At 54.2% G+C, this 126523-nt stretch overlaps 5 protein-coding genes across 9 annotated transcripts; 1 reads left to right on the top strand and 4 right to left on the bottom strand.

Moving 5' to 3' along the window:
• Positions 1 to 16906: 16906 nt before the first annotated feature.
• Positions 16907 to 44715, bottom strand: LOC142286877 (ras-related protein Rab-40B). Its single transcript, XM_075333408.1, has 7 exons — positions 44632 to 44715; positions 41726 to 41992; positions 25093 to 25153; positions 23169 to 23229; positions 20457 to 20534; positions 19143 to 19365; positions 16907 to 18011 (listed from the first exon to the last, which is right to left on the bottom strand). Exons 2-7 carry the CDS (start codon positions 41865 to 41867, stop codon positions 17743 to 17745), a joined length of 834 nt encoding a protein of 277 aa, XP_075189523.1. The 5' UTR covers positions 41868 to 41992; positions 44632 to 44715; the 3' UTR covers positions 16907 to 17742.
• A 12068-nt stretch (positions 44716 to 56783) lies between these two features.
• Positions 56784 to 70193, bottom strand: LOC142286872 (ketosamine-3-kinase-like). The gene is made up of 6 exons (XM_075333400.1): positions 70037 to 70193; positions 64165 to 64316; positions 62096 to 62187; positions 61848 to 61930; positions 61638 to 61760; positions 56784 to 60131 (listed from the first exon to the last, which is right to left on the bottom strand). The coding sequence occupies exons 1-6, from the start codon at positions 70175 to 70177 to the stop codon at positions 59793 to 59795; spliced, it is 930 nt and encodes a 309-aa protein (XP_075189515.1). The 5' UTR covers positions 70178 to 70193; the 3' UTR covers positions 56784 to 59792.
• An 18267-nt stretch (positions 70194 to 88460) lies between these two features.
• LOC142286874 (E3 ubiquitin/ISG15 ligase TRIM25-like) lies at positions 88461 to 90315 on the bottom strand. Its single transcript, XM_075333406.1, has one exon. The coding sequence runs from the start codon at positions 90304 to 90306 to the stop codon at positions 88738 to 88740; it is 1569 nt and encodes a 522-aa protein (XP_075189521.1). The 5' UTR covers positions 90307 to 90315; the 3' UTR covers positions 88461 to 88737.
• Positions 90316 to 92869: 2554 nt separating this feature from the next.
• Positions 92870 to 117254, bottom strand: LOC142286873 (E3 ubiquitin/ISG15 ligase TRIM25-like). 5 transcript variants are annotated; one of them, XM_075333403.1, is made up of 2 exons: positions 117193 to 117254; positions 92870 to 97660 (listed from the first exon to the last, which is right to left on the bottom strand). In XM_075333403.1, the coding sequence occupies exon 2, from the start codon at positions 97475 to 97477 to the stop codon at positions 95906 to 95908; it is 1572 nt and encodes a 523-aa protein (XP_075189518.1). In that variant the 5' UTR covers positions 97478 to 97660; positions 117193 to 117254; the 3' UTR covers positions 92870 to 95905. The 5 variants fall into 5 exon arrangements, with proteins under 5 accessions (XP_075189518.1, XP_075189517.1, XP_075189519.1 ...); XM_075333402.1 differs by lacking the exon at positions 117193 to 117254 and adding an exon at positions 117053 to 117133; XM_075333404.1 differs by lacking the exon at positions 117193 to 117254 and adding an exon at positions 112652 to 112763.
• A 26-nt stretch (positions 117255 to 117280) lies between these two features.
• Positions 117281 to 125315, top strand: LOC142286876 (tubulin-specific chaperone D-like; the record flags this gene model as incomplete). Its single annotated transcript, XM_075333407.1, has 8 exons — positions 117281 to 117389; positions 122254 to 122454; positions 122540 to 122590; positions 122725 to 122822; positions 122940 to 123041; positions 123141 to 123287; positions 124861 to 124916; positions 125183 to 125315. Coding segments are annotated over exons 2-8 (759 nt in total), but the record flags the coding sequence as incomplete, so codon positions are not given.
• Between the last annotated feature and the right edge of the window lie 1208 nt (positions 125316 to 126523).

Here is a 126523-nt window from a genome sequence, read left to right as displayed (position 1 = left end):
ATTTCTTGGTACACGACCCCCCCATCTAACCCCCATTCTTGGTACACGACCCCCCATCTAACCCCCCATTCTTGGTACACGACCCCCCATCTAACCCCCCCTTCTTGGTACACGACCCCCCATCTAACCCCCCCTTCTTGGTACACGACCCCCCCATCTAACCCCCCCCGTCTTGGTACACGACCCCCCCATCTAACCCCCCCTTCTTGGTACAACGACCCCCCATCTAACCCATTTCTTGGTACACGACCCCCCATCTAACCCATTTCTTGGTACACGACCCCCCATCTAACCATTTCTTGGTACACGACCCCCCATCTAACCCCCATTCTTGGTACACGACCCCCCATCTAACCCATTTCTTGGTACACGACCCCCCATCTAACCCCCATTCTTGGTACACGACCCCCCATCTAACCCCCCATTCTTGGTACACGACCCCCCATCTAACCCCCCATTCTTGGTACACGACCCCCCATCTAACCCCCCCTTCTTGGTACACGACCCCCCATCTAACCCCCCATTCTTGGTACACGACCCCCCCATCTAACCCATTTCTTGTACACGACCCCCCCATCTAACCCATTTCTTGGTACACGACCCCCCCATCTAACCCATTTCTTGGTACACGACCCCCCATCTAACCCATTTCTTGGTACACGACCCCCCATCTAACCCCCATTCTTGGTACACGACCCCCCATCTAACCCCACCATTTTTGGTACACGACCCCCCATCTAACCCATTTCTTGGTACACGACCCCATCTAACCCCCATTCTTGGTACACGACCCCCCATCTAACCCCCCATTCTTGGTACACGACCCCCCCATCTAACCCATTTCTTGGTACACGACCCCCTCATCTACCCCCCTCCCTGTGTACACGACCCCCCTCATCTACCCCCCTCCCTGTGTACACGACCACCGATCTATCACCCTTGTAGACGACTCCCCCCATCTAATCCCCCTCCGTGTACACGACCACGACCCCCCCCCCCTTCCACAATTTATTCCCGGTAAATGACCCCCATCCCCCACCCTCCTCCCGGTACCGGCCTCCACATCCCCCGGTCTCCTCTCACCATGGTCCTGGTTGAATCCGGCGTACAGGAGGCCGTTCCCGTGCGGGTTGGAGGGCAGGAGGTTCATGTTTCCAGCTCCGGTGTCGGGGCCCGGTGAGCCGGTTACATCATCGCCGGGAGCCGCTGACGTTCTGTGTGACCCTCCGCGGCCACTTCCGGCCTCCGCAGGCCGCAGGGAGGAGCGCAGAGCGGGAGCAGCGCCCAGCCACGTGACCGGCAGGAGGCGCGGCCAGCCACGTGACCGGCAGGAGGAGCGCCGAGCAATCGATCCGGGGAAAAACGTACAGCGAGAAAAACAGGAAAAAAAACTCACAGGGATAAAAAGGGGAAAAACTGACAGATAAAACAGGAAAAACTAACAAGGGATAAAAAGGGGAAAAACTCAGGAAAAAAACCTCACAGGGATAAAAAGGGGAAAAACAAGAAAAACTGACAGATAAAAAGGGAAAACAGGATAAACTCAGTGATAAAAAGGGGAAAAAAAACAGGAATGACACACAGTATGACACCCCACACACAGTATGACACCCCCCCCACACAGTACGTCACCCCCCACACAGTATGACACCCCCCCCACACAGTATGACACCCCACACACAGTATGACACCCCCCCACACAGTACGTCACCCCCCACACAGTATGACACCCCCCCACACAGTACGTCACCCCCCACACAGTATGACACCCCCCGCACAGTATGACACCCCCCCACACAGTACGTCACCCCCCACACAGTATGACACCCCCCCACACAGTACGTCACCCCCCACACAGTATGACACCCCCCGCACAGTATGACACCCCCCCACACAGTACGTCACCCCACACACAGTATGACACCCCCCCACACAGTACGTCACCCCCCACACAGTATGACACCCCCCCACACAGTATGACACCCCCCACACAGTATGACACCCCCCCACACAGTATGACACCCCCCACACACAGTATGACACCCCCCCACACACAGTATGACCACCCCAACACAGTATGACACCCCCCCACACAGTATGACACCCCCCCACACAGTATGACACCCCCCTACACAGTATGACACCCCCCACACAGTATGACACCCCCCACACACAGTATGACCACCCCAACACAGTATGACACCCCCCCACACAGTAGGACACCCCCACACACAGTATGACACCCCCCCACACAGTATGACACCCCCCCACACAGTATGACACCCCCCCACACAGTATGACACCCCCCTACACAGTATGACACCCCCCCACACAGTATGACACCCCCCACACACAGTATGACCACCCCAACACAGTATGACACCCCCCCACACAGTATGACACCCCCCCACACAGTATGACACCCCCCCACACAGTATGACACCCCCCACACAGTATGATACCTCCACACAGTATGATACCCCCCACACAGTATAACACCCCCCCGCACAGTATACCTCCACACAGTATGATACCCCCCACACAGTATAACACCCCCCCACACAGTATGACACCCCCCACACAGTATGATACCCCCACACAGTATGATATCCCCCGCACAGTATGACACCCCCCGCACAGTACGTCACCCCCCACACAGTATGACACCCCCCCACACAGTACGTCACCCCCCACACAGTATGACACCCCCCGCACAGTATGACACCCCCCCACACAGTACGTCACCCCCCACACAGTATGACACCCCCCCACACAGTACGTCACCCCCCCACACAGTATGACACCCCCCACACAGTATGACACCCCCCCACACAGTACGTCACCCCCCACACAGTATGACACCCCCCGCACAGTATGACACCCCCCCACACAGTACGTCACCCCCCACACAGTATGACACCCCCCCACACAGTACGTCACCCCCCACACAGTATGACACCCCCCCACACAGTATGACACCCCCCACACAGTATGACACCCCCCCACACAGTATGACACCCCCCACACACAGTATGACACCCCCCCACACACAGTATGACCACCCCAACACAGTATGACACCCCCCCACACAGTATGACACCCCCCCACACAGTATGACACCCCCCCACACAGTATGACACCCCCCCCACACAGTATGACACCCCCCACACAGTATGACACCCCCCACACACAGTATGACCACCCCAACACAGTATGACACCCCCCCACACAGTATGACACCCCCACACACAGTATGACCACCCCAACACAGTATGACACCCCCCCACACAGTAGGACACCCCCACACACAGTATGACCACCCCAACACAGTATGACACCCCCCCACACAGTATGACACCCCCCCACACAGTATGACACCCCCCCACACAGTATGACACCCCCCCACACAGTATGACACCCCCCACACAGTATGATACCTCCACACAGTATGATACCCCCCACACAGTATAACACCCCCCCGCACAGTATACCTCCACACAGTATGATACCCCCCACACAGTATAACACCCCCCCACACAGTATGACACCCCCCACACAGTATGATACCCCCACACAGTATGATATCCCCCGCACAGTATGACACCCCCCGCACAGTATGACACCCCCCGCACAGTAGGACACCCCCCGCACAGTATGTCACCCCCCCCCACACAGTATGATACCCCCCCACACAGTATGACACCCCCACACAGTATGATACCCCCACACAGTATGATATCCCCCGCACAGTATGATACCTCCACACAGTATAACACCCCCCCACACAGTATAACACCCCCCACACAGTATGACACCCCCCGCACAGTATGACACCCCCCGCACAGTAGGACACCCCCCGCACAGTATGACACCCCCCACACAGTATGATACCCCACACAGTAGGATATGCCCCGCACAGTATGATACCCCCACACAGTATGATATCCCCCACACAGTATGACACCCCCCACACAGTATGACACCCCCTCACAGTATGACACCCCCACACAGTATGACACCCCCACACAGTAGGACACCCCCCGCACAGTATGACACCCCCCCGCACAGTATGTCACCCCCACACAGTATGACACCCCCCACACAGTATGACACCCCCCCACACAGTATGACACCCCCCACACAGTATGACACCCCCCCCACACAGTATGATACCCCCTGCACAGTACGTCACCCCCCACACAGTATGATACCCCCACACAGTATGATATCCCCCACACAGTATGACACCCCCCCGCACAGTACGTCACCCCCCGCACAGTATGACACCCCCACACAGTATGATATCCCCCACACAGTATGACACCCCCCCCGCACAGTACGTCACCCCCCGCACAGTATGACACCCCCACACAGTATGATATCCCCCGCACAGTATGACACTCTAACACAGTATGATATCCCCGCACAATATGACACCCCCTGCACAATATGACACCCCCACACAGTATAAAAAATAGGAATAACGTTTGGAACACCATTCTACGTCTGAACTGGGTGCAAAAACCTAAAAAAACATCACTATGGGGAGATAAGGTATGCACACCAGTGACTATGGAAGGGGAATACATGGAATGGACACCCTAACACAGTATGATATCCCCGCACAATATGACACCCCCACACAGTATGACACCCCCACACAATATGACACCCCCTGCACAGTATGATACCCCCTGCACAGTATGACACCTCCCACACAGTATGACACCCGCACACAGTACGTCACCCGCACACAGTACGTCACCCCTGCACAGTATGACACCCCCTGCACAGTACTGTTAAGGTGATGCACAGTACAACACTCTCATATGACACGACACCCTTGCACGGCACGATGACCAAAACCATACGACGCCCCCGCATGGTATAACCCCCCGTCACGGTATGATACCCCAAAACAGTACAATGACCCCTCACACCATGACACTGTGTCGCCCACCTGCAGCGGTCGCCCCAGGGACATCACTCCACCTTCGGGGACGCCACAGGGTCTCCACTCGTTGGTTTTTCTGGCCACAGGTATGTCAGGTTTATTTACATGGAAGTCGTGACGCCACTCACGGTTTGCGGTTAGGGATATGGATGACCTCTACTGCAGGTTTAATGAGCGTCTGGGGCTGATGGGGTCTGCAGTTGGATGGTGTGGCCTCCCGTGAGTGAGGCTGGCCCCAGGGGCTCGGGTGTGCAGAACAACAGGTTCCAGAATAACTCAGTCTCAGTCCAAGATGTCTTTCAACTTGTTTACTCACTTTTAGGTGTTTTCGTGAGGCACCCGGGCGATGCTGAGATTAACCACCAGAAACCAGGTATCCTTTAGGCCGGACTAAGGGTAATTCGGCTTCCTAGCACTACTTGTTTCGGATAACCCCTGACTTGAAGTACCATGGGATTCATCCAGGGAAGTCGCTACTGCCTTTTCTCCCCTTTTTGGCCCGTTTGCCGGCAGCGTGGACCAGGTGAGATGACTCCAGGCTCGATCCTCCTTATGGGCCCCCTTCGTTGCTGCTGAGGCTTGGACTCTAGTTGGTTGGTGTGGGACTTGTGGAACCTCTCCCCGGCAGGTTTAGCAGATCAATATGTCGCGGGCGGAGGAGGGGACGCTGCGCTCTCCCACTGCTCGGGTCCGGCTGCTGCTACTGCTGCTGCTCGGTGGTGGCTCGAGCGGTGTGCCGGATCCCGGGGACTCGAGCGGCGTTCCTCGCCCGTGAGTGAAAAGGGGGGGGTCGATTGGTTTAGGGATTTGATATTGTCCGTGACGCCACCCATGGTTGTGAAGTTGTGACACCACCGCTGCTCTGGACGGGGATCCCGGGAGCGGTGACAGGGAGCAGCTTTGATGTTAGTTCTCCCCTCCGTGGGTAGGGGGGGTTGGTTGTCCCGGGGCCCGGTGATGGGGTAGGCATGGATGGCAGGCGGGTTACGGGGCCTGGTGAGGTGCAGGGTCGCGGGGGCAGCGCTGTGCCGCACGGCACGGGGGTACTCACTCAGCCCAATGATGTACACAGAGTCTTTGATGAAACAAACGGCTGGATGGACGGGTCCCACAGACAGCTGCAGTGTTTCTCCTCCCGGCAGGTTGATGGTGACTGCCTTTCCCTGCACCTGTGTAGTGTAACGGTTCCAATGGGTTCCCACCGGTAACCCGCTCCCCAGCTTAAGGGTCGCTGAAGGAGCCCCTTTTGCCCGCAGGCTCTGGCCCTGGGAACTGTAGCCTTGGCGGTGACTGTGTTTCCCTCTCTCGGTTGGACTGTTGCCTTCTGTCGGGACTTGGCTGCTGGGAAACCCAGGAGGTTCCCTTCGCTAACGGAGTTGGTAAATTCACGGCGACTCCTAGTCTTGCCGGGGTCCGTAAGCCCCTACCGGATGGTGCTGGCTTCTCCTTGCGTACCGGTCCGGTACCGCCGGGCCACCGCCCGTCCACGGTCCTTACGGTTCCTTCCACTTTCAACTCTCCAACTGAACTGTTCTCTTTTCCCGCCTCCAGGACTGTGAACTCCTCGGTGGGCGGGACCAACCGCCTGGCCCACCCCCTGGTGTGAACATCAGCCCCTGGAGGGAGGCAACAAGGGTTTTGTCTGACTTAGGTGTGCCTGACCGGGAGTGTGGGGTGTGTTGGTGTAGCTATCTGTGGCCCCTGGCTTGTCCAGGGCGCCACAAATAAATGGACGTCTATTCTAGGGACCTGTTCCCCATGCGTGCCTAGCCACCAGGAGTCTCCGTACTCGACCAGCTGACTTCCTCAGCGTCTTTCTGACTGACTTTCTGGTAACCATTCTCCCCCGCCAACGGCTACTACATGTGCAGGGTCTGACTAGCGTGTCAGCGTGCGTCTCTCCTCCAGCAACCCTCTCTTTGTGCCTACCGCTCTCAGACTGACTAGCTCCTCCTACTTTCCTTACAGCCGCTGCCACCTTAGCTTCCAGCTCCTCCCCTACACCCCTAGCTGAGATGTGGAGGCAAGCCCCCTCTTGGGTCTGCCCAAGGGTCCCCTTTAAAGTGTGGGAGACCTGGTTGCTATGTGTCCGTGCGTACACACCCTATTTCAGCCTTCAGGATTACCTGTAAGTACTGCCCCAGCATGGGTGCAGTACTCAGTGGTGCCTGACCAGGTCAGGGGCGCCACAACACCTCCATACAGTACAACCCCCCAAAACAGTATATAACCTTCCCCGTACAGTACGTCACCCCACACATGGTACCACACCTCCACAAAGTGCGACGCCCCTGCATGGCACGACAACCAAAGCAGTACAACACCCCCTTATGGTACGACGCCACAAAACCGTACGATACCCCATCACGGTACGACACCATAAAACAGTACGGCATCCCTTCACACCACGACACCTCCATACAATACAACCCCCCAAAACAGTATAACGCCACTTCACCCGTACAGTACGACGCCCCTGCAAGGTACAGTTCTCCCCCACATTACAACTCCCATACACAGCATGACGTCCTTGTCACAGTACGACACCCCCACATGGTACGACACCCCAACATAGTATATCGCCCCATGCATGGTATGACACCTCCGCACGGCACGATGCCCAAAACAGGACGACATCCCCACACGGTGCAATTCCTCTACACGCTAACAGTCCTCCGCACGATACAACGCCCCTCCACCAAATCTTGACCTCACACCATCAGCACAAGTGACCCACATTCTACCCACTGTCCTGTAATTTGGACAACAGATCCCAGGAAACCCCTACATATGCCGCGGAATAGTGCAGTTGGGAGCCCACTCAGTCCTGGGCCTAGTGCAGCAGGAAGCTCGCTCAGTCCTGAGCCTAGTACAGCTGGAAGCTCGCTCAGTCCTGGACCTAGTACAGCTGGAAGCTCGCTCAGTCCTGGGCCTAGTACAGCTGGAAGCTCGCTCAGTCCTGGGCCTAGTACAGCTGGAAGCTCGCTCAGTCCTGGACCTAGTACAGCTGGGAGCTCGCTCAGTCCTGAGCCTAGAACAGCTGGAAACTCGCTCAGTCCTGGACCTAGTGCAGCTGGAAGCTCGCTCAGTCCTGGGCCTAGTACAGCTGGAAGCCCGCTCAGTCCTGAACCTAGTACAGCTGGAAGCTCGCTGAGTCCTGGGCCTAGTACAGCTGGAAGCTCGCTCAGTCCTGAGCCTAGTACAGCTGGAAGCTCGCTCAGTCCTGAGTCTAGTACAGCTGGAAGCTCGCTCAGTCCTGAGCCTAGTACAGCTGGAAGCTCGCTCAGTCCTGGACCTAGTGCAGCTGGAAGCTCGCTCAGTCCTGGACCTAGTGCAGCTGGAAGCTCGCTCAATCCTGGGCCTAGTAAAGCTGGAAGCTCGCTCAGTCCTGGGCCTAGTACAGCTGGAAGCTCGCTCAGTCCTGGGCCTAGTACAGCTGGAAGCTCGCTCAGTCCTGGGCCTAGTACAGCTGGAAGCTCGCTCAGTCCTGGGCCTAGTACAGCTGGAAGCTCGCTCAGTCCTGGGCCTAGTACAGCTGGAAGCTCGCTCAGTCCTGGGCCTAGTACAGCTGGAAGCTCGCTCAGTCCTGGGCCTAGTACAGCTGGAAGCTCGCTCAGTCCTCGGCCTAGTGCAGCTGGGAACCCACTCAGTCCTGAGCCCAGTACAGCTGGAAGCTCGCTCAGTCCTGGGCCTAGTGCAGCTGGAAGCTCGCTCAGTCCTGAGCCTAGAACAGCTGAAAGCTCGCTCAGTCCTGGACCTAGTACAGCTGGGAGCTCGCTCAGTCCTGGACCTAGTAAAGCTGGGAGCTCGCTCAGTCCTGGGCCTAGAACAGCTGGAAGCTCGCTCAGTCCTGGGCCTAGAACAGCTGGAAGCTCGCTCAGTCCTGAGCCTAGTACAGCTGGAAGCCCACTCAGTCCTGGACCTAGTACAGCTGGAAGCTCGCTGAGTCCTGGGCCTAGTACAGCTGGAAGCTCGCTCAGTCCTGAGCCTAGTACAGCTGGAAGCTCGCTCAGTCCTGAGTCTAGTACAGCTGGAAGCTCGCTCAGTCCTGAGCCTAGTACAGCTGGAAGCTCGCTCAGTCCTGGACCTAGTGCAGCTGGAAGCTCGCTCAGTCCTGGACCTAGTGCAGCTGGAAGCTCGCTCAATCCTGGGCCTAGTAAAGCTGGAAGCTCGCTCAGTCCTGGGCCTAGTACAGCTGGAAGCTCGCTCAGTCCTGGGCCTAGTACAGCTGGAAGCTCGCTCAGTCCTGGGCCTAGTACAGCTGGAAGCTCGCTCAGTCCTGGGCCTAGTACAGCTGGAAGCTCGCTCAGTCCTGGGCCTAGTACAGCTGGAAGCTCGCTCAGTCCTGGGCCTAGTACAGCTGGAAGCTCGCTCAGTCCTGGGCCTAGTACAGCTGGAAGCTCGCTCAGTCCTGGGCCTAGTGCAGCTGGGAACCCACTCAGTCCTGAGCCCAGTACAGCTGGAAGCTCGCTCAGTCCTGGGCCTAGTGCAGCTGGAAGCTCGCTCAGTCCTGAGCCTAGAACAGCTGAAAGCTCGCTCAGTCCTGGACCTAGTACAGCTGGGAGCTCGCTCAGTCCTGGACCTAGTAAAGCTGGGAGCTCGCTCAGTCCTGGGCCTAGAACAGCTGGAAGCTCGCTCAGTCCTGAGCCTAGTACAGCTGGAAGCCCACTCAGTCCTGGACCTAGTACAGCTGGAAGCTCGCTGAGTCCTGGGCCTAGTACAGCTGGAAGCTCGCTCAGTCCTGAGCCTAGTACAGCTGGAAGCTCGCTCAGTCCTGAGTCTAGTACAGCTGGAAGCTCGCTCAGTCCTGAGCCTAGTACAGCTGGAAGCTCGCTCAGTCCTGGACCTAGTGCAGCTGGAAGCTCGCTCAGTCCTGGACCTAGTGCAGCTGGAAGCTCGCTCAGTCCTGGACCTAGTGCAGCTGGAAGCTCGCTCAGTCCTGGGCCTAGTGCAGCTGGAAGCTCGCTCAGTCCTGGGCCTAGTACAGCTGGAAGCTCGCACAGTCCTGGGCCTAGTACAGCTGGAAGCTCGCTCAGTCCTGAGTCTAGTACAGCTGGAAGCTCGCTCAGTCCTGGACCTAGTGCAGCTGGAAGCTCGCTCAGTCCTGGACCTAGTGCAGCTGGAAGCTCGCTCAGTCCTGGGCCTAGTGCAGCTGGAAGCTCGCTCAGTCCTGGGCCTAGTACAGCTGGAAGCTCGCTCAGTCCTGGGCCTAGCTCGCTCAGTCCTGGGCCTAGTACAGCTGGAAGCTCGCTCAGTCCTGGGCCTAGTACAGCTGGAAGCTCGCACAGTCCTGGGCCTAGTACAGCTGGAAGCTCGCTCAGTCCTGAGTCTAGTACAGCTGGAAGCTCGCTCAGTCCTGGGCCTAGTGCAGCTGGGAACCCACTCAGTCCTGAGCCCAGTACAGCTGGAAGCTCGCTCAGTCCTGGGCCTAGCACAGCTGGAAGCTCGCTCAGTCCTGGGCCTAGTACAGCTGGAAGCTCGCTTAGTCCTGGGCCTAGTACAGCTGGAAGCTCGCTCAGTCCTGGGCCTAGTACAGCTGGAAGCTCGCTCAGTCCTGGGCCTAGTACAGCTGGAAGCTCGCTCAGTCCTGGGCCTAGTACAGCTGGAAGCTCGCTCAGTCCTGGGCCTAGTACAGCTGGAAGCTCGCTCAGTCCTGGGCCTAGTACAGCTCGAAGCTCGCTCAGTCCTGGGCCTAGTGCAGCTGAAAGCTCGCTCAGTCCTGGGCCTAGTGCAGCTAGGAGCTCACTCAGTCCTGGGCCTAGTGCAGCTGGGAGCTCGCTCAGTCCTGAGTCTAGTACAGCTGGAAGCCTGCTCAGTCCTGGGCCTAGTGCAGCTAGGAGCTCACTCAGTCCTGGACCTAGGGCAGCTGGGAGTCCACTCAGTCCTGGGCCTAGTGCAGCTGGGAGCCCACTCAGTCCTGGGCCTAGTGCAGCTGGGAGTCCACTCAGTCCTGGGCCTAGTGCAGCTGGAAGGTTGCTCAGTCCTGGGCCTAGTGCAGCTGGAAGGTTGCTCAGTCCTGGGCCTAGTACAGCTGGAAGCTCGCTCAGTCCTGGGCCTAGTACAGCTGGAAGCTCGCTCAGTCCTGGGCCTAGTACAGCTGGAAGCTCGCTCAGTCCTGGGCCTAGTACAGCTGGAAGCTCGCTCAGTCCTGGGCCTAGTACAGCTGGAAGCTCGCTCAGTGCTGGACCTAATACAGCTGGAAGCTCGCTCAGTCCTGGACCTAGTACAGCTTGAAGCTTGCTCAGTCCTGGGCCCAGTGCAGCTTGAAGCTTGCTCAGTCCTGGGCCCAGTGCAGCTGGGAGCTCGCTCAGTCCTGGGCCTAGTGCAGCTGGGAACCCACTCAGTCCTGAGCCCAGTACAGCTGGAAGCTCGCTCAGTCCTGGGCCTAGTGCAGCTGGAAGCTCGCTCAGTCCTGAGCCTAGAACAGCTGAAAGCTCGCTCAGTCCTGGACCTAGTACAGCTGGGAGCTCGCTCAGTCCTGGACCTAGTAAAGCTGGGAGCTCGCTCAGTCCTGGGCCTAGAACAGCTGGAAGCTCGCTCAGTCCTGAGCCTAGTACAGCTGGAAGCCCGCTCAGTCCTGGACCTAGTACAGCTGGAAGCTCGCTGAGTCCTGGGTCTAGTACAGCTGGAAGCTCGCTCAGTCCTGAGCCTAGTACAGCTGGAAGCTCGCTCAGTCCTGAGTCTAGTACAGCTGGAAGCTCGCTCAGTCCTGAGCCTAGTACAGCTGGAAGCTCGCTCAGTCCTGGACCTAGTGCAGCTGGAAGCTCGCTCAGTCCTGGACCTAGTGCAGCTGGAAGCTCGCTCAGTCCTGGGCCTAGTACAGCTGGAAGCTCGCTCAGTCCTGGGCCTAGTACAGCTGGAAGCTCGCACAGTCCTGGGCCTAGTACAGCTGGAAGCTCGCTCAGTCCTGAGTCTAGTACAGCTGGAAGCTCGCTCAGTCCTGGACCTAGTGCAGCTGGAAGCTCGCTCAGTCCTGGACCTAGTGCAGCTGGAAGCTCGCTCAGTCCTGGGCCTAGTGCAGCTGGAAGCTCGCTCAGTCCTGGGCCTAGTACAGCTGGAAGCTCGCTCAGTCCTGGGCCTAGCTCGCTCAGTCCTGGGCCTAGTACAGCTGGAAGCTCGCTCAGTCCTGGGCCTAGTACAGCTGGAAGCTCGCACAGTCCTGGGCCTAGTACAGCTGGAAGCTCGCTCAGTCCTGGGCCTAGTACAGCTGGAAGCTCGCTCAGTCCTGAGTCTAGTACAGCTGGAAGCTCGCTCAGTCCTGGGCCTAGTGCAGCTGGGAACCCACTCAGTCCTGAGCCCAGTACAGCTGGAAGCTCGCTCAGTCCTGGGCCTAGCACAGCTAGAAGCTGGCTCAGTCCTGGGCCTAGTACAGCTGGAAGCTCGCTCAGTCCTGGGCCTAGTACAGCTGGAAGCTCGCTCAGTCCTGGGCCTAGTACAGCTCGAAGCTCGCTCAGTCCTGGGCCTAGTACAGCTGGAAGCTCGCTCAGTCCTGGGCCTAGTACAGCTGGAAGCTCGCTCAGTCCTGGGCCTAGTACAGCTGGAAGCTCGCTCAGTCCTGGGCCTAGTACAGCTGGAAGCTCGCTCAGTCCTGGGCCTAGTACAGCTCGAAGCTCGCTCAGTCCTGGGCCTAGTACAGCTCGAAGCTCGCTCAGTCCTGGGCCTAGTACAGCTCGAAGCTCGCTCAGTCCTGGGCCTAGTGCAGCTGAAAGCTCGCTCAGTCCTGGGCCTAGTGCAGCTAGGAGCTCACTCAGTCCTGGGCCTAGTGCAGCTGGGAGCTCGCTCAGTCCTGAGTCTAGTACAGCTGGAAGCCTGCTCAGTCCTGGGCCTAGTGCAGCTAGGAGCTCACTCAGTCCTGGACCTAGGGCAGCTGGGAGTCCACTCAGTCCTGGGCCTAGTGCAGCTGGGAGCCCACTCAGTCCTGGGCCTAGTGCAGCTGGGAGCCCACTCAGTCCTGGGCCTAGTGCAGCTGGGAGCCCACTCAGTCCTGGGCCTAGTACAGCTGGGAGCCCGCTCAGTCCTGGGCCTAGTACAGCTGGAAGCCCGCTCAGTCATGGGCCTAGTACAGCTGGAAGCTCGCTCAGTCCTGGGCCTAGTGCAGCTGGGAGCTCGCTCAGTCATGGGCCTAGTACAGCTGGAAGCTCGCTCAGTCCTGGGCCTAGTACAGCTGGAAGCTCGCTCAGTCCTGGGCCTAGTGCAGCTGGGAGCTCGCTCAGTCATGGGCCTAGTACAGCTGGAAGCTCGCTCAGTCATGGGGCCTAGTACAGCTGGAAGCCCACTCAGTCCTGGGCCTAGTACAGCTGGAAGCTCGCTCAGTCATGGGCCTAGTACAGCTGGAAGCTCGCTCAGTCCTGGGCCTAGTGCAGCTGGGAGCTTGCTCAGTCATGGGCCTAGTACAGCTGGAAGCTCGCTCAGTCCTGGGCCTAGTACAGCTGGAAGCTCGCTCAGTCCTGGGCCTAGTGCAGCTGGGAGCTCGCTCAGTCATGGGCCTAGTACAGCTGGAAGCTCACTCAGTCATGGGCCTAGTACAGCTGGAAGCTCGCTCAGTCATGGGCCTAGTACAGCTGGAAGCTTGCTCAGTCCTGGGCCTAGTACAACTGGAAGCTCGCTTAGTCCTGAGTCTAGTACAGCTGGAAGCCTGCTTAGTCCTGGGCCTAGTGCAGCTAGGGGCTCACTCAGTCCTGGACCTAGTAGAGCTGGAAGCTCGCTCAGTCCTGGGCCTAGTGCAGCTGGGAGCTTGCTCAGTCATGGGCCTAGTACAGCTGGAAGCTCGCTCAGTCCTGGGCCTAGTACAGCTGGAAGCTCGCTCAGTCCTGGGCCTAGTGCAGCTGGGAGCTCGCTCAGTCATGGGCCTAGTACAGCTGGAAGCTCACTCAGTCATGGGCCTAGTACAGCTGGAAGCTCGCTCAGTCATGGGCCTAGTACAGCTGGAAGCTCGCTCAGTCCTGGGCCTAGTACAACTGGAAGCTCGCTTAGTCCTGAGTCTAGTACAGCTGGAAGCCTGCTTAGTCCTGGGCCTAGTGCAGCTAGGGGCTCACTCAGTCCTGGACCTAGTAGAGCTGGAAGCTCGCTCAGTCCTTTACCTAGTGCAGCTGGGAGCCCGCTCAGTCCGGGGCCTAGTGCAACTGGGAGTCCACTCAGTCCTGGGCCTAGTAGAGCTGGAAGCTCGCTCAGTCCTGGACCTAGTGCAGCTGGGAGCCCACTCAGTCCTGGGCCTAGTGCAGCTGGGAGCCCACTCAGTCCTGGGCCTAGTGCAGCTGGGGGTCCACTCAGTCCTGGGCCTAGTACAGCTGGGGGTCCACTCAGTCCTGGGCCTAGTACAGCTGGAAGCTCGCTCAGTCCTGGGCCTAGTACAGCTGGAAGCTCGCTCAGTCCTGGGCCTAGTGCAGCTGGGAGCCCACTCAGTCCTGGGCCTAGTGCAGCTGGGGGTCCACTCAGTCCTGGGCCTAGTACAGCTGGAAGCTCGCTCAGTCCTGGGCCTAGTACAGCTGGAAGCCCGCTCAGTCCTGGACCTAGTACAGCTGGAAGCCCGCTCAGTCCTGGACCTAGTACAGCTGGAAGCCCGCTCAGTCCTGGACCTAGTACAGCTGGAAGCTCGCTCAGTCCTGGGCCTAATACAGCTGGGAGCTCGCTCAGTCCTGGGCCTCGTACAGCTGGGAGCTCGCTCAGTCCTGGGCCTCATACAGCTGGGAGCTCGCTCAGTCCTGGGCCTAGTACAGCTGGGAGCCCGCTCAGTCCTGGGCCTAGTACAGCTAGGAGCCCGCTCAGTCCTGGGCCTAGTACAGCTAGGAGCCCGCTCAGTCCTGGGCCTAGTACAGCTGGGAGCCCGCTCAGTCCTGGGCCTAGTACAGCTGGGAGCCCGCTCAGTCCTGGGCTGAAGAAGTCCTGTAGAATCATACCAGTGACAGGAGCACGCAGTGACGTAGTCAGAGATCGCGACTACGCCTGGGCCCAAGGGTGCAGGGGGCTCACCGACCCTAGCACCTGTTTCAGCTGGAGGTGTGTCCAAGGGTGCACATCAAGCTGAAATATGTCGTAGCACAGAGATCTGTTGGGTCCCTGCCCTGTGATGTGCTGTAAATATTCACTGCTTTTACTGTGTGTGGCACGCTGGTGGTTCATAGTTACCAGGATGGGGACATGATGCGGTCATATATACCAGGATGTGGAAATGATATAGCCATATATACCAGGATGGGGACATGATATATCCATATATACCAGGATGGGGACATGATATATCCATATATACCAGGATGCGGTTATATACCAAGATGGGGACATGATGGGGCTATATACCAGGATGGGGACATGATGTGGCCATATATAACAAGATGGGGACATGATTGGGATATATATCAAGATGAGGCTATATAACAGGATGGGACATGATAAGGCCATATATATCAGGATGGGGACATGATGAAACTATATATAGCAGAATGAAGTTATGATGGGGCCATATAGGATTGGGACATATACCAGGATGGGGATATGATTGGGCCATACAACAGAAGGGGGCAATGATGGGGGCATATATACAAGGATGGGCCATGATGGGGATATATATACCAGGATGGAGCTATGATGGGGATATGTATACCAGGATGGGGCTATGATGAGGTCATATATAACAGCATATAGTCATGATTAAGTCATACACCAGGATGGGAGAACACATTTACCAGGAAGTGGCCCAGGATGGGGGGGGGATTAGTACAGGATGGGGAGGGTCATTACTACACAATTAAGGGGATGGGGGGCTCATATGTCTTTACAGGACTTCAAATGCTACAAAGGAGGGGGGGGGGGACACTGGATCAAACTTTGCACCGGGGCCTATCGAACTCTAGTTACGCCACTGGGAGCAAGCACCTTACTATATCTCTCAGGTCTCATTTCAGGGCATTGTGTCCCACAGAATTGGGGAAAGATAAATACGGCTGCTCCCTCATTGTTAAAATTATACAGTATAATTGTCCTCCAAATGATGCAGACAAGTACACCGCAGGGGGCTGGTGCAATCCACAATCAGCAGGCAAAAAGGGACTCTGACAGCCTCACTTTTCTGTTGGTGCAGTCACTGTGTACATACATTACTGATCCTGAGTTACCTCCTGCATTATACTCCAGAGCTGCACTCGTTGCCTGTTCTTCCTCCCGTGTTAGTGTTCGGTCACAGCTCCACAGCCGGCGTCCGATTTTCTTGTTTCCATGGAAACTGTCCTGGGTAAGAACTTTCCATCATGAGTGGAAAACAGAATGCTGTAACTGGTTTCCTGTCCCATATTGCACTGGGAATCCCGCAGTGACGGCTCGCTATGTACCTGCCCCTGGGTCCTTACAGCCTTGGGACCCCTGTGTGGTTTTTGTAGAGGTACACGCCAGGCCCGCTTACAGGTATTGATCATCTACCATCATCTTACACCCTACTTCAAAAATTTGTCCAGTCCCCGTTACTTAACGAGGACCTGAAGTGGCCCTGTCTTGCTTTTATTTTCTTCCCGCTACTCCCCTGAATATTTCAGTTTTTGTTTTTTGAAAATCCGATATACGGTTCCAATGATATAAGCCTTTTAATCCCTCCTGAGTAATTATGCAAAGTAGGCTAAATACACACCCCCGAGGATCCTGTAAGCCACGCCTCCTGAATAAAAAACCCCAATATCTCTGGAACCGTATGGCGGATTTTCGAAAAACAAAAAACAAAATAATCTGCAGAGCATTGGGAATAAATTTAAACTAAAAACACCCCACTTTTGACCTAGCGCCAGAATCTCCTTAAAGGGCCAGTTCAATAAAACAGATACCGATTCCTTCTGGTCATATATTATGTTCCAATAGAGCAACACAGCCTTTAAATCAGCTGATCCCTGGGTTGTGTGAGATTCCGAACACCACTGAGATCACCTCTGATCTATTACACCCCTCCCCCCCACACAGACCGGACGCCAATTTAAGACATTTAATTTATTTTTTTGTATCTCTTTAAATATTGTTTCTTCCTTTTTATAAAACATCAAAAGTCACAAAACGCCCCCCAAAAAAATAAAAATAAAAATTAAAAAAAACCAACATATTCACAGTCCAAACACATCTTTGGCATTTGGGCGATTTTTTTTTCTCAATTTTTTTTTCTTTTTTTTTTTTTAAACTCTGCAACTGTTCTGACATCTGGTACAAAATATTCAGTTTTACAGAAATAGAAGCGTATTTATATATATTTATATTTAGTCATAGGTCGTCATCACGGAAAAAAAAAAAAAAAAAAAAACTCAAAAATGTATTAAATAATGAAGAAAAAAAAAAAAAAAAAAAAAAAATCTCAAACATTCCTTTCTTCACACAAACCTGACATGTCGCGAGCGCGGAGCAGCCTTTGTTGTAGCGGGGGGAGTAATACGGGTGCCATGGAGGGTGTTGCAAAAATGAGCACACCCTCTAACTGGGGAGGGGTCCAATACTTAACGGGAGCACAAAATTCACAAAGTAAGAATTGACTGACTCATAAAGCTCGGTGGCGGGAGGGGGGGGGATGACTAAAGCGCCACACAAACAGAAAAGGGTCATGCCTATAAAACAGGGCGACATCGCGGGATGTCTCGAGGGGTCGGGTGGGGGGGTGTGTGTTTTTTTTTAAAAAATAAACTCGAAAGCAGCATCATAATCTGGAAACCAAAACTTCCTGACGTAAAAAAACGGCGTAAAGAACGTCCTGTCTCTTTCCAGCTTCCTCAGGGGAGGGGAAAGGATAGAAGCCCCGCCCCCGAGGATCCTTCTATGGCTCGTTCTTAGGCTATCTTGCAGCTGTTCCTCGTGCAGTTCTTGGGGGGGCTCTGCGGCGGGCGGATGATCTTGGCTTTTTTCACGCTGTGCCTCTTGTTTAGGTTGGCGGTGAGCGAGTACGAGCGGCCGTGCATCATCCGCGCGTTCAGGCCGTTCGCCATGGAGAACGACTTCAGATGGCTTCGTAAGGCAACCGGGAGGGGGAGTTTGTCCACCAGGTGGACGGGGGTGCAGGACACGATGGCGCGGCAGCAGAGGTCTTGAAGACTCAGTACTGTGAGAGGAAACAAGGGGGGCAAGTTAAGATGGCGGCCAGGCTACCCCACCGTATTAATAGCGTCATTGGGGCCCTTAGGGGCCCGGCTGTGACTGTCCAGGTTTATTTTCCCAGAAATCTGTGTGATGTTTACAGCTATTACAGGTGGTGACCAGCAGGTGGCAGTGGTGGCCCCCTCTGATTACAGACCAGCTATTACAGGCGGTGGCCAGCAGGTGGCAGTGGTGGCCCCTGATTAGTCACCAGCTATTACAGGCGGTGGCCAGCAGGTGACAGTGGTGGCCCCTCTGATTAGTCACCAGCTATTACAGGCGGTGGCCAGCAGGTGGCAGTGGTGGCCCCTGATTAGTCACCAGCTATTACAGGCGGTGACCAGCAGGTGGCAGTGGTGGCCCATCTGATTACTGACCAGCTTTTACAGGAAGTAACCAGCAGGTGGTCCCTCTGACTAGTCACCAGCTATTACAGGCGGTGGCCAGCAGGTGGCAGTGGTGGCCCATTTGATTAGTCACCAGCTATTTCAGGCCGTGGCCAGCAGGTGGCAGTGGTGGCCCCTGATTAGTCACCAGCTATTACAGGCGGTGGCCAGCAGGTGGCAGTGGTGGCCCCTGATTAGTCACCAGCTATTACAGGTGGTGGCCAGCAGGTGGCAGTGGTGGCCCATCTGATTAGTCACAAGCTATTACAGGTGGTGGCCAGCAGGTGGCAGTGGTGGCCCCTCTGATTACTGACCAGCTATTACAGGCGGTGGCCAGCAGGTGGCAGTGGTGGCCCCTCTGATTACTGACCAGCTATTACAGGCGGTGGCCAGCAGGTGGCAGTGGTGGCCCATCTGATTAGTCACCAGCTATTACAGGCGGTGACCAGCAGGTGGCAGTGGTGGCCCATCTGATTACAGACCAGCTATTACAGGCGGTGACCAGCAGGTGGCAGTGGTGGCCCCTCTGATCAGTCACGTTATTACAGGCATCGTTTCTCGGCCTTTTGGCTAAGATCAAGTGTAGTACCAGTTATTACAGGCGGTGGCCAGCAGGTGGCAGTGGTGGCCCCTCATTTTTGATGGAGGCACCTTGTGCCTCAGTGGGAGGTGGTCAGAGCTGCTGATGGTGGGTTCGGGGGATGACGTACCCTTGTTGGGCCTCCACAGCCGGTCCATGCCGTGCCGCATCAGCACGATCCTCGCCAGCTCGGTGAAGGACTCGGTGATGTTGAAGTTGCAGAGCGGGCTCACCTCGAAGAAGGTCATCCCCAGCCGCTCCGCGTAGCACTGCGCCTGCTCCGTGGACACCTGACGCTTGAACGCCAAGTGCAGGCGGTTGCCCACCAGGATCTTCGGCACCCCAGGGGCATGCTGGGAATAAAAAGTAGGATTAATACAGCTTTCCCAGTATCCTGAGGAGACTGGGAAAGCTGAGTGATATTCATCAGATGAGGAGACTGGGAAAGCTGGGTGATATTCATCAGATGAGGAGACTGGGAAAGCTGAGTGATATTCATCAGATGAGGAGACTGGGAAAGCTGGGTGATATTCATCAGATGAGGAGACTGGGAAAGCTGGGTGATATTCATCAGATGAGACTGGGAAAGCTGGGTGATATTCATCAGAGGAGGAGACTGGGAAAGCTGGGTGACATTCATCAGATGAGGAGACTGGGAAAGCTGGGTGATATTCATCAGATGAGGAGACTGGGAAAGCTGGGTGATATTCAGAGGAGGAGACTGGGAAAGCTGAGTGATATTCATCAGATGAGGAGACTGGGAAAGCTGGGTGATATTCATCAGAGGAGGAGACTGGGAAAGCTGAGTGATATTCATCAGAGGAGGAGACTGGGAAAGCTGAGTGACATTCATCAGATGAGGAGACTGGGAAAGCTGGGTGATATTCATCAGAGGAGGAGACTGGGAAAGCTGAGTGACATTCATCAGAGGAGACTGGGAAAGCTGAGTGACATTCATCAGAGGAGACTGGGAAAGCTGAGTGATATTCATCAGAGGAGGAGACTGGGAAAGCTGGGTGATATTCATCAGAGGATGAGACTGGGAAAGCTGAGTGACATTCATCAGATGAGGAGACTGGGAAAGCTGGGTGATATTCATCAGATGAGGAGACTGGGAAAGCTGGGTGATATTCATCAGATGAGGAGACTGGGAAAGCTGGGTGATATTCATCAGAGGAGGAGACGGGGAAAGCTGGGTGATATTCATCAGATGAGGAGACTGGGAAAGCTGGGTGACATAAGATGAGGGGACTGGGAAAGCTGGGTGACACCAAACAGGTAAACCCAGCTTTCCCATTCTCCTCAATACCACATCCTCTCCTATTGGTAGATCTGCTGTTCAGGACTCTGGGAAAGCTGGGTGGAGGCCTGGTAACAGATCCCAATTTGCTCTCACAACCACAGCGCCCCTAGTGGTCGGTGCTGACGCACCGGTGGAGCTCACCTCGTCGATCTCCTTGATCCAGCGATCGATGCCGTCAAATGACCAGCGGTTTGTGATGTCGTAGACCAGGATGACGCCCTGCGGGGAGAAGAGGGGGATGATGGGAGATCGGGGGTCTGTGCTCCATCACCCGGGCCCAGGAACGAGCGAGCGCCGACATCACCCGACCCCAGGAACGAGCGAACGCCGACATCACCCGGCCCCAGGAACGAGCGAGCGCCGACATCACCGGGCCCCAGGAACGAGCGAGCGCCGACATCACCGGGCCCCAGGAACGAGCGAGCGCCGACATCACCGGGCCCCAGGAACGAGCGAGCGCAGACATCACCCGACCCCAGGAACGAGCGAACGCCGACATCACCCGGCCCCAGGAACGAGCGAGCGCCGACATCACCGGGCCCCAGGAACGAGCGAGCGCCGACATCACCGGGCCCCAGGAACGAGCGAGCGCCGACATCACCGGGCCCCAGGAACGAGCGAACGCCGACATCACCGGGCCCCAGGAACGAGCGAACGCCGACATCACCCGGCCCCAGGAACGAGCCAGCGCCGACATCACCCGGCCCCAGGAACGAGCCAGCGCCGACATCACCCGGCCCCAGGAACGAGCGAGAGCCGACATCACCCGGCCCCAGGAACGAGCGAGAGCCGACATCACCCGGCCCCAGGAACGAGCGAGAGCCGACATCACCCGGCCCCAGGAACGAGCGAGAGCCGACATCACCCGGCCCCAGGAACGAGCGAGAGCCGACATCACCCGGCCCCAGGAACGAGCGAGAGCCGACATCACCCGGCCCCAGGAACGAGCGAACGCCGACATCACCCGGCCCCAGGAACGAGCGAACGCCGACATCACCCGGCCCCAGGAACGAGCGAGAGCCGACATCACCCGGCCCCAGGAACGAGCGAGAGCCGACATCACCCGGCCCCAGGAACGAGCGAGAGCCGACATCACCCGGCCCCAGGAACGAGCGAGAGCCGACATCACCCGGCCCCAGGAACGAGCGAGAGCCGACATCACCCGGCCCCAGGAACGAGCGAACGCCGACATCACCCGGCCCCAGGAACGAGCGAACGCCGACATCACCCGGCCCCAGGAACGAGCGAACGCCGACATCACCCGGCCCCAGGAACGAGCGAACGCCGACATCACCCGGCCCCAGGAACGAGCGAACGCCGACATCACCCGGCCCCAGGAACGAGCGAACGCCGACATCACCCGGCCCCAGGAACGAGCGAGAGCCGACATCACCCGGCCCCAGGAACGAGCCAGCGCCGACATCACCCGGCCCCAGGAACGAGCCAGCGCCGACATCACCCGGCCCCAGGAACGAGCGAGCGCCGACATCACCCGGCCCCAGGAACGAGCGAGAGCCGACATCACCCGGCCCCAGGAACGAGCCAGCGCCGACATCACCCGGCCCCAGGAACGAGCCAGCGCCGACATCACCCGGCCCCAGGAACGAGCGAGAGCCGACATCACCCGGCCCCAGGAACGAGCCAGCGCCGACATCACCCGGCCCCAGGAACGAGCGAGCGCAGACATCACCCGGCCCCAGGGACGAGCGAGAGCCGACATCAGCCGGCCCCAGGAACGAGCGAGAGCCGACATCAGCCGGCCCCAAGAACGAGCGAGAGCCGACATCAGCCGGCCCCAAGAACGAGCGAGAGCCGACATCAGCCGGCCCCAGGAACGAGCCAGCGCCGACATCACCCGGCCCCAGGAACGAGCCAGCGCCGACATCACCCGGCCCCAGGAACGAGCGAGAGCCGACATCACCCGGCCCCAGGAACGAGCGAGCGCCGACATCACCCGGCCCCAGGAACGAGCGAGAGCCGACATCACCCGGCCCCAGGAACGAGCGAGAGCCGACATCACCCGGCCCCAAGAACGAGCGAGAGCCGACATCACCCGGCCCCAGGAACGAGCCAGCGCCGACATCACCCGGCCCCAGGAACGAGCCAGCGCCGACATCACCCGGCCCCAGGGACGAGCGAACGCCGACATCACCCGGCCCCAGGAGCGAGCGAGAGCCGACATCACCCGGCCCCAGGAACGAGCCAGCGCCGACATCACCCGGCCCCAGGAACGAGCGAGCGCCGACATCACCCGGCCCCAGGAACGAGCGAGCGCCGACATCACCCGGCCCCAGGAACGAGCGAGAGCCGACATCACCCGGCCCCAGGAACGAGCGAGCTCCGACATCACCCGGCCCCAAGAACGAGCGAGAGCCGACATCACCCGGCCCCAGGAACGAGCCAGCGCCGACATCACCCGGCCGCAGGAACGAGCGAGAGCCGACATCACCCGGCCCCAGGAACGAGCCAGCGCCGACATCACCCGGCCCCAAGAACGAGCGAGAGCCAACATCACCCGGCCCCAAGAACGAGCGAGAGCCGACATCACCCGGCCCCAAGAACGAGCGAGAGCCGACATCACCCGGCCCCAGGAACGAGCCAGCGCCGACATCACCCGGCCGCAGGAACGAGCCAGCGCCGACATCAGACAGTGAGCGCCCGCTCTGCTGAACGTGGACCCCACATGAACAGCAGAGATCTTTGCAGCACGGCAGGAAAGTGAACCTGAAAGGCATCGTCATGTCCCGCTGCGATATTAGAGGTCCCACCATGCTCCCCTGGTGTCGTAGTGATGGGTAAGACCCCCATAAACACCGCTTATCACAGCCCGGCCCCCGGATCATGTGACCTCACCTGAGCTCCTCTGGAATACGAGCGAAAAATAGTGCAAAATCTTCCTTGTCCTGACGTGTCCCTGCGGGAGAAGGCGAAGGGTTAATACATCAGCAGAAAGCCCCCCCCCCGCCCACCAGGACCGCACCCCGTGTCAGTCCACACTGCTCCCACACTTTATCTAGATGTCATCCCGCTCACAATCTCTGCTTGCTGTCAGTGAACAAACGTCACAGAGGCGGGAGCTCCCCCCGGTGGCGGGTGTATAGAGGGAGCGCCCCCCCGGTGGAGGGTGTATAGAGGGAGCGCCCCCCGGTGGCGGCTGTATAGAGGGAGCGCCCCCCGGTGGCGGCTGTATAGAGGGAGCGCCCCCCGGTGGCGGCTGTATAGAGGGAGCGCCCCCCGGTGGAGGGTGTATAGAGGGAGCGCCCCCCGGTGGAGGGTGTATAGAGGGAGCGCCCCCCGGTGGAGGGTGTATAGAGGGAGCGCCCCCCCGGTGGAGGATGTATAGAGGGAGCGCCCCCCGGTGGAGGATGTATAGAGGGAGCGCCCCCCGGTGGAGGGTGTATAGAGGGAGCGCCCCCCGGTGGAGGGTGTATAGAGGGAGCGCCCCCCGGTGGAGGATGTATAGAGGGAGCGCCCCCCGGTGGAGGATGTATAGAGGGAGCGCCCCCCGGTGGAGGATGTATAGAGGGAGCGCCCCCCGGTGGAGGATGTATAGAGGGAGCGACCCCGGTGGAGGATGTATAGAGGGAGCTCCCCCCGGTGGCGGGTGTATAGAGGGAGCGCCCCCCGGTGGAGGGTGTATAGAGGGAGCGCCCCCCGGTGGCGGCTGTATAGAGGGAGCGCCCCCCGGTGGAGGATGTATAGAGGGAGCGCCCCCCCGGTGGAGGATGTATAGAGGGAGCGCCCCCCGGTGGAGGATGTATAGAGGGAGCGCCCCCCGGTGGAGGATGTATAGAGGGAGCGCCCCCCGGTGGCGGCTGTATAGACGGAGCGCCCCCCCGGTGGAGGATGTATAGAGGGGGCGCCCCCCGGTGGAGGATGTATAGAGGGAGCGCCCCCCGGTGGAGGATGTATAGAGGGAGCGCCCCCCGGTGGAGGATGTATAGAGGGAGCGCCCCCCCGGTGGAGGATGTATAGAGGGAGCGCCCCCCCGGTGGAGGATGTATAGAGGGAGCGCCCCCCGGTGGAGGATGTATAGAGGGAGCGCCCCCCCGGTGGAGGATGTATAGAGGGAGCGCCCCCCCGGTGGAGGATGTATAGAGGGAGCGCCCCCCCGGTGGAGGATGTATAGAGGGAGCGCCCCCCCGGTGGAGGATGTATAGAGGGAGCGCCCCCCCGGTGGAGGATGTATAGAGGGAGCGCCCCCCCGGTGGAGGATGTATAGAGGGAGCGCCCCCCCGGTGGAGGATGTATAGAGGGAGCGCCCCCCCGGTGGAGGATGTATAGAGGGAGCGCCCCCCGGTGGAGGATGTATAGAGGGAGCGCCCCCCCGGTGGAGGATGTATAGAGGGAGCGCCCCCCCGGTGGAGGATGTATAGAGGGAGCGCCCCCCCGGTGGGAGGATGTATAGAGGGAGCGCCCCCCGGTGGAGGATATATAGAGGGAGCGCCCCCCGGTGGAGGCTGTATAGAGGGAGCGCCCCCCGGTGGAGGATGTATAGAGGGAGCGCCCCCCGGTGGCGGGTGTATAGAGGGAGCGCCCCCCGGTGGCGGGTGTATAGAGGGAGCGCCCCCCGGTGGCGGGTGTATAGAGGGAGCGCCCCCTGGTGGAGGGTGTATAGAGGGAGCGCCCCCCGGTGGAGGGTGTATAGAGGGAGCGCCCCCCGGTGGAGGGTGTATAGAGGGAGCGCCCCCCGGTGGAGGGTGTATAGAGGGAGCGCCCCCCGGTGGAGGGTGTATAGAGGGAGCGCCCCCCGGTGGAGGATGTATAGAGGACTCACCAGAGCTGCAGCTTTATGCGGCGTCCGTCCAGCAGGATGGTGGTGGTCTTGTAGTCGATGCCTGCGGGGGAGACAGCGATTAGTGGAGTCTGTACAGGGAGGGACAGGACCGGAGACGCCGGATTAACGGAAATCCCGGATTATCAGGACAGACTCCAGCAGGTGAGCAACACCAGGAGGCCCCGACACTGGTGCAACTGTGGCTGGTGCGAGCAGCGGAGGACTGCGCCACCGCTCAGGAGCCATGTGTACACTGCTGCGGGGACCGGGGGAGGGAGAGAAGAACAGAGGGACCAGCAGAGGGAGGAGAACGGGGACCGGGGGGGGGGGGGGGGGGGCACGGTGTACATCGCCAGCAGGAAGGCAGTGAAGAGGCGTACGGAAAAGCGCGGGGACGGGGGAGAGGAGAGGAGAAGAGCGGGGGACGGGGGAGAGGAGAGGAGAAGAGCGGGGGACGGGGGAGAGGAGAGGAGAAGAGCGGGGGACGGGGGAGAGGAGAGGAGAAGAGCGGGGGACGGGGGAGAGGAGAGGAGAAGAGCGGGGACGGGGGAGAGGAGAGGAGAAGAGCGGGGGACGGGGGAGAGGAGAGGAGAAGAGCGGGGACGGGGGAGAGGAGAGGAGAAGAGCGGGGACGGGGGAGAGGAGAGGAGAAGAGCGGGGACGGGGGAGAGGAGAGGAGAGGAGAAGAGCGGGGACGGGGGAGAGGAGAGGAGAGGAGAAGAGCGGGGACGGGGGAGAGGAGAGGAGAGGAGAAGAGCGGGGACGGGGGAGAGGAGAGGAGAAGAGCGGGGACGGGGGAGAGGAGAGGAGAGGAGAAGAGCGGGGACGGGGGAGAGGAGAGGAGAGGAGAAGAGCGGGGACGGGGGAGAGGAGAGGAGAGGAGAGGAGAAGAGCAGGGACGGGGGAGAGGAGAGGAGAGGAGAAGAGCAGGGACGGGGGAGAGGAGAGGAGAGGAGAAGAGCGGGGACGGGGGAGAGGAGAGGAGAGGAGAAGAGCGGGGACGGGGGAGAGGAGAGGAGAGGAGAAGAGCGGGGACGGGGGAGAGGAGAGGAGAGGAGAAGAGCGGGGGACGGGGGAGAGGAGAGGAGAGGAGAAGAGCGGGGACGGGGGAGAGGAGAGGAGAAGAGCGGGGACGGGGGAGAGGAGAGGAGAGGAGAAGAGCGGGGACGGGGGAGAGGAGAGGAGAGGAGAAGAGCGGGGACGGGGGAGAGGAGAGGAGAGGAGAAGAGCGGGGACGGGGAGAGGAGAGGAGAGGAGAAGAGCGGGGACGGGGAGAGGAGAGGAGAGGAGAAGAGCGGGGACGGGGGAGAGGAGAGGAGAGGAGAAGAGCGGGGACGGGGGAGAGGAGAGGAGAGGAGAAGAGCGGGGACGGGGGAGAGGAGAGGAGAAGAGCGGGGACTGGGGAGAGGAGAGGAGAAGAGCGGGGACGGGGGAGAGGAGAAGAAGAGCGGGGGACGGGGGAGAGGAGAAGAAGAGCGGGGGACGGGGGAGAGGAGAAGAAGAGCGGGGAACGGGGGAGAGGAGAAGAAGAGCGGGGAACGGGGGAGAGGAGAGGAGAGGAGAAGAGCGGGGACGGGGGAGAGGAGAAGAAGAGCGGGGACGGGGGAGAGGAGAGGAGAAGAGCGGGAACGGGGGAGAGGAGAGGAGAAGCGCGGGGACAGGGGAGAGGAGAAGAAGAGCGGGGACGGGGGAGAGGAGAAGAAGAGCGGGGACGGGGGAGAGGATTAGAAGAGCGGGGACGGGGGAGAGGATTAGAAGAGCGGGGACGGGGGAGAGGATTAGAAGAGCGGGGACGGGGGAGAGGATTAGAAGAGCGGGGACGGGGGAGAGGATTAGAAGAGCGGGGACGGGGGAGAGGATTAGAAGAGCGGGGACGGGGGAGAGGAGAAGAAGAGCGGGGACGGGGGAGAGGAGAAGAAGAGCGGGGACGGGGGAGAGGAGAAGAAGAGCGGGGACGGGGGAGAGGAGAAGAAGAGCGGGGACGGGGGAGAGGAGAAGAAGAGCGGGGACGGGGGAGAGGAGAAGAAGAGCGGGGACGGGGGAGAGGAGAAGAAGAGCGGGGACGGGGGAGAGGAGAAGAAGAGCGGGGACGGGGGAGAGGAGAAGAAGAGCGGGGACGGGGGAGAGGAGAAGAAGAGCGGGGACGGGGGAGAGGAGAAGAAGAGCGGGGACGGGGGAGAGGAGAGGAGAAGCGCGGGGGACAAGAAAGAGGAGAGGAGACGCGCTAGGACCGGAGAGGAGGGCAGAGATGCAGGGGGAGCTGAGAGACACTGATGGGGTCAGGGCTGTACACTCTGCACTTACAGCGCCCCTCTGGAGAGTGGGGGGATCCCCCCCATCACAGCCCCCATCACCGTGCGGAGGATTAGAGAGCTCCGGTGCACATAGTGCTGCTATACACACGTCACAGACGAGACCGTCAGAAGATCTGCATACGCCCGAATATAACACGCTGGATACAACTCAGAGCGCCACCATATACCGGATCAGAGTACAGAACGAGGGCGAGCGCCAATATACACAGGAGCGCCATAATATAGAGAGTGACGCGGTGTACAGTACACAACAAAGAGCACCACCGAGCGCGCTGTACAGTGAGGCACCGCACACAAGAGAGCACCACCGAGTGCGCTGTACAGTGAGGCACCGCACACGAGAGAGCACCACCGAGCGCGCTGTACAGTGAGGCACCGCACACAAGAGAGCGCCACCGAGCGCGCTGTACAGTGAGGCACCGCACACAAGAGAGCGCCACCGAGCGCGCTGTACAGTGAGGCACCGCACACAAGAGAGCACCACCGAGCGTGCTGTACAGTGAGGCACCGCACACAAGAGAGCACCACCGAGCGCGCTGTACAGTGAGGCACCGCACACAAGAGAGCACCACCGAGCGTGCTGTACAGTGAGGCACCGCACACAAGAGAGCACCACCGAGCGTGCTGTACAGTGAGGCACCGCACACAAGAGAGCACCACCGAGCGTGCTGTACAGTGAGGCACCGCACACAAGAGAGGGCCACCGAGCGCGCTGTACAGTGAGGCACCGCACACAAGAGAGCGCCACCGAGCGCGCTGTACAGTGAGGCACCGCACACAAGAGAGCACCACCGAGCGCGCTGTACAGTGAGGCACCACACACGAGAGAGCACCACCGAGCGCGCTGTACAGTGAGGCACCACACACAAGAGAGCGCCACCGAGCGCGCTGTACAGTGAGGCACCACACACGAGAGCACCACCGAGCGCGCTGTACAGTGAGGCACCACACACAAGAGAGCGCCACCGAGCGCGCTGTACAGTGAGGCACCGCACACAAGAGAGCGCCACCAAGCGCGCTGTACAGTTAGGCACCGCACACGAGAGCACCACCGAGCGCGCTGCACAGTGAGGCACCGCACACAAGAGAGCACCACCGAGTGCGCTGTACAGTGAGGCACCACACACAAGAGAGCACCACCGAGCGCGCTGTACAGTGAGGCACCACACACGAGAGAGCACCACCGAGCGCGCTGTACAGTGAGGCACCACACACAAGAGAGCGCCACCGAGCGCGCTGTACAGTGAGGCACCACACACGAGAGCACCACCGAGCGCGCTGTACAGTGAGGCACCACACACAAGAGAGCGCCACCGAGCGCGCTGTACAGTGAGGCACCGCACACAAGAGAGCGCCACCAAGCGCGCTGTACAGTTAGGCACCGCACACGAGAGCACCACCGAGCGCGCTGCACAGTGAGGCACCGCACACAAGAGAGCACCACCGAGCGCGCTGCACAGTGAGGCACCGCACACAAGAGAGCACCACCGAGCGCGCTGTACAGTGAGGCACCGCACACAAGAAAGCACGCCACTGTACCCCCTCAGGAAAAGAGAGCGCAGCCCCGCACACCCCAGTATGAAAAGAGAGCGCAGCCCCGCACACCCCAGTATGAAGAGAGCGCAGCACTGCTCACCCCAGACTTCCCAGAACCATCCAGGCTGAGGTCCCGGGATCCTCCAGAGTCGTCTCCCGGGATCGAGCGATCACCGCTACGCAGAGCACTGGCGACTTGCACCAGTTGCAGTACCGCTGTCCACCACTGGGGGAGACGTGTGCACCCCCACGGCAGGGAGTACAGCAGCGTGTCTGTCCCTTTAAATCCGAGTGCAGCTTTGGTTGTGACTGGAGCAGATGAGCTGGTTATTATATCTGGATCTCCAGGGGGGATGGGGCCACCATTAACCCTTGAATTACAGGAATGCATGTCGTTACATCGTCCCCGCCCCAGCACCGGGGTGTATTTTCCATTTTTGGGTCCTTTTTTCCCTTCTCCCGCAGCGCTCACATCCCCCTCAGGTCCGCGTCCTCGCTGCTGTCGTCGTTTCCCGGGGGTCTTGTTAGTTATTCAGGGAGCGGTGTGTAACAAGCCGGACATGAGCGGAATAATTCAGCGCCGGGGCCTCCACCGAACAAACGCTGCAGTGTCTCCTGAAATCCAGGGACGCCGGCCCTTTAAATGTGTGTATAGTGGGGGCGGTGTCACGGGATCATGAAGTCAAAGGGGAGGAGCTTACTTAATATACACTTGTGGAGTCTGTAACCATGGAAACGCATAGATCTGCATTGGAGCTGCATACAAGAAAAAGGATGCCGGCTGAAGGCGGTGTGACAACCCTCACTGACAACCTGCGGATGCCTCGATTCATGGCCGCCATCACGTCTTCCCTGGGCCATGACGCAGCTGGGAGGCTCATGAAATATTCACCGTCTGCCTCGTTCACTTATCTATTATTTACCACCAGAGCTGCGCTCACTCAGGTCCGCGGCTCAGCTGCCGCCATCGCTCACCGGGGGGCGCCGCCGAGACACTGCTGCCATGTATTCTCAGCTCTCCTTAAAGGGATACTCCATCGGAGGCAGTACCGGTTAGCAGACGAGCCCTGGGGAGCTAGGAACAGATGATAGAGGCCATTTTTGTTGTCGCCTAGCAACAAGAAAAAGGGATTCCCGTCACTATGGAATCCTGACTGAGAGCGGCCATATTGATTTCCCCCTATTTATTTTTAGGAGCGATGGTTACTGGTGACCATTTGCCAAGCACATTCCTCCCCAGTAATGAAAACACACTCATTCCTCACACATTCCTCCAGACGAGGGGGGGGACATTTATTCGGGATCTGGAGGCGCCCACGTGCCTCCATTTTGTTTTTCTATTCACAAATGGAGGAGATAAGTTGCCCCTAGCAACCAATCAGATGAGCCCTTTCATTTTCTAACTCAGACTTGGAAAATGAAAGTTGGAATCGGATTGGTTCCTTTGGGTAGCCAAGCAAGAAGAGAAATGCCCTAGTAACCAATCAAATGAGTTCTTTCATTCCCTAGCTAAAATCTGATTGGCTGCTGGAGAGAATCAATTAATTCCTTTTATCATGGGGCAACTAATTAGATCATCCCTCTTATTGTCTAAAACTGAGAAAATGGAAGCCGAAATCTGATTGGTTGCTGTGGAGAACCAATTTATCCCTTTAGAGCAACCAATCAGATGATCCCTTTCATTTTCTAACTTAGACTGGGAAAATGGAAGCTGGAATGGGATTGGTTGTTGTGGAGAACCAATTAATCCCTTGTTATTGCTAAGGGCAACCAATCAGATGATCCCTTTCATTTTCTATTTGAGACTGGGAAAATTAAAGTTGGAATCTGATTGGTTGCTAAAGGCATCTCTTCTTTCTTGGCTACCCAATGTAACCAATCAAATAAGTTCTTTCATTTCTAGCTAAGATCCGATTGGTTGCTGGAAAGTAACAAATTAATCTCTTTTGTCACTGGCAACCAATCAGATCATCCCTCTTATTGTCTAAAACTGAGAAAATGGAAGCTGAAATCTGATTAGTTGCTGTGGAGAAACAATTAATCCCTTTAGGGCAACCAATCAGATGATCCCCTTTCATTTTCTAACTTTGGGAAAATGGAAGCTGGAATGGGATTGGTTGTTGTGGAGAACCAATTAATCCCTTGTTATTGCTAAAGGCAACCAATCAGATGATCAGTTTTATTTTCTGATTCAGACTGACATGAAAGTTGGAATCTGATTGGTTGCTAAGGGCATCTCTTCTTGCCTGGCTACCAAAAGTAACCAATCAATTCAGTTCTCTCATTTCTAGTCAAGATCTAATTGGTTTCTGGAGAGTACCAATTAATCCCTTTTGTCAAAGACAACCAATCAGATCATCCCACTTATTGTCTCTCTAAAACTGGGAAAAGTAAGCTGGAATCTGATTGGTTGCTCTGGAAAACCAATTAATCCCTTTATGGCAACCAATCAGATGATCCCTTTCATTTTCTAACTCAGACTGGGAAAATGGAAGCTGGAACCGGATTGGTTACTTTGGGTAGCCAAGCAAGAAGAGATGCCCCTAGCAACCAAATAAGTTCTTTCATTCGCTAGCTAAAATCTGATTGGCTGCTGGAGAGAATCAATTAATTCCTTTTATCATGGGGCAACTAATTAGATCATCCCTCTTATTGTCTAAAACTGAGAAAATGGAAGCTGAAATCTGATTGGTTGCTCTAAAGGGATAAATTGGGTCTCCACAGCAACCAATCAGATGATCCCTTTCATTTTCTAACTCAGACTGGGAAAATGGAAGCTGGAACCGGATTGGTTACTTTGGGTACCCAAGCAAGAAGAGATGCCTGTAGCAACCAATTAAATAAGTTCTTTCATTTTCTAGCTAAATATCTGATTGGCTGCTGGAGACTACCAATTAATCCCTTGTGTCTCGGGCAACCAATCAGATCATCCCTCTTATTGTCTCTCTAAAAATGAGAAACTGAAAGCTGGAATCTGATTGGTTGCTGTGGAGAACCAACCAGACGATCCCTTTCATTTTGTAACTCAGACTGGGAAAATGAAAGTTGGAATCGGATTGGTTACTTTGGGTAGCCAAGCAAGTAGAGATGCCCCTAGCAACCAATTTACTCTAGTTGGTTGCTAGTGGCAAATAAAGAAATAAATGGAAAATTAGGGGCCAGGGCGTGACAAAACCTAACAATTATGGTCTGGCGAGTCTTCTGACATTCAGCAGCCATGGCGACCAGCATGTCCGGGCCCCTTTTGAGAGAGGCGTCATTTTCAGCTGGACACGAGGCCTACGCGGTGATGACGACCTCCATCTTTCTCAGTATAACCCTCATCATCTCTGGAGCTGCCTCCGCTCCTGTCACGAGCCATTATTGTACCGCCATCTGCTGAGAAATGCGCTATCTCCTGGAGAGCCGCCATTATTATTGAGGGGGGGATGGATGGCAATGAATCGACTCTTCAGGGGAGGGGGGTGCACTTACTTATAATCACGCTTCAGATCATTTGCTAAATAACTTTGGAACTAATAAGCTTTAACCCTTCTCAGTATTTCCTGCAGATTAAGCGGCCGTCCACCAGATATGGAGCCTTCAGGAGAAAGGGATCTGAAGGGTTAATAAATCAATATGAATTAGTACAGCTGGGGGGGGCCGCGATTGTAAAGGGTGTAATTACAGAAGATGGGTGAGGGGGCGGCCGCGTTACCACCATCTCGAGAATATAATTACCCAACCGCCACCGGTGACAGCAGCGGCCGGCCCTCCGTGTGTGTGAATTCGGGGGGGCCGCCGACTATAGAAGTACGAAGCATCACCTCAGAGAGCGGATAGGGGCGAGGGGAAACCAGCAGATGAGTGCGGGGTGAGGGGAGGTCGTCACGATGTTTTGTAAGACATGAGGAGATGGATGGGAGAAAGGAGGCAAAGAGGAGGCCGGGGCTCTGAAGATGAAGGGAACATGGAGGATGTCGGGGGTCTGAAGACGGAGGGGGCGACAAGGAAGCCGGGGCCTGAAAATGGAGGGGACGAGGCTGGGGTTTACAGATGAAAGGATGAGGAGGATGCCAGAGGTCTGAAGACGGATGAGGATGAGGAAGCGGCCAATGGTCTAAAGATGGAGGGGACAAGGAGAAGATTGGGCGTTTGAAGACGGAGTTGACGAGGAGGGGACTGGGGGTCTGAAGATGATGCCAGGGTCTACAAATTGATGGGGAGGAGGCCGAGGGTCTGAAGCTGAAGGGGACAAGGAGGAGGCCAGGGGTCTGAAGGCTGATGGCAATGAGGAGAAGGCCAGGGGTCTGTAGGATGAAGGGGAAGAGGGGTAGGCCAGGGGTCTGAAGGCTGATGGCAATGAGGAGTAGGCCAGGGGTCTGTAGGATGAAGGGGACGAGGAATAGGCCAGGGGTCTGTAGGATGAAGGGGACGAGGAATAGGCCGGGGGTCTGAAGGCTGATGGCAATGAGGAGTAGGCCAGGGGTCTGTAGGATGAAGGGGACGAGGAATAGGCCAGGGGTCTGTAGGATGAAAGGGACGAGAAATAGGCCAGGGGTCTGTAGGATGAAAGGGACGAGAAATAGGCCAGGGGTCTGTAGGATGAAGGGGACGAGGAATAGGCCAGGGGTCTGTAGGATGAAAGGGACGAGAAATAGGCCAGGGTCTGTAGGATGAAAGGGACGAGAAATAGGCCAGGGGTCTGTAGGATGAAAGGGACGAGAAATAGGCCAGGGGTCTGTAGGATGAAGGGGACGAGGAGTAGGCCAGGGGTCTGTAGGATGAAACGGACGAGGAATAGGCCAGGGGTCTGTAGGATGAAACGGACGAGGAATAGGCCAGGGGTCTGTAGGATGAAACGGACGAGGAATAGGCCAGGGGTCTGTAGGATGAAGGGGACGAGGAATAGGCCAGGGGTCTGTAGGATGAAGAAGACGAGGAATAGGCCAGGGGTCTGTAGGATGAAGGGGACGAGGAATAGGCCAGGGGTCTGTAGATGAAGGGGACGAGGAATAGGCCAGGGGTCTGAAGATGAAGGGGACGAGGAGTAGGCCAGGGGTCTGAAGATGAAGGGGACGAGGAGTAGGCCAGGGGTCTGTAGGATGAAAGGGACGAGAAATAGGCCAGGGGTCTGTAGGATGAAAGGGACGAGAAATAGGCCAGGGGTCTGTAGGATGAAAGGGACGAGAAATAGGCCAGGGGTCTGTAGGATGAAGGGGACGAGGAGTAGGCCAGGGGTCTGTAGGATGAAACGGACGAGGAATAGGCCAGGGGTCTGTAGGATGAAACGGACGAGGAATAGGCCAGGGGTCTGTAGGATGAAACGGACGAGGAATAGGCCAGGGGTCTGTAGGATGAAGGGGACGAGGAATAGGCCAGGGGTTTGTAGGATGAAGAAGACGAGGAATAGGCCAGGGGTCTGTAGGATGAAGGGGACGAGGAATAGGCCAGGGGTCTGTAGATGAAGGGGACGAGGAATAGGCCAGGGGTCTGAAGATGAAGGGGACGAGGAGTAGGCCAGGGGTCTGAAGATGAAGGGGACGAGGAGTAGGCCAGGGGTCTGAAGATGAAGGGGACGAGGAGTAGGCCAGGGGTCTGTAGGATGAAGCGGACGAGGAGTAGGCCAGGGGTCTGAAGATGAAGCGGACGAGGAGTAGGCCAGGGGTCTGTAGGATGAAGGGGACGAGGGGTAGGCCAGGGGTCGAGGAGGAGGCCAGGTCTGAAGATGAAAAGGGACAAGGAGCAGCGCAGGGGTCTGAAGATTAAGGAAAGAGAGGAGGAGGCCAGGGGTCTGAAGATGGAGGTGAAGGGGAGGAGACTAGGGTTCTGGAGATGGAGGAAATGGAAAGGCGGGGCGCGACTGATGCCGGCGGCTTTGATAGCCGGATGGGTCTGAGGTCCCATACTGACCTGCGTCTATCACCAAAACCCCTGACTAATGGGAACCCAAGCAACAAAACTGGACCCTACAGTGATGGAAGATGGCAGCCTGGTCACTATGCTACCTCCCTATACTCAGTACAGCCCCCCTTCCTGGTGGCGGGACCCCCACTGCCCCCCACATTTTCAGGACAAAGCCCGGTGGAGCGCGGATCTCTTACGAGAGTCTCACATAACTTTTGTTTTCCACCATCTGCAGAACGTGACCTCCGCGCGTCCTCGGGGGAAATCGAACCGACGTCCAAGTGCAAAGTGGTTAATTGTCCCAGAAAGCGAGGAATATTGGAAGCAGCTGCAGACGATTACAGCCGCGACACGCAAATATAATGAGCAAAGCGTGAAAACTACAACAGCCGAGAGCGCGACCGAGAGGAGGGGCCTCAATCACCGCCCACCGAGCGCCACCGCTCATCACTGCTCCGAAAGCTGCAACCTCTACACACTGCTGCTATTATTGGGGACATTGCCTATAGGGGCCTATAGATGCGGGGAAGGATCTGTCCCAGTGTGCCTATGGATGTGGGGAAGGATCGGTCTCAGCGTGCCTATAGATACAGGAGGAGGATCGGTCCCAGCGTGCCTACAGATACAGGGGGGAGGATCGGTCCCAGCGTGCCTATGGATGTGGGGAAGGATCGGTCCCAGCGTGCCTATAGATACAGGGGGAGGATCGGTCCCAGCGTGCCTATGGATGTTGCGGGAGCATCGGTCCCAGCGTACCTATGGATGTAGGGGCAGGATTGGTCCCAGCGTGCCTACAGATGTAGGGGCAGGATTGGTCCCAACATGCCTACAGATACAGGGGGAGGATCCGTCCCAGCGTGTCTACAGGTGTGGGGGGGGGGGGGGGGGGAATCGGTCACAGCATGCCTACGGATACAGGAGGAGGATCAGTGCCAGCGTGCCTACAGATGTGGCGGGAGCATTAGTCCCAGCGTGCCTACAGATGTAGGGGCCGGATTGGTCTTGGCGTGCCTACAGATGGGATCGATCCTCCCTCACTTCACAGGTTGCCTACAAATGTAGGGAAGGATCCGTCCCAGCGTGCCTACAGATGTGGGGGGAGGATCAGGAAGGATCCGTCCCAGCGTGCCTACGGACGCGGGGGAAAGATCCGTCCCGGCGTGCCTACGGACGCGGAGAAGCATCCGTCCCGGCGTGCCTACGGACGCAGAGAAGGATCCATCCAGGCGTGCCTAAGGATGCGGAGAAGGATCCGTCCCAGCGTGCCTACAGATGTGGGGGGGGGGGTGTAATCGATCCCAGCGTGCCCTATGGATATGGGGGGGGCTGGGACCCCCATAGCGCAGCACAACTAGCAGCGCCAGACTCCATTGCTCCCTCCGCTCCGCCTGGAATTTGCTTTTCCCGTCCTGGCCCCGGACCAAGTTCTATCTTAGGGAACTATTTCCATGTAAATAACATGGCACTGGTGCATGCTGGGACGGCACTTAAAGGGACAGTGCGATCAATAAACGAGCAGTCATGCCGCACCTAAATATTCCGGATTATCGGACTTTCTCCTATGCAGGACGCCCCCAGTGTACAATGCCGGGAAGCAGGACGTCGAGCGCCGCTGGAAAAGCGGCTGCAAAGAAAGCAGCGAAGGTTCTCTACACGACTCTCCCTGCGCCGCCCCTTTAAGTCCCAGATTTTATTCCGTGGCTGCTGGGAGCCGAGCGACAGCTCCGGAGCGGTGACGACCGGCTAATTATTCCGTGTCAGCGCCCGCTCTTCAGAAAATCGCTCTTTGTGCCAATGTGGAAGGAACAGCGGTAGGTGGGCGAGCGGCACCGAACGTGCAAGCTCACAAACCACTCCACTGGCAGCTGCCGACGCTTAAAGGGGCACGGCTCCGAAAAACGCAGCCAACTGGAACGGAACCTCAGCGGGCTGCCCGAAAGAACGGGAAAAATCGGCCGGTCCGGAGGTCGGAGGGTCGGGGCGACAACCCTGGTGAGAGCTGTGACGGCGCCAAAAATGATCGAGCTGCATCAAGTGAAAACTGGCAGCAAGAGCAGAAATCACCCAGATCCCCCTGTCGGCACTGCAATCCTCCACTGCTGAGATCTTCCAGACGTGGAGGAACGTGAACCGAGCGCTGATAGTGAGGTGTAAACACCGCGCCGCTGGCCAAGATCCGGATGATCTGCACTCGGCCGGCCAAAGTGGTCCGCCCGTGCCAAGGACTGAGTGTGGAGGGAGGCGTGCGTGCGAGGGGACGGCTGCCAGGACCGCAGAGAACACCGACATCACCACCAAGGGTTAACACCGAGAGCTCCGAGCCGCCCGCACCCACTCATGTTCCACCTGCAATAGTGAGAAGGGAGAATGGAGACACTTATTCTATGCACAGCTCCCACAGCCGAGCGTGGGCCAAGAGCAGGGGCGCCCCGACACCCGCAGCGGGGGCCAAGAGCAGGGGCGCCCCGACACCCGCAGCGGGGCCAAGAGCAGGCGCCCCGACACCCGCAGCAGGGCCAAGAGCAGGGGTGCTCCAACAGCCTCAACGGGGCCAAGTGAACGCACCCCGACGCCCTCCGCGGGGCCAAGAGCAGGCGCCACGACACCCTCCGCGGGGCCAAGAGCAGGCGCCACGACACCCTCCGCGGGGGCCAAGAGCAGGCGCCACGACGCCCTCCGCGGGGCCAAGAGCAGGCGCCACGACGCCCTCCGCGGGGGCCAAGAGCAGGCGCCACGACGCCCTCCGCGGGGCCAAGAGCAGGCGCCACGACGCCCTCCGCGGGGCCAAGAGCAGGCGCCACGACGCCCTCCGCGGGGCCAAGAGCAGGCGCCACGACGCCCTCCGCGGGGCCAAGAGCAGCCGACGACGCCCTCCGCGGGGCCAAGAGCAGGCGACGACGCCCTCCGCGGGGCCAAGAGCAGGCGACGACGCCCTCCGCGGGGCCAAGAGCAGGCGACGACGCCCTCCGCGGGGCCAAGAGCAGGCGACGACGCCCTCCGCGGGGCCAAGAGCAGGGGTGCTCCAACGGCCTCAACGGGGCCAAGTGAACGCACCACGACGCCCTACGCGGGGCTAAGAGCAGGGGCGCCCCGACACCCGCAGCGGGGCCAAGGGAGCGCGCCCCCGACGCCCGCTGCGGGGCCAAGAGGAAGAAGGGGTGCCGGCGACGACATCCTCCGCGGGGCCAAAAGGAGGCAATGACGTCCTCCGCGGGGCCAACAGGAGGTGCAGTGCAAAGCGCAGCCTGGACCACACAAATCCGTCTGCTCCGGGAATTAACATTATCCTCCCACTAAAGAGAACATTCTCCAGCTCCAGAATACCTGGGATCTGTGGTTCTCTGGATGATAAATCTTTCTAGAACAGCGCCCCCATACGAACAGGCCGTGTCTGGTATTGCAGCCAAATAAAGAGAAGAGCTGCAATATTGGGCCACAGCCCATGGACCGGATGAGAGAAGCCAAGTTTTTATTATTATGGACAAGTCCTTCAAGAATTAGTGACTTCCCGTTTCCTCCTCGCACATTTCCTGCCTCTCGGCTTCTCTCCTTCCGTTTCCCATTTCCCCCGATTTGCAGCACCAGATCGTCCCCGCGTGTTGTCCTCTGTCCCGGGGGGGCGGTTGTACGGTGAGGACGCGGCACCAGATCGTCCTCTCGTGTTGTCCTCTGTTCCCGGGGGTTTGTACGGTGAGGACGCGGCACCAGATCGTCCTCTCGTGTTGTCCTCTGTTCTCGGGGGTTTGTACGGTGAGGACGCGGCACCAGATCGTCCTCTCGTGTTGTCCTCTGTTTCCGGAGGTTTGTACGGTGAGGACGCGGCACCAGATCGTCCTCGAGTGTTGTCCTTTGTCCCTGGTGTTTGTTACAATGTATCAGCGCAGAGAAAACAGGTCCAACATACAACAGGGTCTCTATATTGAAAAGCCTAGAAGAAGGGACCCCAAATTTAAGTGTTTAGTACCTGACGTCCTCCAGCCGGTGGGGTCACTGATGGTACAATCCTGGAGGACCTCTTTAATTTTGACCGGCTGTTAGGAGCATTGGGGAAATCTCATGAAATATGCACAATCCTGAATATTCCCACGGGTCTGGCGGCGGCGGCGTGTCCCAGCAAGAAGCGCTGCGCGGAGGGAGATGGCAAGCGGCATCATCCAGTCTGGAGAACCGGCAGAACAGGTTGTGCGGGAGCCAGGATCCTGCGCCGATCAGGTCCACAAGATGGGAAACCGAGAACGCGCCTACTGGTGGGCAAGGTGAACTCACCACACGACGCGGCCACCCGGGAACCGGAGGAAGGCCCCACGAGGCGGCCACCCGGGAACCGGAGGAAGGCCCCACGAGGCGGCCACCCGGGAACCGGAGGAAGGCCCCACGAGGCGGCCACCCGGGAACCGGAGGAAGGCCCCACGAGGCGGCCACCCGGGAACCGGAGGAAGGCCCCACGAGGCGGCCACCCGGGAACCGGAGGAAGGCCCCACGAGGCGGCCACCCGGGAACCGGAGGAAGGCCCCACGAGGCGGCCACCCGGGAACCGGAGGAAGGCCCCACGAGGCGGCCACCCGGGAACCGGAGGAAGGCCCCACGAGGCGGCCACCCGGGAACCGGAGGAAGGCCCCACGAGGCGGCCACCCGGGAACCGGAGGAAGGCCCCACGAGGCGGCCACCCGGGAACCGGAGGAAGGCCCCACGAGGCGGCCACCCGGGAACCGGAGGAAGGCCCCACGAGACGGCCACCCGGGAACCGGAGGAAGGCCCCACGAGACGGCCACCCGGGAACCGGAGGAAGGCCCCACGAGACGGCCACCCGGGAACCGGAGGAAGGCCCCACGAGACGGCCACCCGGGAACCGGAGGAAGGCCCCACGAGACGGCCACCCGGGAACCGGAGGAAGGCCCCACGAGACGGCCACCCGGGAACCGGAGGAAGGCCCCACGAGACTGCCACCCGGGAACCGGAGGAAGGCCCCACGAGACTGCCACCCGGGAACCGGAGGAAGGCCCCACGAGACTGCCACCCGGGAACCGGAGGAAGGCCCCACGAGACTGCCACCCGGGAACCGCAGGCGGCCCCACGAGACTGCCACCCGGGAACCGCAGGCGGCCCCACGAGACTGCCACCCGGGAACCGCAGGCGGCCCCACGAGACTGCCACCCGGGAACCGCAGGCGGCCCCACGAGACTGCCACCCGGGAACCGCAGGCGGCCCCACGAGACTGCCACCCGGGAACCGCAGGCGGCCCCACGAGACTGCCACCCGGGAACCGCAGGCGGCCCCACGAGACTGCCACCCGGGAACCGCAGGCGGCCCCACGAGACTGCCACCCGGGAACCGCAGGCGGCCCCACGAGACTGCCACCCGGGAACCGCAGGCGGCCCCACGAGACTGCCACCCGGGAACCGCAGGCGGCCCCACGAGACTGCCACCCGGGAACCGCAGGCGGCCCCACGAGACGGCCACCCGGGAACCGCAGGCGGCCCCACGAGACGGCCACCCGGGAACCGCAGGCGGCCCCACGAGACGGCCACCCGGGAACCGCAGGCGGCCCCACGAGACGGCCACCCGGGAACCGCAGGCGGCCCCACGAGACGGCCACCCGGGAACCGCAGGCGGCCCCACGAGACGGCCACCCGGGAACCGCAGGCGGCCCCACGAGACGGCCACCCGGGAACCGCAGGCGGCCCCACGAGACGGCCACCCGGGAACCGCAGGCGGCCCCACGAGACGACCACCAGGGAACCGCAGGCGGCCCCACGAGACGTCCACCCGGGAACCGCAGGCGGCCCCACGAGACGGCCACCAGGGAACCGCAGGCGGCCCCACGAGACGGCCACCCGGGAACCGGAGGAAGGCCCCACGAGACGGCCACCCGGGAACCGGAGGAAGGCCCCACGAGACGGCCACCCGGGAACCGCGGGAAGCCCCACAAGATGGCCACCTGGGAACTGGAGGAAGCCACGCGGCACACCTTCCCCCTACTCAACAGAGGGGGGTACATAGTGTCACACAACCTCCAGTAACATATTAAGCTACGTGGCACCATCCCCCCCCCCCCCCCAAACACAATAAGTCACGCAGCGCCTCCCACCCCCCGCAGCACAGGAGCCTCACGGTGCCCCCATCAATAATAAGAGTCGCATAACACCCGGTGAGTGATGGCAGAGATCGGCAGTCCTCGGGGCTTCTCAGCAGCATGCTGTAACCACAGCTCCTTTGTAAGTCCCTTGCTCGGTCCCATCATTGCTGCGGGTCCTCGGCCCGGATCAGACAGATTTCTGACATTACACAGTGTCCTGAGCCCGACAAATGTAGAACTAGGTCACCAAAATATCCGTGACGCACCTGTCCTCAATAAGGGATATCCTTAATCCTGCTGTGCGAGAAAGTTCTGAGGAATGATGATGACTGCGCGGCTCCCCGGCACCGTCTTATAAGATTACACCACGGTCCTGAATGAACCGGCGCGTAACAAAAATAATCCAATGCCAGAAGATCGAGAAGGCACCGGATGATCGGGCGGACCCTGGTGGATCACCGGTGGCCACAGCTCCAGCCGGAGACGCCGGGGGGTGTAGTCTGGCTAATACATATGCTAATATCACATGACTGTACAGGAATGGGGATCACCGGTAGCCGACCGCACCTCAGGGTGTCGTCCTAAACGGGCGGGAAAGTTACCGCAGCTCCGGGGAAGCGAGAAAAGTAGGGAAGCGCGAAAACCACAACAATAGTAAAAGTAACATCACAGACCGGATCCATCAGTAACAAACCGCCATCACCGGCCGAGTAATAATACCGCCGAGAAGACACCAATCATATGATAATACCACCCCCTGTATACGTAACCGCTACACCCCGACCCCGTATGTTCCCGCACACGGGGGCGCACTGCTTACCCATGTTGTACCCATACGGGGACTCGGTGGCGCCGTCCTGCAGACTCGCCAGGATCTCCCCTTTCCCCACATCGCTGTCCCCCACCAGCAGGAACTTCAGCAGGAAGTCGTAGGCTTTGGCCGGGCTGGCCCGGTGGCTCATCCTCCCTCCTCCGTCCTCACACTCCGCACTTCGGGGCTCCTCAGCCCATCCTGAGAAGCGGCAGATGGAGGGTCACACGGAGGCAGCGGACCACGGGAGAGGCATGTCCAGAGTCCGGGGGAAGTCTGAGGACGGGACACAGAGGATGAGGAGAAGAGGAAGCAACAGAGCATCCTGACCGCTGTGCAGGAGAAGAACACACCGACACTGCCACACACCTACAGAGACACACCGACACTGCCACACACACACCTACAGAGACACACAGACACTGCCACACACACACCTACAGAGACACACCGACACTGCCACACACACCTACAGAGACACACCGACACTGCCACACACCTACAGAGACACACCGACACTGCCACACACACACCTACAGAGACACACAGACACTGCCACACACACCTACAGAGACACACCGACACTGCCACACACACCCCGACACTGCCACACACACACACCTACAGAGACACACCGACACTGCCACACACACACACACCTACAGAGACACACCGACACTGCCACACACACACACACACACCTACAGAGACACACCGACACTGCCACACACACACACACCTACAGAGACACACCGACACTGCCACACACACACACACACCTACAGAGACACACCGACACTGCCACACACACACACCTACAGAGACACACCGACACTGCCACACACACACACACACCTACAGAGACACACCGACACTGCCACACACACACACACCTACAGAGACACACCGACACTGCCACACACACCTACAGAGACACACCGACACTGCCACACACACACCTACAGAGACACACCGACACTGCCACACACACCTACAGAGACACACCGACACTGCCACACACACCTACAGAGACACACCGACACTGCCACACACACCTACAGAGACACACCGACACTGCCACACACACCTACAGAGACACACCGACACTGCCACACACACCTACAGAGACACACCGACACTGCCACACACACCCCGACACTGCCACACACACACACCTACAGAGACACACCGACACTGCCACACACACACACACCTACAGAGACACACCGACACTGCCACACACACACACACCTACAGAGACACACCGACACTGCCACACACACACACCTACAGAGACACACCGACACTGCCACACACACACACACCTACAGAGACACACCGACACTGCCACACACACCTACAGAGACACACCGACACTGCCACACACACACACACCTACAGAGACACACCGACACTGCCACACACACACACACCTACAGAGACACACCGACACTGCCACACACACACCTACAGAGACACACCGACACTGCCACACACACACCTACAGAGACACACCGACACTGCCACACACACACCTACAGAGACACACCGACACTGCCACACACACACCTACAGAGACACACCGACACTGCCACACACACACCTACAGAGACACACCGACACTGCCACACACACACCTACAGAGACACACAGACACTGCCACACACACACCTACAGAGACACACAGACACTGCCACACACACACCTACAGAGACACACAGACACTGCCACACACACACCTACAGAGACACACCGACACTGCCACACACACACCTACAGAGACACACCGACACTGCCACACACACACCTACAGAGACACACCGACACTGCCACACACACCTACAGAGACACACCGACACTGCCACACACACACACCTACAGAGACACACCGACACTGCCACACACACACACCTACAGAGACACACCGACACTGCCACACACACACACCTACAGAGACACACCGACACTGCCACACACACACACACCTACAGAGACACACCGACACTGCCACACACACACACCCCGACACTGCCACACACACACACACCTACAGAGACACACCGACACTGCCACACACACACCTACAGAGACACACCGACACTGCCACACACACACACACCTACAGAGACACACCGACACTGCCACACACACACACACACCTACAGAGACACACCGACACTGCCACACACACACACACCTACAGAGACACACCGACACTGCCACACACACACACACCTACAGAGACACACCGACACTGCCACACACACACACACACACACCTACAGAGACACACCGACACTGCCACACACACACACACCTACAGAGACACACCGACACTGCCACACACACACACACCTACAGAGACACACCGACACTGCCACACACACACCTACAGAGACACACCGACACTGCCACACACACACACACCTACAGAGACACACCGACACTGCCACACACACACCTACAGAGACACACCGACACTGCCACACACACACACACACACACACACACTCACCTACAGAGACACACCGACACTGCCACACACACCTACAGAGACACACCGACACTGCCACACACACCTACAGAGACACACCGACACTGCCACACACACACACACACACACACACTCACCTACAGAGACACACCGACACTGCCACACACACACCTACAGAGACACACAGATGTATATAACCCCTCCAATCACCTATGATCCCGTCCGTGTGTGTGTACTCCCTCCATATATCTATATAACACACAGAGGGTCACAGTACACACACATATAGACAGGACACATACATACATACATACATACATACATACATACATACATACATACATACATACATACATACATACATACATACATACACAGGCCCTCCGCCGCTCCCGCTCCCGCTCCCGCACACACCGCTCACCTCTCCCGTCTCCTGCAGGCGCCGTTCTGCCAGACGTGGAGAAGGCTTCTCAGCCTGACAGCTCGCGGTCCCGCCTATCCCGCCTCTAATTGGCCAGATGGACAGTTGCTATGGGATCAGTCTCACGCTACTGGCTGATATCCCCGTCCATCACTATGTGGGCGGAGCTTTTCCTACTCTTCAGTTCGCCTCCAGGTAAGGGAAAAAGGAGGCGTTACCAGGAAAAGTGACGGGCGGGAGGTGGGAGGGGCCTCCGTTGTTTACAAACGCGCGTTGAACTCTTGGCGCATGCTCAGTAGATGACTGTTAGTGAACCGCACATTGTGCCAGAATATCAGCTGTCATCATCCACAGACCCGCACCATGACATCACTGCCCTATGTACAAGACATACAGGGAATAGCATGTATCCTCCACCCCTAACTGCTCCTGTCCCCCCGAGCCCTCCTCTAGATATGTCCCCTGTCCCCCCGAGCCCTCCTCTATAGATGTCCCCTGTCCCCTCCTCTATATATGTCTCCTGTCCCCCCTGATCCCTCCTCTATATATGTCCCCTGTCCCCCCCATGATCCCTCCTATGTCTCCTCTCCCCCCTGATCCCTCCTCTATATATGTCCCCTGTCCCCCCTGATCCCTCCTCTATATATGTCCCCTGTCCCCCCTGATCCCTCCTCTATATATGTCCCCTGTCCCCCCTGATCCCTCCTCTATATATGTCTCCTCTCCCCCCTGATCCCTCCTCTATATATGTCTCCTGTCCCCCCTGATCCCTCCTCTATATATGTCTCCTCTCCCCCCTGATCCCTCCTCTATATATGTCTCCTCTCCCCACTGATCCCTCCTCTATATATGTCCCCTGTCCCCCCTGATCCCTCCTCTATAGATGTCCCCTGTCCCCCCTGATCCCTCCTCTATATATGTCCCCTGTCCCCCCTGATCCCTCCTCTATATATGTCTCCTCTCCCCCCTGATCCCTCCTCTATATATGTCTCCTGTCCCCCCTGATCCCTCCTCTATATATGTCTCCTCTCCCCCCTGATCCCTCCTCTATATATGTCTCCTCTCCCCACTGATCCCTCCTCTATATATGTCTCCTGTCCCCCCTGATCCCTCCTCTATATATGTCTCCTATCCCCCCGAGCCCTCCTCTATATATGTCCCCTGTCCCCCTGATCCCTACTCTATAGATGTCTCCTGTCCCCCCTGATCCCTCCTCTATATATGTCCCCTATCCCCCCGAACCCTCCTCTATATATGTCCCCTGTCCCCCCTGATCCCTCCTCTATATATGTCTCCTGTCCCCCTAATCCCTCCTCTATATATGTCCCCTATCCCCCCGAGCCCTCCTCTATATATGTCCTCTGTAACCCCTGATCCCTCCTCTATATATGTCTCCTGTCCCCCTGATCCCTCCTCTATATATGTCCCCTATCCCCCTGAGCCCTCCTCTATATATGTCCCCTGTACCCCCTGATCCCTACTCTATATATGTCTCCTGTCCCCCTGATCCCTCCTCTATATATGTCCTCTATCCCCCCGAGCCCTCCTCTATATATGTCCCCTGTTCCCCCTGATCCCTCCTCTATATATGTCTCCTGTCCCCCTGATCCCTCCTCTATATATGTCCCCTATCCCCCCGAGCCCTCCTCTATATATGTCCCCTGTCCACCCTGATCCCTCCTCTATATATGTCCCCTGTCCCCCCTGATCCCTCCTCTATATATGTCTCCTCTCCCCCTGATCCCTCCTCTATATATGTCTCCTCTCCCCCTGATCCCTCCTCTATATATGTCCCCTGTCCCCCCTGATCCCTCCTCTATATATGTCTCCTCTCCCCCTGATCCCTCCTCTATATATGTCCCCTATCCCCCCGAGCCCTCCTCTATATATGTCCCCTGTTCCCCCTGATCCCTCCTCTATATATGTCTCCTCTCCCCCCTGATCCCTCCTCTATATATGTCCCCTCTCCCCATGATCCCTCCTCTATATATGTCCCCTGTCCCCCCTGATCCCTCCTCTATATATGTCTCCTCTCCCCCCTGATCCCTCCTCTATATATGTCTCCTCTCCCCCTGATCCCTCCTCTATATATGTCTCCTCTCCCCCCTGATCCCTCCTCTATATATGTCTCCTGTCCCCCCTGATCCCTCCTCTATATATGCCCCCTCTCCCCATGATCCCTCTTCTATATATGTCTCCTCTCCCCCCTGATCCCTCCTCTATATATGTCCCCTCTCCCCATGATCCCTCTTCTATATATGTCTCCTCTCCCCCCTGATCCCTCCTCTATATATGTCTCCTCTCCCCCTGATCCCTCCTCTATAAATGTCTCCTCTCCCCCCGATCCCTCCTCTATATATATGTCTCCTATCCCCCCGAGCCCTCCTCTATATATGCCCCCTGTCCCCCCTGATCCCTCCTCTATATATGTCTCCTGTCCCCCTAATCCCTCCTCTATATATGTCCCCTATCCCCCCGAGCCCTCCTCTATATATGTCCTCTGTAACCCCTGATCCCTCCTCTATATATGTCTCCTGTCCCCCTGATCCCTCCTCTATATATGTCCCCTATCCCCCTGAGCCCTCCTCTATATATGTCCCCTGTACCCCCTGATCCCTACTCTATATATGTCTCCTGTCCCCCTGATACCTCCTCTATATATGTCCTCTATCCCCCCGAGCCATCCTCTATATATGTCCCCTGTTCCCCCTGATCCCTCCTCTATATATGTCTCCTGTCCCCCTGATCCCTCCTCTATATATGTCCCCTATCCCCCCGAGCCCTCCTCTATATATGTCCCCTGTCCACCCTGATCCCTCCTCTATATATGTCCCCTGTCCCCCCTGATCCCTCCTCTATATATGTCTCCTCTCCCCCTGATCCCTCCTCTATATATGTCTCCTCTCCCCCTGATCCCTCCTCTATATATGTCCCCTGTCCCCCCTGATCCCTCCTCTATATATGTCTCCTCTCCCCCTGATCCCTCCTCTATATATGTCCCCTATCCCCCTGATCCCTCCTCTATATATGTCCCCTATCCCCCTGATCCCTCCTCTATATATGTCCTCTATCCCCCCGAGCCCTCCTCTATATATGTCCCCTGTTCCCCCTGATCCCTCCTCTATATATGTCTCCTGTCCCCCTGATCCCTCCTCTATATATGTCCCCTATCCCCCCGAGCCCTCCTCTATATATGTCCCCTGTCCACCCTGATCCCTCCTCTATATATGTCCCCTGTCCCCCCTGATCCCTCCTCTATATATGTCTCCTCTCCCCCTGATCCCTCCTCTATATATGTCTCCTCTCCCCCTGATCCCTCCTCTATATATGTCCCCTGTCCCCCCTGATCCCTCCTCTATATATGTCTCCTCTCCCCCTGATTCCTCCTCTATATATGTCCCCTATCCCCCCGAGCCCTCCTCTATATATGTCCCCTGTTCCCCCTGATCCCTCCTCTATATATGTCTCCTGTCCCCCTGATCCCTCCTCTATATATGTCCCCTATCCACCCTGATCCCTCCTCTATATATGTCCCCTGTCCCCCCTGATCCCTCCTCTATATATGTCCCCTATCTCCCCGAGCCCTCCTCTATATATGTCCCCTGTCCACCCTGATCCCTCCTCTATATATGTCCCCTGTCCCCCCTGATCCCTCCTCTATATATGTCTCCTCTCCCCCTGATCCCTCCTCTATATATGTCTCCTCTCCCCCTGATCCCTCCTCTATATATGTCCCCAGGCCCCCCTGATCCCTCCTCTATATATGTCTCCTCTCCCCCTGATCCCTCCTCTATATATGTCCCCTGTTCCCCCTGATCCCTCCTCTATATATGTCTCCTCTCCCCCTGATCCCTCCTCTATATATGTCCCCTGTTCCCCCTGATCCCTCCTCTATATATGTCTCCTGTCCCCCCGAGCCCTCCTCTATATATGTCCCCTGTTCCCCCTGATCCCTCCTCTATATATGTCTCCTATCCACCCTGATCCCTCCTCTATATATGTCCCCTGTCCCCCCTGATCCCTCCTCTATATATGTCCCCTATCTCCCCGAGCCCTCCTCTATATATGTCCCCTGTCCACCCTGATCCCTCCTCTATATATGTCTCCTCTCCCCCTGATCCCTCCTCTATATATGTCTCCTCTCCCCCTGATCCCTCCTCTATATATGTCCCCTGTCCCCCCTGATCCCTCCTCTATATATGTCTCCTCTCCCCCTGATCCCTCCTCTATATATGTCTCCTCTCCCCCTGATCCCTCCTCTATATATGTCCCCTGTCCCCCCTGATCCCTCCTCTATATATGTCTCCTCTCCCCCTGATCCCTCCTCTATATATGTCTCCTCTCCCCCTGATCCCTCCTCTATATATGTCCCCTGTCCCCCCTGATCCCTCCTCTATATATGTCTCTTCTCCCCCTGATCCCTCCTCTATATATGTCTCCTCTCCCCCTGATCACTCCTCTATATATGTCCCCTTCAGGGTGATGTGCAATGTTGGTTTTCCTCCAGGATTGTCCTGTATTTAGCACCATCCATCTTCCTATCACCTCTGATCAGCTTCCCTGCCCCTGCTGAAGAAAAGCCTCCCCACAGCAGGATGCTGCCTCCACCATGTGTGATGGTGAGGATGGTGTTTTCAGGGTGATGTGCAGTGTTGGTTTTCCTTCAGGATTGCCCTGTATTTGGCTCCATCCATCTTCCCATCACCTGTGTCCAGGTTCCCTGCCCCTCTTGAAGAAACGCCTCCCCACAGCAGGATGCTGCCTCCACCATGTGTGATGGTGAGGATGGTGTTTTCAGGGTGATGTGCAGTGTTGGTTTTCCTTCAGGATTGCCCTGTATTTGGCTCCATCCATCTTCCCATCACCTGTGTCCAGGTTCCCTGCCCCTCTTGAAGAAACGCCTCCCCACAGCAGGATGCTGCCTCCACCATGTGTGATGGTGAGGATGGTGTTTTCAGGGTGATGTGCAGTGTTGGTTTTCCTTCAGGATTGCCCTGTATTTAGCTCCATCCATCTTCCCATCACCTGTGACCAGCTTCCCTGCCCCTGCTGAAGAAAAGCCTCACCACAGCAGGATGCTGCCTCCACCATTTGTGATGCTGGGGATGGTGTTTTCAGGGTGATGTGCAGTGTTGGTTTTCCTCCAGGATTGCCCTGTATTTAATTCCATCCATCTTCCCATCACCTGTGACCAACTTTCCGGCCACTGCTGAAAAAAAGCCTCCTCACAGCAGGATGCAGCCTCCACCAAGCATGACAGTGGGCAGGTTGTTTTCAGGGTGATGTGCAATGTTGGTTTTCCTCCACAACTGCCTTGTATTTAGCTCCATCTTCACATCACCTGTGACCCGCTTCCCTGCCCCTGCTGAAGAAAAGCCTCCCCAGCAGGATGCAGCCTCCACCATGTGTGACTGTGGGGAGGGAGGGTGTTTTCAGGATGAGTTACACTGTTAATTTTGCATTTAAAGTTCTCCTAAGTCAATGGGTTCTTGGAAAAATATCGGATCTCTCTCGTGTGGGAAAGATAACGGGGTATGAATACTTTTGGGTGACGCTGTAGGTCTCCTGATGTCTCTTCTATATACACCCCCCGCTCAGTGGTCATCCCCGGACTCACAAGGCCAGACTAATATTGTGTTAGCAGATTCCGTGCCCTCGGGGCCCAGCTGGCCGCACAGGTGGAGGGGGCACATTTTTGGCCCGTGTATTTGCGGGTGAGGGGGCGGCGATATTTTTAAGACTGTGTCTTTAAATTGATCACATGATGGTGTCAATCAGAGGATGATCAGATATTTCTGTGCACAGACGTTATTGGAGACCCCCGGGGACCCCCGACTGTCTGACCTCACTGTCTGGGTCACATTGCTCCAGCGCGGAGCTGCATACCACAAACGAGTATGGAAGACTATACAGGGACTCACACCCCGGACCCCCCAACACCGAGCTGTGGACCCCCGACACATACAATACAGCACCAGGCTCAGCCAGTATCACACAGGATAGGCCTAGATACACAGCTCAGCAGGCAGTATCACACAGGAGAGGATTAGATACACAGCTCAGCAGGCAGTATCACACAGGAGAGGATTAGATACACAGCTCAGCAGACAGTATCACACAGGATAGGATTAGATACACAGCTCAGCAGACAGTATCACACAGGAGAGGATTAGATACACAGCTCAGCAGACAGTATCACACAGGAGAGGATTAGATACACAGCTCAGCAGACAGTATCACACAGGAGAGGATTAGATACACAGCTCAGCAGACAGTATCACACAGGAGAGGATTAGATACACAGCTCAGCAGACAGTATCACACAGGATAGGATTACATACACAGCTCAGCAGACAGTATCACACAGGAGAGGATTAGATACACAGCTCAGCAGACAGTATCACACAGGAGAGGATTAGATACACAGCTCAGCAGACAGTATCACACAGGAGAGGATTAGATACACAGCTCAGCAGACAGTATCACACAGGATAGGATTAGATACACGGCTCAGCAGACAGTATCACACAGGAGAGGATTAGATACACAGCTCAGCAGACAGTATCACACAGGAGAGGATTAGATACACAGCTCAGCAGACTATCACACAGGAGAGGATTAGATACACAGCTCAGCAGACTATCACACAGGAGAGGATTAGATACACAGCTCAGACAGTATCACACAGGACAGGATTAGATACACAGCTCAGTAGACAGTATCACACAGGAAAGGATTAGATACACAGCTCAGCAGACAGTATCACACAGGAGAGGATTAGATACACGGCTCAGCAGACAGTATCACACAGGAGAGGATTAGATACACGGCTCAGCAGACAGTATCACACAGGATAGGATTAGATACACAGCTCAGCAGACAGTATCACACAGAATAGGATTAGATACACGGCTCTGCAGACAGTATCACACAGGAGAGGATTAGATACACAGCTCACCCAGTATCACACAGGAGAGGATTAGATACACAGCTCAGCAGACGGTATCACACAGGAGAGGATTAGATACACGGCTCAGCAGACAGTATCACACAGGAGAGGATTAGATACACAGCTCAGCAGACAGTATCACACAGGAGAGGATTAGATACATGGCTCAGCAGACAGTATCACACAGGAGAGGATTAGATACATAGCTCAGCAGACAGTATCACACAGGAGAGGATTAGATACACGGCTCAGCAGACAGTATCACACAGGAGAGGATTAGATACACGGCTCAGCAGACAGTATCACACAGGAGAGGATTAGATGCACAGCTCAGCAGACAGTATCACACAGGCTAGGATTAGATACACAGCTCAGCAGACTGTATCACACAGGAGAGGATTAGATACACGGCTCAGCAGACAGTATCACACAGGAGAGGATTAGATCCACGGGTCAGCAGACAGTATCACACAAAAGAGGATTAGATACATAGCTCAGCAGACAGTATCACACAGGAGAGGATTAGATACACAGCTCAGCAGACAGTATCACACAGGATAGGATTAGCAACACAGCTCAGCAGACAGTATCACACAGGAGAAAATTAGATACACGGCTCAGCAGACAGTATCACACAGGAGAGGATTAGATACACGGCTCAGCAGACAGTATCACACAGGAGAGGATTAGATACACGGCTCAGCAGACAGTATCACACAGGAGAGGATTAGATACACAGCTCAGCAGACAGTATCAAACAGGAGAGGATTAGATACACGGCTCAGCAGACAGTATCACACAGGAGAGGATTAGATACATAGCTCAGCAGACAGTATCACACAGGAGAGGATTAGATACACGGCTCAGCAGACAGTATCACACAGGAGAGGATTAGCAACACAGCTCAGCAGACAGTATCACACAGGCTAGGATTAGATACACAGCTCAGCAGACTGTATCACACAGGAGAGGATTAGATACACGGCTCAGCAGAAAGTATCACACAGGAGAGGATTAGATACACGGCTCAGCAGACAGTATCACACAAGAGAGGATTAGATACACAGCTCAGCAGACAGTATCACACAGGAGAGGATAAGATACATGGCTCAGCAGACAGTATCACACAGGATAGGATTAGATACACAGCTGTGCAGACAGTATCACACAGGAGAGGATTAGATACACGGCTCAGCAGACAGTATCACACAGGAGAGGATTAGATACATGGCTCAGCAGACAGTATCACACAGGAGAGGATTAGATACACAGCTCAGCAGACAGTATCACACAGGATAGGATTAAATACACAGCTGTGCAGACAGTATCACACAGGAGAGGATTAGATACACGGCTCAGCAGACAGTATCACACAGGAGAGGATTAGATACACAGCTCAGCAGACAGTATCACACAGGATAGGATTAGATACACAGCTCAGCAGACAGTATCACACAGGAGAGGATTAGATACATGGCTCAGCAGACAGTATCACACAGGAGAGGATTAGATACACAGCTCAGCAGACAGTATCACACAGGATAGGATTAAATACACAGCTGTGCAGACAGTATCACACAGGAGAGGATTAGATACACGGCTCAGCAGACAGTATCACACAGGAGAGGATTAGATACACAGCTCAGCAGACAGTATCACACAGGATAGGATTAGATACACAGCTCAGCAGACAGTATCACACAGGAGAGGATTAGATACACAGCTCAGCAGACAGTATCACACGGGAGAGGATTAGATACACAGCTCAGCAGACAGTATCACACAGGATAGGATTAGATACACGGCTCAGCAGACAGTATCACACAGGAGAGGATTAGATGCACAGCTCAGCAGACAGTATCACACAGGCTAGGATTAGATACACAGCTCAGCAGACTGTATCACACAGGAGAGGATTAGATACACGGCTCAGCAGACAGTATCACACAGGAGAGGATTAGATACACGGCTCAGCAGCCAGTATCACACAGGAGAGGACTAGATACACGGCTCAGCAGCCAGTATCACACAGGAGAGGACTAGATACACAGCTCAGCAGACAGTATCACACAGGAGAGGATTAGATACATGGCTCAGCATACAGTATCACACAGGATAGGATTAGATGCTCAGCAGCCAGTATCACACAGGAGAGGATTAGATACACAGCTCAGCAGACAGTATCACACAGGAGAGGATTAGATACACAGCTCAGCAGACAGTATCACACAGGATAGGATTAGATACACAGCTCAGCAGACAGTATCACACAGGAGAGAATTAGATACACAGCTCAGCAGACAGTATCACACAGGAGAGGATTAGATACACAGCTCAGAAGACAGTATCACACAGGATAGGATTAGATACACGGCTCAGCAGACAGTATCACACAGGAGAGAATTAGATACACAGCTGAGCAGACAGTATCACACAGGAGAGGATTAGATACACAGCTCAGCAGACAGTATCACACAGGATAGGATTAGATACACAGCTCAGCAGACAGTATCACACAGGATAGGATTAGCAACACAGCTCAGCAGACAGTATCACACAGGATAGGATTAGCAACACAGCTCAGCAGACAGTATCACACAGGAGAGGATTAGATACACAGCTCAGCATACAGTATCACACAGGAGAGGATTAGCAACACAGCTCAGCAGACAGTATCACACAGGAGAGGATTAGATACACAGCTCAGCAGACTGTATCACACAGGAAAGGATTAGATACACAGCTCAGCAGACAGTATCACACATAGAGGATTAGATACACAGCTCAGCAAATAGTATCACACAGGGGAGGATTAGATACACAGCTCAGCAGACAGCAGACAGTATCACACATAGGATTAGATACACAGCTCAGCAGACAGTATCACACAGGAGAGGATTAGATACACAGCTCAGCAGACAGTATCACACAGGAGAGGATTAGATACACAGCTCAGCAGACAGTATTACACAGGATAGGATTAGATACAGGATTAGATACCCAGCCTCCTTACATGGGGTGGGTATATTTAGGCTCGGGTACCTCTGGTATCTGAGTCGGGGGTCCGCAGCTGTCACATTCCTGTGTCTCCTGTGATGAGTCCACAGATAATTTGGGGATAATGTGGAGGTCGCAGTTGTTGTCGCTAAATTCAGAAATATCTGTAATTAGCTTCTCAGAATCCCACAAGGAATGTGCCGGAAACATCCGGAGCCGTCCTCTGCCGCCCGAATCCCCCCGGGAACACGGCGCCCTTAGCAACCAATCACAGCACAGCTCTCATCTCACCACAGCCATTTACAAAGTGAAAGCTGCGCTGTGATTGGTTGCTATGGGCCCTTCCTCCCATTTAGTTTAATGAAGCTGTTTCTTTAGGGAGGAAAAAAAAAAGCGCAAAAATGGAAAATCTCGTTCGGTCCTGAAGGGGTTAAGGGAACACGTGACCCAGTTAATGTGGCCCCTGGGGGGTGACTGCAGTGGGATGGGGGCCCTGGTGAACTGAGGGGCTCCGATTTACCACATTGCATCTTTTTATGTCTATTCCGCCATCTAGTGGCTGAAACCTATACCGCACTGCAAATGGAGCAGTCAAATGCTTCCCACAGAGGATGCTGTCACCTAAATCCGGGACCGAGCCCAAATTTCCCCTTGTGGGGGTCCCTGGTGAGGCGATGTGGGGGGGGTCACCATTTACAAAAGATGAGGAATTATGAATAGTGATGGGTCAATTTTTAAAACCCAGTATGTTATCCCCCCAACTTTGATACCCAGCCATGAGAAACCCGACAGCTGGGGGCTGGTATTCTAAGGCTGGGGAGAACCATGGATATTGGGACCCCCCAGCCTAAAAACAGAAGCCCGCAGCTGCCCAATGTTGCCGCATCCATTAGATGTCACAATCCCAGCTGTTTACCCGGCTCAATCAGGGTAATAAAGGGTTAATCACAACTCACAGCTGCTACTAAGCTCTAAATTAGTAATGGGGGGAGTCTATAAGACCCCCCCCCCATAACTAATCTGTAAACCAAAGGAAATAAACAAACACCCCCCCAAAAATACCTTTATTTGAAATATATTAAAAACTCCACCCCCTTCACCCCTTTATTAACCCCCAAAACACCCAGGTCTGATGTAATTCATGTAAGGTCTCACCACGATTCTAGCTCTGCTACATCTGAAGTGATGCGAGCATAGAACATGACTGCCCGCTGTGAGCTTCAGGCAGAGACTGAGCCACGTGATGAGTGGTGACATCATTCATGTTATTTATTGTTACAGATGGAGGTTTCCACTGTCCTCCACCTGTGATCTCAGGTGACCTCATTGAACTTAGTGACCTCACCTCACTTACTTGCGATCACAGGTGGAGGACTGTGGGAACCTTTAGCTGTGACCGTATATAACCTGAGTGATCACTGAGGCTCATTCTCTGCCTGAAGCTCACAGCGGACGGTCATGTTCTGTGCCTGCGTGTTGTATTTTCAGATATAGCAGAGCTGGAATCGTCGTGGGACCTCATGTGGATTACATCGGACCTGGAAGGGTGTTCGGGGGGGTTAATAAAGCAGTGAAAGAGGGTGGGTTTTTTTGTATTTTATTTCAAATAAAGGATTTTTTCCGTGTTTTGTTTTTATTCTTTTCACTTACAGATTAGTAATGGGGGTTTCATAGATGCCTGCTATTACTAATCTAGGGCATAGTGGCAGCTGTGAGCTGTCATTAACACCTAATTACCCCAAGTGCCACCGCACCAGGGCAATCGGGAAGAGCCAGGTAAAGTGCTGGGATTGTCACATATGATGGATCAGTAATGTAATGTATGTACACAGTGACTGCACCAGCAGAATAGTGAGTGCAGCTCTGGAGTATAATACAGGAGGTAACTCAGGATCAGTAATTTATGTACACAGTGACTGCACCAGCAGAATAGTGAGTGCAGCTCTGGAGTATAATACAGGAGGTAACTCAGGATCAGTAATGTATGTACACAGTGACTGCACCAGCAGAATAGTGAGTGCAGCTCTGGAATATAATACAGGAGGTAACTCAGGATCAGTAATGTATGTACACAGTGACTGCACCAGCAGAATAGTGAGTGCAGCTCTGGAGTGTAATACAGGATATTACTCCCCGCCTGCTCCCTGCCCGTGAGACCTCAGTACCCATCCCCCAAAATAATAATAACAGACACACAGGTCCCCTCTTCTTGTGATGTGATGATACACAGACACGGAGCTGAATGTTTATTGGTTGATACATTAGTCAGCGACTAAAACAAAACTAAAATCTGTAAAGCAGGGTGTCCGCGCCCGTATGGAGCGACCGCATTCACTGCGCGGTTCAGTCTCAGGATCCCTGCCGGCCGCGCACAATCTCCACATTCATTACTTCTCACAGCTGAGGGTTTGTTGCAATCATATCTTTTCCCTCATGCTTTACACTGCAGCACATCAGGGCATGTAATCTAACACCGGCATCCATCAAGCGATCTGCATCCAGGCTTCCGTTCACTGACAGGAAGCAGCGAGGGATAACACACAGCATGGCAGCGAGCGGAAGACAGGGTGATATCATTACTGAAGGGGCCGGGGGCCAAAGCCGAGAGCAAGGGCCCATGTGTGACTGGAGGTGGGGGGATGAGCAAGCACAGCCACCACCTGTATACCTCTATGGGGCAGCAGGGCACATGCACAGCCACCACCTGTATACCTCTATGGGGCAGCAGGGCACATGCACAGCCACCACCTGTATACCTCTATGGGGCAGCAGTGCACATGCACAGCCACCACCTGTATACCTCTATGGGGCAGCAGTGCACATGCACAGCCACCACCTGTATACCTCTATGGGGCAGCAGTGCACATGCACAGCCACCACCTGTATACCTCTATGGGGCAGCAGTGCACATGCACAGCCACCACCTGTATACCTCTATGGGGCAGCAGTGCACATGCACAGCCACCACCTGTATACCTCTATGGGGCGGCAGTGCACATGCACAACCACCACCTGTATACCTCTATGGGGCGGCAGGGCACATGCACAGCCACCACCTGTATACCTCTATGGGGTAGCAGGGCACATGCACAGCCACCACCTGTATACCTCTATGGGGCGGCAGGGCACATGCACAGCCACCACCTGTATACCTCTATGGGGCAGCAGGGCACATGCACAGCCACCACCTGTATACCTCTATGGGGCAGCAGGGCACATGCACAGCCACCACCTGTATACCTCTATGGGGCAGCAGTGCACATGCACAACCACCACCTGTATACGTCTATGGGGCAGCAGTGCACATGCACAACCACCACCTGTATACCTCTATGGGGTAGCAGGGCACATGCACAGCCACCACCTGTATACCTCTATGGGGCAGCAGGGCACATGCACAACCACCACCTGTATACCTCTATGGGGCAGCAGGGCACATGCACAGCCACCACCTGTATACCTCTATGGGGCAGCAGTGCACATGCACAACCACCACCTGTATACCTCTATGGGGCAGCAGGGCACATGCACAGCCACCACCTGTATACCTCTATGGGGCAGCAGTGCACATGCACAACCACCACCTGTATACCTCTATGGGGCAGCAAGGCACATGCACAACCACCACCTGTATACCTCTATGGGGCAGCAGGGCACATGCACAGCCACCACCTGTATACCTCTATGGGGCAGCAGGGCACATGCACAGCCACCACCTGTATACCTCTATGGGGCAGCAGGGCACATGCACAGCCACCACCTGTATACCTCTATGGGGCAGCAGTGCACATGCACAGCCACTACCTGTATACCTCTATGGGGCAGCAGGGCACATGCACAGCCACCACCTGTATACCTCTATGGGGCAGCAGGGCACATGCACAGCCACCACCTGTATACCTCTATGGGGCAGCAGGGCACATGCACAGCCACCACCTGTATACCTCTATGGGGCAGCAGGGCACATGCACAGCCACCACCTGTATACCTCTATGGGGCAGCAGGGCACATGCACAGCCACCACCTGTATACCTCTATGGGGCAGCAGGGCACATGCACAGCCACCACCTGTATACCTCTATGGGGCGGCAGTGCACATGCACAGCCACCACCTGTATACCTCTATGGGGCAGCAGGGCACATGCACAGCCACCACCTGTATACCTCTATGGGGCAGCAGTGCACATGCACAACCACCACCTGTATACCTCTATGGGGCAGCAGTGCACATGCACAACCACCACCTGTATACCTCTATGGGGCAGCAGTGCACATGCACAACCACCACCTGTATACCTCTATGGGGCAGCAGTGCACATGCACAGCCACCACCTGTATACCTCTATGGGGCAACAGGGCACATGCACAGCCACCACCTGTATACCTCTATGGGGCAGCAGGGCACATGCACAGCCACCACCTGTATACCTCTATGGGGCAGCAGGGCACATGCACAGCCACCACCTGTATACCTCTATGGGGCAGCAGTGCACATGCACAACCACCACCTGTATACCTCTATGGGGCAGCAGGGCACATGCACAACCACCTCCTGTATACCTCTATGGGGCAGCAGTGCACATGCACAGCCACTACCTGTATACCTCTATGGGGCAGCAGGGCACATGCACAGCCACCACCTGTATACCTCTATGGGGCAGCAGGGCACATGCACAGCCACCACCTGTATACCTCTATGGGGCAGCAGGGCACATGCACAACCACCACCTGTATACGTCTATGGGGCAGCAGGGCACATGCACAGCCACTACCTGTATACCTCTATGGGGCAGCAGGGCACATGCACAACCACCACCTGTATACGTCTATGGGGCAGCAGGGCACATGCACAACCAACACCTGTATACGTCTATGGGGCAGCAGAGCACATGCACAACCACCACCTGTATACCTCTATGGGGCAGCAGTGCACATGCACAACCACCACCTGTATACCTCTATGGGGCAGCAGTGCACATGCACAACCACCACCTGTATACCTCTATGGGGCGGCAGGGCACATGCACAGCCACTACCCTATATACTTCTATGGGGCATGACGCATTGTATTACGCCTGGTCCAGATTGTGGGAGGGGCCATGTCTCATGCTCCGCCCCCGCTGCCCCTATACGCGGTGTTATCAGTTCTGGGCTCCGCGGTTCCGCTCCTCGGTGTCGGCGCTTGGTGGGGGTCCCGGCACGGCCCCTTCCATGGTCACTTCAGGAGGCTTCTCATGGTGCCCAGCGAGGACCCCCTGTAGCCGCCACCAAAGTGGTTCCAGTGGTTGAGGTAGTGGAAGAGCTGGTAGAGCTTCAGCCGCTTCTCGCAGCCGGGGGTCTTGGGCATCTTGGAGTGGTAGGCGGAGTAAAAGGAGGAGCCGAAGCCCCCGAACATGCCGGCGATGGCCAGCTCAAACTCCGCATGGCCATAGAAGCAGGCGGGGTCAAAGACCACCGGCCCCGTGTCCAGCTCCGCCACGTTCCCGCCCCACAGGTCCCCGTGAAGAAGAGCCGGGACCACCGCCATCTCCGAGAAGAACTGAGGGACCTTCAGCTGAAAAGACACAAGGGACTGAGAGTCAGAGGCTCCACCCTGCTCTACACTGCAGCTCTACTCCACCGTGCTCTACACCGCAGCTCTGCTCCACCGCGCTCTACACCGCAGCTCTGCTCCACCGCGCTCTACACCGCAGCTCTGCTCCACCGCGCTCTACACCGCAGCTCTGCTCCACCGTGCTCTACACCGCAGCTCTGCTCCACCGTGCTCTACACCGCAGCTCCGCTCCACCGTGCTCTACACCGCAGCTCCGCTCCACCGTGCTCTACACCGCAGCTCCGCTCCACCGTGCTCTACACCGCAGCTCTGCTCCACCGTGCTCTACACCGCAGCTCTGCTCCACCGTGCTCTACACTGCAGCTCCGCTCCACCGTGCTCTACACCGCAGCTCCGCTCCACCGCGCTCTACACCGCAGCTCTGCTCCACCGCGCTCTACACCGCAGCTCCGCTCCACCGTGCTCTACACTGCAGCTCCGCTCCACCGCGCTCTACATCGCAGCTCCGCTCCACCGTGCTCTACACCGCAGCTCTGCTCCACCGTGCTCTACACTGCAGCTCTGCTCCACCGTGCTCTACACTGCAGCTCTGCTCCACCGCAGCTCTGCTCCACCGCGCTCTACACTGCAGCTCTGCTCCACCGCAGCTCTGCTCCACCGCAGCTCTACACCGCAGCTCTGCTCCACCGCGCTCTACACCGCAGCTCTGCTCCACCGCGCTCTACACCGCAGCTCTGCTCCACCGCGCTCTACACCGCAGCTCTGCTCCACCGCGCTCTACACCGCAGCTCTGCTCCACCGCGCTCTACACCGCAGCTCTGCTCCACCGCGCTCTACACCGCAGCTCTGCTCCACCGCGCTCTACACCGCAGCTCTGCTCCACCGCGCTCTACACCGCAGCTCTGCTCCACCGTGCTCTACACCGCAGCTCTGCTCCACCGTGCTCTACACCGCAGCTCTGCTCCACCGTGCTCTACACCGCAGCTCTGCTCTACCGTGCTCTACACCGCAGCTCTGCTCCACCGTGCTCTACACCGCAGCTCTGCTCCACCGCGCTCTACACCGCAGCTCTGCTCCACCGTGCTCTACACCGCAGCTCTGCTCCACCGCGCTCTACACCGCAGCTCTGCTCCACCGTGCTCTACACCGCAGCTCTGCTCCACCGCGCTCTACACCGCAGCTCCGCTCCACCGTGCTCTACACCACAGCTCTGCTCCACCCTGCTCTACACCGCAGCTCTGCTCCACCGTGCTCTACCCTGCAGCTTTGCTTCGCTAGGACACAGCTCTGATCGGTGGTTTTTCAATCTCTCCCCATGCTTTACACTGCAGCTTTGCTTCATTGTTCCCGTGAGCTCGGTGTAGTCTGAAATCTGCCTCCTGTTTGTCCCATCAGCCCTTGCTGCTCATGTGCTTCTCCCCCATGCTTTACACTGCTGCCTGTATGGAGATCTGATGGAGGGGGAGGAGCCTCACACAGGAGGCGGGGACTGCAGTGGGGTCTCACCTGTAATTGGGCCCACAGCTCCCGCGCCTCGCGGTCCCCGGACTTCTCCTCCAGCAGCTCCATCTGCCGCTGGATCCGCTGCCGGCAGTAGAAGGCCACCCAGTCCTCCTGCCAGTCATTCACCTGTCAATCAAGCACCTGCAGCTGTCAATCACGTGCGCAGGGGGCGGGGCACCGCGATCCTAGCAGATCTCTGTGTCAGACTCTCACCAGGGGGATGGATCCGCAGCAGGTCACCGTGTGGAAGCCGAACTTCTCCACGGGCTGCACCTCCGCCTGCCCCGCCCCTTTACCTGATGGGGGAAAAAAAGAAAGTGAACCCCTGAGTCTGGACTATTCCATGAAATAAGTATGTGAACCCCTCCGTAGCTATACCTCTGTATAAGGGACGCTGGGAGGTGGGGGCGCTGCCCTCTAGTGGGCACGGCGGGGACTGCGGACATGGAAATGCTAATTACCCACAATGCCGCTCTCTCTGTCCAGCTTCTCCCGCAGCCGCTGGTTGTGGAGGTGAAGGTCGGCCAGCTGCTCCCCCAACGCCGCCGAGTGCCTGGAAGACAGCAACAAGACCTAATCATGTAGGAGGTGTGCCCACTACAACCAATAAGGTCCAAAGACTATGTCCCAGGACATCAAGACTGGCCTAATCATATAGGAGGTGTGCCCACTACAACCAAGAAGGCCCACAGACTATGTCAAGGGACTCCAAGCCCGACATCACCATGCAGGAGGTGTGCCCACTACAACCAAGAAGGCCCAAAGACTATGACCCAGGACATCAAGAGTGGCCTAATCATATAGGAGGTGTGCCCACTACAACCAAGAGGGCCCACAGTCTATGACCCAGCCCATCAAGACTGGCCTAATCATGTAGGAGGTGTGCCCACTACAACCAAGAAGACCAACAGACTATGTCAAGGGACTCCAAGCCCGACATCACCATGTAGGAGGTGTGCCCACTACAACCAAGAAGGCCCAAAGACTATGACCCAGGACATCAAGACTGGCCTAATTATGTAGGAGGTGTGCCCACTACAACCAAGAAGGCCCACAGACTATGTCAAGGGACTCCAAGCCCGACATCACCATGTAGGAGGTGTGCCCACTACAACCAAGAAGGCCCAAAGACTATGACCCAGGACATCAAGACTGGCCTAATCATATAGGAGGTGTGCCCACTACAACCAAGAGGGCCCACAGTCTATGACCCAGCCCATCAAGACTGGCCTAATCATGTAGGAGGTGTGCCCACTACAACCAAGAAGACCAACAGACTATGTCAAGGGACTCCAAGCCCGACATCACCATGTAGGAGGTGTGCCCACTACAACCAAGAAGGCCCAAAGACTATGACCCAGGACATCAAGACTGGCCTAATCATATAGGAGGTGTGCCCACTACAACCAAGAAGGCCCACAGACTATGTCAAGGGACTCCAAGCCCGACATCACCATGTAGGAGGTGTGCCCACTACAACCAAGAAGGCCCACAGACTATGACCCAGGACATCAAGACTGGCCTAATCATATAGGAGGTGTGCCCACTACAACCAAGAGGGCCCACAGTCTATGACCCAGCCCATCAAGACTGGCCTAATCATGTAGGAGGTGTGCCCACTACAACCAAGAAGACCAACAGACTATGTCAAGGGACTCCAAGCCCGACATCACCATGTAGGAGGTGTGCCCACTACAACCAAGAAGGCCCAAAGACTATGACCCAGGACATCAAGACTGGCCTAATCATGTAGGAGGTGTGTCCACTACAACCAAGAAGGCCCAAAGACTATGACCCAGGACATCAAGACTGGCCTAATCATGTAGGAGGTGTGTCCACTACAACCAAGAATGGCCAAAAGACTATGACCCAGGACATCAAGACTGGCCTAATCATATAGGAGGTGTGTCCACTACAACCAAGAAGGCCCAAAGACTATGACCCAGGACATCAAGACTGGCCTAATCATGTAGGAGGTGTGTCCACTACAACCAAGAAGGCCCAAAGACTATGACCCAGGACATCAAGACTGGCCTAATCATGTAGGAGGTGTGCCCACTACAACCAAGAAGACCAACAGACTATGTCAAGGGACTCCAAGCCCGACATCACCATGTAGGAGGTGTGCCCACTACAACCAAGAAGGCCCAAAGACTATGACCCAGGACATCAAGACTGGCCTAATCATGTAGGAGGTGTGTCCACTACAACCAAGAATGGCCAAAAGACTATGACCCAGGACATCAAGACTGGCCTAATCATATAGGAGGTGTGTCCACTACAACCAAGAAGGCCCAAAGACTATGACCCAGGACATCAAGACTGGCCAAATCATGTAGGAGGTGTGTCCACTACAACTAAGAAGGCCCCAGACTATGCACCGGGAAACCAGGGCTAACCTGACTGTGTAGGCGGTGTGCCCACTACATCTGTGGAACCGCACAGTGATGCCCCAGAATTGATCTTATGAGACTTCCCCGTTACAGTTATACAGCAGCTGCCCCCGGCGCTGACCCAGTGCCCATCTCACCTGTTGAGGCTCCTCATGTCCAGATGCTCCATCACCAGCACAGCGCCCCCTCCTGGCTGATCAATCACCTTTATGGGATTTGGAGCCCTGATGGTGCCCGTAGAGCGAACGGCCTCCAGACTCGCCATCTCCCCCTCGAACATCACTCTGGCCTGTGAGGAAAACAGCGGGAGACGGGACAACTCAGAGCAAGACCCCCAGGACACCTCACTAACCCCCAACCCCCGGATTACACAGACCCCCGGATTACACAGACCCCCAGGACACCTCACTAACCCCCGGAACACCTCACTAACCCCCGGATTACACAGACCCCCAGGAACCTCACTAACCCCCGGAATACACAGACCTCCCAGGAACCTCACTAACACCCGGATTACACAGACCCCCCAGGAACCTCACTAACACCCGGATTACACAGACCCCCAGGACACCTCACTAACCCCCGGATTACACAGACCCCCAGGACACCTCACTAACCCCCAACCCCCGGATTACACAGACCCCCGGATTACACAGACCCCCAGGACACCTCACTAACCCCCAACCCCCGGATTACACAGACCCCCAGGACACCTCACTAACCCCCGGGACACCTCACTAACCCCCGGATTACACAGACCCCCAGATTACACAGACCCCCAGGAACCTCACTAACCCCCGGAATACACAGACCTCCAGGACACCTCACTAACCCCCGGATTACACAGACCCCCAGGACAGCTCACTAACCCCCGGATTACACAGACCCCCAGGAACCTCACTAACCCCCGGATTACACAGACCCCCAGAACACCTCACTAACCCCCGGATTACACAGACCCCCAGGTCACCTCAATAACCCCCGGATTACACAGACCCCCAGGTCACCTCACTAACCCCCGGATTACACAGACCCCCAGGAACCTCACTAACCCCCGGATTACACGGACCCCCAGAACACCTCACTAACCCCCGGATTACACAGACTCCCAGAACACCTTACTAACCCCCGGAATACACAGACCCCCAGAACACCTCACTAACCCCCGGATTACACAGACCCCCAGGACACCTCAATAACCCCCGGATTACACAGACCCCCAGGAACCTCACTAACCCCCGGAATACACAGACCCCCAGAACACCTCACTAACCCCCGGATTACACAGACCCCCAGGACACCTCAATAACCCCCGGATTACACAGACGCCCAGGTCACCTCAATAACCCCCGGATTACACAGACCCCCAGGAACCTCACTAACCCCCGGATTACACAGACCCCCAGGAACCTCACTAACACCCGGATTACACAGACCCCCAGGACACCTCAATAACCCTCGGATTACACAGACCCCCAGAACACCTCACTAACCCCCGGATTACACAGATCCCCAGGAACCTCACTAACACCCGGATTACACAGACCCCCAGGACACCTCACTAACCCCCGGATTACACAGACCCCCAGGAACCTCACTAACCCCCGGATTACACAGACCCCCAGGAACCTCACTAACCCCCGGATTACACAGACCCCCCAGGAACCTCACTAACCCCCGGATTACACAGACCCCCAGAACACCTCACTAACCCCCGGATTACACAGACCCCCAGGATACCTCACTAACCCCCGGAATACACAGACCCCCAGGTCACCTCAATAACCCCCGGATTACACAGACCCCCAGGTCACCTTGATAACCCCTGGATTACACAGACCCCCAGGAACCTCACTAACCCCCGGATTACACAGACCCCCAGGAACCTCACTAACCCCGGATTACACAGACCCCCAGGACACCTCAATAACCCCCGGATTACACAGACCCCCAGAACACCTCATTAACCCCCGGATTACACAGACCCCCAGGAACCTCACTAACCCCCGGATTACACAGACCCCCAGGAACCTCACTAACACCCGGATTACACAGATCCCCAGGAACCTCACTAACACCCGGATTACACAGACCCCCAGGACACCTCACTAACCCCCGGATTACACGGACCCCCAGGAACCTCACTAACACCCGGATTACACAGACTCCCAGGAACCTCACTAACCCCCGGATTACACAGACCCCCAGGAACCTCACTAACACCCGGATTACACAGACCCCCAGGACACCTCACTAACCCCCGGATTACACAGACCCCCAGAACACCTCACTAACCCCCGGATTACACAGACCCCCAGGAACCTCACTAACCCCCGGATTACACAGACCCCCAGGAACCTCACTAACCCCCGGATTACACAGACCCCCAGAACACCTCACTAACCCCCGGATTACACAGACCCCCAGGATACCTCACTAACCCCCGGAATACACAGACCCCCAGGTCACCTCAATAACCCCCGGATTACACAGACCCCCAGGTCACCTCACTAACCCCCGGATTACACAGACCCCCAGGAACTTCACTAACCCCCGGATTACACGGACCCCCAGGAACCTCACTAACACCCGGATTACACAGATCCCCAGGAACCTCACTAACCCCCGGATTACACAGACCCCCAGGAACCTCACTAACCCCCGGAATACACAGACCCCCAGGTCACCTCAATAACCCCCGGATTACACAGACCCCCAGGTCACCTTGATAACCCCTGGATTACACAGACCCCCAGGAACCTCACTAACCCCCGGATTACACAGACCCCCAGGAACCTCACTAACCCCCGGATTACACAGACCCCCAGGACACCTCAATAACCCCCGGATTACACAGACCCCCAGAACACCTCACTAACCCCCGGATTACACAGACCCCCAGGAACCTCACTAACCCCCGGATTACACAGACCCCCAGGAACCTCACTAACACCCGGATTACACAGATCCCCAGGAACCTCACTAACACCCGGATTACACAGACCCCCAGGACACCTCACTAACCCCCGGATTACACGGACCCCCAGGAACCTCACTAACACCCGGATTACACAGACCCCCAGAACACCTCACTAACCCCCGGATTACACAGACTCCCAGGAACCTCACTAACCCCCGGATTACACAGACCCCCAGGAACCTCACTAACACCCGGATTACACAGATCCCCAGGAACCTCACTAACACCCGGATTACACAGACCTCCAGGACACCTCACTAACCCCCGGATTACACAGACCCCCAGGACACCTCACTAACCCCCGGATTACACAGACCCCCAGAACACCTCACTAACCCCCGGATTACACAGACCCCCAGGACACCTCACTAACCCCCGGATTACACAGACCCCCAGGAACCTCACTAACACCCGGATTACACAGACCTCCAGGACACCTCACTAACCCCCGGATTACACAGACCCCCAGGACACCTCACTAACCCCCGGATTACACAGACCCCCAGGACACCTCACTAACCCCCGGAATACACAGACCCCCAGGAACCTCACTAACCCCCGGATTACACAGACCCCCAGGAACCTCACTAACCCCCGGATTACACAGACCCCCAGGACACCTCAATAACCCCCGGATTACACAGACCTCAATCTATCCCCCTATATACAGTGCAGGGTCGGTCTCTCCCCTATATACAGTGCAGGCTCGGTCTGTCCCCCTATATACAGTGCAGGCTCGGTCTGTCCCCCCTATATACAGTGCAGGCTCGGTCTGTCCCCCTATATACAGTGCAGGCTCGGTCTGCCCCCCCCTATATACAGTGCAGGCTGGGTCTGTCCCCCCTATATACAGTGCAGGCTCAGTTCCCCCCCTATATACAGTGCAGGCTCGGTCTGTCCCCCCTATATACAGTGCAGGCTCGGTCTGTCCCCCCTATATACAGTGCAGGCTCGGTCTGTCCCCCCTATATACAGTGCAGGCTCGGTCTGTCCCCCCTATATACAGTGGAGGCTGGGTCTGGTCCCCTATATACAGTGCAGGCTCAGTCTGTCCCCCCTATATACAGTGCAGGCTGGGTCTGTCCCCCTATATACAGTGCAGGCTCGGTCTGTCCCCCTATATACAGTGCAGGCTGGGTCAGTCCCCCCTATATACAGTGCAGGCTCAGTCCCCCCTATATACAGTGCAGGCTCGGTCTGCCCCCCCCCCTATATACAGTGCAGGGTCAGTCCCCCCTATATACAGTGCAGGGTCAGTCGCTCCCCCCTATATACAGGGCAGGCTCGGTCTGCCCCCCCCCCCTATATACAGTGCAGGGTCAGTCTGTCCCCCTATATACAGTGCAGGGTCAGTCGCTCCCCCCTATATACAGGGCAGGCTCGGTCTGCCCCCCCCCCTATATACAGTGCAGGGTCAGTCCCCCCTATATACAGTGCAGGGTCAGTCCCCCCTATATACAGTGCAGGCTCAGTCCCCCCTATATACAGTGCAGGATCAGTCCCCCCTATATACAGTGCAGGCTCAGTCCCCCCTATATACAGTGCAGGATCAGTCCCCCCTATATACAGTGCAGGCTGGGTCAGTCCCCCCTATATACAGTGCAGGCTGGGTCAGTCCCCCCTATATACAGTGCAGGCTGGGTCAGTCCCCCCTATATACAGTGCAGGCTGGGTCAGTCCCCCCTATATACAGTGCAGGCTGGGTCAGTCCCTCCTATATACAGTGCAGGCTGGGTCAGTCCCCCCTATATACAGGGCAGGGTCAGTCCCCCCTATATACAGTGCAGGGTCAGTCTGTCCCCCTATATACAGTGCAGGCTCAGTCCCCCCTATATACAGTGCAGGATCAGTCCCCCCTATATACAGTGCAGGCTGGGTCAGTCCCCCCTATATACAGTGCAGGCTGGGTCAGTCCCCCCTATATACAGTGCAGGCTGGGTCAGTCCCCCCTATATACAGTGCAGGCTGGGTCAGTCCCCCCTATATACAGTGCAGGCTGGGTCTGTCCCCCTATATACAGTGCAGGCTCAGTCCCCCCTATATACAGTGCAGGCTGGGTCAGTCCCCCCTATATACAGTGCAGGCTGGGTCAGTCCCCCCTATATACAGTGCAGGCTGGGTCAGTCCCCCCTATATACAGTGCAGGCTCAGTCCCCCCTATATACAGTGCAGGCTGGGTCAGTCCCCCCTATATACAGTGCAGGCTGGGTCAGTCCCCCCTATATACAGTGCAGGCTGGGTCAGTCCCCCCTATATACAGTGCAGGCTGGGTCTGTCCCCCTATATACAGTGCAGGCTCAGTCCCCCCTATATACAGTGCAGGCTGGGTCAGTCCCCCCTATATACAGTGCAGGCTGGGTCAGTCCCCCCTATATACAGTGCAGGCTGGGTCAGTCCCCCCTATATACAGTGCAGGCTGGGTCTGTCCCCCTATATACAGTGCAGGCTCAGTCCCCCCTATATACAGTGCAGGCTGGGTCAGTCCCCCCTATATACAGTGCAGGCTCAGTCTGTCCCCCCTATATACAGTGCAGGCTCAGTCCCCCCTATATACAGTGCAGGCTCAGTCTGTCCCCCCTATATACAGTGCAGGCTCAGTCCCCCCTATATACAGTGCAGGCTGGGTCAGTCCCCCCTATATACAGTGCAGGGTCAGTCCCCCCTATATACAGTGCAGGCTGGGTCTGTCCCCCTATATACAGTGCAGGCTCAGTCCCCCCTATATACAGTGCAGGCTGGGTCAGTCCCCCCTATATACAGTGCAGGCTCAGTCTGTCCCCCCTATATACAGGGCAGGCTCAGTCCCCCCCCTATATACAGTGCAGGCTCAGTCCCCCCTATATACAGGGCAGGCTCAGTCCCCCCCCTATATACAGTGCAGGCTCAGTCCCCCCTATATACAGGGCAGGCTCAGTCCCCCCCCTATATACAGTGCAGGCTCAGTCCCCCCTATATACAGTGCAGGGTCAGTCCCCCCTATATACAGTGCAGGCTGGGTCTGTCCCCCTATATACAGTGCAGGCTCGGACCTCCGCCTTGTGGTTGTACTTCACATACACCCGGCCCCGCTCGGTGTCGTAGCTCCGCCCCTCGCTGATGCAGCCTCCCCCGCTGTGACCGGACGGCTGCACCCGGGACAGGCTCAGCTCCCTCCTCAGCAGCTCCTCCATGCTGGACGCCACTGCGCCTGCGCAGTGCGCACTGCAAATGTGTCCGACCCGGCGGCGAGAGGCACGCAACGTTCTATTAGCTCTGCGCATGCGCGAGTGTTACTGCTAGGAGCGTGTCCTTGTGTGACCGCCAGGTGGCAGCAAAAGATAAGTGATTATATGATAAAGTGCTGATGCGTGACGTCATTACGTGATAGTACGTCACATGGCGCTGTACCATCATAGCCTGCAAAATCCACAGGAACTCTGCACTTCTAGAGAATCTGCTATGGGGGAGGGGTCTCATCTACCACTTCCCAGAGGATATGTGATATCCGCCCTCTGCTCTTCACATTCAGCCCTCTGCTCTTCACATTCAGCCCTCTGCTCTTTGCCCTACTCTCCACCCTCTGCGCTTCACATTCAGCCCTCTGCGCTTCACATTCAGCCCTCTGCTCTTTGCCCTACTCTCCACCCTCTGCTCTTCACATTCAGCCCTCTGCTCTTCACATTCAGCCCTCTGCTCTTTGCCCTACTCTCCACCCTCTGCGCTTCACATTCAGCCCTCTGCTCTTCACATTCAGCCCTCTGCTCTTCACATTCAGCCCTCTGCGCTTCACATTCAGCCCTCTGCGCTTCACATTCAGCCCTCTGCGCTTCACATTCAGCCCTCTGCTCTTCACATTCAGCCCTCTGCGCTTCACATTCAGCCCTCTGCTCTTCACATTCAGCCCTCTGCTCTTCACATTCAGCCCTCTGCGCTTCACATTCAGCCCTCTGCTCTTCACATTCAGCCCTCTGCGCTTCACATTCAGCCCTCTGCTCTTCACATTCAGCCCTCTGCTCTTCACATTCAGCCCTCTGCGCTTCACATTCAGCCCTCTGCGCTTCACATTCAGCCCTCTGCTCTTCACATTCAGCCCTCTGCGCTTCACATTCAGCCCTCTGCTCTTCACATTCAGCCCTCTGCTCTTCACATTCAGCCCTCTGCGCTTCACATTCAGCCCTCTGCTCTTCACATTCAGCCCTCTGCGCTTCACATTCAGCCCTCTGCGCTTCACATTCAGCCCTCTGCTCTTCACATTCAGCCCTCTGCGCTTCACATTCAGCCCTCTGCTCTTCACATTCAGCCCTCTGCTCTTCACATTCAGCCCTCTGCGCTTCACATTCAGCCCTCTGCTCTTCACATTCAGCCCTCTGCTCTTCACATTCAGCCCTCTGCGCTTCACATTCAGCCCTCTGCGCTTCACATTCAGCCCTCTGCGCTTCACATTCAGCCCTCTGCTCTTCACATTCAGCCCTCTGCTCTTCACATTCAGCCCTCTGCGCTTCACATTCAGCCCTCTGCGCTTCACATTCAGCCCTCTGCGCTTCACATTCAGCCCTCTGCGCTTCACATTCAGCCCTCTGCTCTTCACATTCAGCCCTCTGCGCTTCACATTCAGCCCTCTGCTCTTCACATTCAGCCCTCTGCGCTTCACATTCAGCCCTCTGCGCTTCACATTCAGCCCTCTGCTCTTCACATTCAGCCCTCTGCGCTTCACATTCAGCCCTCTGCTCTTCACATTCAGCCCTCTGCGCTTCACATTCAGCCCTCTGCTCTTCACATTCAGCCCTCTGCGCTTCACATTCAGCCCTCTGCTCTTCACATTCAGCCCTCTGCTCTTCACATTCAGCCCTCTGCTCTTCACATTCAGCCCTCTGCGCTTCACATTCAGCCCTCTGCGCTTCACATTCATCCCTCTGCGCTTCACATTCAGCCCTCTGCGCTTCACATTCAGCCCTCTGCTCTTCACATTCAGCCCTCTGCGCTTCACATTCAGCCCTCTGCTCTTCACATTCAGCCCTCTGCGCTTCACATTCAGCCCTCTGCGCTTCACATTCAGCCCTCTGCTCTTCACATTCAGCCCTCTGCGCTTCACATTCAGCCCTCTGCGCTTCACATTCAGCCCTCTGCTCTTCACATTCAGCCCTCTGCTCTTCACATTCAGCCCTCTGCTCTTCACATTCAGCCCTCTGCGCTTCACATTCAGCCCTCTGCTCTTCACATTCAGCCCTCTGCTCTTCACATTCAGCCCTCTGCTCTTCACATTCAGCCCTCTGCGCTTCACATTCAGCCCTCTGCGCTTCACATTCAGCCCTCTGCTCTTCACATTCAGCCCTCTGCTCTTCACATTCAGCCCTCTGCTCTTCACATTCAGCCCTCTGCTCTTCACATTCAGCCCTCTGCTCTTTGCCCTACTCTCCACCCTCTGCGCTTCACATTCAGCCCTCTGCGCTTCACATTCAGCCCTCTGCGCTTCACATTCAGCCCTCTGCGCTTCACATTCAGCCCTCTGCGCTTCACATTCAGCCCTCTGCGCTTCACATTCAGCCCTCTGCTCTTCACATTCAGCCCTCTGCTCTTCACATTCAGCCCTCTGCGCTTCACATTCAGCCCTCTGCGCTTCACATTCAGCCCTCTGCGCTTCACATTCAGCCCTCTGCTCTTCACATTCAGCCCTCTGCGCTTCACATTCAGCCCTCTGCTCTTCACATTCAGCCCTCTGCGCTTCACATTCAGCCCTCTGCTCTTCACATTCAGCCCTCTGCTCTTCACATTCAGCCCTCTGCGCTTCACATTCAGCCCTCTGCGCTTCACATTCAGCCCTCTGCTCTTCACATTCAGCCCTCTGCTCTTCACATTCAGCCCTCTGCTCTTCACATTCAGCCCTCTGCTCTTCACATTCAGCCCTCTGCTCTTCACATTCAGCCCTCTGCTCTTCACATTCAGCCCTCTGCTCTTCACATTCAGCCCTCTGCTCTTCACATTCAGCCCTCTGCTCTTCACATTCAGCCCTCTGCTCTTCACATTCAGCCCTCTGCTCTTCACATTCAGCCCTCTGCGCTTCACATTCAGCCCTCTGCTCTTCACATTCAGCCCTCTGCGCTTCACATTCAGCCCTCTGCTCTTCACATTCAGCCCTCTGCGCTTCACATTCAGCCCTCTGCGCTTCACATTCAGCCCTCTGCGCTTCACATTCAGCCCTCTGCTCTTCACATTCAGCCCTCTGCGCTTCACATTCAGCCCTCTGCGCTTCACATTCAGCCCTCTGCTCTTCACATTCAGCCCTCTGCTCTTCACATTCAGCCCTCTGCGCTTCACATTCAGCCCTCTGCGCTTCACATTCAGCCCTCTGCGCTTCACATTCAGCCCTCTGCGCTTCACATTCAGCCCTCTGCGCTTCACATTCAGCCCTCTGCTCTTCACATTCAGCCCTCTGCTCTTCACATTCAGCCCTCTGCTCTTCACATTCAGCCCTCTGCGCTTCACATTCAGCCCTCTGCTCTTCACATTCAGCCCTCTGCTCTTCACATTCAGCCCTCTGCTCTTCACATTCAGCCCTCTGCTCTTCACATTCAGCCCTCTGCGCTTCACATTCAGCCCTCTGCTCTTCACATTCAGCCCTCTGCTCGTCACATTCAGCCCTCTGCTCTTCACATTCAGCCCTCTGCTCTTCACATTCAGCCCTCTGCGCTTCACATTCAGCCCTCTGCTCGTCACATTCAGCCCTCTGCTCTTCACATTCAGCCCTCTGCTCGTCACATTCAGCCCTCTGCTCTTCACATTCAGCCCTCTGCTCTTCACATTCAGCCCTCTGCTCTTCACATTCAGCCCTCTGCTCTTCACATTCAGCCCTCTGCTCTTCACATTCAGCCCTCTGCTCTTCACATTCAGCCCTCTGCGCTTCACATTCAGCCCTCTGCGCTTCACATTCAGCCCTCTGCTCTTCACATTCAGCCCTCTGCTCTTCACATTCAGCCCTCTGCGCTTCACATTCAGCCCTCTGCTCTTCACATTCAGCCCTCTGCTCTTCACATTCAGCCCTCTGCTCTTCACATTCAGCCCTCTGCGCTTCACATTCAGCCCTCTGCGCTTCACATTCAGCCCTCTGCTCTTTGCCCTCCTCTCCACCCTCTGCGCTCAGCCCTCTGCTCTTTGCCCTACTCTCCACCCTCTGCGCTCAGCACTCTGCTCTTTGCCCTCCTCTCCACCCTCTGCGCTCAGCACTCTGCTCTTTGCCCTACTCTCCACCCTCTGCGCTCAGCCCTCTGCTCTTTGCCCTCCTCTCCACCCTCTGCGCTCAGCACTCTGCTCTTTGCCCTCCTCTCCACCCTCTGCGCTCAGCACTCTGCTCTTTGCCCTCCTCTCCGCTCCATGCTCAGCCCTCTGCTCTTTGCCCTCCTCTCCACCCTCTGCGCTCAGCCCTCTGCTCTTTGCCCTACTCTCCACCCTCTGCGCTCAGCCCTCTGCTCTTTGCCCTCCTCTCCACCCTCTGCGCTCAGCACTCTGCTCTTTGCCCTCCTCTCCACCCTCTGCGCTCAGCACTCTGCTCTTTGCCCTCCTCTCCGCTCCATGCTCAGCCCTCTGCTCTTTGCCCTCCTCTCCACCCTCTGCGCTCAGCCCTCTGCTCTTTGCCCTCCTCTCCGTTCCATGCTCAGCCCTCTGCTCTTTGCCCTCCTCTCCACCCTCTGCGCTCAGCCCTCTGCTCTTTGCCCTCCTCTCCACCCTCTGCGCTCAGCCCTCTGCTCTTTGCCCTACTCTCCACCCTCTGCGCTCAGCCCTCTGCTCTTTGCCCTCCTCCCCACCCTCTGCGCTCAGCCCTCTGCTCTTTGCCCTCCTCTCTACCTTCTGCGCTCAGCCCTCTGCTCTTTGCCCTCCTCTCCACCCTCTGCGCTCAGCCCTCTGCTCTTTGCCCTCCTCTCCGTTCCATGCTCAGCCCTCTGCTCTTTGCCCTTCTCTCCACCCTCTGCGCTCAGCCCTCTGCTCTTTGCCCTCCTCTCCACCTTCTGCGCTCAGCCCTCTGCTCTTTGCTCTCCTCTCCGCTCCATGCTCAGCCCTCTGCTCTTTGCCCTCCTCTCCACCCTCTGCGCTCAGCCCTCTGCTCTTTGCCCTCCTCTCCACCCTCTGCGCTCAGCACTCTGCTCTTTACCCTCCTCTCCGCTCCATGCTCAGCCCTCTGCTCTTTGCCCTCCTCTCCACCCTCTGCGCTCAGCCCTCTACTCTTTGCCCTCCTCTCCGCTCCATGCTCAGCCCTCTGCTCTTTGCCCTCCTCTCCACCCTCTGCGCTCAGCCCTCTACTCTTTGCCCTCCTCTCCACCCTCTGCGCTCAGCCCTCTGCTCTTTGCCCTCCTCTCCACCCTCTGCGCTCAGCCCTCTGCTCTTTGCCCTCCTCTCCGCTCCATGCTCAGCCCTCTGCTCTTTGCCCTCCTCTCCACCCTCTGCGCTCAGCCCTCTGCTCTTTGCCCTCCTCTCCACCCTCTGCGCTCAGCCCTCTGCTCTTTGCCCTCCTCTCCGCTCCATGCTCAGCCCTCTGCTCTTTGCCCTCCTCTCCACCCTCTGCGCTCAGCCCTCTGCTCTTTGCCCTCCTCTCCACCCTCTGCGCTCAGCCCTCTGCTGTTTGCCCTCCTCTCCACCCTCTGCGCTCAGCCCTCTGCTCTTTGCCCTCCTCTCCACCCTCTGCGCTCAGCCTTCTGCTCTTTGCCCTCCTCTCCACCCTCTGCGCTCAGCCTTCTGCTCTTTGCCCTCTTCTCCACCCTCTGCACTCAGCCCTCAGGTCTTTGCCCTCCTCTCCACCCTCTGCACTCAGCCTTCTGCTCTTTGCCCTCCTCTCCACCCTCTGCGCTCAACCCTCTGCTCTTTGCCCTCCTCTCTACCTTCTGCGCTCAGCCCTCTGCTCTTTGCCCTCCTCTCCACCCTCTGCGTTCAGCCCTCTGCTCTCCTCTCCACCCTCTGCTCTTTGCCCTCCTCTCCACCCTCTGCACTCAGCCCTCTGCTCTTTGCCCTCCTTTCCACCCTCTGCGCTCAGCCCTCTGCTCTCCACACTCAGTCCTCCGCTCTCTTCTGTTACTTATTTGCTATCTTCGCTCTGCTCTCTGCAGTCTTCGCTCCTCGCTCTGCTCTCCACACCCTGCCCTCCACTCTCCTTGCTCTGCTCTCCACTCTGAACCCTCCACTTTCTGCCGTCCGCTCTCCTCTCTCTGCTCTCCACCCTTTGCACTCAGCCCTCCGCTCTCTTCTGTCCATTATCTGCTCTCCTTGCTCTGCTCTCTCCACCCTCTGCTTTCCTTGCTCTGCTCTCCACTCTCAACCCTCCACTCTCCACCCTCTGCTCTCCTCGATTTGCTCTCTGCGCTGTGCTCTCTGCTCTCCACTCTCTGTGCTCTGCATTCAGCTCTCTGCTGTCTGCCCTCTGCTCTCCACACTCAGCCCTCTGTTTTCCGTGCTCTCCTCTCCATGCTCAACCCTCTGCTTTTAGCCCTCCGCTCTCCGGATTCAGCCCTCTGCTCTTCTCGCTCTGCCCTCTGCTCTATGCACTCCACTCACTGCGTTCTGCTTTCTTTGCTTAGCTCTCCGCGCTCTGCCCTGCACCCACTGCTTTCTTCGCTCTGCTCTCCTCACTCAGCCCTCCACTCTCAGCCGGCTGCTCCCTTCACTCTGCTCTCTGCCCTCCACCCTGTGCCTTCTGCTGTCAGCGCTCATCCCTCTGTTCTTTGTGCTCTGCTGTCCATGATCTGCTCTTGTGCCGCCCCCATGTCAGCAGCCGCCGCTGCTCGGATCCGGACCTCCTTAGGGGGTGGCTCGAGGGTCTCCGGACCTGGGGGTCTCGCGGACACGCCGAATAAAAGGGGGGTCGTAGATGTACGGGCTGGGCCGTATTAAGTTCGTGACGCCACCCACGGTGTGTGGTGAGGTAGGACACCACCGCTGCTGCTGTGGGGCACCCGGGAGAGATCTAGTGGCAGCTGGATGTTAACCCCTCCGTGGGTAGGGATGGTTGCCTCGGGGCCCAGTGTTGTGCAGGGTGCAGCGATGGCGAGGGCTGACGCGCCTGAGCAAGCAGGGGAATGTTTGGTTACTCACAGTAAATGAATCACACGAGTCTTTTGGTAAACCAAGGTTCTGGTGGCCGGCCACCACGGCCGGTTGCATTCAGGTCCCCCACCGGGGCTGGTGGTCACTGTTTTTTTCCTCTGCACTTGTTTTGTGTATGATGGATTGCCTGGTCTGGAACTCAGGAGTCTGCTCCCGGCTGGATGTGTCCTAAGGAGCCGTGCCCGCAGACGCTGGCCCATGGGATCTATGGGCCCTGGCGGTGGCCTCCTATCCTTATCGGTGGGCTGTTGTCTTCTCTTAGGGACTTTGGGTGGGACAGGACCTATAATCCTGGCCTCAATCGGTTAATTAGCTAGGCCGCTGGTTTCGGTCCTGGCTTCAGGGTCCGAGTACCCCCTCTGTGCTACAGTTTCTGGATCGGTTCCCCGTGTCGGTACCGGCCGGCTACAACCCTGTCCCGGTCCACCTCGGTTCTGCCGAGCCGTCTTCCCGTCTCCTGCTGACGGAGACCACCGTCTACCACCTAGCCAAAGGCACCAGGGCTCCAACCCTGGCACCGTTCAACTTTAACTTCCTCTGCTTGAGCTGCACCTAGCTCCAGCCCACACTCCAATCCACTTGAACTACAAAACTTCTCTGTTCAAGTGAACAGTTTTAACTGCGTTACCTAAGTGAGGGAAGGGTGTTATGCGGGGGCCTATCTGTGACTACCTGGTTTTGTCAGGGCGTCACACTCTCCTTGCTCTGCTCTCCACTCTCAGCCCTCTGATCTCCATGCTCTGCTGTCCATGATTTGCTCTCTGCACTCCACCCTCTGCTCTCCACACTCCTCCTCTGCCCTCTGCTCTCCATGCTCAGCTGGCCGCCCTCTGTTCTCTGCTCTCCTCACTCAGCTGTTTGCTCTCAGCCTTCTGCTCTCCGACCTCTGTTCTCCACGCTCAGGCCTTTGCCCTCTGCGGTCCGTGCTGTGCTTTCCATGGTCATCCTCAGCCCTCCGCTATCTGTAGTCTGTGCTGTGCTCTCCATGCTCTACTCTCCGCACTCAGCCCTCCTCGCTCTGCTCTCTGTGCTTAACCCTCCGCTCTCTGCCCTCCGTTCTCTGCGCTCAGCCCTCTGCTCTCCTTCCTCTGCTCTTCGCTCTTAGCCCTCTGCTGTCCACGCTCAGCTTTCCACCCTCGGCTCTCCTCGCTCTGCTCTTCGCTCTTAGCCCTCTGCTGTCCACGCTCAGCTTTCCACCCTCTGCTCTCCTCGCTCTGCTCTTCGCTCTCAGCCCTCTGCTGTCCACGCTCAGCTTTCCACCTGCGGCTCCCCTCGCTCTGCTCTTCAATCTCAGCCCTCTGCTGTCAACGCTCAGCTTTCCACCCTCGGCTCCCCTCGCTCTGCTCTTCGCTCTCAGCCCTCTGCTGTCCACGCTCAGCTTTCCACCCTCGGCTCCCCTCGCTCTGCTCTTCGCTCTCAGCCCTCTGCTGTCCACGCTCAGCTTTCCACCCTCGGCTCCCCTCGCTCTGCTCTTCGCTCTCAGCCCTCTGCTGTCCATGCTCAGCTTTCCACCCTCGGCTCCCCTCGCTCTGCTCTTCGCTCTCAGCCCTCTGCTGTCCACGCTCAGCTTTCCACCCTCTGCTCTGCTCGCTCTGCTCTTCGCTCTCAGCCCTCTGCTGTCCACGCTCAGCTTTCCACCCTCGGCTCTCCTCGCTCTGCTCTTCGCTCTTAGCCGTCTGCTGTCCACGCTCAGCTTTCCACCCTCGGCTCCCCTCGCTCTGCTCTTCGCTCTCAGCCCTCTGCTGTCCACGCTCAGCTTTCCACCCTCGGCTCCCCTCGCTCTGCTCTTCGCTCTTAGCCCTCTGCTGTCCACGCTCAGCTTTCCACCCTCGGCTCCCCTCGCTCTGCTCTTCGCTCTCAGCCCTCTGCTGTCCACACTCAGCTTTCCACCCTCGGCTCTCCTCGCTCTGCTCTTCGCTCTCAGCCCTCTGCTGTCCACGCTCAGCTTTCCACCCTCGGCTCCCCTCGCTCTGCTCTTCGCTCTCAGCCCTCTGCTGTCCACGCTCAGCTTTCCACCCTCGGATCCCCTCGCTCTGCTCTTCGCTCTCAGCCCTCTGCTGTCCACGCTCAGCTTTCCACCCTCGGCTCCCCTCGCTCTGCTCTTCGCTCTCAGCCCTCTGCTGTCCACGCTCAGCTTTCCACCCTCGGCTCCCCTCGCTCTGCTCTTCGCTCTCAGCCCTCTGCTGTCCACGCTCAGCTTTCCACCCTCGGATCCCCTCGCTCTGCTCTTCGCTCTTAGCCCTCTGCTGTCCACGCTCAGCTTTCCACCCTCGGCTCTCCTCGCTCTGCTCTTCGCTCTCAGCCCTCTGCTGTCCACGCTCAGCTTTCCACCCGTGGCTCCCCTCGCTCTGCTCTTCAATCTCAGCCCTCTGCTGTCAACGCTCAGCTTTCCACCCTCGGCTCCCCTCGCTCTGCTCTTCGCTCTCAGCCCTCTGCTGTCCACGCTCAGCTTTCCACCCTCGGCTCCCCTCGCTCTGCTCTTCGCTCTCAGCCCTCTGCTGTCCACGCTCAGCTTTCCACCCTCGGCTCCCCTCGCTCTGCTCTTCGCTCTCAGCCCTCTGCTGTCCACGCTCAGCTTTCCACCCTCTGCTCTCCTCGCTCTGCTCTTCGCTCTCAGCCCTCTGCTGTCCACGCTCAGCTTTCCACCCTCGGCTCTCCTCGCTCTGCTCTTCGCTCTTAGCCCTCTGCTGTCCACGCTCAGCTTTCCACCCTCGGCTCTCCTCGCTCTGCTCTTCGCTCTCAGCCCTCTGCTGTCCACGCTCAGCTTTCCACCTGCGGCTCCCCTCGCTCTGCTCTTCGCTCTCAGCCCTCTGCTGTCCATGCTCAGCTTTCCACCCTCGGCTCCCCTCGCTCTGCTCTTCGCTCTCAGCCCTCTGCTGTCCACGCTCAGCTTTCCACCCTCTGCTCTCCTCGCTCTGCTCTTCGCTCTCAGCCCTCTGCTGTCCACGCTCAGCTTTCCACCCTCGGCTCTCCTCGCTCTGCTCTTCGCTCTTAGCCGTCTGCTGTCCACGCTCAGCTTTCCACCCTCGGCTCCCCTCGCTCTGCTCTTCGCTCTCAGCCCTCTGCTGTCCACGCTCAGCTTTCCACCCTCGGCTCCCCTCGCTCTGCTCTTCGCTCTTAGCCCTCTGCTGTCCACGCTCAGCTTTCCACCCTCGGCTCCCCTCGCTCTGCTCTTCGCTCTCAGCCCTCTGCTGTCCACGCTCAGCTTTCCACCCTCGGCTCCCCTCGCTCTGCTCTTCGCTCTCAGCCCTCTGCTGTCCACGCTCAGCTTTCCACCCTCGGCTCCCCTCGCTCTGCTCTTCGCTCTCAGCCCTCTGCTGTCCACGCTCAGCTTTCCACCCTCGGATCCCCTCGCTCTGCTCTTCGCTCTTAGCCCTCTGCTGTCCACACTCAGCTTTCCACCCTCGGCTCTCCTCGCTCTGCTCTTCGCTCTCAGCCCTCTGCTGTCCACGCTCAGCTTTCCACCCTCGGCTCCCCTCGCTCTGCTCTTCGCTCTCAGCCCTCTGCTGTCCACGCTCAGCTTTCCACCCTCGGATCCCCTCGCTCTGCTCTTCGCTCTCAGCCCTCTGCTGTCCACGCTCAGCTTTCCACCCTCGGCTCCCCTCGCTCTGCTCTTCGCTCTCAGCCCTCTGCTGTCCACGCTCAGCTTTCCACCCTCGGCTCCCCTCGCTCTGCTCTTCGCTCTCAGCCCTCTGCTGTCCACGCTCAGCTTTCCACCCTCGGATCCCCTCGCTCTGCTCTTCGCTCTTAGCCCTCTGCTGTCCACGCTCAGCTTTCCACCCTCGGCTCTCCTCGCTCTGCTCTTCGCTCTCAGCCCTCTGCTGTCCACGCTCAGCTTTCCACCCTCGGCTCCCCTCGCTCTGCTCTTCGCTCTCAGCCCTCTGCTGTCCACGCTCAGCTTTCCACCCTCGGATCCCCTCGCTCTGCTCTTCGCTCTTAGCCCTCTGCTGTCCACGCTCAGCTTTCCACCCTCGGCTCTCCTCGCTCTGCTCTTCGCTCTCAGCCCTCTGCTGTCCACGCTCAGCTTTCCACCCGTGGCTCCCCTCGCTCTGCTCTTCAATCTCAGCCCTCTGCTGTCAACGCTCAGCTTTCCACCCTCGGCTCCCCTCGCTCTGCTCTTCGCTCTCAGCCCTCTGCTGTCCACGCTCAGCTTTCCACCCTCGGCTCCCCTCGCTCTGCTCTTCGCTCTCAGCCCTCTGCTGTCCACGCTCAGCTTTCCACCCTCGGCTCCCCTCGCTCTGCTCTTCGCTCTCAGCCCTCTGCTGTCCACGCTCAGCTTTCCACCCTCTGCTCTCCTCGCTCTGCTCTTCGCTCTCAGCCCTCTGCTGTCCACGCTCAGCTTTCCACCCTCGGCTCTCCTCGCTCTGCTCTTCGCTCTTAGCCGTCTGCTGTCCACGCTCAGCTTTCCACCCTCGGCTCCCCTCGCTCTGCTCTTCGCTCTCAGCCCTCTGCTGTCCACGCTCAGCTTTCCACCCTCGGCTCCCCTCGCTCTGCTCTTCGCTCTCAGCCCTCTGCTGTCCACGCTCAGCTTTCCACCCTCGGCTCCCCTCGCTCTGCTCTTCGCTCTCAGCCCTCTGCTGTCCACGCTCAGCTTTCCACCCTCGGCTCCCCTCGCGCTGCTCTTCGCTCTCAGCCCTCTGCTGTCCACGCTCAGCTTTCCACCCTCGGATCCCCTCGCTCTGCTCTTCGCTCTCAGCCTTCTGCTGTCCACGCTCAGCTTTCCACCCTCGGCTCCCCTCGCTCTGCTCTTCGCTCTCAGCCCTCTGCTGTCCACGCTCAGCAAAAGAACATGAATACCTAAGTCCATATCAATATAGTAATCTCATGAAGAATCACCAAAAAATGAATTATATTCCTAAAAAGACCTTCATACTCAAGGATATAAATATTCAAGTAGACAAGTAGAGGTCCAGATGAAGCGATAGCGAAACGCGTCGAGGTGCAGGGCGGTGTGTGTACACAGTGTCTGTAGCGGTTCCTGGGTAGGTCATTGTACCTCTACTTGTCTAATTGTAGTCATGCATTTTACCATCTGCAATCATGTTGCCCATGTATATAACTAGATAATCATGTCGTGCTCAGACCTTGTATGCTAAACACGCACCCCCCTGCGGTTTTTACAATTTTTAATTTCACTGTCTGTGTTTCTTCCTGCCCTTTTTTGTACCCCAAGATAAATTTTGTATGAATTGAAAAATAAAAAAATATATATATATTGCATTGAATTATCATGGTCTTTAGAATATTTATATCCTTGAGTATGAAGGTCTTTTTAGGAATATAATGCTGTCCACGCTCAGCCTTCCACCCTCTGCTCTCCTCTCCATGCTCTGCTCTCCGCACTCAGCTCTCCTCGCCCTGCTCTCTGTGCTTAGCCCTCTGCTCTCTGCCCTCCGTTCTCTGCGCTCAGCCCTCTGCTCTCCATGCTCTGCTCTCCTCGCTCTGCTATCTGCACTCAGCCGTCTGCACTTAGCCCTCAGCTCTCTGCCCTCTGTTCTCCGTGCTCATCCCTCTGCTCTCCTCGCTCTGCTCCCCATGCTCATCACTCCGCTTTCCTCACTCCATTCTTCGCTCTCAGCCCTCTGCTCTCCTCAGTCTGCTATTAACACTCAGCTCTCCTTGCTCTGCTCTCCGCGCTCAGCCCTCTGTTCTCCGCGCTCAGCCCTCTGCTCTCCTCACTTTTCTCTCCGCGCTCAGCCCTCTGCTCTCCTCATCCTGTTCTTCGCTCTTAGCCCTCCGCTCTCATTGCTCAGCCCTCTGCTCTATGCTCAGCCCCCTACCCACTGCTCTCCTCACTCTGCTCTCTGCACTCAGCCCTCTGCTGCCCATGTTCTGCTCTCCATGCTCTGCTCTCTACGCTCAGCTCTCCACACTCTGCTCGCCTCACTCTGCTCTCCACCCACTGTTCTCTACACTCCACCCTCTGCTTGCCTCGCTCTGCTCTCCACTCAGCCCTTTGCTGTCCACCGTGTGCTCTCCGCACACCTCTTTTCACACTCTGCTCTCCCCTTGCTTCGCTCTCTACGCTCAGCCCTCTGCGCTCTGCTTTCCGCACACCTCTCTGCACTCTGCTCTCGTCCCCTCACTTTACTTTTCACGATCATCCTCCGTGCTCTGCTTTTGGGCTCCGCACTACCCTCTCTGCCCTTTGCTCTCCTCGCTCAGCCCTCTATTCTCCTTGCTCTGCTCTCTACCCTCCGCTCTCCCCCCTTTGCTCTCTGCGCTCAGCCCTCTGCTGTCCATGCTCTGCTCTCCATGCTCAGCCCTCCGCTCTCCTTGCTCTGCTCTCCGCACTTAGCCCTCTGCTCTTTGTTCTCAGGGTTCAGCCCTCCGCTCTCCTCATCCTGTTCTTTGCTCTCAACCCTCCGCTCTCCTCGCTCAGCCCTCTGCCCTCTGCTGTCCGTGCTCAGCTCTCCATGCTCTGCTCTCTATGCTCAGCCCGCTACTGACTACTCTCTTCTCTCTGCTCTCCACACTGAGCCCCCTGCTGTCCGTGTTCTGTTCTCCATGCTCTGCTCTCTACACTCAGCCCTCCGCTCTCCACACTGTGCCCACACCTCGCTCTGCACCCACAGTTATCTACAATCAGCCCTCTGCTTACTTCGCTCTGCTCTCTGCCCTCCACACTCAGTCCTCTGTTGTCCACCATCTGCTCTCCACACACCTCTCTACACACTCTGCTCTACACCCTTGCTTCGCTCTTTACGCTCGGCCCTCTGCTTTCCACACAACTCTCTACACACACCTCTCTGCGCTCTGCTCTCTAGTCCCCTCACTTCGCTCTTCACACACACAATACTGGATGTAATCCTCAGTATCTGTATTATTCTGTATATATACACTGCACAGTACCACTTCTCCTGTCCTGTATACTGGGTATAATCCTCAGTATCTGTATTATTCTGTATATATACACTGCACAGTACCACTTCTCCTGTCCTGTATACTGGGTGTAATCCTCAGTACCTGTATTATTCTGTATATACACTGCACAGTACCACTTCTCCTGTCCTGTATACTGGGTGTAATCCTCAGTATCTGTATTATTCTGTATATATACACTGCACAGTACCACTTCTCCTGTATACTGGGTGTAATCCTCAGTATCTGTATTATTCTGTATATATACACTGCACAGTACCACTTCTCCTGTCCTGTATACTGGGTGTAATCCTCAGTATCTGTATTATTCTGTATATATACACACTGCACAGTACCACTTCTCCTGTCCTGTATACTGGGTGTAGTCCTCAGTGTCTGTATTATTCTGTATATATACACTGCACAGTACCACTTCTCCTGTCCTGTATACTGGGTGTAATCCTCAGTATCTGTATTATTCTGTATATACACTGCACAGTACCACTTCTCCTGTCCTGTATACTGGATGTAATCCTCAGTACCTGTATTATTCTGTATATATACACACTGCACAGTACCACTTCTCCTGTCCTGTATACTGGGTGTAGTCCTCAGTGTCTGTATTATTCTGTATATATACACTGCACAGTACCACTTCTCCTGTCCTGTATACTGGATGTAATCCTCAGTATCTGTATTATTCTGTATATATACACTGCACAGTACCACTTCTCCTGTCCTGTATACTGGGTGTAATCCTCAGTATCTGTATTATTCTGTATATATACACACTGCACAGTACCACTTCTCCTGTCCTGTATACTGGGTGTAGTCCTCAGTGTCTGTATTATTCTGTATATATACACTGCACAGTACCACTTCTCCTGTCCTGTATACTGGATGTAATCCTCAGTACCTGTATTATTCTGTATATATACACTGCACAGTACCACTTCTCCTGTCCTGTATACTGGGTGTAATCCTCAGTATCTGTATTTTTCTGTATATATACACTGCACAGTACCACTTCTCCTGTCCTGTATACTGGGTGTAATCCTCAGTATCTGTATTATTCTGTATATACACTGCACAGTACCACTTCTCCTGTCCTGTATACTGGATGTAATCCTCAGTACCTGTATTATTCTGTATATATACACACTGCACAGTACCACTTCTCCTGTCCTGTATACTGGGTGTAGTCCTCAGTGTCTGTATTATTCTGTATATATACACTGCACAGTACCACTTCTCCTGTCCTGTATACTGGATGTAATCCTCAGTATCTGTATTATTCTGTATATATACACTGCACAGTACCACTTCTCCTGTCCTGTATACTGGGTGTAATCCTCAGTATCTGTATTATTCTGTATATATACACACTGCACAGTACCACTTCTCCTGTCCTGTATACTGGGTGTAGTCCTCAGTGTCTGTATTATTCTGTATATATACACTGCACAGTACCACTTCTCCTGTCCTGTATACTGGATGTAATCCTCAGTACCTGTATTATTCTGTATATATACACTGCACAGTACCACTTCTCCTGTCCTGTATACTGGGTGTAATCCTCAGTATCTGTATTTTTCTGTATATATACACTGCACAGTACCACTTCTCCTGTCCTGTATACTGGGTGTAATCCTCAGTATCTGTATTTTTCTGTATATATACACTGCACAGTACCACTTCTCCTGTCCTGTATACTGGGTGTAATCCTCAGTGTCTGTATTATTCTGTATATATACACTGCACAGTACCCCTTCTCCTGTCCTGTATACTGGGTGTAATCCTCAGTGTCTGTATTATTCTGTATATATACACTGCACAGTACCACTTCTCCTGTCCTGTATACTGGGTGTAATCCTCAGTATCTGTATTATTCTGTATATATACACTGCACAGTACCACTTCTCCTGTCCTGTATACTGGGTGTAATCCTCAGTATCTGTATTATTCTGTATATATACACTGCACAGTACCACTCCTCCTGTCCTGTATACTGGGTGTAATCCTCAGTACCTGTATTATTCTGTATATATACACTGCACAGTACCACTTCTCCTGTCCTGTATACTGGGTGTAATCCTCAGTATCTGTATTTTTCTGTATATATACACTGCACAGTACCACTTCTCCTGTCCTGTATACTGGGTGTAATCCTCAGTGTCTGTATTATTCTGTATATATACACTGCACAGTACCCCTTCTCCTGTCCTGTATACTGGGTGTAATCCTCAGTGTCTGTATTATTCTGTATATATACACTGCACAGTACCACTTCTCCTGTCCTGTATACTGGGTGTAATCCTCAGTATCTGTATTATTCTGTATATACACTGCACAGTACCACTTCTCCTGTCCTGTATACTGGGTGTAATTCTCAGTATCTGTATTATTCTGTATATATACTGCACAGTACCACTACTCCTGTCCTGTATACTGGGTGTAATCCTCAGTATCTGTATTATTCTGTATATATACACTGCACAGTACCACTTCTCCTGTCCTGTATACTGGGTGTAATCCTCAGTATCTGTATTATTCTGTATATATACACTGCACAGTACCACTCCTCCTGTCCTGTATACTGGGTGTAATCCTCAGTACCTGTATTATTCTGTATATATACACTGCACAGTACCACTTCTCCTGTCCTGTATACTGGGTGTAATCCTCAGTACCTGTATTATTCTGTATATATACACTGCACAGTACCACTTCTCCTGTCCTGTATACTGGGTGTAATCCTCAGTACCTGTATTATTCTGTATATATACACTGCACAGTACCACTTCTCCTGTCCTGTATACTGGGTGTAATCCTCAGTATCTGTATTATTCTGTATATATACACTGCACAGTACCCCTTCTCCTGTCCTGTATACTGGGTGTAATCCTCAGTGTCTGTATTATTCTGTATATATACACTGCACAGTACCACTTCTCCTGTCCTGTATACTGGGTGTAATCCTCAGTATCTGTATTATTCTGTATATATACACTGCACAGTACCACTTCTCCTGTCCTGTATACTGGGTGTAATCCTCAGTATCTGTATTATTCTGTATATATACTGCACAGTACCACTACTCCTGTCCTGTATACTGGGTGTAATCCTCAGTATCTGTATTATTCTGTATATATACACTGCACAGTACCACTTCTCCTGTCCTGTATACTGGGTGTAATCCTCAGTGTCTGTATTATTCTGTATATATACACTGCACAGTACCACTTCTCCTGTCCTGTATACTGGGTGTAGTCCTCAGTATCCGTATTATTCTGTATATATACACTGCACAGTACCCCTTCTCCTGTCCTGTATACTGGGTGTAATCCTCAGTATCTGTATTATTCTGTATATATACACTGCACAGTACCACTTCTCCTGTCCTGTATACTGGGTGTAATCCTCAGTATCCGTATTATTCTGTATATATACACTGCACAGTACCACTTCTCCTGTCCTGTATACTGGGTGTAATCCTCAGTATCTGTATTATTCTGTATATATACACTGCACAGTACCACTTCTCCTGTCCTGTATACTGGGTGTAATCCTCAGTATCCGTATTATTCTGTATATATACACTGCACAGTACCACTTCTCCTGTCCTGTATACTGGGTGTAATCCTCAGTATCCGTATTATTCTGTATATATACACTGCACAGTACCACTTCTCCTGTCCTGTATACTGGGTGTAATCCTCAGTATCTGTATTATTCTGTATATATACACTGCACAGTACCACTTCTCCTGTCCTGTATACTGGGTGTAATCCTCAGTATCTGTATTATTCTGTATATATATACTGCACAGTACCACTTCTCCTGTCCTGTATACTGGGTGTAATCCTCAGTATCTGTATTATTCTGTATATATAGAGTGCACAGTACCACTTCTCCTGTCCTGTATACTGGGTGTAATCCTCAGTATCTGTATTATTCTGTATATGTACACTGCACAGTGCCACTTCTCCTGTCCTGTATACTGGGTGTAATCCTCAGTATCTGTATTATTCTGTATATATAGAGTGCACAGTACCACTTCTCCTGTCCTGTATACTGGGTGTAATCCTCAGTATCTGTATTATTCTGTATATGTACACTGCACAGTGCCACTTCTCCTGTCCTGTATACTGGGTGTAATCCTCAGTATCTGTATTATTCTGTATATATACACTGCACAGTGCCACTTCTCCTGTCCTGTATACTGGGTGTAATCCTCAGTATCTGTATTATTCTGTATATATACACTGCACAGTACCACTTCTCCTGTCCTGTATACTGGGTGTAATCCTCAGTATCCGTATTATTCTGTATATATACACTGCACAGTACCACTTCTCCTGTCCTGTATACTGGGTGTAATCCTCAGTATCTGTATTATTCTGTATATATACACTGCACAGTACCACTTCTCCTGTCCTGTATACTGGGTATAATCCTCAGTCCCTATCTGCTTTTATAAAAAATTAGAAAGTTATAAAACACAAAAAATTTATTATTTACCATACCCAGTGCCCATTCAATGACGTTGTGTCTACACATCCTTGGTGGGGCTCGACAATGATCAGCAGTCAATTGTTACGAACTTGTCTTTTTCATGGCACTGATAGTTATGTGTAGACGCGACATCCCCATCATCGCTCACCACCTGATGGGAAAAGTCCTGTCGGACAACCGCTTCGAATCGTTGAGTCTTCTTCTATCAAGTCCCTACTATCTCCATTCAGAATGGAATTTTTTTCCTCCCGGAGATAAGAGGATGTTTTGGAGAATTTTGTCCTCATCTCTAGCTCCGGAGTCTTAACCAGGATTGGTTCCATACATGGAAGACCACATGGAGGGGCTCAGTAAAGGTGGTCTTGAAGGTGTGTAGATGTTTTAACGGGTGACAAAGCTCGTAGAAAGACAGACGTCCGGCCTCGAAATCCAGGTAAATTCTGATTCGGGTGGCAGACGAGTATGGTGTCAAGAAGTTGACTTTTCCACCATGATGCACTGAATACTTATTGTATTCTCTCTTTAAAGCCCAGGATTTGTTGTTTGCCCCCACCGAGGACATTGGCCCATTTCTCTTCATACTGGGATAACACATGCCTACCATCCAGTAATTCGTTCCACTGGTTTCCACCTCCCAGTATTGCCGACCTGAAAAAGTCATGGTGCTTAACACCTGAGGATGGGTGGTAAATCTCCCTGGGTGTTCATAGAGATGTTGAGTCTCCTGAGTCCGGGATGCCGACTTAAAGTCGCCCGATAAGGATACATCTTTAGAAGCCGTGTTAGTGTCCAGCGTCAAACCAGTAGCTTCATGGCAGTAAAGATCTTTATTTATACCCATTACTATATCGGATATCGTTGTGTGTAACATCTCACAGAGAAGACCTTCGTCAAACTTCCCAACTGAACGCACATCTGTATCGGTATTTTTTTTATCTTCTGTATCTCCCTCGTGAAAGAAGGAGGCCCCTTTTTGTAAGACAGTTAATGGCTCTGTCATATCACAAACTTCCTTAATATCACTGATTTCATTGGACAGGTCATCCCTGTCTTTTTCCAGTTGGTGGATTAGGTCAGAGAGCGATAGCAATGCTTGTTCTTCTTGACGTGAGACCTCACTTAGGGCTTGGATTTGTAGGAGGTCAAGCTGATTTCGAATGTTTTGTATAATGTCCGTGTGTATCTTTTTTATTTCAGACGCTTTCTCAGAAACCTTTGTCTTGCGGTCTTGTAAGATCTCGAGTTTGTTCTCAGCCTCATTTTTCATTTCGGTGAAGTTCTCCTGCATAGCGTTTAACTCCGTCTTCATGTTGTACGCAGCATCAGGTAGGAGCTCCACCTCATGTCCTTTGTGATTTCCGACCAGAGAGCAAGACACACAAATGCAGATGTTGTCCTTCGTGCAGTAATACTTAAGGATTTCTTTGTGAATATAGCATTTTGTGGTCGCTGGCGATGAGGTGGGATCGCATAAGATGTGTTCTGCGGCCTTGCTGTGGACTCTGAGGTGATTCTCACATAGAGAAGCTTCACACAGTAGACAGGACTTAACGGCAGCTACAGACGAATTAAAGCAATAATCGCAGTCAATCACCTTTTCCTTCTCCTGTTCTGGCTTGGTAGACCGCAAATGTTCTGCTATGCTGCTGAGAGTGACGTTCTCCTGTGGCGATGGCTTCTCGCCAAATATTTTACTGCAATGAGGGCATTTATAGATCCCAGTGGATTCCTGTTCACCCAGCAGACGATCAATACACTCCCGACAGAAGTTGTGTCCACATCTTAGAGAGACCGGATCCCTAAAAATGGTCAGACAGATGGAGCAGGTCAACTCATACTTCAGATCTACGGCTTCCATTGCTCTACGAGGTAGTATGAAGCTAGTAAAGAGGCTATTCCTGGATATAGCCGTGGTTATACCCAGTTCTGTTCTGAACTTTGATCTTACGAAGCCTTCTAAATCAAGATTAAGACTGGATACGTGACATGTATTGTGCTCCTGCCAGTAAGGAAGAGGTCAACCCGCCAACACTAATCTCGAAATGTCAAAAGTCAGCACTTAACGTTGTAGTGGGGTACGAGTTTTATTCATTGTAGGGTTGTAAGTGACATAAAGCCTTTAGGACCTTCGACGTACTGCTACATCCAAGGTTGTGTCTATCCCTTAGATGTGGCGAAGGGGTTAATTTTTTGGGTGAGAATAAAGCAGAACAGACTCATGGAATATTTACCTTATGGCCAGAGATTCATCTCTCTGGCCACAATGCTAAATCACGCCAAAGTCACCTCAACCGTCATATCATATTTATAATACTGGAATCTTACTATGTGGCAGAAGGACTTTGATACCCTCACGTGCTTCAGGTGTTCTGGCCACTTCCACCCGCAGTCTCTATGTCAATGCCCTTTGCTTATGGCTGGTATTAGGACCACTATGACTGGCATTACATGTGTACGCATTCACCTGCTAATAGATGAGCAGTATGTCACTGGTGTGTCATGGTTGACAGACAGTCCTTTGGTGTCCGTCTGTAGAATGTCGTAGCATTTGGCTACACAAATTGCTCCCCGACATTCTATTCTTCCTGCTGTGGTGTAAATGCTATCCTATGTATCTTCTCTGCTTGGAGTTTATCCCTTTCTTTTTAGGACCCTGCGGATATCCTCACCTTGCAGCTGCTAATCATCATTGTGACGACATGGACACCCAATGCCTCTCATGGGTTAAAGTTTCTTCTGTGTGCTATCTCATGTTTGCTTAGCTATTGTATCTCCAGACTCTTCCAGTAATCATTGTATTGTAGTTGTGTATTGCTAATGTAATTACCTTAGTAGCCATTGTCTAGTCGGTAACTTCCAGACTACATGTATACCCTCAGTCTTTCTGTAGACATCATTTGGATGAACATTGTCCATGCAGCTTGAGATTCATCCAATGGGAGAGGCGATCTTGTCCAACCAATCGATGAGGATGCAGTGTATCCAAGTGGAAGGCTGTGGCTGTAAAAGGGATTTCTTTAAGCCACCAGGTTGGTTGATGGATGCTGATGGATCCAGTCTAAGCTCTTATGAGCTGACTAGAGGATCAGGATACCTTATGGATTCAATCTAGGGACTCCGGTTCCGGTTGGAGACCATATCCACAGTTTAGGGATTTCGATTCCGGCTGCCAGGATTGTATCATCATACCAAGGACTACTTAAGGAAGAAACCCAGGTTGGGACAATTTGGTCACCTGGCTACAGACTTTTCAAACCTCAACCAGCTTCCTAAATCCGGCACTATTCCTTTCTCGGTGGGTGCCCGCCAAAAGCGGGGTGCTGCTGGATTGGAGTAAATAGCCCTGGAACCTCTGAGGCATGGACATTCTAAATCCCTGGTGAGCCAGCGGAAGGGTGAGACTCTGTTGCCTGTTACATTTGTGTTTTGCTGGTTATGTGTTATGTGCCGTTAATTGTTTGGGGATCCAATAAAGTCTAATTATTGTGATTCCCTCACCCTGTGTTGTCTGAGTAGTGTTCCGCCCACGGTTAAGGAGGCCGGCGTTCAGTTGGGATGAGCCCTGAGCCACGCTGTCTTTCTAAAGGCGGCAGGTTTTAGTGGACGAGAGCACCCACTGAGCCCCGTGTCTCCGCAATCATCACTTCCCCTTGTGTCCTTAAATACCCACATTTTTCCTGGTTGTTTGCTGGTGATAGAGTTATATTCCTATACAGGCCTTGGAAGCAAGCAGTCGGCTTGTGATCATCTTGGAGATAAGTTATTCATTCACTCCCCCTGTTTCTAATGCCTGTGTCTTCTTTAAAGCTTAGTTGGGTTGACTAAGTGCTCATCTCATCCATTCCTTACCTAGCACCCAGTTCAGGGTCAGCCAGGGCAAGGTATCCTGCTCGGCGCATAGGTGTGGAACCTATCTAGGGTGGTCAAGGGAACCAGCTGTAGGTTTGGTCAGGGGTCACCATCTCCCCCCTTCACTAAGCACAGGGTTTCCCTTCCTTTTCCAGTCTGTGTACTCGTGGTACTTCACCATAACTAGCATGACACAGTATTGATAGAAAAAAGCAGAGTCCTCAGTTACCTTTTAATGGCTACCTTAAAAGATGGTAATACATAGCACGCTTTAAGACTACTCAGGTCTCTTCATCAGGCTCAGTATGACACAAAATCCAAAGAGTCACATATTTATACACAACAGGACATACAGTATAGATGGAAATTTGTGGACTGAAGTGGTAACATAGGCAGTTATTTGGCATATAGGGTTTCGAGATGTCGAAAGTTCGTCCAACCACATCTATAGACAAAGGCTCATCGCCCATTGGGACATTATTTTGCATCTATAGTACCTATCCTACCTAATGTGATATCGTAATGCATTACTAATGTATCTAAGGAAAATTCTGAAAGTTATCACCTATCCAAAGGATAACACAGATCGATGGGGTCCGGTCCGATCACTTGGACTCTCATATATCAGTAGACCAGGATTCTGAAAGCCCTGTTTATATGGAATGGCTGGAGATAGAGTACAGAACTCAGCTTTTTCTTCCAAAGTCCTATAGAAAGTAAAAGGGAGCGTTGGCGCGCAGGTGACCTTTTCGAAGTAGAACAGTATAGAATCGACCCACCTATCTGAAAGTTAACACTGAATGTTTGAAGAGGTGGTGATAACACTTTCCTGTACGTTGTCTGGAAATCCGATAGTAGAATTTCTTTTTCTACTTATATATTTTTATCACTAGTCAAAGTTCTAAACTCTTACTTCTTTTATGTTGGGGCTTCAAGGAAGAATAACGTATCTTATCAGTATACGCCCGTCACATTCCAGGGAGCATCCGACCATTAGCTGAAAGGATTGGTAGTAAAAAAAAAAAAAAGCTAGACGAGAGAACCGTATAGTCCTAGACGTCGAGAAACCAGATCTTGCCCACCCTGTTTTGATCCATCTTTTGATTAACAAATCGTACCGACATCTTGCTTTATTTATCAGTGTAATAAATGGAGACGTGACGATTGGGTTGATTCCAAAAATTGTCGTCAAGCGTTTTTTCACAGCCGTTCGAACCCCATGTAGAAGTTTTTCCCAAGATGGACATTTATCACCTATTTCTAGGATAGGTAAACGTCAGAGGTATCCAAGCCTCAAGTTGTCGGAACACCAAGTAGCTAGTAAAGGGCTAACTAAATCAAAGCTCGAAACATGTAAATGGATATGTTTTTATTAAAGAGCGAATACAACAGTATCAGTGGCCATGTTCGTTCACTACGAAATACTTTTATGCATTTCTATACAACTGGGGAGACGAGCAGTTACCAGACACCCAGTATAAAGGCAAGTCACAACTTGCTTTGGTACCTTTCCAACTCTCACTCGAAGGCTTAATGTGCCCAATATCGTAGAGGCAAATAACAGTGCTCTAACAAAAAGTATCTACGAGTCTAAAGTTACGAAATGATCCCACTCAGAAAAGTCAACACATACTAGCTACAGAGAAACCAAACAAAACCCAAATAACGGCAAATAAAATGGTCAGATACTGGCTCGTTGTACACATTACGGCAGAGTCCTACACCCCCCACACCCCCCAAAAAACGCAACCAAAGTATTCACAAACTTACAACTATTAACTTGCTAAGGACTAACGTCTAATCACTTAAAGAGGTACTGTCAGCTCAGTTCAGATTGCAGATTCAGACACTGCCCAACGGTTTCTCTGGTGTCTGGGATCAACAAAGGCAGTCGACCTGGTATGTGCCGATTCAAGAGTTAATCTCGGCTAGTCTGCTTGCTACTTTAATCACATGTTCTGGGGAGGTTCTTCTCCCCTCCTATTTATGCTGGTGGAATCCTTCTACCCATGCCAGCTATAGTTTATTCTGTGTTGTTCTGTCAGGTGTGGTGTCCCAGACCCTGGTGAAAGTTGTACTTTCCTCTTGCCCATTGGAGCGGTTGTGGAGTTTACCCCTGTTTTGTACTTCCTTCCTGCTCTTGTTTTTCCTCCTGAATCTCTTATTGTCTTAACCTTTGTGCATACTGTGTCACAGAGTACTGGTTTTCACTTGTCTGTCTTTTTCATTACACTCCTGTCCCCTCCCTGGGGAGGTGGAATCAGATTAGGACTGGCCAGGAGCAGGGTCAGGAAGGAGACTCAGGCCTCTCCACCATTAGGAGTATCCCTCAGGTTAGGCATAGCATAGGGCCCCCTTGCTTGAGGGTTACCTTAGGAGCACCGACTCACCCACTATCCCTTAGCCTTTACACTAACTGAAGTTTTTATAGAATCTTCTCTGAGGTCATAACTTTCACCCCCCCTCCAATCAGTTTTGCAGTCTCTGACACTGATAAGTCTCCTAGATTAGCTGACGATCTACGATTGGCAACATCTGGGAGGGAAAGAGGGATGAAAGCACATGCCTTAAGAGAAGACCTGGAAAAAATGGCCAGTTGGCTGCAAAGCAGAGATTTCACATAGTACGCTCTCAGAGAAACAAATGTCTGCAATGCAAAAGCGAATAAAACGGAATAATTAGAGAAAGTCAGGGATAATTTGCAAGTGACGGGTTTAAAGGGGTTGTCCAATAAACCATATTTATCATACTTGTGTGATCACTGGGGTTCCTGCTGCAGAGACCCATACTGATACTGACAACGGGGACCCCAAAGTGCTATAGCAAGCATGTGTAACCACCACTCCTATATACAGTAGACTTGGAAGTAGTCGGACATGCTGACTTCTGCTCTATTCACACAGGGGGACTTTAGTACCTTACATCTGCAAGAGGACAGATAATATAATCGTATTTTCCGGGATACAAGACGCACTTTTTTCCCCCAAAACTGGGGGTAGAATGTGGGTGCGTCTTACCATCCGGATATGGCTTACCGGGGTGGTGGTGGTGGTGTAGGGTCATAGGAGGCACGGTCGGCAATACTGAGGGCTGGGAGGAGCAGAGGAGCGATTCACAAGTGTCACAGGATGGTGTCTCGGCGGCAGGTGGATTGATCTGACTGAGGGCTCCATGGAATCGCCTGTGGCTGATGCAATTGACTTCAAGAAAATGGCCACGGGGTCCTATCTGCACACGCGGTGCCTCTGCGGCCATTTTCTTGAAGTCCATCTCGTCAATCACGGGCCATTCAACAGAGTCTACAGTCAGATCAATGGCTCCCGCCGCTGAGACACCCTGTCCTGTGACCCTCCTGAGTCGTTCCACTGTAGTGACAACCCAGCAACCGCAGCTCACCGACAGATCAATGCCGCCTATTTCTGCCATCGCCTGACATCTCTTAACATAAATCTTAAGCAACATCCCCTCTGATTTCTATGGGGCCATTTTGGTATTGTATCAATTTTGCGTTGCAAGCAATGGGCAACTCAGCCTAGTTCTAAAGGGTTTTGGGCTTACCACGGATGATATCCTCAAGCAGGCCTTAACTCTACAATTAAACCTTCTATCTAGCTCCTGATCGCCACCCATTCAGTCCATATGTACAAGGCAGCATGAAGAGGTTCGGTAAAAGTGGCAGTGAACGTGTGTAGGTGTTTAACCGGATCGCAAAGCTCGTAAAAGGCCAATTTTCCGGCCTGATAATCTAGATAAATCACTAATCTCTGACTGGAAAACTTGAAGGGCAATTGGATAATCTTCCCGTCATGCATCACTGAATAATGATGCTTCTTTAACTTGGACCTTGATAAACACCAGGACTTTTCGTTGTTCCCAATGTACGACTGCTCCCCTTTTCTACCTATACTAGGGTAACACACCCCAATCATCCAGTACCCCGATTTGCTAACTTCTACTTCCCAGTAATGACGGCCTAATGAGAAGGTTCTGGTGCTCAAAACCTGACAGTCCTCAAACCTCTTGGGGGATTCTGGATGTTTTTGATTACTCAAATAACGAGCTGTTTTCAGGTCGCTTGAGATGCACACGTCTCTGGCGACTGTGTCGATATCTAACAGGAGGTCTGAAACCTCCACAATGTGGAGACCTTTCTTGAAGTGAGCCATTATATCTGCCATCCCAGTATGTAATGTCATGGAGATTAAATTTTTATCCAGATCAGCCACATATTCCGATGATTTACTGTCTTTTCTTTGGTCGTCAGCAACTGCAGGTAAGTCAAATCTCTGTAATTCACATTCTTGGAGGAGAGCTAATGGATCGGCCAAGAGACATAGCTCCTCAATCTGGGAAATATCTCTGGACAACTCCTCCTTCTGCGATTCGAGCTGCTGGATAAGCTCAGACAATGAGGTTTCCACATGGTCCATCTGTCTGGAGATCTCACCTAGAACTTTGTGTTCTAGATCTATAAGAAGTTTCCCAATGTCTCTAAACAGTGAGTTAACTTTCTCCGATTCTCGGGAAACCTTCTTTTTCACTTTCTGCCTTTCAACTTCTAGGTTTTGCACTTGTTTCTCAGTCTCGACTCGCTTTGAGGTCAAGTTCTCCAGGATATTTCGGAGTTTCATTTTCTTCTTTTCCGATGCTTCATCTATTGGTTCTACCTGGTGACCTTTGTGTTTTCCGATTAGGCAGCAGGTTACGCAGATACAGGTGGAGTCTTCGGTGCAGTAGTACTCCAGCATCTTCTTATGGGTAGAGCATTTTCTATTCTCCAGACTGGTGGTGGGTTCCACTAAGACGTGATCATCAGACTTGCTGTGTCTTTTTAAGTGCTTGTCGCATAATGAAGCTTCACACTGTAGGCAGGTTTTAACGGCAGATACAGAAGACTCACAGTAAGTGCACAAAGTGCCACAAGTTTCCTCAACTTCTTGCTTAGACTGGAAACTCTGAGCTATGTTACGGAGTGCTATGGTTTTGTGCAGTGCTGGACGTTTCGGAAACTCGGTTCTGCAATCGGGGCAGGAATAAACCCCAGATGCCTCCTGAGTAAGCAGCACACGGTCAATACAGACCCAGCAGAAGTTGTGGCCACATCTTAGGGTGACTGGATCTGTATAGATGCTGAGGCAGATGGAGCAGTTCAATTCTTCTCGCAGATCAGCAAATGGCATTGTCAACACAGCTGGAAGGCACTGGGGCTTGACCAGGTGTCACCAAAACGTAGGAGTCTTCTCAATGCACTTTACGTTAAAGGTTCTGTAGGATGTGTCCAAGATTGCTTACACGACCAATGACGCAGGACTTGACAGCTCTTCCACCAGGCTGTACTCATTCAGTTACGGGAGTAACCAGACCTGAAATAACAATTCATGATTAAATTTCGTTTGCTAACGACAAGACATTAAAAACCTAACAACAATTTCGATGTCACCCTTACTGGTTTATTAAACTTTGTAATATGTGCTCTTTGAAATTCCAGATCATTTTTACCTCCCCCTTGTTAGCAAAGTCTTCTGCTCCAAGTTAGCAACTCCTGAAAATGGTGGGTCACACGACGAGATATGTTCAACAATGTCCATCGCAACACACTGCGCAAGAAATAGTTTTATCTGTACTTTCGATTGAACTAATGGATTTTCTCCGATTTTCTGGACTCTATTACTTTGTTTTACGTGTAATGACTTGTTCATGAGCAACTTCCATGTTAGCAAATTAGTTTTTGGTTATTCAGGACCCGCGGAAGTGCAGATAAAATTAATCGATTATCTTACGCCCAGAAAGTAAGGCATATGCAGTGTGTTTCGATGGCGGGTGTTGATGGGTGTGTTGGCGTCACAGTGCTCCATCTACATCTCATCCATTCTCAAGACTGGTGCAGGTGAATGCTTTGCTATCGAAATTGCCGTAAAACATCTAAAGAAGATACATTATAAAGGCAAATTGACCAAAAAGTTTCGTAGGACTCTCTTCTGATTAGTAGACCCGGCCTGATACACACATGACATCACACTTCCTAGTGCTAACAGTTAGGAGAAGGTTCACATTGTGGTGGTTGGGTAGCCACTAATTAGCGGCATTGCCTACAAAACGTTTTTATTAACCCAACCCATTAGTTAGTTCATTTTATTTCTCTAAAGATTATACTTAATTTGTTTGAACAGGAAAACTTGTTGACTGTTGGTGGTCCGACTGCTTTAGATTCACACTGATCGGCGGAACGGGAACATTTATTCCTATGCGTGTGTGACCGGCGCTCCATTCATTTCCAATGTGGCTGTTGAGATAAAGGTTCCCCAATCTGACGATCGGTCTGCATCCAAGTGGTGGGACACCCACTGATCAGCAAGTTGTTTGACCAGACAAACAAGACAGTCTCCTACAGTCATGTGTGAATGGTTTAGAAAGCCCAATACTCAATTCTAACATTACAATGATGCTATACATTGACCTTATGAAACATAAGTACTAGTGATGAGCGGGCACTACCATGCTCAGGTGCTCAGTATTGGTAACTAGTGATGAGCGGGCACTACCATGCTCGGGTGCTCAGTACTGGTAACTAGCGATGAGCGGGCACTACCATGCTCGGGTGCTCAGTACTGGTAACTAGTGATGATCGGGCACTACTATACTCAGGTGCTCTGTACTCGTAACTAGTGATGAGCGGGCACTACCATGCTCGGGTGCTTGGTACTTGAAATAAGCTGGTCAAATGCTCGGACAGGCTCAATTTGAGTACTGAGTATACTGGAAGTCAATGACACACTGAAGCAATTTTCCGGAATTTGTGCTATCCGTTTCTTTTTCTTCGCCACCCTTCTTCCGAGAGCCATAACTTGTGTTTATGTTTCTGTCAATCTTGCCATATAAAGGCTTGTTTTTTGCAGAACGGGTTGTACATTTAAATTAAGCCATGAGTTTTACCATATAGTATACTGGAAAACGGCAAAAAAATTCCAAATGCGGAAAAATTTTAAAAAAAACAAAACGATTGTTTTTGAGATATTTTAGTCACCGTGTACACTACATGGTAAAACTGATGAGTCAGTGTGATGCCTGAGGTCGGTGCGAGTTTGTAGCCACCAAACATGTATAGGTTTACTTTTATCTAAGGGGGTTAAAAATATCAGAAGTTTATCCAAAAAAAGTGGCACTTTTTTTTTGAGCCATTTTCCATGACCCGTAGCATTCATTTTTCGGGGTCTATGACTCAGTAACGGCCTATTTTTTAAGGCTCGAGCTGACGTTTTTAAGGGTACCATTTTTGTGCAGATGCTACGTTTTCATCACCTGTTATCGCATTTTGCGCAAAATTTGCGACAACCAAAAAGCATAATTTTGGCGTTTAGAATTTTTTTGCCGCTACGCCGTTTACCGATCAGATTAATTGATTTAATATTTTGAGCGCGGTGATACCAAATATATGTATACTTTTTTTTTAACCCTTTAATTTTTAATGGGGGGTAATTTTAGTTTGTTGTTTTTTTATTTTTCAATTTTTTTTTTTTTATTTTACCACTTCCCCTAGGGGACTATAAGAATCAGCAGTCTGATCGTTCATTCTTTTCTCCCGATCAGAGCAGCACCGCTCAGATCAGGAGAAATGATCATCTTTTGTAACCTGCAGTACTCGGCTGCTGGTTACAGGACCTGACTCATGTGAACTACAGAAGTCATAATATGACCCTGAGATAACCATGACAACCACTGGATCCACATGATCACATCCCATGACTTCCGGTGGCGAGCGGTGAGTAAATCTTTACCGCGATCGCCATTAAAATGCCGCTGTCACATTTCGACAGAGGCATTTAAGGGGTTAACAGGTACGGGTGGATAACAATTCCACTGGTGCCTGCAAGGCACACATGTCAGCTGTATAAATCAGCTGACATGTGCGCAGATCCCCTCCCGACATCAAGAAGTTTATTAACCCTTCAGGTACTTCACAGGAACTAAAGCCATGTGTAATTAAAAAAAAAAAAAATATATAATTTTACCTAAAAATGTTGCTCTACCCCAATTTATTCACTTTTAGAAGAAATAACACAACAAAAAGGGGCCTCAAAACTTGTTCCACAGTTTCTCCTAAGCACGCTGATACCCCACATGTGGTCAAAAACCTCTGTTTGTACAAATGGGAGGAGCCAGAACAGAAGGAGCAATATTTGAATACTGGAACACAAATTTGTCTGAAATAGATTGCGGGCACCATGTAGCATTTGTAGGGCCCCTAAACAGCAGAAACCCCCCACAAGTGACACCATTTTGGAAAACTAGACCCCTCAAGGAATTTATCTAGAGTGTAACCTCTTAACACTAGAACTACTGGACTCGTGACACCTATATAGAAATACATGGTGCAAAGTAGTCAAAATGACTACCTAAGTAGTTCTAGTGTTAAATGCCACAGACAGCGGCATTTAGGAGGTTAGGAATAGGGAGGGGTAATCGCTTCTGATGACCATTGGCCCCTGTTTTAACTCTATAGTGGGATACCAATGAGTTCCCATGGCAGTCAAGGACCAAAAATTAGAAGAGGGACTCTGATACATCCTGTATTAGACATAAAGGAGGGACTCGTACACAATTTGTTAAAATTCTTAGGTAGTGGGACTCCAAGACTCATAAAGCCTATGCACTAAGTGCAAGGGCTGTCAAAACTTAGGAGGTACTGCAATACACCCTGTCAGACATGTAGAGGTGGGCCTCAGAAAAGATTTTTTTTTTCCCCATTTTTAAAGGGGCGAGCCTCCTAGACTGGTAAAGCCTATACGCTAAGTGCAAGGGCACCACCTCGTCTTCTACTGACGTCCTCCTGACTTGTTGACTTAACATGACTTGTTGGCAACCGTGTCTCATCATCTACCTCTGCCAGTCCCCATCGTCGTCTTCTTCTGACCGTGGCGGCTCAAATATTTGGGCATCACTACACACAATCTCCTCATGTCCCTCTTGAAACATGCAGGGTGAGAGGCCAGAATCAATAAATGGAAATGTAAAAAGCTCCTCGGAGTGTCTGAGTGTGGGATCACTTGTATCTCCTGGCCCACGGCCTCTGCTTCCGTTTTTGACTGGCTTAATTACCAAGCATTAGAGCATTTTAGTGCTCACTCATCACTAGTTATGAGTAATGAGCACCCGAGCATGGTAGTGCCCGCTCATCACTAGTTACCAGTAGTGAGCACCCGAGCATGGTAGTGCTCACTCATCACTAGTTACGAGTACTGAGCACCTGAGCATGGTAGTGCTCACTCATCACTAGTGAGCTGTAGTTTTTATTGAAATTATATTGAGGTACATATGACTCTTTGATTGCTGATGTATAACACAGCCGGCAGCACGGGTGTCACACGGACCGCACACTGATATGATCCGTGTGACATGTAACGGAGAAAACACAGGTCACATAAAAATAAAGAATTTTTACACTTACTTACAGTGCCTTGCGAAAGTATTCGGCCCCCTTGAATTTTTTAACCTTTTCCCACATTTCAGGCTTCAAACATGAAGATAAAAATATTTATGTTCCGGTGAAGAATCTACAAGTGGACACAATTGTGAATTTGAAGGAAATTAATTGCTTATTTTAAATTTTTGTAAAAAATAAAAAATTGAAAATTGGGGCGTGCAATATTATTCATCCCCTTTACTTTCAGTGCAGCAAACTCACTCCTTGATTGAGGATCTCTGAATGATCCAATGTTGTCCTAAATGACTGATGATGATAAATATAAGCCCCTGTGTGTAATGAAGTCTCCGTATAAATGCACCTACTCTGTGATAGTCTCAGTGTTCTGTGTAAAGCGCAGAGAGCATCATGAAGACCAAGGAACACAACAGACAGGTCCGTGATACTGTTGTGGAGAAGTTTAAAGCCGGATTTGGTTACAAAAAGATTTCCACAACTTTAAACATCCCAAGAAGCACTGTGCAAGCGATCATATTGAAATGGAAGGAGCATCATACCACTGCAAATCTACCAAGACCCGGCCGTCCATCCAAACTATCACCTCACACAAGGAGAAGACTGATCAGAGATGCAGCCAAGAGGCCCATGATCACTCTGGATGAACTGCAGAGATCTACAGCTGAGGTGGGAGAGTCTGTCCATAGCACAACAATCAGTCGTACACTGCACAAATCTGGCCTTTATGGAAGAGTGGCAAGAAGAAAGCCATTTCTCAAAGATATCCATAAAAAGTGTTGTTTAAAGTTTGCCACAAGCCCACAAGCGACCTGGAGACACCAAACATGTGAAAGAAGGTGCTCTGCTCAGGAGGAAACCAAAATCAAACTATTTGGGCACAATGCCAAACGATATGTTTGGCATAAAAGCAACACAGCTCATCACCCTGAACACACCATCCCCACTGTGAAACATGGTGGTGGCAGCATCATGGTTTGGGCCTGCTTTTCTTCAGCAGGGACAGGGAAGATGGTTAAAATTGATGGGAAGATAGATGGAGCCAAATACAGGACCATTCTTGAAGAAAACCTGTTGGAGTCTGCAAAAGACCTGAGACTGGGACGGAGATTTGTCTTTCAAAAAGACAATGATCCCAAACATAAAGCAAAATCTACAATGGAATGGTTCACAAATAAACTTATCCAGGTGTTAGAATGGCCAAGTCCAGATCTGAACCCAATCGAGAATCTGTGGAAAGAGCTGAAAACTGCTGTTCACAAACGCCTCCATCCAACCTCACTCAGCTCCAGCTGTTTACAAAGGAAGAATGGGCGAGAATTTCAGCCTCTCCATGTGCAAAACTGATAGACACATACCCCAAGAGACTTGTACTGTAATCGCAGCAAAAGGGGCGCTACAAAGTATTAACTTACAGGGGATGAATAATATTGCACGCCCCAATTTTCAGTTTATTTTTTTTACAAAAATTTAAAATAAGCAATACATTTCGTTCATCTTCACAATTGTGTCCCACTTGTTGTTGATTCTTCACCAGAACATTAAAATTTGTATCTTTATGTTTGAATCCTGAAATGTGGGAAAAGGTTGAAAAATTCAAGGGGGCTGAATACTTTCGCAAGGCACTGTACCTGTCTCCTCCGCTGCTGCCTCTGCTGTTGCTTCCAGGCCTGCTCATTAAGTTCATGCCTGCTCCCTGCACTCAGCGCGGACCGAGAAGTAACAGCAGTGCTGGAGACAGGTAAGTATACAAGGTCATGCTATCCGGATGTCACACAGATAGCACATGGAACACATGCACACACATACACATTCACCACGGATCATGCAGAATGTTCATATTTTGCACGGATGTGTGAAGGAGGCCTTACCTGGCGAGGCCTGGACTCCACCTTTGAAGTGGTCCTAATGTATCTGGCACATTAGCAGCAGATGAGAATTGAAACAGTTTTTTAAGCTGCATGTATCCTGGCTAACAATCTCCCAGCAGGTTACATAATTCTCTGACATTGTTTTCCTACCTTTCCAAGCTCTTCTGTATCCACACAAGGCGTGCACATATCAGTAAGTTTCAGTTTCCAGTGTACATTCCTTGAAAACTACAGTTCCCGTCACTCCTTTCCCTCTCCTCTGTGCTCACACATGCCCTCTTCTGGTTACTGACAGGATGACGATCCGTACAAGCAGTACCCAGAAAGCAGGTCAGTAGAAGCTAAGAAATATCATGTAGCAGGGTCCCATGACCGCATCAGCGTCCTCTTAACGGGGCAGAATTGGTTAAGTAACAGAAAGTCAGACATCTTCTTAACCACCATGAATTTGGCCAGGGTTAGTCAGTGCTGGACAACTTCTAAGTTGTAAGACAGCATCAGTCGATCAGCCTTGGAGACTTTGCGCCACACAAAAGAATCTTAAGCGTCCCTCACTTTGTAACTAGTTTGAATGACTTTACAGGAAAAAAATATTAGGAATTATTCTTTCCTATATAATGACTTGTATGTAAGGGAAAATTTCAAAGAAGAAAAAAAAACAAAAACCTCCTCCACCCCTTAATAGCCGACCCTTCTCTCACCACATTTCTCTGTTGGATAAGACTAGAGTAGATGATATAGTTTAGGGGAAAGTACAGCTACCCACCGGTAAATGTAATGTTAACATTTGACTGCCTTATCTGGGCCTGTGGTGTGTAAAATGGTCAGACACATTCTGTGTAATTGATGAAGGAGCTGGGGCTCTGAACCTCACAAAGCCTATGCGGACAATGGAAGAACCGTAAAAAATTACAAGGAAGAAAGACTCCGATACACCCTCTATTACACAAAGACATTCTGTTATAAATTGCTAGGTAGGGGGACACCAAGACTCATAAAGCTTATGCACTAAGTGCAAGGGCTGCCAAAAAGTAGAAGGAGGTACTGCAATACACTATGTTACACATGTAGAGGTGGGCTTCAGAAAACCTTCCCCCCCATTTTTAAGGAGAGAGCCTCCTAGACTGGTAAAGCCTATACGCCAAGTACAAGGGCTGAAAAACATTTACCCCTGGGGGGGTATTCATTCCTATATATCAGAGACTTTTAGAGGTAGGCCTCATACACAATCTGGTAAAATTAAAAGCGAAGGTCACATGATGACCCTCTATAAATTAGGAGCGAGGGTGGCATGATGAGCCTCTGAAAATTTGCAGAGGGCGGCCCGATAACCATGTAAAAATATGAAGCAATGGCCACATGAAGTCCCTCCACTGCCCAGCGTCATGGTCTTGTAGGGTGTTCACGCCGATGTACTCACGGTTGCAGCACCTCATGTATTTCTCTGGCTCCTGCTCCACACCCCGCTACGGCCCCCAGGGTCTGCACACATTGCGCAGGTCTCCTATCTATACACTTAGGACACGCGTCCATGCACTCCCCGCTTTTTAAACTAGTAGGCGTGTACTCCGAAAGTGTCCCCAGCCTATGGCTGGGAGGCACAGGCTAGGTAAAGCACCCGCTCCTGTAGGGAGGTGCCTGAGCAACTTCTGTATCTATTATCATGCTAGTGTGTTGTCAGGTCCCTATGACCTTGTATTCACCTGAACCAGAACCTATTCTGCCTGAACGTGTCTTGTCTGCACCTGAACCCACCCTGTCTGTGATCCTGATGCTATCCTGCCTGATACTCCGTGTCCCCTGGTGTCAGCTACTGCAGTCCTGGGACTGCCCTGGACTGGTACTTGATGTCTACTGGCAGCCAAGTCCAACCTCACTATCTGAGGCCCTGGTGAATACCCAGTAGGCACTTACTCATGCCCCTCCAGAGAAAGCCCGGCCTGTGATGCAGTGGGTCCACACCCAAGCGTGTTACAGATATGGTGCATGAGGTGACACTGATGGAACTAGGGCCAAAAGATCCCCAGTGCCGGTAGCATATGTGCCATCCCAAGGTCCGTATCAGTCCCAGCCCCCACAAGGTTCACCCAGTGTGCCATCAGTGAAATATAGTGTTCCTGGCCACAAGCACTTGGCCACATGTCGGTTGTTAAGTGGACCTTCCCAGTAACTGCACTGGTTAGGGCATAGATGAAATGGGACACGTGTTTGTGTAAGGCAGGGACAGCAGGGAAAAATAGTGGTGGCTGGGGACAGAGTACTGAAGAACGTGCGCCACCATGAGGTTCAGAAATCCTCAGCATCCACAAGCTTAAACAGGAAAATTTCCAGGCCAAGTAGTCTGGAAACGTGCCCATTTAGTGTTTTGACCTGTGGGTGGCTGGGTATTTATGTTTGTGTTCCAAGGCCTAGGGTAAGGACAGATGAACGTTGCGCTGGGATAAAGAATCGGACGTGGTTGCTGATGTTGCTTGCCAATATGCAATGACAGATGCAGGGAGTCAGGCAATCGTGTGGGTATTCAAAGAAAACCACAGCCACACCATGATTTACCAGATACAAATATAGATAATAAACATAATAATATGTATAAGATCCTGGATGGGGACTGAGGATAAGTCGCAATTAATTACCAAAACAAGAGAGAGCAATACGACCGACATCCAAAGTGCAAAAAGTGAGATCTTTATTGAGGGTAGGTGCAGGGCGGCACAGTACAAGTGAAGCCACAGACAACAAGCACTGACCATGTACAACCAGTGTATGACAAGTATTAATACATCTATATACAGATCACATAACTCCAATCCCTAGTACACATGGGAGACCCTTGATTATGTACCACAATTTTGGAGATTTTAAAAGATTATTTACCAGAGTGGATTATAACATCCCAAAGGAGGGGGAGATAGCCATTATATCCCTCAGGGTGTTCATTTGAGTACAAAGTATCTCAGATATGTATATTATCAAGTATATTATGTGCTTAACATATATTAATGTCAATCAAAAGCTGACATACTAGGTGTCAAAGAACTAAGCTAGAGGGATATATAGAGAGAGATGTCACAGATTTAATAATATCCCCAAAAAGAGGAAAAATTTCCCCACATCTCCCAACCATCAAAAAATGTCCACCTGATACCAGTATGTTGGTATTTCACAAGGGAATCCCAAAGTGTACAAAGAAATGGTGTGATCATTACAGTATGCACAGTCTAAGTAAATCTCACTTTATAGCAGCTGCGGTTGGCCTCATTAATAGACTGTGATCATAGTTAACATAAGTTGTACATGACCATATCATACCAATAGAGAAAGGTCCACACCTCTATGTACGCTGCAAAAAAGGGGACTTGTTCTATATCTTCATAGTGTGGGTCCGCTATTATAGCTCAGGTGCCTATCTATAGAGGGACCATACCCCAATCGTGGCGCACATATGGTAAACACTATACCTGAAAATTGGTGGTCAGTGGGTGTTGTCCGCGTCCTTCCCGACGGCCGTTTCGGCGAGAAGCCTTCGTCAGGGGGCGTGTACAAAGTGAGGGGACACGTGGTTTAAAAAAGATGCGTCAACCAATTACAGCCGAATACTAGTTTGGTGACGTAAGCAGTAACCCGGACAACGGAGGACGCTCGCCGCCGGCCTCGCATACTTCCCGTCCGACGCTTCCGGTCACATGACCGCCACGTGTGCGCATCACGCGGCCGTCATGCGAGCGGACGTCACACGAGGAAGACAGCGCGGCAGCCTGGAGACGCCCACCGCTCCCAGGGCGCCTGCGCACAGATTCGCCACTATACCACATATTATACGTAGGCAGCACCAATTTAGGGAAATTTGTATATACGGGACAAGAATACTGTGTGTATATAAGAGGGGGGAAAAAAATATACCCAATATACGTATATGACAGGGATGCATAAGTAGGGTAAAGTGCTATATATAGTGTGTATATATGGTTCATCTAATATAGCCAAAACATGTGTATACCATATTCAATAGATACTTCACATATATAATGGCAAAACTCCGGACCACTGCAGACATTGGTATACCATATAGGAAAAACATGACACTTAATGACCATATTCAATAAATATACAAAAATGTTATATGGCCGAGGGATCGACACAAAAGCATGCGACACGATGCAATCCCGTCGTCCCAATAAAGGACTGCGGGATATGGAAATTCCATGATTTTATATAAAGATCAATATATCAAAGAAAGGTAATTATAACATCATATAAAATAGGATGTCACCATATCACATTATGTCGATCCCCCACATACAACCATCGACTGTAATTGCTTTATACATATCACGGAACTCAATGTCACCATATAATAAATATTTCTCTATCATCATGAAGTGGGTACATTCCATGAAGAGTTGGGACCGCAACAATCCTCAGGAACATCTGGATATGTTGATATTGTGTGTTGACACTGTTATATTTTACAGAGCATTATATTTCGTGGACGCCACGGGTGCTTCCATGATTATATGACGTAATTGCATCCTATGGGAATGCATGTAGGGGATTATTTTTCGTTGCGTGATGGCACTCTGTTGTTTTTTCATGATGTCATGTCCTGTATGGTATCGAGTTTTAAAACTCTGATGCAATGGTCTTGCATGATATCGTGAAAATTGCCATGTTTATGGTTCATGATTATGGAGCATTGTATTTATTGGATGCTATGGTTACCGTTTATTTATTATATGGTGACATTGAGTTCCGTGATATGTATAAAGCAATTACAGTCGATGGTTGTATGTGGGGGATCGACATAATGTGATATGGTGACATCCTATTTTATATGATGTTATAATTACCTTTCTTTGATATATTGATCTTTATATAAAATCATGGAATTTCCATATCCCGCAGTCCTTTATTGGGACGACGGGATTGCATCGTGTCGCATGCTTTTGTGTCGATCCCTCGGCCATATAACATTTTTGTATATTTATTGAATATGGTCATTAAGTGTCATGTTTTTCCTATATGGTATACCAATGTCTGCAGTGGTCCGGAGTTTTGCCATTATATATGTGAAGTATCTATTGAATATGGTATACACGTTTTGGCTATATTAGATGAACCATATATACACACTATATATAGCACTTTACCCTACTTATGCATCCCTGTCATATACGTATATTGGGTATATTTTTTTCCCCCCTCTTATATACACACAGTATTCTTGTCCCGTATATACAAATTTCCCTAAATTGGTGCTGCCTACGTATAATATGTGGTATAGTGGCGAATCTGTGCGCAGGCGCCCTGGGAGCGGTGGGCGTCTCCAGGCTGCCGCGCTGTCTTCCTCGTGTGACGTCCGCTCGCATGACGGCCGCGTGATGCGCACACGTGGCGGTCATGTGACCGGAAGCGTCGGACGGGAAGTATGCGAGGCCGGCGGCGAGCGTCCTCCGTTGTCCGGGTTACTGCTTACGTCACCAAACTAGTATTCGGCTGTAATTGGTTGACGCATCTTTTTTAAACCACGTGTCCCCTCACTTTGTACACGCCCCCTGACGAAGGCTTCTCGCCGAAACGGCCGTCGGGAAGGACGCGGACAACACCCACTGACCACCAATTTTCAGGTATAGTGTTTACCATATGTGCGCCACGATTGGGGTATGGTCCCTCTATAGATAGGCACCTGAGCTATAATAGCGGACCCACACTATGAAGATATAGAACAAGTCCCCTTTTTTGCAGCGTACATAGAGGTGTGGACCTTTCTCTATTGGTATGATATGGTCATGTACAACTTATGTTAACTATGATCACAGTCTATTAATGAGGCCAACCGCAGCTGCTATAAAGTGAGATTTACTTAGACTGTGCATACTGTAATGATCACACCATTCCTTTGTACACTTTGGGATTCCCTTGTGAAATACCAACATACTGGTATCAGGTGGACATTTTTTGATGGTTGGGAGATGTGGGGAAATTTTTCCTCTTTTTGGGGATATTATTAAATCTGTGACATCTCTCTCTATATATCCCTCTAGCTTAGTTCTTTGACACCTAGTATGTCAGCTTTTGATTGACATTAATATATGTTAAGCACATAATATACTTGATAATATACATATCTGAGATACTTTGTACTCAAATGAACACCCTGAGGGATATAATGGCTATCTCCCCCTCCTTTGGGATGTTATAATCCACTCTGGTAAATAATCTTTTAAAATCTCCAAAATTGTGGTACATAATCAAGGGTCTCCCATGTGTACTAGGGATTGGAGTTATGTGATCTGTATATAGATGTATTAATACTTGTCATACACTGGTTGTACATGGTCAGTGCTTGTTGTCTGTGGCTTCACTTGTACTGTGCCGCCCTGCACCTACCCTCAATAAAGATCTCACTTTTTGCACTTTGGATGTCGGTCGTATTGCTCTCTCTTGTTTTGGTAATCGTGTGGGTATTGCCCAGCATGTAGCATAGGGGGAAGAGGCATTGGCGTCACCCATGCACATGGATTGTGGACCCAGGCGTTCGGTCCACTTAGTCAGATGGTTTGATAACGTACCTGAGTATGTTGGTGGTGGGCAGGGTGCTAATGTTCAAGCCCCTGCTGATCTTGATATGGCACAGGTTGCAAATGACCGTTGTTTTCTCATCCACACTTTCTTTCAAAAAGCGACAGACTGGGGAACACCTAACCCACCCCTGGCCTGGGAACTTGCCGCGCAAAGGTGCTCTGGGGAACAGTTGCCTGCTTTCTCCCTCTGGCTGCCTCACTGCCTCTTCCTGCCTGTTGCGTGCTACGGATCCCTCGCCATCTCCACTGCCGTCTCCGCATTGCGCTTTTCCAGGTTGGATCAGTGACTTCATCGTCCACCACCTCATCTTCTACTTCTGCACTCTGGTCCTACTAACTTGTTGACTTAACATGACATCTTGGCAACTGTGTCTCATCATCACCTACCTCTGCCAGTCCCCATCGTCATCTTCTGACCATGGCTGCTCATATATTTGGGCATCACTACACACAATCTCCTCATGTCGCTCTTGAAACGTGCAGGACGATAGGCCAGGATCAATAAATGGAAATGTTTAAAGCTCCTCAGAGTGTCTGAGTGTGGGATCACTTGTATCACCTAGCCCTTGGCCTTCGCCTCTGCTTGCGTTTTTGAGTGGCTTTATTACTGAGGACTAGAGCATTTTAGTGCTCACTCATCACTAGTTGTGAGCTGCAGTTTTTATTGAAACTATATTGGGGTGAATATGACTTTTTGATTGCTCCGATTGCTGATGTATAACACAGCCGTCAGCACGGGTGTCACACACTGATGTAATCCATGTGATATGTAACGGAGAAAACACAGGTCACATAAAAATTAAGAATTTTAATACTTATCTGTCTTCGGCCTTTGCTTCCAGGCCCGCTCATTAAGCTCATGCATATTCACTGCACTCATCGCGGACACAGAAGTAACAGCACTTACCTGGCGAGTCCTGGACTCCACCTTTGAAGTGATGATGTATCTGGCACAATAGCAACAGATCTAGAGGGTTTGGTCTGATCCTTAACAGTTTTAGATGCACTTATCCTGGCTAACAATCCCCCAGCAAGTTACGGACTCCTCTGACATTGTTTTCCTACCTTTCCCAGCTCTTCTCTGTATCCACACAAGGCGTGTACATATCAGTAAGTTTCAGTTTCCAGTGTGCATTCCCTGAAAACTACAGTTCCCATCATTCCTTTCCCTCTCCTCTGTGCCCACACCTGCCTTCTTCTGGTTACTGACAGGACGACAATCAGTGCCCAGAAGGCAGAATCTGTAGATGCTAAGGCTGCTTTCACACATCAGTTTTTTGCAATCAGGCACAATCCGGTTTGTGCCTGATGCAACGGATCCGTCTCCGATTGTGTAAAAACTGATGCGACGGATCCGGTAAAAAAAGGATCCGTTTTTTTATGCTGAGAGAGAGACCCCATCATCACCGCCACTATCGCCCCCATCATCACCGCACAAACACCGGCACTATCGTCCCCATCATCACCGCACAAACACCGGCACTATCGCCCCCATCATCACCGCACAAACACCGGCACTATCGCCCCCATCATCACCGCACACACACCGGCACTACCGCCCCCATCATCACCGCACAAACACCGGCACTATCGCCCCCATCATCACCGCACAAACACCGGCACTATCGCCCCCATCATCACCGCACACACACTGGCACTATCGCCCCCATCATCACCACACACACACCGGCACTATCGCCCCCATCATCACCGCACAAACACCGGCACTACCGCCCCCATCATCACCGCACAAACACCGGCACTATCGCCCCCATCATCACCGCACAAACACCGGCACTATCGCCCCCATCATCACCGCACAAACACCGGCACTACCGCCCCCATCATCACCGCACAAACACCGGCACTATCGCCCCCATCATCACCGCACAAACACCGGCACTATCGCCCCCATCATCACCGCACAAACACCGGCACTATCGCCCCCATCATCACCGCACAAACACCGGCACTATCGCCCCCATCATCACCGCACAAACACCGGCACTATCGCCCCCATCATCACCGCACAAACACCGGCACTATCGTCCCCATCATCACCGCACAAACACCGGCACTATCGTCCCCATCATCACCGCACAAACACCGGCACTATCGCCCCCCATCATCACCGTACACGCAGGCACTACCGCACGCATCATCACCGCACACGCAGGCACTACCGCCCCCATCATCTCCGCACACCCCTGCACTACCGCCCCCATAATCACCGCACACGCTGGCACTACCGCACGCATCATCTCCGCACACCCCAGCACTACCGCACACGCAGTCACTACCGCACGGATCATCAGCGCACACGCAGGCACTACCGCACACATCATCTCCACACACCCCTGCACTACCGCACGCATCATCACCGCACAGCCCTGCACTACCGCACACATCATCACAGCACACGCAGGCACTACCGCACACATCATCACCGCACACACCCGGCACTACCTCAGTGACGTCACCGCTGGCAGCGCAATTCACTTCATTTGCTGCGTGGAGGTGATAGAGAACGGTCGTGTTCTATGGCCGCTCCTGTCAGCTTCATGTATCAGAGCTGAAAGTGTTGTGGGACCTCTGTGGATCACATCGGACCTGCAGGGGAATTTTAATAAAATGGTGAAAGAGGGTGTTTTTTTTGTCTTTTATTCCAAATAAAGGTTTTTTTCGGGTGTGTTTATTTACTTTCACTTACAGGTTAATCATTGGGGGTGCCTCATAGACGCCTGCCATGATTAACCCCTTATTACCCAGATTGCCACCGCACCAAGGCAATTCGGGATGAGCCGGGTAGAGTCCCGGGACTGTCGCATCTAATAAATGCGGCAATTCCTTGCGGCTGCTGGCTGATATTGTTAGGGTGGGGGCTCCCCATAACGTGGAGCTCCCCATGCTGAGAATACCAGCCTTCAGCCGTGTGGCTTTATCTTGGCTGGTTTCAAAATTGGGGGGGACCGCACGCCGTTTTTTTTTAATTATTTATTTATTTTTTTACTGCAAGAAATAGACCCGCCCACCGGCAGCTGTGATTGGTTGCAGTGAGACAGCTGTCACTCAGCATGGGGGCGTGTTTGCCTGCAACCAATCATAGGCGCCAGCGTGCAGGGGAAGCAGTGAATACAAGATTTAATAATGGGCAGCCAGCATTTTCAAATCAGGAGAAGCCTCCAGAGCTGTGTAACAGCCGTGCAGCGCCGCGCCCGCGATCGGTGAGAGTGTGAGTGATTTTCTAACAATCAATGAATTTATATCACTTCTGGGCATGTTCAGAAGAAAAAACCGGATACAGTACATGCTTCCGGCGTTTGATGCATGCCACTGGATTCGGCGTGCATAGACTTTCATTATGCACCATGCCGCACAGCTACGCATGCGGCGCCATGTATTTTTTTTTTGCCGCAGGCAAAAAACGTTCCTCTCTGCATCCAGTGCGGCCGCCGGCGTGATTATTTTTGCCGCAACCAACAAAAAACGGATCAAACGCAAGTACATGCGGCACAACCCGGCGCTAATAAAAGTATGAGGAAAAACCGCACCCGGCGGCAAAAAAAAACCGGATGCATTATTTCTGCAAGGCGCCGGATTGTGCCTGATTGCAAAAAACTGATGTGTGAAAGCAGCCTAACAAATGTCATGTAGGAAGATCATGTGACCGCATCAGTGCCCTCCTAAACGGAGGTTTATAAAGTACCAGAAAGTAATATGTCTTCTTTCCCACCATGAATTTGGCCAGGGTTGGTCAGTGCTGGACAACTTATAAGTTGTAAAAGACAGCATCAATCGACCAGCTTTGTAGACTTTGCTCCACACATAAAAGTATCTTAAGCGTCCCTCACCCTGTAACTAGTTTACCCGCTTTCCTACCTTTCAGCACTTTTAGTTAGCATTTAACCCACCATATACCGGGAACACCCCACAAGACCTTCCGTATACCGGGAACACCCCACAAGACCTGCCATATACCGAGAAAACCCCACAAGACCTTCCGTATACCGGGAACACCCCACAAGACCTTCCGTATACCGAGAAAACCCCACAAGACCTGCCATATACCGGGAACACCCCACAAGACCTTCCGTATACCGGGAACACCCCACAAGACCTGCCATATACCGAGAAAACCCCACAAGACCTTCCGTATACCGGGAACACCCCACAAGACCTTCCGTATACCGAGAAAACCCCACAAGACCTGCCATATACCGGGAACACCCCACAAGACCTTCCGTATACCGGGAACACCCCACAAGACCTGCCATATACCGAGAAAACCCCACAAGACCTTCCGTATACCGGGAACACCCCACAAGACCTTCCGTATACCGGGAACACCCCACAAGACCTTCCGTATACCGGGAACACCCCACAAGACCTGCCGTATACCGGGAACACCCTACAAGACCTTCCGTATACCGGGAACACCCCACAAGACCTTCCGTATACCGGGAACACCCCACAAGACCTTCCGTATACCGGGAACACCCCACAAGACCTTCCGTATACCGGGAACACCCCACAAGACCTTCCGTATACCGGGAACACCCCACAAGACCTTCCGTATACCGGGAACACCCCACAAGACCTGCCGTATACCGGGAACACCCCACAAGACCTTCCGTATACTGGGAACACCCCACAAGACCTTCCGTATACCGGGAACACCCCACAAGACCTGCTACATACTGGAAACAACCCACAAGGCCCTCCGTATACCAGAAATACCCGACAAGACCTGCCTCATACCGGGAACACCCCACAAGACCCGCCATATACTGGGAATGCCCTACAAGACCCTCCATATCCAGGGAACACCCTACAAGACCCGCAGTATACCATGAACACCTCATAAGAATCTCCATATACCGGGAACGCCCCACAAGACCCTCCATATCCAGGGAACACCCTACAAGACCCGCAGTATACCATGAACACCTCGTAAGAATCTCCATATACCGGGAACGCCCCACAAGACCCTCCATATCCAGGGAACACCCTACAAGACCCGCAGTATACCATAAACACCTCATAAGACCCTCCGTATACCTGGAACGCCCCACAAGACCCTCCATATCCAGGGAACACCCTACAAGACCTGCAGTATACCATAAACACCTCATAAGAACCTCCATATACCGGGAACGCCCCACAAGACCCTCCATATCCAGGGAACACCCTACAAGACCCGCAGTATACCATAAACACCTCATAAGACCCTCCGTATACCGGGAACGCCCCACAAGACCCTCCATATCCAGGGAACACCCTACAAGACCCGCAGTATACCATAAACACCTCATAAGACCCTCAGTATACCTGGAACGCCCCACAAGACCCTCCATATCCAGGGAACACCCTACAAGACCCGCAGTATACCATAAACACCTCATAAGAACCTCCATATACCGGGAACACCCTACAAGACCCATCGTGTACTGGAAACCTCCTACAAAACCCTCCATATATCGGGAGCAGTCCCACAATACCCACTGTATACCAGGAACACCCCACGATACCCACTGTTTACTGGGAAAATCCCTTGAGACCCACTGTATACTGAGAACACCCCACAAGATCTTCTGTATACCAGGAAAGTGTCCCATGAAACTCGTCATATACCGGGAATATTCTATGAGACCTGCCGTAGACTGGGAACACCCCACTTCCAGACCACCTTTACATAGACTTCAAAAATCTGTGTGATCCTACTCCTACATATGATCATGTAGCTGCGGGAGAGGGAATATGGCTGTCAGAGACAGCTGAGGTCTCAATGAAGAAGACAGCGACAGTTAATTACCGTCTCTGCCTTCTCCATCGCTGTGTATGCAGTAACAGGAAAAAAATCGTCACCGTCACTTCAAATCACCCGACGTAACACGAAAAAAGACGCAAAAATCACTTAAAACCGAATACAAAAAGGATACTTGTACAAGAAATACCCCGAAAATGTGCCCTGTCAGGGGACCCCGCCACCTCACACGACCAGGACGTCTCGTGTCAGTTATCTGCGCACTCCTGACAGGAGTCTCTGTATTTATACCCCGGCAGCAGGAGGCAACCAATCAGATTACAGCTCTCATTTCTAAAGCTGGTGTCACACATAACGACGACGACAACGACGTCGCTGCTACGTCACCATTTTCTGTGACGTTGCAGCGACGTCCCGTCGCTGTCGCTGTGTGTGACATCCAGCAACGACCTGGCCCCTGCTGTGAGGTCGCCGGTCGTTGCTGAATGTCCAGCTTCATTTTTTGGTCGTCACTCTCCCGCTGTGACACACACATCGCTGTGTGTGACAGCGAGAGAGCGACGAAATGAAGCGAGCAGGAGCCGGCACTGGCAGCTGCGGTAAGCTGTAACCAGCGTAAACATCGGGTAACCAAGGGAAGACCTTTCCCTGGTTACCCGATGTTTACGCTGGTTACCAGCCTCCGCTCTTGCTGCCAGCGCCGGCTCCTGCACTGTGACATGTGGCTGCAGTATGCATCGGGTAATTAACCCGATGCATACTGTAGCAAGGAGAGCAAGGAGCCAGCGCTAAGCAGTGCGCGCGGCTCCCTGCTCTCTGAACTGTGACATGTAGCTGCAGCACACATCGGGTTAATTAACCCGATGTGTGCTGCAGGAGAGCAAGGAGCCAGCGCTAAGCGCGGCTCCCTGCTCTCTGCACATGTAGCACAGCGACGTTATGATCGCTGCTTCTGCTGTGTTTGACAGCTAAGCAGCGATCATAACAGCGACTTACAAGGTCGCTGTTACGTCACCGAAAATGGTGACGTAACAGCGACGTCGTTGTCGCTGTCGTTTAGTGTGACACCAGCTTAGACCTGTGGAAAACCGAAAGCAGCTTACTTATTGGTCGCTAAGGGCGATTGTGCCACTTCTTCTCTGCAGTTCCCGCCAGTCGCTAGGTGAGAAATGGCGCCAAGTACCACAAAGTAAGTGAGAGACTCGGTAATCACGTGACTACAGTGAGCGCGGATGATTATTACCTCAGGCTACGGAGCTCGGGGAGATCGATGTTGACGCAGCCGCAGACGTTACCGCTCCGCGTCACGCTTTTCCTGTCCCTCGTCGGCAACCGTAGTTGTCGTTCTGCTGCTGTCAGAGACGCTAAGAGACCGGCGAGTCACGTGGTGTGCCGCGAGATCCGGGCAAAATCAAGAGGCGGCGGCCCCCCGAAAAAGACGTAGGTACTGGAGCCCACCCTGCACTATATACACTCGGTATACAGCACCCACACACGTCTGCACATCCTCCCCCTGTGTGTGTCTATATGTATATACCCCCCCCCCCCAAAACTGTCAATATACGACCCCCCACTTCTGTATATATACGGTTCAACCCCCCCCCCCCCCCCCCGCGTCTGTGTGTATATGGCTCATCCCCCCCCCCCGCGCGTCTGTGTGTATATGGCTCATCCACCCGTGCGTCTGTGTGTATATGGCTCATCCACCCGTGCGTCTGTGTGTATATGGCTCATCCACCCGTGCGTCTGTGTGTATATGGCTCATCCACCCGTGCGTCTGTGTGTATATGGCTCATCCACCCGTGCGTCTGTGTGTATATGGCTCATCCCCCCCCCGCGCGTCTGTGTGTATATGGCTCATCCACCCGTGCGTCTGTGTGTATATGGCTCATCCCCCCCCCCGCGCGTCTGTGTGTATATGGCTCATCCCCCCCCCGCGTCTGTGTGTATATGGCTTAAACCCCCCCCCCCCGCGCGTCTGTGTTTATATGGCTCATCCACCCGTGCGTCTGTGTGTATATGGCTCATCCACCCGTGCGTCTGTGTGTATATGGCTCATCCACCCGTGCGTCTGTGTGTATATGGCTCATCCACCCGTGCGTCTGTGTGTATATGGCTCATCCACCCGTGCGTCTGTGTGTATATGGCTCATCCACCCGTGCGTCTGTGTGTATATGGCTCATCCACCCCGTGCGTCTGTGTGTATATGGCTCATCCACCCGTGCGTCTGTGTGTATATGGCTCATCCACCCGTGCGTCTGTGTGTATATGGCTCATCCACCCGTGCGCGTCTGTGTGTATATGGCTCATCCACCCGTGCGTCTGTGTGTATATGGCTCATCCACCCCCCGCGCGTCTGTGTGTATATGGCTCATCCACCCCCCGCGCGTCTGTGTGTATATGGCTCGTCCCCCCCGCGCGTCTGTGTGTATATGGCTCGTCCCCCCCGCGCGTCTGTGTGTATATGGCTCGTCCCCCCCCCGCGCGTCTGTGTGTATATGGCTCGTCCCCCCCCCGCGCGTCTGTGTGTATATGGCTCGTCCCCCCCGCGCGTCTGTGTGTATATGGCTCGTCCCCCCCCGCGCGTCTGTGTGTAGATGGCTCGTCCCCCACGCGCGTCTGTGTGTAGATGGCTCGTCCCCCACGCGCGTCTGTGTGTAGATGGCTCGTCCCCCACGCGCGTCTGTGTGTAGATGGCTCGTCCCCCACGCGCGTCTGTGTGTAGATGGCTCGTCCCCCACGCGCGTCTGTGTGTAGATGGCTCGTCCCCCACGCGCGTCTGTGTGTAGATGGCTCGTCCCCCACGCGCGTCTGTGTGTAGATGGCTCGTCCCCCCCGCGCGTCTGTGTGTAGATGGCTCGTCCCCCCCGCGCGTCTGTGTGTAGATGGCTCGTCCCCCCCGCGCGTCTGTGTGTAGATGGCTCGTCCCCCCCCGCGTGTCTGTGTGTAGATGGCTCGTCCCCCCCCGCGCGTCTGTGTGTAGATGGCTCGTCCCCCCCCCGCGCGTCTGTGTGTAGATGGCTCGTCCCCCCCCGCGCGTCTGTGTGTAGATGGCTCGTCCCCCCCCGCGCGTCTGTGTGTAGATGGCTCGTCCCCCCCGCGCGTCTGTGTGTAGATGGCTCGTCCCCCCCGCGCGTCTGTGTGTAGATGGCTCGTCCCCCCCGCGCGTCTGTGTGTAGATGGCTCGTCCCCCCCGCGCGTCTGTGTGTAGATGGCTCGTCCCCCCCGCGCGTCTGTGTGTAGATGGCTCGTCCCCCCCGCGCGTCTGTGTGTAGATGGCTCGTCCCCCCCCGCGCGTCTGTGTGTACACGGCCCTCCCCCCCCCGCGCGTCTGTGTGTACACGGCCCTCCCCCCCCGCGCGTCTGTGTGTACACGGCCCTCCCCCCCCGCGCGTCTGTGTGTACACGGCCCTCCCCCCCCCGCGCGTCTGTGTGTACACGGCCCTCCCCCCCCCGCGCGTCTGTGTGTACACGGCCCTCCCCCCCCCCCGCGCGTCTGTGTGTACACGGCCTCCCCCCCCGCGCGTCTGTGTGTACACGGCCTCCCCCCCGCGCGTCTGTGTGTACACGGCCTCCCCCCGCGCGTCTGTGTGTACAGGCCCTCCCCCCCCCGCGCGTCTGTGTGTACACGGCCTCCCCCCGCGCGTCTGTGTGTACACGGCCTCCCCCCCGCGCGTCTGTGTGTACACGGCCTCCCCCCGCGCGTCTGTGTGTACACGGCCCTCCCCTCCGCGCGTCTGTGTGTACACGGCCTCCCCCCCCGCGCGTCTGTGTGTACATGGCCCTCCCCCCCCCCCCCCGCGCGTCTGTGTGTACAGGCCCTCCCCCCCCCGCGCGTCTGTGTGTACACGGCCCTCCCCCCCGCGCGTCTGTGTATATGCGGCTTCTCATCTCTCCTATTCTTATGCACACGCTGCAGTCGTCAATAACACATCGTCTGCAGGAGGGTGCTGCTGGATCTCTGATTGGCAAAGTGAGGAAATTGGTTATTGCTGCCAGAGCCCGTGGACTCCAGCGCTGAAAGAGCCGGGCCAATATGACGTATATCTTATACCATGGTTAAGGCTTAGGCTGAAATGCGTTGTTTTTTCCCTCCCCTCAGGATTTGACGTCCTCATCTCTAACCACCTGGCGATATTGATGGAGTAAATGTGAAGTTTTATGTTACACGTGTATATGGCCCGGTTCACATTAGTGTAGAGAGGCTGAATGGGTCAGTCTGTTTTGGGATGGTGTGGAGGCCGTGTTACTCCTCTGATGATTCCCATACAAAGAGAAGAAACGCGTCGGGAGACAGTCCTGGCACACTTATGGTGTAGGTGTCCACTGTAGACTGCCCTGGTAAGGGCATCATAACGATCGTGTCAGTATTACGGGATATGGGTGCGATCACACGAACGCGTGACTCACACGATAATCGGACCGCATTATCTGGCGCGGCTGGCTTCTCTCCTGACAGGAGCAGCTCTGCTGCATGTATTTCTATGCAGCTGAAACGCTCCTGTCCATAGAGTGTGCGGCCATACCGGGTGATGCCGATGCGAAACTCACCAAGTCTCTCGCAAGTTGGACTCCGGCCTATGCGGCACTCTTTTCCCAGTTGGCTCCTATCTTACGCACGTTACCCCCCGAACTCCACCAGACTGTCTCTTACTGCGCTCTTTCCACCCCCCCTCCCCCCTTTCCTGTTCCATCTCTAGCCGGCGCCGTCCCCCCCCCAGTCGCTTTGTCTCTGGCCAGCACCCTCCCCCCCAGATGCTTTGTCTGTGGCGTGCCCTCCCTCAGTCACTTAATCTCTGGCCAGCGCTCTCCCCTCCCGCCCAGTCACTTAGTCTCTGGCTGGCGCCCTCCACCCCCAGTTGCTCCGTCTCTGGCTGGCGCCCTCCACCCCCAGTTGCTCCGTCTCTGGCTGGCGCCCTCCACCCCCAGTTGCTCCGTCTCTGGCTGGCGCCCTTCCCCCCCAATTGCTCCGTCTCTGGCTGGCGCCCTTCCCCCCAGTTGCTCCGTCTCTGGCTGGCACCCTCCCCCCCCCCCCCCAGTTGCTCCGTCTCTGGCTGTCACCCTCCCCCCCCTCCCAGTTGCTCCGTCTCTGGCTGTCACCCTCCCCCCCCTCCCAGTTGCTCCGTCTCTGGCTGGCGCCCTTCCCCCCAGTTGCTCCGCCTCTGGCTGCCCCCCCCCCCCCCAGTTGCTCCGTCTCTGGCTGGCACCCTCCCCCCCCCCCCCCAGTTGCTCCGTCTCTGGCTGGCGCCCCCCCCGTTGCTTCATTTGTGGCCGGCGCCCTCCTCCTCAGTTGCTTCGTCTCTGGCCTGCGCCCTCCTCTCCCAGTTGCTTCGTCTCTGGCCGGCGCCCTCCTCCCCAGTGGCTTCGTCTCTGGCCGGCGCCCTCCTCTCCCAGTTGCTTCGTCTCTGGCCTGCGCCCTCCTCTCCCAGTTGCTTCGTCTCTGGCCGGCGCCCTCCTCTCCCAGTTGCTTCGTCTCTGGCCGGCGCCCTCCTCTCCCAGTTGCTTCGTCTCTGGCCGGCGCCCTCCTCTCCCAGTTGCTTCGTCTCTGGCCTGCGCCCTCCTCTCCCAGTTGCTTCGTCTCTGGCCTGCGCCCTCCTCTCCCAGTTGCTTCGTCTCTGGCCTGCGCCCTCCTCTCCCAGTTGCTTCGTCTCTGGCCGGCGCCCTCCTCTCCCAGTTGCTTCGTCTCTGGCCGGCGCCCTCCTCTCCCAGTTGCTTCGTCTCTGGCCGGCGCCCTCCTCTCCCAGTTGCTTCGTCTCTGGCCCTCACCCTCCTCTCCCAGTTGCTTCGTCTCTGATCGGCGCCCTCCTCCTTAGTTGCTTCGTCTCTGACCGGCACCCTCCTCTCCCAGTTGCTTCGTCTCTGATCGGCGCCCTCCTCCTTAGTTGCTTCGTCTCTGACTGGCACCCACCTCCTCAGTTGCTTCGTCTCTGGCCGGCGCCCTTTCCCCAGTCGCTTCGTCTCTGGCCGGCGCCCTCCCCCCCCCCCAGTCGCTTCGTCTCTGGCCTGCGCCCTTTCCCCAGTCGCTTCGTCTCTGGCCGGCGCCCTCCCCCCCCCCAGTCGCTTCGTCTCTGGCCGGCACCCTTTCCCCAGTTGCTTCGTCTCTGGCCGGCGCCCTCCTCCCCAGTTGCTTCGTCTCTGTCTGGAGCCCTCCCCCCAGTCGCTCAGTCTCTGGCCGGCGCCCTCCCCCCAGTCGCTCCGTCTCTGGCCGGCGCCCTCCCCCCAGTCGTTCCGTCTCTGGCTGCCACTCTTTCTGCTGCGCTTCGTTGGTGTTCTGCTTTACTCTCGTCTCCGCTCCTCTCTCCAGCCGTTCTCCACCATCCCTCTCCACTCATCATGGCCGCTGATGGTTCAGAGCGAGAAGAGGACGGCGGTCAGGAGACCATGTCCAGCGGAAACATCCTGGAGTCCTTCTCAGAGAGCACAGAGACCCGGGATCTGATTGTCAGCCTGCGGGACGTGTGCGAGGAGCTGGTCAGCAGGGAGGTCTGCACACAGAGGTTCATAGGTGAGCGGCGGAGACCGTCAGCATGAAGGCAGAGACGGAGAGACAACTCTGCAGGTTCCCTTAATACCTGCCTGTATATTTTCAGTGATAATGGACGCCTATCAGGAGCAGCCGCATCTCCTGGACCCGCATCTCCGTAAGTTGTGTTTTGTTTTTTTTTTCTTGGGCCATGTGCCGCTCACATGTTTGCGATGGTGCACACCTCAGGAGGGCAGGGCACCAGAGTAGTCTGAGCTGATCGCCGGACCTCGGCTGTCTCTTTCCTTGCAGAGTGGATGTTGGACCTTCTGCTGGACGTCGTACGTGACCGGACCTCCCCGCTCGTCCTCGTGCACTTGGCCTTCAAATTCCTTTATATCATTTCTAAGGTATTTTGTCATGTGCATAATTTTTGTTTTTTTATGATACAGAGCTCCAAACCCTCAGCTGTGGTCCCCCCCCCCCCCCAATAAAGCCGCTGTAGTAACCGATGTTTGTTCTGCCAGGTCCGTGGAGATAAGATCTTCCTGCGCCTCTTCCCTCATGAGGTGGTGGACGTTCACCCGGTGCTGGAGATGATCTCTGTGCAGAACCCGGCGGATCATGAGGTGAGAGCGGAGCCGTGACGCTCGGGGGACGGGGTAATGACCCCTATTTGTGGAGTGGCGCCTGTTTATCTCTCAGGACTCCTTTGTTTCCGTCCTCAGACCTGGGAGACGCGGTACATGCTGCTGCTCTGGCTGTCGATGACGTGTCTCATACCCTTTGATCTCTCTCGTCTGGATGGAAACCTCTCTGCAGAGGGAGGGCGGATACGTCGCTCCACCATGGATCACATCCTGGAGGTCGCCAAGGTCTGCGCTCAGCGATCCTCACCTTGTCTGTCTTTTTCTTATTCTCTCTTCCTCGCTGCCCCCTCTCTCTCTCTCTCTCGTGTTTCCACCTTCTCTCTTCTCTCTCTCTCTCTCTCGCGCTGCCCTTTTCTCTCTCTCGCGCTGCCCTTTTCTCTCTCTCGCGCTGCCCTTTTCTCTCTCTCGCGCTGCCCTTTTCTCTCTCTCGCGCTGCCCTTTTCTCTCTCTCGCGCTGCCCTTTTCTCTCTCTCGCGCTGCCCTTTTCTCTCTCTCGCGCTGCCCTTTTCTCTCTCTCGCGCTGCCCTTTTCTCTCTCTCGCGCTGCCCTCCCCTCTCTCTCGCGCTGCCCTCCCCTCTCTCTCTCGCGCTGCCCTCCCCTCTCTCTCTCGCGCTGCCCTCCCCTCTCTCTCTCGCGCTGCCCTCCCCTCTCTCTCTCGCGCTGCCCTCCCCTCTCTCTCTCGCGCTGCCCTCTCCTCTCTCTCTCGCGCTGCCCTCCCCACTCTCTCTCTCGCTGCCCTCCCCTCTCTCTCTCGCGCTGCCCCCCCCACTCTCTCTCTCGCTGCCCTCCCCACTCTCTCTCTCGCTGCCCTCCCCTCTCTCTCTCTCGCTGCCCTCCCCTCTCTCTCTCTCGCTGCCCTCCCCTCTCTCTCTCTCGCTGCCCTCCCCTCTCTCTCTCTCGCTGCCCTCCCCTCTCTCTCTCTCGCTGCCCTCCCCTCTCTCTCTCTCGCTGCCCTCCCCTCTCTCTCTCTCGCTGCCCTCCCCTCTCTCTCTCTCGCTGCCCTCCTCTCTCGGGCGCGCGGGCTGCCCTCCTCTCTCGGGCGCGTGGGCTGCCCTCCTCTCTCGGGCGCGCGGGCTGCCCTCCTCTCTCGGGCGCGCGGGCTGCCCTCCTCTCTCGGGCGCGCGGGCTGCCCTCCTCTCTCGGGCGCGCGGGCTGCCCTCCTCTCTCTCTCTCGCGCGCGGGCTGCCCTCCTCTCTCTCTCTCGCGCGCGTTGCCCTCCTCTCTCTCTCTCGCGCGCGTTGCCCTCCTCTCTCTCATATTCTCTTGCGCTCGCTTTCTCCCGTCTCTTGCGCTCGCTTTCTCCCGTCTCTTGCGCTCGCTTTCTCCCGTCTCTTGCGCTCGCTTTCTCCCGTCTCTTGCGCTCGCTTTCTCCCGTCTCTTGCGCTCGCTTTCTCCCGTCTCTTGCGCTCGCTATCTCCCGTCTCTTGCGCTCGCTTTCTCCCGTCTCTTGCGCTCGCTTTCTCCCGTCTCTTGCGCTCGCTTTCTCCCGTCTCTTGCGCTCGCTTTCTCCCGTCTCTTGCGCTCGCTTTCTCCCGTCTCTTGCGCTCGCTTTCTCCCGTCTCTTGCGCTCGCTTTCTCCCGTCTCTTGCGCTCGCTATCTCCCGTCTCTTGCGCGTCTCTTGCGCTCGCTATCTCCCGTCTCTTGCGCTCGCTTTCTCCCGTCTCTTGCGCTCGGCTTTCTCCCGTCTCGTCCGCTCGGCTATCTCCCGTCTCGTCCGCTCGACTTTCTCCCGTCTCGTCCGCTCGCTATCTCCGTCTCGTCCTCTGTGCTCACACATGGCCTCTTCCTCTCTTGCAGTCCTACCTGCTGGTCAGTGACAAGTCTCGGGACGCCGCGGCTGTGCTCGTCTCTACGTAAGTCTGATGTTAAAACCTCACAATCCCAAAAATGAAATGATCAGAATCCGCCACATTTACTGGGGAAGGAGGCGCTCCTAGATAGCTGCTGTACAGGTGTCTGTCCCCTGCTCATCTAATCCTCTGCAATCCTCAGATCGGGCTCTAGGGGGCAGCAAGGGGCCCCCACACATCCACATGGCCGCCTCCTGCCCAGAGCCCGTCGTCTGGTTTCGCTTTCGTTATTGGCGCGGTGCGTTCTCATCTGTCGTTCTGTGCCGCAGGTTTATCACCCGTCCAGATGTGAAGCAGAAGAGGATGGCCGACTTCTTAGACTGGTCCCTGGCTACATTATCCAAGGCTTCCTACCTGACCATCGAGGGGACCATCGCCATGGACGGGATCCTGCAGGCCCTGGTGAGTACCACCGGGGTTATATCTGTAGGCTATCGTGTGCGGGGTTCATATCTGGTTACATCCGTCCTCCAGAGGACGCTGCTGTAATTCTATATACACAGATCCTGCACTGTGACGTCCGTCCTCCAGAGGACGCTGCTGTAATTCTATATATACAGACCCTGCACTGTGACGTCCGTCCTCCAGAGGACGCTGCTGTAATTCTATATATATATACAGATCCTGCACTGTGACGTCCGTCCTCCAGAGGGCGCTGCTGTAATTCTATATATATACAGACCCTGCACTGTGACGTCCGTCCTCCAGAGGACGCTGCTGTAATTCTATATATACAGACCCTGCACTGTGACGTCCGTCCTCCAGAGGACGCTGCTGTTATTCTATATATATACAGATCCTGCACTGTGACCTCCGTCCTCCAGAGGGCGCTGCTGTAATTCTATATATACAGATCCTGCACTGTGACGTCCGTCCTCCAGAGGACGCTGCTGTAATTCTATATATATATACAGATCCTGCACTGTGACGTCCGTCCTCCAGAGGGCGCTGCTGTAATTCTATATATATACAGACCCTGCACTGTGACGTCCGTCCTCCAGAGGACGCTGCTGTAATTCTATATATACAGATCCTGCGCTGTGACGTCCGTCCTCCAGAGGACGCTGCTGTAATTCTATATATACAGATCCTGCACTGTGACGTCCGTCCTCCAGAGGACGCTGCTGTAATTCTATATATACAGATCCTGCGCTGTGACGTCCGTCCTCCAGAGGGCGCTGCTGTAATTCTATATATACAGACCCTGCACTGTGACGTCCGTCCTCCTGAGGGCGCTGCTGTAATTCTATATATATACAGATCCTGCACTGTGACGTCCGTCCTCCTGAGGGCGCTGCTGTAATTCTATATATATACAGATCCTGCACTGTGACGTCCGTCCTCCAGAGGGCGCTGCTGTAATTCTATATATACAGATCCTGCACTGTGACGTCCGTCCTCCAGAGGGCGCTGCTGTAATTCTATATATACAGATCCTGCACTGTGACGTCCGTCCTCCAGAGGGCGCTGCTGTAATTCTATATATACAGATCCTGCACTGTGACGTCCGTCCTCCAGAGGACGCTGCTGTAATTCTATATACACAGATCCTGCACTGTGACGTCCGTCCTCCAGAGGGCGCTGCTGTAATTCTATATATACAGATCCTG

Source organism: Anomaloglossus baeobatrachus, unplaced genomic scaffold (genome assembly GCF_048569485.1).
Source record: "Anomaloglossus baeobatrachus isolate aAnoBae1 unplaced genomic scaffold, aAnoBae1.hap1 Scaffold_699, whole genome shotgun sequence".
Classification (NCBI taxonomy): Eukaryota; Metazoa; Chordata; class Amphibia; order Anura; family Aromobatidae; genus Anomaloglossus; species Anomaloglossus baeobatrachus.
This window is presented reverse-complemented; position numbering and strand designations above follow the sequence as displayed.

What these genes read in the sequence shown, in the direction of transcription:
- LOC142286872 (XM_075333400.1), bottom strand. Translation starts at nt 70,177, where the DNA reads ATGGAGGAGCTGCTGAGGAGGGAGCTGAGCCTGTCCCGGGTGCAGCCG. An exon ending in CAGAGAGAGCGGCATTGTGG is followed by an intron (nt 61,931 to 62,095) that starts GTAATTAGCATT and finishes TTCCCCCATCAG; the next exon opens with GTAAAGGGGCGGGGCAGGCG. An exon ending in GCTGCGGATCCATCCCCCTG is followed by an intron (nt 61,761 to 61,847) that starts GTGAGAGTCTGA and finishes CTTGATTGACAG; the next exon opens with GTGAATGACTGGCAGGAGGA.
- LOC142286873 (XM_075333403.1), bottom strand. Translation starts at nt 97,477, where the DNA reads ATGCCATTTGCTGATCTGCGAGAAGAATTGAACTGCTCCATCTGCCTC.
- LOC142286877 (XM_075333408.1), bottom strand. Translation starts at nt 41,867, where the DNA reads ATGAGCCACCGGGCCAGCCCGGCCAAAGCCTACGACTTCCTGCTGAAG. An exon ending in CGCATAAAGCTGCAGCTCTG is followed by an intron (nt 23,230 to 25,092) that starts GTGAGTCCTCTA and finishes CTTCTCCCGCAG; the next exon opens with GGACACGTCAGGACAAGGAA. An exon ending in GCTGTGGAGGCCCAACAAGG is followed by an intron (nt 18,012 to 19,142) that starts GTACGTCATCCC and finishes TTCCTCTCACAG; the next exon opens with TACTGAGTCTTCAAGACCTC.
- LOC142286874 (XM_075333406.1), bottom strand. Translation starts at nt 90,306, where the DNA reads ATGGAAGCCGTAGATCTGAAGTATGAGTTGACCTGCTCCATCTGTCTG.